At 50.8% G+C, this 143,841-nt stretch overlaps 2 protein-coding genes across 2 annotated transcripts; one reads left to right on the top strand and one right to left on the bottom strand.

The window, feature by feature from the left end:
- The first annotated feature begins 59,523 nt into the window (after positions 1-59,523).
- LOC127585812 (regulator of G-protein signaling 3-like) lies at positions 59,524-115,997 on the top strand. The gene is given in 12 exon segments (XM_052043509.1): positions 59,524-59,713; positions 69,627-69,727; positions 70,612-70,860; positions 98,614-99,126; positions 103,996-104,075; positions 105,151-105,219; positions 105,808-105,941; positions 108,424-108,562; positions 111,376-111,451; positions 111,453-111,524; positions 111,526-111,564; positions 112,535-115,997. Coding segments are annotated over 12 exon segments (1,848 nt in total). The 3' UTR covers positions 112,721-115,997.
- Positions 115,998-137,867: 21,870 nt separating this feature from the next.
- Positions 137,868-143,237, bottom strand: LOC127586035 (prostaglandin E synthase-like). Its single transcript, XM_052043805.1, has 3 exons — positions 143,093-143,237; positions 141,168-141,250; positions 137,868-139,967 (listed from the first exon to the last, which is right to left on the bottom strand). Exons 1-3 carry the CDS (start codon positions 143,207-143,209, stop codon positions 139,718-139,720), a joined length of 450 nt encoding a protein of 149 aa, XP_051899765.1. The 5' UTR covers positions 143,210-143,237; the 3' UTR covers positions 137,868-139,717.
- Positions 143,238-143,841: the final 604 nt, after the last annotated feature.

Below are 143,841 nucleotides of genomic sequence, written 5' to 3'. Positions count from 1 at the left end.
GAATCTAGTCTGGAGATGTTGGAGCCTCTGCCTCCACCACCCCCTCAGTGGTGAATTCCAGATTCCAACCTCCCGCTGGGGGAGAAAAAATCCTTCCAAACATCCCCTATGGCAGGCACGGTAGCATAGTGGTTAGCATAACGCTTTACAGCGCCAGCGACCCGGGTTCAAATCCAGCCACTGTCTGTAAGGAGTTTGTACGTTCTCCCCGTGTCTGCGTGGGTTTCCTCCGGGTGCTCCGGTTTCCTCCCACATTCCAAACACGTACGGGTTAGGAAGTTATAGGCATGCTATGTTGGCGCCAGAAGCGTGGCGACACTTGCGGGCTGCCCCCCAAAAATCACTATGCAAAAGATGTATTTCACTGTGTGTTTCGATGTACATGTGACTAATAAAGATCTTAAACCTCTTTCCCCTCACCCTGAACCTATGTCCTCAGGGTTATAGGCACTGATGCTGTGATGAAAGGCTTCCTGTCATGTTGTACATCTCTTTCTCAGTCTATCTTTCTCTATCTTAGAGTCATTCTGCACAGAATTAGATCAACTGGTTCATGCTGACCAAGATACTCATCTAAGCTTTGCCCGTACATGGCCCAGATCGCTCCAGACCTTTCCCATCTATGTACCTGTCCAAGTGTCTTTTAATTGTTGTTAATGTACCTGCCTCAAACACTTCCTTAAAGTCTCCCCTAAACTCCAGCTTGTGGAGCAAACCAGGCTCCAGGAACGGTAGGAATGCCAAGATTCCGTATGGATGTGGGTCTGGGAGATGGTACAATGAAGATATTTTAAGATTTCTTTATTAGTCACATGTACATCAAAACACACAGTGAAATGCATCTTTTGCGTAGAGTGTTCTGGGGGCAGCCCACAGGTGTCGCCACGCTCCTAGCATCAACATAGCATGCCCACAACTTCCTAACCCGTACATCTTTGGAATGTGGGAGGAATCTGGAGCACCCGAGGAAACCCATGCAGACACGGGGAGAATGTACAAACTCCTTACAGACAGTGGCTGGAATTGAACTCGGGTCGCTTGTGCTGTAAGAACAAGGAGGGCACTTGCAGATTTAAGGCATTACCCGGAGGCCGAGTTGTCCCAGGAGGTGTGGGGCGGGGAAGTGGGACCCGGTGGGAGGTGGGTTGGGGGCAGCAGGGATTTTCGATGAGTTGTTTGGGGAGATGTGGGCTAGGAGGTGTGAGTCAGGCGGATTGGTAAGTGCTGATGTGTGTAGGAACAGCGCCAGTGTCAGTGACTCACTTCAGTCCCTGCGCCCACAGCTCACAGGGGGACGGATGCGTGGGGTGCCGATCAGCGGGAGCAGATCTGCTTCTGCTCCTCAGACACAGCACAGGGAAGAGAAGGGTATCGTGGCTCGCAGATAGCCCTTGGAACACTTCCGAATGAATCCATCTCCGTTCCACACGCCCCCCTGTCCCGGGAACTCCCACAGATTCAAAATTCCGGTCAGAATTCAGGCAGCTCATCCCAGATCATTGTGGACAACCAGGACGTCTTTGGGACATGGGAGGAATCCGGAGCACCCAGGGAGAGGGAAACCCACGCGGTCACAGAGAGAACGTGCAATCTCCACACAGACAGCGCCAGAGGTCGGGATTGAACTCGGGGCTCTGGCATTCTCAGGCAGAGGCTTTACCCACTGCGCCACCCTGCCTCCCACCCATGTCAGTGACTGTATTCCCTTCAGGTTATTAACGAGTGATCTGACTATCCAGGTGTTGGCTGAGGGAGGAATGTTGTCTAAGAGAGCGATGATCTTCCCTGCCCCTGATCCAGTAATCTCAGGGAGTGCTGGTGGAACTGAGTTGCCCACCTATTACCACAGCGTCTCCTCTCTCAGTACCCAGCCAGGAATGGGGGGGGATACGGACCGCGTGCCGGCTGACGGGATTGGTGACGTTGGCATCGTGGGCGGCACAGACATGGTGGGCCGAAGGGCCTGGCCCTGTGCCGCTCCATGTTCTATACAGACACCCAAGGGAGCTTGTCCTGCATTTATCTCTCGACCAACCCCTGCAATACAAATGGTCCATTCGTTGTTGTTCACGGGATCTTGCTGTGTGCAAATTGTCGGGTGCTCTCCCCACGTTACAGACGGACCCCACCTTATAAAAATGTTTCCGTCTGAAAAGCCCAACTGCAAGGAACCAGGTTGGTCACTCTCGCTCTCACTTCCTCTCCCTCTCTTTCTCCATCCTCTGATGCCCCTCTTTTCCTGCCCCAGTTTCGTTCTTTCCTTCGCTCTCTGATTCTCCTTTATTCGTTCTCTCCTCTACTCTCGTTCTTTCTTTCTTGCAGCTTCTGCTCTCTTCCCTTGTTCCAACCTTCCACTTACATCCTTTCCCTTTCTCCTGCTCCCCCTTTTCCCTCCCTCCTCTCTCTCCTGCTCTCCCTCTTTATTTCTCCCCTTTTCAACTTCTTTTGCTCTCTCTCTCTCCCCCCCCATTCCCCAAGTTTTCTCTCCCCGTCTCCCCCAATCCTGAGAGCGCTCAGGACAGCGCCCTTGCCTTTAAGCGGGACTGCCCCTTTAAGCAGCACACCTTGCCCATGTTTTGCCACCTCAGCTCTTCAGCAGTGTGGGGGTGAAGTTCTCTCCTGAGCCGCTCACGACAGCCTCAGAGTAGGTCACACTTCCTCTTGGCGGAACCTATTTTCTGAATGCGTTCTTCCTGGTAAACAAAGGCACCTCTGATCCACTTCTGATGACTATCGAGAGTCTTGCGGTTGAAAACAAAGGCAGCTTCAGAGCTTCTACGAAGTCGAGTCTCCGCCTACAGCCACCTCAGCTGCTGGTGGGTCCGCCCAGCCCGGGGCAGGTGAGACTGCGCTCCTCGCGGTAGGGAAGGTTCAGGGGACAGGGGACATTTAACGGAGGCGTTTCCAGAAGTCAGGCAGGGAGCGAGGTTCTTGCAGGCAGGTACTGCCCAGCCGGAGGAAGCAACGGGGAGGTAATTGGAAAAACAAAACACATCCTGTTCTCAACGAAATTCCAAACTAAAATCCCACAGATGCTGGAAATCTGAAATAAAGTGCTGGAAACACTCTGCAGGTCAGGCAGCTTCTATGGAGAGAGAAGCCGTTAACAGTTCAAGCTCTTTGTTAGGCTACCTGTGACTCAACGATGGGCCAAACACGGGCAAATGGGACAAGCTTAAATGGGCATCTTGGCCGGCATTGGCTAGTTGGGTCAAAGGGCCATGCTATGTGACTCTAAGTTTCTATTGCCCAAAATTCCCTCTGGGTCCACCTTGGATATATTGAGTGGCTCCAGCTCCACAGAATTCCAAACTTTCACCCCTCTCCCAGCAGAGGAAGTCCTCGTCGTCTCCATCTGACACGGACGACCCCTCATTCTGAAACAATGCCCCCGTCCTGGACACCAAACTAAAAAGCCTCAGATGCTGGAAATCTGAAATAAAGTGCTGGAAACACTCAGCAGGTCAGGCAGCATCTATGGAGAGAGAAGCCGTTAACTGATCAGTTAACCTCCGCCCCCTCGGGAAAAGCTCCTCCTAGTGTCAGAATCCAACATCATTCCACAAGGTCACCTCCCGTGGCCCTCACATCTTCTTGAAATTTCTCTCCCCTGTGGAGAGAGAAAAATTTATGTTTCTGGTTGAAGACTCTTCACCGGAACTGTGACAGGGAGGAAATAAGTTGTAGAGACGGTGGGGAGTTGTGGGGGAGGGACAGAATACATTTGCTGGGAAGAGACAAGAGCTGCCAAGGTGATAAACTGTTGAGGAAGCCACCTGGTTAATAAGTTAATGAGGGTATTGGTATTGGTTTATTGTTGTCACGTGTACTGAGATACTTTTTTGCGTGCTATCCACTCAGATCATGCTATACACAAGTACATTGAGGTAGTAAGAAGACAACAGAATGCAGAATAAAGTGTTACAGTGACAGAGAAAGTGCAGTGCAGGCAGGCAATAAGCTGCAAGGCCATAATCAGGTAGATTGGGAGGTCAAGAGTTCATCTTCAGCGTATGAGAGGGCAGTTCAATATTTGTATAATAGCGGGACAGAAGATAAGATTTCTTTATTAGTCACATGTACATCGAAACACACAGTGAAATGCATCTTTTGCTTAGAGCGTTCTGGGGGCAGCCCACAAGTGTCGCCACGCTTCTGGCGCCAACATAACATGCCCACAGCTCCCTAACCCTTACGTCTTTGGAATGTGGGAGGAAACCGGAGCACCCGGAGGGAACCCACGCAGACAGACGGGGAGAATGTACAAACCCCTTACAGACAGTGGCCGGAATTGAATCTGGGTCGCTGGCGCTGTAATAGTGTTAAGCTAACTGCTACGAAGCTGTCCTTGAACCTGGTGGTATGTGTTCTCAAGATACGCCCGATGGGGACGGGGAGAAGAGAGAATGTCCGGGGTGGGTAAAGTCCTTGATTATGTTGGCTGCTTTCCCGAGGCAGCGAGATGTGTAGAGAGAGTCCACGGAGGGGAGGAAGGTAGGTAGAGAGAAAACAAAACAAGGGACGTGTAAAAGGTGTGAAATGCAAAGCAGCAGGAACCATCCACTGGGTCAGACAGGGTTAACAGAGGCACAGACACTGAGCCAGTATTATAGCTGGGTGACTGACAGGCCAACTCTGACTCAGGCAGAGGACACCAGCTACCTGTATGTCATAGAGTCACAAGAGACATACAGCACGGAAACAGTCCCTTCCGCCCAACTCATCCATGCCGACAAGATGCCCATTTAAGCTCGTCCTGATGCAGGGTTTTGACCCGAAACGTCGACAATTCCTTTCCTCCCACAGACGCTGCTCGACCCGCTGAGTTCCTCCAGCAGATTGTGTGTTGCTCTGGATTCCAGCATCTGCAACCTCTTGTGTCTCTGACCTTGACCCATTTCCCCGCATTTGGCCCATTTCCCTCTAAATCTTTCCAAACCATGTACCTGTCCAAGTGACTTTTAGATGTACCCGCCCCAACCACTTCCTCTGACAGCTCGTTCCATATACGGACCACCCTCTGGGTGAAGAAGTTGCCCCTCAGGTTCCTGTTAAATCTCTCCCCTCTCACCTTAAACCTATGCCATCTAATTCTTGATTCCCCAACCCTGGGAAAAGATTGTGTGCATTCACCCTATCTATACCCCTCATGATTTTATACACCTCTATAAGATCACCCCTCATTCTCCTACACTCCAGTGAATAAAGTCCGAACCTGCTCAACCTCTCACCGTAACTCAGTCCCTCGAGTCCCGGCAACATCCTCGTAAATCTCCTCTGCACTCTTTCCAGCGTAATGGTATCTTTCCTATGGCAGGGTGACCAAAACCGAACACAGTATTCCAAATGTGGCCTCACCAACTGCAGCTTGTACACCTGCAACATAACATCCCAGCTTCTCTACTCAGTGCCCTGACCGCTGAAGGCCAGCGTGCAAAATGCCTTCACCACCCTGTCCACCTGCGACACCATCTTCAGGGAACCATGTACTTGTACTCCTGGGTTCCTCTGGGATAGAGAATTCCAAGGATTCAGGACAATAAAGTCTTTTATATCTCAACACTTCCCAATCAAACATAATTTACATCATTTCTCTTCATCCTGATGTGCGTTTGACAAGTATGATGATACTTCCAAGGGGTGGATGAGAGACAGGAAGGAAGAGATCCTCTGTCAGTCCTACGTGAAAAGAAGCCTTTCTCACAGCGCAGATGGAGTATAAAGTGTTGTCACTGCATCAAAGTCTGGTAGAGCAAAATCTGGTGGAGCAAATAACAGGGTCCTCAGGAGCGTTGATATCCAGAGGGACTTTAGGGATGCAAGTCAAGAGCTTGCTTAAAGTGGTGACTCATGTCACAATTAGAATCAGAGTTATCATTTTTTATTTATATAATAAATCTTTTTCTTTCCTTTCTTTTATATTATATTCATTTACTAAGAGATCGCTGGATCTACAGATTTTTAAATATTTTATTGTTCTTTATGACTATCTAGGCCATGACTGTTCTCCTGATCTCTTTGTATTACATGTACAAACATTGATGTTATATATTAATCCGTATTAATTTGAAAACTAATGAAAAGATTTAAAAAGAAAGACTTATCATTGACATAAATGAAGTGAAAATTGTTGTTTTGCATCAGCTGTAGTGTGCAGGGACATAAGTTTACTATAAATTTAAAAATTAGATATATAGAGCAATGATAAAGGAATAACGAGGTAGTATTCATGGGTTCATGGACCGTTCAGGAATCTGATGGCGGAGGGGAAGCTGTTTCTGAATCGTTGAGTGTGAGTCTTCAGGCTCCTGTACCTCCTCCCCAACAGTGGTAATGAGAAGAGGGCGTGTCCCGGATGGTGAGGGTCCTCTCTGATGGATGGCACCTTCTTGGGGCACCGCCTCTTGAAGATGTCCTCGATGGTGGGGAGGGTTGTGTCATGATGGAACTGGCTGAGTCTACAACCCTCTGCAGCCTCTTGCGGTCCTGTGCATTGGAGCCGCCATATCAGGCTGTGATGCAGCCAGTCAGAACAGTTGGGATATCATGTTGCAGCTGGACAAAACATTGGTTAGACCGTGCTTGGAGTATTGTGCACAGTTCTGGCCTCCACACCACGGGAAGGATGCGGTAACAGTGGATCAAGTTCCTAAGAAATTCAGCAGAAAATTGCTGGGAATGGAGGGCTGTACTGAAAATAGAGATCAGATAGGCTGTGGTTATTCTCACTGGAATATCATGGCAGTGGGGTGAACTTATGGAGGTTTATAAAATGTATGTGGGTATAGATAGGATTATCAGATTCGTTCCCCCGGGGCAGGAGAGGCTGGAATGAAAGGGCTGTTAAAGGTGAGAGGGGAGAGATATAAGGGAGATCTGAGGGGTAGGTTTTTCACACACAGGGCAGTGGGTGTACGGAAGGAGCCAGTTGTGGGGGAGGCAGATACAATCACAATGTTTAAAGGCATTTGGACAGGTGCAAATCAAAGTCAGAGTCGAGTTTATTGTCATCTGCACGTCCATGTGTGCACAGGTGCAATGAAAAACTGACTTGCAGCAGCATCACAGGCACACAGCATCAGATAAGCAGCATTCACAAGAAAAACACAAATTAAATATGAATTATACACAATTTTTCCAGGAAAGCAAACAATTAGAACAAAAAAACCCAAAATTCGTTGTAGTGCGAAGTGGTTAAAGTGGTCACAGTGTTGCTGTAACTGAGGTAGTGATTCGGTTGGTTCAAGAACCGAATGGTTGAAGGGAAGTCGCTGTTCCTGAACCTGGTGATGTGGGGACTTCAGGCTTCTGTACCTCCTGCCCGATGGGAGCTGTGAGAAGATGGCACAGCCCGGATGGTGGGAGATCTTTGATGATAGATGTTGTCTTCTTGGGGCAGCGCCTCCTGTAGATACTCCCCACGGTGGGGAGGGATGTGCCCGTGATGTATTGGACAGAGTCCACTACTCTCTGCAGCTTCTTACATTCCTGCGCATTCGAATTGCCATCCCAGACCGTGATGCAACCAGTCAGGGTACTTCAAACATCTGCAGAGGTTTGTTGGTGTGTTCGGTGACTTGCTGAACCTCCTTAACCTTCTGAGAAAGTAAAGGCGTCGAGGGATACGGCCCTATTGTGGGGAAATGGGATCAGTGTTCATGGGCATCACAGTTCGCATGGATGAGGTAGGTTGAAAGGGCCCGTTTCTGCTGTACAATTCCATCAATGGCTGGTGAGACCACACCTGGACAACAATGAACAGTCCTGCTCTGCTCACTGAAGAGGTATCAGAGGCGGTGTGGGGTGGGGGGGGTTCACTGAGCTCATCCCTGGGATACAGTGCGGGGAGGTTGAACAGTTTGGTTCAATGCCCACAGGAGGTCACCTTGTGGAATGATGTCGGATTCTGAGGGGTTTCTGAGGAGCTTTCCCTGAGGGGGAGGGGGTGTCCAGGACGGGGGTATCGGTTCAGAATGAGGGGTCGCCCGTGTCAGATGGAGACGAGGAGAACTTCCTCTGCCGGAAGAGGGGTGAAAGTTTGGAATTCTGTGGAGCCGGAGTCACTCAATATATCCAAGGTGGACCCAGAGGGGATTTTGGACAACAGAGTCTTAGAGACAAACAGCACAGAAACAGGCCCTTTGGCCCAACTAGTCAATGCCGCCAAGATGCCCATCTAAGCTGGTCCCATTTGCCTGTGTTTGGCCAATCGTTGAGTCACAGGTAACCTAACAAAGAGCCATTGACCTGAACAGTTAACGGCTTCTCTCTCCGCAGATGTTGCCTGACCTGCTGAGTGTTTCCAGCACTTTATTTCAGATTTCCAGCATCTGAGGCTTTTTAGTTTGGAATTTCATTGAGGAAAAGATGCCTTTTGTTTTTCCAATTACGCCTGAACCTTCCCTACTGCGAGGAGCGCAGTCTCACCTGCCCCGGGCTGGGCGGACCCACCAGCAGCTGAGGTGGCTGTAGGCGGAGACTCGACTTCGTAGAAGCTCTGAAGCTGCCTTTGTTTTCAACCGCAAGACTCTCGATAGTCATCAGAAGTGGATCAGAGGTGCCTTTGTTTACCAGGAAGAACGCATTCAGAAAATAGGTTCCGCCAAGAGGAAGTGTGACCTACTCTGAGGCTGTCGTGAGCGGCTCAGGAGAGAACTTCACCCCCACACTGCTGAAGAGCTGAGGTGGCAAAACATGGGCAAGGTGTGCTGCTTAAAGGGGCAGTCCCGCTTAAAGGCAAGGGTGCTGTCCTGAGCGCTCTCAGGATTGGGGGAGACGGGGAGAGAAAACTTGGGGAATGGGGGGGGAGAGAGAGAGAGCAAAAGAAGTTGAACAGGGGAGAAATAAAGAGGGAGAGCAGGAGAGAGAGGAGGGAGGGAAAAGGGGGAGCAGGAGAAAGGGAAAGGATGTAAGTGGAAGGTTGGAACAAGGGAAGAGAGCAGAAGCTGCAAGAAAGAAAGAACGAGAGTAGAGGAGAGAACGAATAAAGGAGAATCAGAGAGCGAAGGAAAGAACGAAACTGGGGCAGGAAAAGAGGGGCATCAGAGGATGGAGAAAGAGAGGGAGAGGAAGTGTCCGTATCCCCCCCCCCTCATTCCTGGCCGGTGTGTAGAGGAAGGGACGAGGTCTGAGCGACCTCTGTGAGGGCCGTTCACTCAGCTGGGTTGAGGGTCTTTGTGGGAAACAGGTTGATCGGTGAGGGTCTGAGACAGTGCTGCCTCTATCAGCGGAGCATCCATGTTACCACACAGGAAGAGGCCGTTCAGCCCATTGCGTCCATGCCGGCTCCCAGCGGAGCGCTGCCCTCAGTCCCAGTCCCACTCCCATTTCCCTGTACCCTTGCAGCCTGTTCTCCCTCACAACCCACCAACACTCCCCTCCCCCCCATTCTCCCGCCACCCACCTACACCCGGGGTAAAAGAGCAGCCATTTCCACCACCAGCCCGTCTCGGGGATGTGGGAGGAAACCGGATCGCCCGGGGTGATCCCACCCGGACCCCGGGAGAATGTGCAAACTCCACACACAGACAGCACCCGAGGTCGGGATCGAACCGGGACCCCGGGTAGCAGCACTGCCCGCTGCACCGCCGTGCCTCTCACCCATTGGCTCCTCGGGTCATGGAGGAGGTACTGAGGGAGGAGACGCTGTGGGAATCGGTGGTCAAACCGGTCTCACCAGAATTCCGCGGGATTACTGGATCAGGGGCAGGGAAGAACGTTGCTGCCTAGGACAACATTCCTCCCTCAGCCAACACCTGGATAGTCAGATCACTCATCAATAACCTGAAGGGAATACAGTCACCGATATGGGTGGGAGGCAGGGTGGCGCAGCGGGTAGAGCCTCTGCCTCAGAGCGCCAGAGACCCGGGTTTGATCCCGACCTCCGGCGCTGTCTGTGTGGAGTTTGCATGTTCTCACAGTTTGGTGCTCCCTCAGTATTGCCCCTCCCACAGTGGCACCCCTCCCTTGATACTGCTCCTCTGACAGTGCGGCCCCTCCCACTGCGGCACTCCCTCAGCACCGCCTCTCCCACAGTGCGGCGTTCCATCACTGATGCATCACTGCAGGTAATGAATGCCCTGATGCTCCAGATTGCGAAAGGAGTGTGTGACCTTCTGTGCTGGAGGTGGGTATGTTGCTGGAGCGGGGGCAGTGGTCTCTGTCCCCGAGGGGGAGCTGGGCTCAGCCACCTCAGAAAGGCATCTGCAGGGGTGCCGGGTCTCTTTGAAGTGTCAGCATTTCACACCTCGGAGCGGAGCGCTCCTGGCTCAGCACAAGCAGCAGAAGGTGAAAACAGCTCAGTGTGAGGCGTCAGAAACATTGTTTACAAACACACCATTTAGTGGTTTCCTCCCAACCCTCCACATCATGGGGTGCTGCCACGTTCACACTGTTTGGAGGTGAGCACAATGTTTACAATCTAACGTGATCTTAAAGAAGTACGTACCATCACCTTGGCACACTATTGTACCGGCGTGCCCCAGTACACCACTCTACCGGTGTGACTGTTGCACTAGTGACACTGTTGTACTGGTGTGACTGTTGTACTGGTGTGACTATTGTAACAGTGATATTGTTGTACCGGTGTGACTGTTGTACCAGTGTGACTGTTGTAACAGTGATACTGTTGTACTGGTGTGACTGTTCTAACAGTGATACTGTTGTACTGGTGTGACTGTTGTACTGGTGTGACTATTGTAACAGTGATATTGTTGTACCGGTGTGACTGTTGTACCAGTGTGACTGTTGTAACAGTGATACTGTTGTACCGGTGTGACTGTTACATAAGATCATAAAAACATGAGAAATAGGAGCAGGAGTCGGCCATCTGGCCTATCAGGCCTGCTCCACCATTCAATAAGATCATGGCTGATCTGGCCGTGGACTCAGATTGACCTACCTGCCTTTTCCCCATAACTGTTAATTCTCCTACCGTGTGAAAATCTATCTAACTGTGTCTTAAATATATTTAATGAGGCAGCGTCCACTGCTTCTCTGGGCAGAGAATTCCACAGATTCACCTCTCTCTGGGAAAAGCAGTTTCTCCTCATCTCTGTCCTAAATCTACTCCCCGGAATCTGAAGGCTATGTCCCCTAGTTCTAGTCTCACCTACCAGCGGAAACAACCTTCCTGTCTCTATCTTATCTATCCCTTTCACAATTTAAGATGCTCTGATAATATCCCCACTCATTCTTCTGAATTCCAGCGAGTATAGTCCCAGGGAACATTCTCTCCTCATGGGCTAACCCCCTCATCTCCGGAATCAACCTGGTGAACCTCCTCTGCACCGCCTCCAAAGCCAGTATATCTTTCCTCAAGTAAGGAGACCAGAACTGCACACAGTACTCCAGGTGCGGCCTCACCAGTACCCTGTACACTTGCAGCATAACCTCCCTGCTCTTAAACTCAATCTTTCTCGCAATGAAGGCCTGCGTTCCATCTGCTTTCTTGATAACCTGCTGCACCTGCAAACCAAACTTTTGCAATTCATAGAATGCTCTCCACTGTACATCTGTAGAAATTTGTAAGACTTTGGTGATATATCAGATCTTCTCAAACTCCTAATGACGTAAAGCCGCTGGCGTGCCTTCTTCATGATTGCATCAATGTGTTGGGCCCAGGACAGGTCCTCTGAGATGTTGACACACAGGAACTTGAAGCTGCTCACCCTTTCCACCGCTGACCCCTCAGTGAGGACTGGTGTGTGTTCTCCCGACTTCCCCTTCCTGAAGTCCACAATCAATTCCTTGGTCTCGCTGACGTTGAGTGTGAGGTTGTTGTTGTGACACCACTCAACCAGCCGATCGATCTCACTCCTATACGCCTCCTCGTCGTCATCTGAGATCCTGTCAACAACAGTGGTGTCGTTGGCGAATTTACAGACGGTGTTTGAGCTGTGTCTAGTCACACAGTCACGAGCGTAGAGAGAGTAGAGCAGTGGGCTAAGCACACATCCTTGAGATGCGCCTGTGTTGATTGTCAGCGAGGGGGAGATGTTACTACTGATCTGCGCTGACCGTGGTCTCCCGATAATGAAGTCGAGGATCCAGTTGCAGGGGGAGGGACAGAGGCCCAGGTTTTGAAGCTTGGTGATCAGTACTGGTGATTAGCTTGTCGAGAAGTCAGCTGTTGCATTTCCTACAGTACTGCAGAGGCTGCAAGTCAGAACCAGGTTTATTGTCACTGACGTATGTTCTGAAATCCAAGAGGCCATCCAGCCCCTCGGGCCTGCACTATTTCTCTGGGGAGACCCTGGTAGATCTTCTTCTACCACTTCACTGTGTTTTATGGCCAACAGTCAACAGCACCCTCATAGGTCAGGTCAGTCCTGGGGTCAGTCCCGGGGTCAGTCCTGGGGTCAGTCCCAGGATCGGTCCTGGGTTCAGTCCTGAGGGTCAGCCCAAGGGGTCAGTCCCTAAATCCCCACCCCACCTGAGGGGTGAAAGAATATCTTGGGAAGTAGCCCCAGATTTGTGTGAGATTGTGTCTGGGCCTCCTTGTCCTGGACCCCAGGAACTGTGCCCCTACCCTTGCCTCTGCCCCCTGTCACCTATCCCCTGCCCCCTCCCCAACTTTTGAGCAGCAGAGGAGGAGGAGAGTGAAAGAGGCAGAGTGGAGGCTGAATGGGGAGGGAGGGTTGAGGAGGGAAAGGGGAGTGGAGGAAGTAGTGAGGAAGGGGTGGAGGGAGGGAGAGTGTGGGTGGGTCGTTGGTTTGGAGGATAGTGGAGAGGGGAGGGTGGGAGGAGGACCTAGAGGGATCGTTGTGGATGGGGAGGGAGGTAGGGGCAGAGATGGAGAGTAAATACGGGGAAGGAAACAGAGATAAGAGGGGGAGGGGACGAAGGAGTGAGGGAAGGAATGAGGGGGAGGGAGAGAGGGGATGAGAGGAGGGAGGGATTAAGGATCTGAGAGGAAGGAAGGAGGGGAGTGGACGGGGAAGGAGAGAGTATCTGGAGGGGATGGGAGTGGACAGAGTGGGTGGAGAGGGAGGGATGGGAGTGGTGGGGGAGGGAGGGAGGGGATTGGGGAGGGAGGGAGGGAGGGGAGTGGAGAGGGAGGGAGGGAGGGGAGTGGAGAGGGAGGGAGGGGAGTGGGGAGGGAGGGGGAGGGAGGGGAGTGGGGAGGGAGGGAGGGAGGGAGGGGAGAGGAAGGGCTGGTGGAGTGGAGGGGAGGGAGAGGGAGGGAGGGGATTGGGGAGGGAGGGAGGGAGGGGAGTGGAGAGGGAGGGAGGGGAGTGGGGAGGGAGGGGGAGGGAGGGGAGTGGGGAGGGAGGGAGGGAGGGAGGGGAGAGGAAGGGCTGGTGGAGTGGAGGGGAGGGAGAGGGAGGGAGGGGATTGGGGAGGGAGGGAGGGAGGGGAGTGGAGAGGGAGGGAGGGGAGTGGAGAGGGAGGGGGGAGGGAGGGGAGTGGGGAGGGAGGGAGGGAGGGAGGGGAGAGGAAGGGCTGGTGGAGTGGAGGGGAGGGAGAGGGAGGGAGGGGAGTAGGGAGGGAGGGAGGGGAGTGGGGAGGGTGGGATCTGCACAGAGAGCTGAGGGAATGCATTGGATAGGAGGGAGCTGGAGGGAGGGAGTGTGTTGGAGGGGCAGGGAGGGGGCAGGGAGGGAGGGGGCTGCGCTGACCTGGAGAGGGAGCCGAGGCTCGTTCGCTGAGCCCTGGCGAAAGGTTTTGAGGTCCGCAAACATTTCAGTGATCTGGTGTGGTGGGGACCCCGTCTGAGTGACGACTTGGGCCGGGAGATCCCGCTCTGCTGCCGGCCCATCCGTGCCACTGGGAACCTCGCAGACACACCGTCCGCCCTGGCTGTGGCCCCGAGGAAAGGTCCAGCGTGATCCCGGCAACAGCCGCTGCCAAATCTGAAGCAGTTCCCCGGTTCTCATGATCAGATGCTTTAAACTTCCCCTTCCCCCTGCACCCCTGACCTCCCCATCGGGGACCCCCCCCCCCCCCCCCCATCCCGGGTCTCTGAAACCTCCTCCTCCTCCTCCTCCACCCCTCCCCCTCCTCCTTCCCCTCCCCCTCCTCCACCAGCCCCTCCCTCCCCTCCACCCTCCACCTCCACCCCCTCCCCTCCCCCTCCCCCTCCTCCACCACTCCTCCCCTCTCCCTCCACCTCCACCACCTCCCCCTCCCCCCTTCCTCCTCCTCCCCTCCTCCACCCCCCTCCCCCCTCCTCCACCCCCCTCCCCCCCTCCCTCCTCCACCCCTCCACCCTCCTCCCCTCCTCCTGCTCCTCCCTCCTCCACCACCCCCCTCCTCCACCTCCCTCCTCCTCCTCCCTCCTCCTCCTCCTCCCTCCTCCTTCTCCTCCTCCTCCTCCTCCCCTCCCTCCCCACACCCCAGCCCTCCCTCATCTCCTTGCTCCTCCAATCCCGCCCTCCCAAAACCCTCCGAGTATTGTCACGAACCAGCAACAAAAGAAACACACTGAGCATGATTCAGTGTTAAAAACTATTTTATTAATCACTACTTATGATAATACGTAAAATAAAAGTAAAAATGTTAGTATGTTAGAATTCAAAAATGTTAAACCTCGAACGTTAACCCCAAAACTAAACTCGTCGTGTGTGTGTGTGACAAAGTCCAAAACTCCCAGTTCAGGAATGGTTCTTAAAGTTCAGTTCCGCAAGCCATAAGGTGAAACATGAGCAAGGGCTTCTTCAACAACCACCGTTGTCTGAAGATAAGACGTAGACGTAGAGAAACATAGAGAGAGTACATACGAAATCCAAATGTTCCACGATGGAACCCAAACGACACTTCAGTGTTTACTCGGTAGTGACTTCCTCACCCCGAAAAGCATCCGAACCGTGGTCGTCCACACACAAATACCTGTTTCCTTCTACAGGTCAGCAACAAAGTGAACTCCACCGGATTACTTCCAACTTCCATACATGGATTTCAGTGGCAAACACAGTTATTGTTTCTCATCCATCGATAGAGAAAACTAGCAGGCTGGTGCCTCTCTCCCTTCTCTCTCTCTCTCCTTCTTCTTCTTCTTCAACAACGTCATTATGTCCTTTATCTTCTATTGACGTAAGCACGCCCCACACACACATACACACACACTCTCTATCTTAAAGGGATTTTCACTGAGTCCATAACAGTATCCATTCACAACACTCCACCTGCTGGGGGAACACAGCGGGTCGGGCAGCGTCTGTGGAGGGAGATGGACAGTCGGCATTCAGAGCCGAGACCCTTCATTTGGACGGTCTTCCAGTCCAGATGAAGGGTTTCAGCCCGAACCGCCGACTGTCCATCTCCCTCCACAGCCGCTGCCCGACCTGCTGAGTTCCCCCAGCAGGTGGAGTGTTCCTCCAGGTCCCACCACCTGCCGGCTCCTGTCCCCACACATTCCCCTGGCTCTCTCATTGCCTGTTCGGGTCCCGACTCCGGAATTCCCTCCCCAATCCTCTCTGCACTCTCTCCCACATCTAACATCCCTGCATCCTATTTCTCCCAGCCTCCCAGCCCAGCTCAGCCCCGTGAACCCCAAACCTCTCCACACTCTCTCCCACATTTAACATCCCCACATCCTATTTCTCCCAGCCTCCCTTCCCGCCTCCCACCCCAGCTCAGCCCCGTGAACCCCAACCCGTCCCGGGATCTCTGGCTGTGTTGCAGCCGCCCAGCCATTTCCTGGCTCGGTACCTCCCCCTGCTGGCCGCGGGTGACCGAGAACTACAGCAACGCCAGGCCGTTCAGCCCACGGAACCTCTTCTGGGGAGGAGGGGAGGTGAAGTTTCAGGTGCCCGCCGTCCCCTCTGCCTCGCCTCCGTATCAAAACTCTCATCCTTCTGCTAAAGTCTCCCGGAGGATCTCTCCTCTCTCCAATCCCCAGACCTCCACACTCCTTCCACTTCTGGCTTCTTCTTGAGTCCTCAATTCAAGTTCAAGTCAAGTCAAGTTATACTTAATTGTCATTCACCCATAAGCTATAAAAACACATGGAGGAATGAAATGTCGTTTCCCCCAGTCTCACACAATAGAGGACATACATAGAACAGAGGACATACAATAAACACAGACAAAAAACTGTGCAGGTACAAATAGTGCGACAAATGGTATATGCAGAATACAAAATTAATGCAGGGTTCTTGCAAAACCGAGTTGGACGAAGAAAATACAGAACTCAGTGTGTTGCACTAAATGTATAAACATGTTCAGCAGCAGCCAAAAGTTCTTATATGTTGTTGTGCAAACCAGGGCTTTTGACGCGGCATTTGTCTGAAACAGAGTCAGACAGCGCAGAAACAGGCCCACCCGGTCCATGTTGACCTTTTTTGCCCACCTACACTAATCCCAGTTGCCTGCATTAGAACGGTACCTTGCCTGGTTAAGTGTCCATCTAAATGCCTCTTTGTGACTGTATCTGATTCCACCTCTGACAGTGTGTTCCAGATACCAGCCACTCTCTGTGTGTAAAACTTACTCCTCAGATCCTCTTGAAAACTCCCCCCCCCTCACCTTAAACCTGCGCCTCTTGGCTTTGACCCACCCCCCCCCCCCATCACTGGGAAAAAAGGATCCACACTGTCCATATCTCTTATGATTTTGTCTGCCTCTGTCGGGTCACCTCTCAGCCTCCTTCGCTCCAGGGAAAACAGTCCCAGCCTGTCCAATGTGTCCTCTTAATTAAGGCCCTCCAATCCAGGCAACGTCCTGGTGAAACAAACAATCTGCTGGAGGAACTCAGCAGGTGGAGCAGTGGAGAGTGAAAGGAATTACCGCAGGATTGCATCCAAACTCCCCAAACCTCTCCGCCCTCCCTCCCACATTTAAGATCCCCGGATCCTATTTCTCCCAGCCTCCCTTCCTGCCACCTCCCACCCCAGCTCTGTCCCATCAACTGCATCGAGACCCTGCATCAGGACTGAGTGGAGAGGGGGAGGCGGCCGGTCTACAGAGGAGAGGGGGTGAGAAAGGAGTCCAAGGTGATTGGTGGACTGAGGAGGGGTGTAAGATGAGAGGCGTATTCCCCCCTCTCCACTCACCGGGTCTCGACCTGAAACGTCAACAGTTCCTTCCCCCACCCCCCCCCCCCCCACCAATGTTGCTCGACCCGCAGGTTGTCTGTTGCTCCATTTTACATGCAATCGGGGGTCACGGGCAAGTCCAGCATTGATGGCCTGAAGGGCCTCGGGGGGATGCTGAGGGTTCTCCGGAGAAAGGACACGGCTCCTCGGGATGAGGTTCCTCCACAGGCAGAGGCCGGAGTGTGCGGAGGAAGGGCAGAGAGAGACCTGCAGCTGCTGTCCGGAGAGGTTTCCAGCTGATGAACACAGGGCAGCAGGAAGAACGTCACTGGCTGCAGGGATTCCTTGGCCACTTGTCCGGAATCCCCCTCCCCACCCTCCCGGTCTCTGGCCCATCTGGGGAGGTGTGACTGACTGGTTGCATCACGGTCTGGGATGGCAATTCGAATGCGCAGGAACGTAAGAAGCTGCAGAGAGTGGTGGACTCTGCCCAATACATCACAGGCACATCCCTCCCCACCATCGGTGGTATCTACAGGAGGTGCTGCCTCAAGAAGGCAACACCTATCATCAAAGATCCCCCACCATCTGGGCTGTGCCATCTTCTCACAGCTCCCATCAGGCAGGAGGTACAGAAGCCTGAAGTCCCCACACCACCAGGTTCAGGAACAGCTACTTCCCTTCAACCATTCGGTTCTTGAACCAATGGCAAAACCCTAATCACTACCTCGGTACAGCAACACTGGGACCACCATGCACTAACGGTCTGTGTTTTATTTTGTTCTAATTGTGTTCTTTCTTGCACAAATTATATATAATTCATGTTTAATTTGTGTTTTTCTTGTGAAGATTGTGTCTCTGATGCTCTGTGCCTGCGATGTTGCTGCAAGTTTCTCACTGCACCCATGCACACGTGCACTTGTGCGGATGACGATAAACTCAACCGAATCCCTGCCTGGAACAACAGGCAGCTCAACATCTGACGCTCCGATGACCTCACTGGGTCTGATAGGCACCTGGACCAGTGGCTTGTACTAACCCGGGATGGTGTAGGGGAGAGGGGAGGGTCAGTGAAGAGCGGACAAAACCCCCTTGAGGGGGCAGAAGTCAGAACCTTTTGCCCAGGGCAGAAATGTCTAGGCTGGACATTTACCTCGAGGGCATAACTTTAAGGTGCGATGGGGGAAAGTTTAAAAGGAGGTGTGCGGGGCAAATTTTTCACACAGACAGCGGTGGGTGCCTGGAATGGGCTGCCAGGTGTGGTGGTGGAGGCAGATACGATAGAGGCGTTCAAGAGGCCTTTAGATAGAGACATTCAGGGACTGGAGGGATACGGATCATGTGCAGACAGATGCGATCAGTTTAAATTGGTATCAAACTTGGTATGGACATTGTGGGCTGAAAGGCCTGTGGCTGTGTTGTGCTATGTTCTATGTTCTATGTGGGGTAAATGGTACGTTTCTGTTTCCGTTTAGTCCACGCAGGGTGTGGAGCAGGGGAGGTGGTGTTGGTGAGGGTCACGGCCTTTGACTGGATATCACCCTGTGGGTGTTACAGTGATGATTCAGAGGTCATAACATCACCCGGGTTCACAACCTGCGACCGTCGCAGCCTCCTGCAGCGGACTCAGGTGCTCTGAGCCTCCTGTGCATGGGTCACCTCGTGCGTTCCTTGCAGCATGGACGTCTGTTCAAAGGAGCTCACGAAGCAGGCCTGTCACGGGCTGTGGAACGGCGAGGGATGCCTGCCACCCTGGCCATTCCCTTCCCTCTTCTACCCTCTGGGGGAAGACACAGGAGGTTGAAAGCCTGGACGTCCGGACTCAGGAACAGTCTCTGTCCCACTGCTGTCTGACTCCCGAAACAATCCCCTCCCCTGTGGGGCTTCGCCCTCCCCCTCTCTGCCTACTCCGTCCCCCATCCCTCCCTGCTCCCTCCCTGTTCCCTCACCCTTCTCCTCCCCTATTTCATTTCTTCTGCCTTCCCTTCCCGTCCATGCCCCACTCCCGGGCTCCCCCACATCCCCACTGCCTCCCGCTCCCCAATCCCCATCTTCCCTCTCCCCACTCTTCCAATCCTCCGCACTCTCCTTTTCCAATCTCCCACTCCCCCCTCCTCCTCCCCCTCCCTCTCCCCCCTCTCCCTAAACCCTCCGTCTCCCCACTCTCTCCTACTCCCCTCCCCTACACCTCTCACTCCCCTCTCCCCCTCCCTTCCCCTCTCCGTACACCCTCCCTCTCCCCCCTCCCTTCCCCTCTCCCACACCCTCCCTCTCCCCCTCCCTTCCCCTCTCCCACACCCTCCCTCCCCCTCCCTTCCCCTCTCCCACACCCTCCCTCCCCCTCCCTTCCCCTCTCCCACACCCTCCCTCCCCCTCCCTTCCCCTCTCCCACACCCTCCCCCTCCCTTCCCCTCTCCCACACCCTCCCTCTCCCCCTCCCTTCCCCTCTCCCACACCCTCCCTCCCCCCTCCCTTCCCCTCTCCCACACCCTCCCTCCCCCTCCCTTCCCCTCTCCCACACCCTCCCTCTCCCCCTCCCTTCCCCTCTCCCACACCCTCCCTCCCCCTCCCTTCCCCTCTCCCACACCCTCCCTCCCCCCTCCCTTCCCCTCTCCCACACCCTCCCACTCCCCCTCTCCCTCATTTCTCCCACTCCCCTCCCCTACACCTCCCATTCCCCTCCCCCCCTCCCACTCCCCTCCCCTATACCTCCCACCCCCTCTCCATCTCGCCCACACCCTCCCACTCCCCTCTCCCCCTATCTCCCACTCCCCTCCCCTCCACCTCCCACTCCTCTCCCCTCCACCTCCCACTCCTCTCTCCCCATCTCTCCCACACCCTCCCTCTCCCTTCTCTCTCCCATTCCTCTCCCTCCTGCATCCCTGTCCCCTCTCCCCTCCCCTCCCTCTCTCCCTCCCCTCCCTCTCCCACTACCCTCCCTCTCCGACTCCCCCACACCTGCCCTCTCCCCTCTCTCTCCCACTCTCCTCTCCCCCACTCTCTCCTCCATCCCTCTCCCACTCCCCCACTCCTTCTGGCAACTTTATTCAACAAACACATCCTCCATTTCATTGCATGAACCCATCTTCCATTTTACTGCATTAACACATCCTGACACTTTACTATATAAAACACCTCTTTCACTTTATTGACAGAACACATTCCAACACTTAATTCACTTAAATCATGTTCCCTATTTTATTGAATAAACTCAAAAAGCTCACAGTTAATTAGATTAACAGATTGTCCACTTTATTGGATAAACACTCCTTTATTTCATTGGATTTACAGATCCCTTGTTTTATTAGGCCAACGCATTCCCAATTTTATTGGATAAACATTCTCTATTGGGTAAACCCATTGTGTGTTTTATTGGATGAACCCTCCCAACCCCCATCATTTCGTATGAAGTCAAATTCGTTCTTTGGCTGAATCAACTCCCCTCCTCCTGAGACCTTGCTGGCACACACAGTCCAATCTCCCACGTTATTGAACAGTCGCTTTCTTCCTTTGTTGACGTTCACTACTGCTTTCATGTATGCCAGCTCGACCTTGGTTTAACGAGGGTTTTATTGTCATTGGACTGTAAGTGTTAACTGTAAACTTGTTCAAGGGCCAATTGAAAACATTGGGTCTAGCCAGCTGGATTGACATAAAGAAATTTCTGAGGTTATCAGATCAAGACAAGTGTTAGTCATGGAGAGAGAAATTTATGAGAAGCTGCCTGGATGTTCAAGATGCCTGGCTTTTTGAAAAAAAATTTAGTTAATCATATTTAACCATAAATCCCATCACGCTACATGGGTCCTCAACAGAGACGCAGCCAGATGAGCCGCCACCTCACTGTTTCGGAGACCCAGGTTCGATTCCGACCTCCGGTGCTGTCTGTGTGGAGTTTCCAAGTTCTCCCTGTGACCGGGTGGGTTTCCTGCTCCGGTTCCTTCCCAGAGATGCATGGTTAATTAGCCGCTGTAAATTGACCCCGGCGTGTGGGTGAAGGGCGGAATCTTTGGGGGGTGGGGAGAGTTGATGGGAGTTTGGGGAGAGTGGTCATCAGTGGTCAGCACAGACTGAGTGGGCCGAAGGGCCTGTTTCTGAGCTGGATTTCTCTATGACTGTATGCTGAGTTTTTAAAAGTTATTCGTTCACAGGGCAGTTAATGTCCATCCCACTGGGAGAACAATGAACAAATCACCGGAGAGACTCAGCGGGTCAGGCAGCATCTATGGAGGAAATGGACAGTCGATGTTTTGGGTCGCGACCCTTTATCTCGAGGAGGTAACAGAAGAGTTTCACTAGGATTCCACCTGGATTAGAGGGTATGAGCTATAAGGAGAGGTTGGGCAAACTTGGGTTGTTCTCCCTGGAGCGTCAGAGGCTGAGGGGAGACCTGTTAGAAAGTTTTTTAAACTATGAGAGGCACAGATAGAGAGGACAGTCAGAATCTGTTCCCCAGGGCGGAAATGTCAAACACTAGAGGAGATGGTGAGAGGGGGAAGTTTTAATGCGACGTGAGGGGCAAGTTTTTATGCAGAGAGTGGTGGGTGCCTGGGATGGGTGACCAGGGGGAGCAGTGGAAACAGGTAGTTTGGTGGAGTTTAAGAGGCTTTTAGACAGACACATGAATATGAAGGGAATGGATGATGCACAGGAGGAGAACATTTAGGATAAATTGGCATCAAGGTCAACACAACATCGTGGGCTGAATGGCCTGTCTGGTGCTCTACTGCTCGATGTTCTCCCTGTCCAGCTGAAGTGTCTCGACCCGAAACACTGACTGTCCACCTCCCTGCACAGACGCTGCCTGACCCGCTGGGATCCCCCAGCAGTTTGTGTGTTGCTCTCCAGATTCCAGCACCTGCAGCCTCGTGTGTCCCCACAGTGGGTAATTGAGAGTCAACCACATTGGTGGGTCAGGAGTCACATATAGACCAGGATGTGTCAGGACGGCAGGACATTTGTGAACCAGGGGAGTTGTTATGACGATCCATATTTGTCCTTCATTGAGACTTCCTTCTTAAGTTCCCATTTATTTGATTTCATTGAAGTCCGTGGTGAAGAGTTGGGACCTCTGGAAAGGTATCCTGTGGGACCGACCGACCTTCCATGTGAACTCTGTCTGAACGCTGGCTTGGTGAGCTCAGGAGTATCTCCCGTTGTCTGCATACTGGGAGATGCCAAGGGGAATTTCTGGAAGATTGCGATTGGGATGGGGCAGTCAGGATTCCAGGGAATATCTCACCCAGGCCCGCAGAGGGGGACGGGGAACTGGAAGGTGGCTTGCACATTACATGAAACGGAAGCCAGTGAAGGCCCTTCGGCCCCTCTTGTCTGTGCTGCCACTCAATATGGCCATGGCCAATCATTTCCCTCTGAGTCACCTTCCTGCACTTACTCCTTATCCCTCAGTACCGTCCCTCCCACAGTGTGACCCTCCCCCTCAGTACCGCCCCTCCCTCTGTACCATCCCTCCCACAGTGCGAAGTTCTCTTCGAACTGCCCCTCTCCACCTTCCTGTCCAGACCCCTTAAGATGTTCTGTGTTTCAGTTACCTCCCTCCTGTCTGTTCTAACCTCCAGCAGGTACAAGCCCATTCAGCCTTTACTTATTAAAGCAACTTCCAGTTCCAGGAATCAGTCTGGTCAAACACCCATGAATGACTTCCAACACGTTAAACATCCTTCCTTCAGTAAGGAGACCATTCCTGCAGCTTCTTCCCCACTGCCCTCAGACTCCTGAACCAGTCACCTCTCTCACACCCCCTTCCCCACCATGCTCAGACCCCTGAACCAGTCACCTCTGTCACATCCCCTTCCCCACTGCCCTCAGACCCCTGAACCAGTCACCTCTGTCACATCCCCTTCCGCACTGCCCTCAGACCCCTGAACCAGTCACCTCTGTCACATCCCCTTCCCCACTGCCCTCAGACCCCTGAACCAGTCACCTCTGTCACACCCTCTTCCCAGTGGTGCTGCCATGTGCTCCAACCCTGTCTTCTCCCCCTTCCATTATTGTCACTTTCTTTTTGTATCTCCTCAATTTATACCTTGCATTGTGTTTTCACCCACTGCTGTATGTATTGTTGGACTTATTACCACCTTCACTGTTTACACTGTGAGCTTCATGCGAGCAAGGAATTTTATTTCACCCTGGTGTGTCTGACAGTAAACGCACCCAAATCTGCTTTAACTGGGAGCATCTTATTCCCCTGGTATGGGAGGGGAGAGCGGTTGGGAGGGAGGTAGAGAGATAGGGGGTGGGAGGGAGAGAGAGAGAAAGGGAGATAGGCTAGAGAGAGAGAAGGAGTGATCAAAAGAGAGCTAGAGATCTTTCTCTCTAAGATAGGGGAGAGGGAGTGATAGAGGGGGATAGGTAGGGAGAGAGGGGGATAGGTAGGGAGAGGGGGATAGGGAGAGGGAGAGGGGGATAAGGAGAGATGGGGAGAGAGAGCTAGACAAATCTAAAAAGAGGTAGATAGAGCTAGAGAGAGAGAGAGAGAGAGAGAGAGAGACTGAGGGGAGAGGAGAGACATAACAGAGGCAGTTCCAAAATCCAAAATAACAGGGATTGCTGTAAATACTCAGCAGGTCAGGCAGCGCCAGTGGAGAGGGACATTACAGTGTTAATGCTCACTCTGAGATTTGCCTTGCAGGTGCCATGTGAAGGGCCCTATTTTTAAAGGTGCTATAGAAATGCAAGCTGTTGTTCTTGTGAAGTCCAGTCCAGGATATCACTGGCAGTGGACTGACGGGTGGGGACAGAGCAATAAGGCTGTGGGTGCTACAAAGATCAGCTGGGTGCCCTCATCAGGTCTCATCAGCCCTCATCAAGTACAGGTCGGGGACTGTGGGGTCAGCAGTGGGTCTGCTTGTCACCCGCCACCGGAGTTACGGAAACTTGCTCTGTTCCAAGAGAAAGCTTTTCACCTGCTACTCTGCTGGAATGCAAATTGTTCTTTTTTTGGCCAAATATCTGCTTTCACTGACAACCATTTCAAACATTCCCAGCTTAATCTGCATCCAGCAACCTCCGGGAAGCCGGATATTAAAAATAAATGATACGTCTTCCTGGCAGGGAGCCTTCTGGAAAGGGAGAGTGGTTAAAGGGGAGAGGGGTGGGGCGGACAGAGAGAGAGGGAGAGAGAGAGAGAGAGAGAGAGAGAGAGAGAGGGAGAGAGAGAGAGAGAGAGAATGAGAGAGAGAAAGTGAGGAAGAGATAGAAAGAGAGAGAATGAGAGAGAGAGAAAGCGAAAGAAAGTGACGGGCAAAGAATTAGAGAGATAAGTAGAGAGATATAGATAGAGAGAGATAGAGAATATAGAGGTGGAGAGATGAGAGAGATATAGACAGATAGAGAGATAGAGAAAGATAGATCGAGAGAGAGCTAGAGAGAGATAGAGAGAAAGAGATAGAGAGAGCTGGAGAAATAGAAAGAGAGTGATAGAGAGAGGGGTTTGAGGAAAGAGTGAGAGTTTGAGAGAGAAAAAGAGGGGTGTTTGAGGGAGTGTGAGATATCTGGGAGGGAGTGAGAGGGATTGATGGAGAGGGAGACACAGGGAAATAGAAAGAGGGGAGACCGTGGAAGGGGAGGGAGAGAATGAAAGAGGGAGGAAAAGGGGGAGATGGAGGTGGAGGGGGTGACAGAGAAAGAGAGAGCAGGAGTCAGAGGGAGATGGTAAGAGGCAGAGAATGAGAAAGGTGAGGACATGAAGCATCTCTCTGCACCGTTGACTGATCAGCCCTTTGTGAATCCATGTCGAACATCCTCTGTTTGCTGAGATTAGTCCTTGTCAGCCTTCTCGGTTGCTAGGGAGACCAGATAAAGGACGGTGATGTCTCTGTCGTCGCCACAGCCCCTGCCTTCCCTGCAATTCCAGCGAATATCAGTGATCGCTGTCTCCCTCCCTTTCCCCTCTCAGCACGGAATAACTGAGGGAATAATCGGGAAAAGAAACCCCAGGCAAAGGGAGGGAAGCATCTTGTGACCTGGGGTGCAATCTCAGGTGGGGGCGGTGAAGATTAAATGGGAATGGTGCTGAGGGAATTTTCTTGGTGCTGGATCAGGAGGGACTTGTAGGGAAAAGGGCCGGAAAGTGGGACTAACAGGACTGCCATTTCAAAGAGCTTGTAGAGAAAAAATAGCTGAATGGTCTCTTTCCTTGCTGTGATCTTACATGGACTCAAGTACTCCTGGATACCATCCTCCACCCCAATCCCACCAAGTCCTTGGCCTGGCTGCTGATGGTCCAAGATTCCGAGTTTCCTGAGTGCCTTTACTTTCTTAGAAGGTTCAGGAGGTTCGGCTTGTAAACCGAACACTATCAAACTTCTACCCTGACTGGTTGCATCACGGTCTGGGACGGCAGTTCGAATGCACAGGAATGTAAGAAGCTGCAGAGAGTGGTGGACTCTGCCCAATACATCACGGGCACATCCCTCCCCACTATCGGTAGTATCTGCAGGAGGCGCTGCCTCAAGAAGGCAACATCCATCATCAAAGATCCCACCATCCGGGCTATGCCATCTTCTCACAGCTGCCATCGGGCAGGAGGTACAGAAGCCTGAAGTCCCCACACCACCAGGTTCAGGAACAGCGACTTCCCTTCAACCATTCGGTTCTTGAACCAACCTGCACATAACCTAATCACTATCTCAGTATAGCAACACTCACTTTGATCGCTTTTCGCTAAAATGGATTATTTTTGGTTTTAATTGTGTTCTTTCTTGTAAAAGTTGTATATAATTTATGTTTATGTTTTTCTTGTGATGCTGCTTATCTGATGCTCTGTGCCTGTGATGCTGCTGCAAGTTTTTCATTGCACCTGTGCACACATGGACTTGTGCAGATGACGACAAACTCAACCTGACTTTGAATGACGGTGACATATTGGGGTGATGGGCAACTTGGAGCGGAATCTACAGGTGGTGGTGATCCCCTGAGCCTGCTGTCCCTGTCCTTCTCGATGGGAGAGGTTGGGGGTTGGAGAGGTGCTGTCAGAGTAGCCTGGGTGAGTAACTGCAGGTTTAACTGGAAAGGGTTCTAAAAATGTTCATGAGGATGTTACAGGACTGGAGGGTTTGAGTTATAAGTAGATGCTGCATAGGTTAGAATTTTTTTCCTTGGAGCGTAGGAGGCCGAGGGGTGAACTTATGGAGATTTATATATTCATGAGGGGTGTAGATAGGGTGAATGGCCACAGTCTTTTCCCCAGGGTAGGGGAGTCCAAAACTAGAGGGCACAGGTTTAAAGTGAGAGGGGAAAGAATTAAAAGGGGCCTGAGGGGCAACTCCTTCGCACAGAAGGTAGTGCGTGTATGTTAATGAGCTGCCAGAGGAGGTGGTGGAGGCAGGAATAATTACAACATTTAAAAGGCATTTGGACAGGTACACGGATAGGAAAGGTTCAGAGGGGTACTGGCCAAACGCAGGCAAGTGGGACTGACTCAGGGAGGCAATGGTCAGCATGGATGAGTTGGGCCGAAGGGCCTGTTTCCGTGCTGGATAGCTCTGTGGCCCTATGAGTGAATGCTCAGTGTGGTGGGTGGGTGCCAATCAAGTGAACTGCTTTGTCCTGGATGGTGTTGAACTTGTTGGGGAACCACTCTTCTCAGCAAGGGGAGAGTGTTCCATTGCACTCCTGACCTGTGCCTTCTAGAAGCTGGATCAGCCTTGGGATGTCATGAGGCGAGTCTCTCACCACAAGGTCCCCAGCCTCTGACCTGCTCTTGCATCCGCTGTATTTACGTGGCTGGTCCGGTTGAGTCTCAGATGAACGGTGACCCCACGGATGGTGATGGTGGGGGACTCAGTGATGGGAATGCCATTGGACGTCAGCGGTAGTAGGTGAGACACTCTCTTGTTGGAGAAGGTGACAGCCTGGCACAAAGGTTGCTTGCCCACTCCTGAACGTTGGCCAGGTCTTGTTGGAGCCAGACGTGGGCTGCTACCTTCACTGAGAGGTCGTGAATGGAACTGAGCATCGTGCAGTCATCCCCACTTCTAACCTTATGACGGAAGGAAGGCCATTGATGAAGCAGCTGAAGATGGTTGGACCCCAGAGAAACTCCTGTAGGGATATCCTGGGGCTGGGATGACTGATGTCCAACGACCATGACCATCCCCCTTTGGGCAAGGTGTGGTAACCCCCATCCCAAACCCTTTGATGCCCATTGGCTTCAGTCTTCAATACAACCTCCAGGCTTTGACCCATTGGCCACCTCGACACGTTGGAGAGGAGTGGGCTCCTCTTGGGGCTCACTGGCTGACGTCTTCAGCAGAAATCCCACTCCTTGTTCTTCCAGCCAAATTCCAACATCGTCCAACTCCGGGGGATGGCTTTCGTGGGAGGCCAGATGTGAGACGGAGGACAACTCGATGGGGAGGTGGAACAAGGCCGATCCCAGCACAGGTGGGGTTCCAGCGACCTTGAATGTGCTGAGTGAACCCTCTTCCATCCCCCCTCTTGTTTCACCCTGGGGGGTGGGTGAGGGAAGGGGGAGAGGAGGATGATGATAGGGCAAGAGAGGGGAAACAGGGAGGATTTATGATGGAGAAATCAATGGCCAGGAACCCTCAGGGACTGACCAGAGATGTGGCATCTCTCCTGAGACCAGTTACAGGTCGGTCCCCCGTGTCTGGGTGAACCCATCTGAATCCAGAGGAGGGGGCACAGAACTCCTCATGGGAGATTAAAACCTGTAACTCGCAGCGAGTGGGGGCTCAGCGTTGCCAGGGTTGGGGGCGGGGGTGAAAACCCAGCCAATTGGATCATTAGATCGGACGGGGTCAATGTCAGTCTTCCAGACGGGGTCAGTGCCAGATGGGGACACTCCCTGCCATTGCTCCTTCCATTCCAGGGCTGATGGACAGGTGCTAAGCCAGGATGGCTTCTTTCTGGATGTCCTGATGGGATTATGCTGAAAGAGGGAGGCCATTCAGCCTATCTAGTCTGTACTGGAGCTATCCCAATGGTCCAATTTCCTCAATTATTCCTGTACTCCTGCAATTTAATCTCTCTCATGTGCCCATCAGCAACCCCCTTTGGTTCTTTCGACACTTGCCTACACTAGCGGTAAGTTATCACAGTCAATTAACCTGGCAGCATGTCTCTGGGATGTGGGAGGGAACCGGAGCACCTGGGGGGAAACCCATGCCGTCACAGGGAGAACGTTCAAACTCCACACACGGACAGCGCTGGTGTTTGGGATCGAACTGGGGTCACCCGAGCCGTGAGACAGCAGGACTACCCACCGCACCTACTCCCACCCACCCCCCACCCCCGTGGGTTCTGGAACACCAAAATTGGGGCTGGTGCCCCAGGAGGGAAATGGGAGGGAAGGGGCAAGGAGGGAGTACGGTGGGGATTGCAGAGGGAGGAAGCAGGAAGGGGGAGGGAGGGGAGTTGGAGTGAGGGAGATGGGAAAAGGAGGAGAAGGGAGTGAAGGATGCGGGGTAGAGAGGGAAGGGAGGCAGAAGGGAGTTGTGGGAGGGAGGGGAAAGGAGGAATGGGGAGGGACGGAGGAGAAGGAGGAGGAGGAGGGAGGGCAGAGTGCTGAATTCACACATTGCAACTCTCCTCAGAAGGTAAAGATCTCTGTTGGTGTTGGAGATCCTGTGGGTTTAGAATTCACTGCCTTCGATGTGAAGAACCCCAGCAAGGAGAAGGGCGATATGGAGCAGAAATTAAAAAATGGTCGGTTTATTGATGCGATCAACATTTAATAAATGGCTTTGGGATGAGGATTTAATTGCGTTCAAGGCTGACTGACCGTCAGGGCACAGGGTGTAGATCACCCGCAGCTCTTTAAAGGGGCCACTCCGAGGATTGGGGATGTGCTGTTCTCGGGAGAGGCCAGTGGGGACAGGAGGGAGGGGACATGGGAGGCTGATGTTCTACACCTGGCTGTCCTGAAGAGTGGGTGAGCATGTGATTCAAGAAGGCGGCATCTGTCATCAAGGATTCCCCTAGCATCCAGGCCGTGCCCTCCTCTCACTGCTACCATCGGGCAGGAGGTACAGAAGCCTGAAGTCCCACACCACCAGGTTCAGGAACAGCTACTTCCCTTCAACCATTTGGTTCTTGAACCAACCGGCAAAACCCTAATCACAACAGTTTAGCAACACTGTGAACACTTTGATCACCTTGCACTAAAATTGCCTTTTTTTTCTTCTAATTGTGTTCTTTCTTGTAAAAATTGTGTGTAATTTATGTCTAATTTATGTTTTTCTTGTGAATGCTGCTTATCCGATGCTATGTGCCAGGAAGGGGAAGGAGGGTGAACAGTCTACATTGGGGGATCGCCGGTGGAGATGGTCAGCAGCTTTAAATTCCTGGGCGTTAACATATCGAACGACCTGTCCTGGGCCCAGCAAGTAGATGCGATCACAGGAAAGCGCACCAGCATCTTAACTTTCTTAGGAGGTTAAGGAGGTTCGGCTTGTCACTAAACACTCTAACAAACTACCACAGATGTACTGTTCAAAGTATCCTGACTGGTTGCATCATGGTCTGGTATGGCAATTCGAATGCACAGGAATGTAAAATGCTCAAGAGAGTAGTGGGTTCTGCCCAATCCATCACGGGCACATCCCTCCCCACCATCGGTAGCATCTGCAGGAGGCATTGTCTGAAGAAGGCAAAATCCATCATCAAAGATCCCCACCATCCGGGCCATGCCATCTTCTCGCAGCTCCCATCGGGCAGGAGGTACAGAAGCCTGAAGTCCCACACTAGCAGGTTCAGGAACAGCTACTTCCCTTCAACCATTTGGTTCTTGAACCGACCTGTACAACGCTTTTTTTTTGTCAATACACGACATCTAATACAGAAAAGAAGAAACTACGCAACGACATACTATGGTAGAGAATGCAAACTAATACTAACGAAATACACACACGACGCTACACCCATTAACGCGACACGCGACACTTCAAATAAGAATCGCGTTCGTACCGTCCACGACACACGCGATTCCCTGAGGGGCCCACCGAGCACGGAACTCAGCTAGGGTGCCCGCGGAAACCGCGTGCTCCCTCTCTAAACGCACCCGCGCGCGCACGTAAGCGCGGAAGACGGGCAGGCAGGCCGACCTGCCGGTACCCTCGGCCGCCCGCCGCCGCGTCCCGTGGATGGCCAGCTTGGCCAGGCCCAGCAGGAGACCCACCGGGAGATCCGCCGCACGCCCCTCCCCGCGCCGCACCGGGTGCCCGTAGACCAACAGCGCCGGGCTGAAGTGCAACCAGAACTTCAGCAGCAGCCCCCGCAGATAACCTGCACAACCCTAACCCTACCTCAGCAACGGAACACTACGGACCACCTCTTGCACTGCCGTGGACTTGTTTTTGCCCTAATGTCTTGTTTAGCACAGCTTTTTGCTCTCTTCACTGTCTTGTACAACTTATGAATAATTTGGGTATAGTTTATGTCTGGGATGCTGCTGCGAGCAAGTTTTTCACTGTACCTGTACCTCACCACACCTGTGCGCATGACGATAAACTCGACGGGGCAGGGGGCTCCTGATGGGGCAGGTGAAAGTTTGGGAGCAGGTACACTCCTTCCATTGCTCAGACAGGGCTCCTTCCTCTGTGCTCCAGATTTGTGGATTCCAGGTTCCTGACACTATCCCGACCGCTCCATCTCCTTCCTGAGTGGACATGGGCCATTCACTTGACTTTCAAACTGGCCCCAAGACTGGGTGACCTCACAGACTGACTCATTGTGAAGAACACTTGAGGTGGAGGAGGGTTATGTATAACTATATATATAGTGATATAACGCAACTACACAGTGAGATCATGATTGCTCTAATCCTGGCCTCATTTCCACTTACTCATCTGTTCCCAACTCAAGGTCAAAGTCGAGTTTATTGCCTCAATAAATGAATAACTGTTTATTTATACTCCAGGTCAGCATTCAATGGTGTTGGAAGCGCCGTCTTCACGAAGCAATGTGGAGTGGACAGAGGATCCCCTGGCCCTACCTCAGCGTACGGGGAAGCTCTCTAAATTCACCCCTCAGTGACCATCAGAGGGGTCTTTGGATCCAAGTCCATCGCTCCCTGAAAGGGCCCAAAGTCAAAATGGAGTTTATTGTCATCTGCACAAGTCCGTGTGTGCACAGGTGCAATGAAAAACTTACTTACAGCAGCATCACAGGCACAGAGCATCAGATAAGCAGCATTCACAAGAAAGGCATAAATTAAACATAAATTATACAAAAATGATCCGTGAAAGAACACAATTTGAACAAAGAAAAATCAAATCTATTGTCGTTCAAGGTTGTCATAGTGTCGCTGTACTGAGGTAGTGATTAGGGTTGTGCAGGTTGGTTCGGGAACTGAATGGTTGAAGGGAAGTAGCTGTTCCTGAACCTGGTGGTGTGGGACTTCAGGGTTCTGTACCTCCTGCCCCATGGTAGCTGCGAGAAGATGACACGGCCTGGATGGTGGGGATCTTTGATGATGGATGTTGCCTTCCTGAGGCAGCGCCTCCCGTAGATACTACCGATGGTGGGGAGGGACGTGCCCGTGACGTATTGGGGAGTCCACTACTCTCTGCAGCTTCTTACGTTCCTGTGCATCTGGTCATTGACTCACAGACCAAAGGTTGACCTCGGCCTGGCCTTCCTATCTCTCTGCAGTGGAGAATTCCAAAGAGTCACAGCCTCATTTACGTTCATTAAGATCTATCACCTCAGTGTCTCTGTCCTGCCTAACTCTACATTCCCCTAATGTCTACAAATCTTCCTTCTTCATAGATAGACGGCGGGTATCCTTTTCCTGGGGTCAAAATGTCTAATTCCAGAGGGCATGCATTTTAGGTGGGAGGGTGAAAGTTTAAAGCAGATGTGTGGGGAAAGTTTTTTACACAGAGTGGTGGGTGCATGGAATGTGCTGCCAAGGGTGGTGGTTGAGTCAGATACAATAGAGGCATTTAAGAGGCTCTTAGGAGCCATGAATGTGCAGGGAATGGAGGGATATAGACCATGTGCAGGCAGAAGGGATTCGGTGTCATTAGCTTAATAAGTTAGGCACAACATTGTGGGCCGAAGGGCCTGTTCCTGTGCTGTACTGTTCTTTGTTCTATGTTCCAAGCTCCAGCGTCAGTCCTAGTTTGCTGGAAGTTGTCCGGATTTCAGCTCCACGGTTCCTTTGCCCGGGAAGGAGAACAAGGCGGGAGAAGCAGTGGAGCGACTGCACAGCAAGATCCCAGGGATGGAAGCATGGCGCCTCCCCCCACTTCCCAACCACTCGCACCCCCACCCCCAACTTTTCCCTGAGCAGGGAGGGACAATGCCTAACCAATCCTCCCCTCCACCAGCACCCCCAACCCCCTCCCCCGCACCATCCCTGGTGCACAGCAAGAGTCAAAAGCTGGAAGGCTGCGACCCGGAGCAGGAAGGGGGCAACGTCTGAGACCAATCCTCTCCCCTTGTTCCATTCCCCCCACCCCCACTACCTCACCCACGATGCATAGCAAGATCCCAGAGGGTGAATGGCCCACCACTGCTCCCCCCCGTTGACACGACCACGGAGTCAATAGGACGCCACACACCCCGCACACTGGTCACCAGCTGTCAGGGGCACCAAGGAACTGGGTCACCAGGCCCTTACATCATCCCCAAGGAATGCATCAGATTTAAAAATAACCTATCCGTTGCAAAACGGGCAGTAAAGATGCGGAAACCTTTCTGCAGCGTTCTCCTTTCAGGGGCAGGCAGCTGACTGTGGCCGGTTTATCTGGAATGATGTATTAGAAGCTTGTTCCTCAAAGACTTCCTCAGAGATGTCGCCTTTGAGTTGATTCTGGGGCGGGGCAGCTTCTGAGTGGATGAGGAGGCAGGGGAGCCGGGGGCTGGTGGGTCAGGCTCGGGTCCAGAAGGAGTCCCGTCAGAAAGTTGCCCCACCTGGGGCAGGTGCTGAGGTCATGACCCCCACCCCTCCCCTCCCCGGGAGCACCCCCCCGGATTCCCAGGAGGTTGCAGGGACTGCTGGAATGTCGGGCAGCACCCCGCCTCCCACGCCGTTACACAGTAAATGTACAGTGCCTGTCCCTCTCTCCACTGGCAACCCGCCCCTCCCGCTCCATCTCCCTCTGGGCGTCTGTGCGCATGGGGGGGGGGGGGGCGGTTTCTGTCTGATGTCTGCGTTTGTGTACGGTTTTGTGTTTGAGTGCACTGATATGTGTATGTGTGCCTGTGTCTCTCTCTTTCTCTCTCTCTCTATATATATATATATATGTATGTGTGTGTGCTTGTGTGTGTCTCTCTGTGTGTGCTTGTGTGTGCGTTTGTGAGCCTGTGCGTGTGGCTCTGTGTGTATATGTGTGCCTGTATGTGAAATTGAAATTGGAATTGGTTTATAATTGTCACTTGTACCGAGGTACAGTGAAAAACTTTGTCTTGCATACCGTTCATACAGATCAATTCATTACACAGCGCATTGAGGTAGTGCAGGGTAAGAACAATAGAATACAGAGTAAAGTGTCACAGCTACAGAGGAAGTGCAGTGCAGGCAGACAATAAGGTACAAGGTCATAACGAGGTAGATTGTGAGGTCAAGAGTCCATCTCATCATAAGGGAACCGTTCCATAGTCTTATCACTGGTGGATAGAAGCTGTCCTTGAGCCTGGTGGTATGTGACCTCAGGCTCCTGTATCTTCTGCCTGATGGGAGAGGGGAGAAGAGAGAACTACCTGGGTGGGTAGGGTCTTTGATTATGCTGGCTACTTCACCAAGGCAGTGAGCGGTAGTGTGCAACAATTTCACAATAGGGTAGAGGAATGTGGTGAGAAAGCTGGAACATGGCGCTGAATTTGGATGATCATCTTGAATGTAGGAGTAGGTTTGAAGGGCTGAATGTCCAACTCCTCTTGTTCTCTGTTTCAATCCCTCAGCATTTGACAAGAGGCTGCTTTATACGGAGCCTAATATGAGTAGGTTCCCCTGCACAGTGAACCTTTGCAGCCTGGTGCACATTATTGGGGATTGGTTGAACAAATGCAAGCAAAGAAGGTGGTGTTTGAATTTTTTTTTCATTTATAGGATCTGGTTGTCACTGGCAAGGTCAGCATTCACCCGGTATTACCCTTGAGATAATAATGGTCAGTCACTGCTTTGAAATGCTGTAAGTGGAATTCTGTGAATTAAACCTCAAAACACCTTAGACTTCAGTGTCACTGGAACATGGTGCACTGCCACACCATTTGTCCATGTGTGTCTGTCCCCTTAGAGCATTCTCACATACTCCCCCAACACCGCACCACACACACCAACAACCCGCAACACACACAGACACTCGCACACAGAGCACACATACACACCACACATCCCATACAACACCCTCTCTCACACATGCACACACGTGCATACACTACACACATATGCATGTGTACACATACACTACACACACATACAACACACACTGATACACAGTTACACAAAGATACACACACACACACAAACACACACACAGATGCACACACAGACACACGGAGACACACGCAGACAAACACACAGTCACACGCACACACAGACATCCACACACGCACGCACGCACACACACAGAGACACAGACACAGACACAGACACAGAGACACAGACACAGACACAGACACAGACACACACACACACACAGGAACACACACATACACACACAGACACAAACGGACATGTTCAGCCAATCCCCACTCTCTTCCACACACAAAACAGCAAAAGAGAATGGAATAATTCTTGGGCTAACATGCCACCCAGTGCACAGGGAGATCCTGTTCTGGGACACAGACCAACCAAGCTCCTCAGGCTCAGCCAGTAAAACTATTCGAGGCATTCTCATCATGAGAACAGGGGCCAGGGCAGACCACACAGCCCCTTCAGCTCTGCTATCCCATGAGACCCTGGCCCATCACCAGCCTCAGTCCCACCTCCCTGCCTGATCCCCACAAGCCCTGTGGTCCAAAGCTCAGTCTGGCTTGGCCTGGGATGTTCTGAGCGATTCACCCTACCCCTCTCAACGCGCCCTCAGATTGTACGTCCTCTTGAGATTCACAACCTGCTGTTGGGATTCCTCTGCAAAAGGGCAGCATGAATTCAATAGGCTGAATGGCCTCCTTTGTGCCATTTTGGCTCTATGCCTTTGAGACCATTCATCCCCCTCACCAACAGAGGAGCCCCCCCCCCCCCCGTCCTGACCCTTAGTCCCAGATACCCCTGTTAGGGGAACAGCCTCTCAGTATCCACCCTGTCAGCCGCTCTCAGAATCTGAAATGAATCAGAATCAGGTTTATTATCACTGACATATGACATGAAATGTGTTGTTTTGCGGCAGCAGTACAGTGCAAGACATAAAAATAACTATAAGTTATAAAGCTAAATAAACAGTACAAAAAAGGAATAGCAAGGCAGTGTTCATGGTTCACGGACTGTTCAGAAATCTGATGGCGGAGGGGAAGAGGCTGTTCCTGAATCGTTGAGTGTGGGTCTTCAGGCTCCTGTACCTCCTCCCCGATGGTAGTAACGTGAAGAGGGCGTGTCCCGTGTGGTGAGGGTCCTTAGTGATGGATGCTGCCTTCTTGAGGGACCGCCCGTTGTGCCCGTTGAGGTTGTGCCCGTGATGGAGCTGGCTGAGTCTACACCGTCTGCAGCCTCTTGCAATCCTGTGCATTGGAGCCTCCGTACCAGGTGGTGATGCAACCAGTCAGAATGCTCTCCACTGTACATCTGTAGAAATTTGCAAGAACCTTTGGTGACATACCGAATCTCCTCAAACTGAGCGGCAGTAATATTGCCTCTCATTCCTCTAAAGTACAATGCCAACCAGTTCACCCCTTCCTCATAAGACTATCTTGGGAATCAGCTCAGTGAACACAAATGGATAGGGCGGTAAAGAAGGCGTAGGGCACTCTTGCCTTCATTGGTCAGGGCATCGAGTGTAAGAGTCAGGAAGATTGTAGCTGTATGAAACTCTGGTTAGGCCTCACTTCGAGAATTGTGTGCTGAGGGGAGACCTGATAGAGGTGTATTAAATTATGAGAGGCATAGATAGTCGGAATCTTCATCCCACGGTAGAAATGTGAAGTGCCCAAGGGCATGCATTTAAAGTGAGAGGGGAAAGTTCAAAGGGGATGTGCAGGGCAGGTTTGTTTTTACACAGAGAGCAGTGGGTGCCTGGAACAGGCTACCAGAGGGAGTGGTGCAAGCAGATACGATAGTGGCGTTTAAGGCTTTTAGGTAGATACATGAATGTGCAGGGAGTGGAGGGATGTGGATCGTGTGCAGGCAGAAGAGATTTAGTTTAATTTGGCGTCGTGTTCGGCACAGACATTGTGGGCCGAAGGGCCTGTTCCTGTGCTGTAGTGTTCTGTGTTCTATGAACCTTGGTGTGCACCGCTTCCAATGCAAGCGTATCTGCGCACCTCTGAAAGAACGAGACCAAACTGTGCAACCTGAGCAGCGTAGCAAGGCTTCCCTGACATTGTAACCCATCCCCAACATTCCATTTGTTTTCCTGATACCTTGCTGAACCTGCAGAGCAGCCCTTTGTGTTCTGTGTACACGGACACTCCGATCTCCCTGTAATCCAACCTCCTCCACTCCCTCTCCCTTTACACAATCCTCTCCTATTATTCTAGATGTAGAAGACAACATACCGCTCCCCAACATTTTCAAACCAATTTGCTATTCAGTGAGATGTAAGCTGCAGGTTATTACATTAATGCCTCTGCCTTTCTGCTGATATGTGTAAACACATATCCCCCTGGGTAGCTCTGCAGAGATGCATTTTACAATCCAGGGCTTGCTTCGATTCAGGTCCCCTCCCAGATTCACATTAATAATCCTTCCTCATCACGCAGCCTCTTCTCTCTGTCTCCTCGTTGCTGTTTACCTACAAATCTTTTGCTCTTGTCATTGTTAATGGCTCTGCTTTATGCCGAGAGGCCAGATCTCCCTAATCCCTCTCTCTCTCGCTGCAGTAAGAGGCTGGCAGTCTGCTGTTGCTGTTGAAGATTCCTCAAAGGACCCGCAGCCGGTTGGGGGGGGGGGGTGCGTCTGAACTGCAGCCACCTGTGTATTGCAGGAGACAGTGCCATCAGCAAGATCTCATAAACAGTGACCTCGGTCATCTGGCTTCCTGACCAGCAGACCGCAATCAGTAAGGACAGGTAGGAACACCTCTGCCACGATTATTCTCAACACTGGTGCCCTACAAGGCTGCGTCCTCTGCCCTCTACTCTACTCCCTGTACACTCACGACTGTGTGGCCAGATTCTGCTCTAAATTTATATACAAGTTTGCAGATGATACTACTGTAGCAGGCCATATCTCAAAAAAATGAAGGAGATAGACAGTTTAGTGGAATGGTGTCATGACAACACCCTTTCCTTCAATGTCAGCAAGACAAAAGAGCTGGTTATTGACTTCAGGAGAGGGGGTGGTGTACATGCACCTGTCTACATCAATGGTGCTGAGGTCGAGAGGGATGAGAGCTTCAAGTTCCTAGGTGTGAACATCACCAATAGCCTATCCTGGTCCAACCACGTAGACACTACGGCCAAGAAATCACACTAGTGCCTCTAATTCCTCAGAAGGTTAAAGAAATTTGTCACATCCCTGTTGACCCTCACCAATTTTTATCGATGCACCATAGAAAGCATCCTATCTGGATACATCACGGCTTGGGACGGCAACTGCTCTGCCCGGGACCGCAAGAAACTGTAGAGAGTTGTGGACACAGCCCAGCGGTTCATGGACACTAGCCTCCCCTCCTTGGACTCTATGCTTCCTGCTACCTCCGTAAAGCAGCGAGCATAAACAAAGACCCCTCCCACCCCAGACATTCTCTAAGTTCACTCTCCCATCGGGCAGAAGATACAAAAGCCCGAAAACATATACCACCAGGCTCAAGGACAGCTTCTATCCTGCTGTTATAAGACTATTGAATGGTCCCCTAGTACGATAAGATGGACTCTTGACCTCACAATCTGCATTGTTATGAACTTGCACCTTATTGTCTGCCTGCACTGCACTTTCTCTGTAACTGTAACACTTTACTCTGTATTCTGTATTGTTTTACCCTGTACTACCTCAATGCACTGTGTAATGAATTGATCTGTGTGAACAGTATGCAAGACAAGTTTTTCACTGTACCTCGGTACATGTATTGGTATTGGTATTGGTATTGGTTTATTATTGTCACTTGTACCGAGGTAGAGTGAAAAACTCGTCTTACAAACCGATCGTACAGGTCAATTCATTACAAAGTGCAGTTACATTGAGTTAGTACAAAGTGCATTGATGTAGTACAGGTAAAAACAATAACAGTACAGAGTAAAGTGTCACTGCTACAGAGAAAGTGCAGTGTAGTAAGGTGCAAGGTCACAACAAGGTAGATCGTGAGGTCATAGTCCATCTCATTGTATCAGGGAACCATTCAATAGTCTTATCACAGTGGGGTAGAAGCTGTCCTTAAGTCTGGTGGTACATGCCCTCAAGTTCCTGTATCTTCTACCCGATGGAAGAGGAGAGAAGAGAGAATGTCCCGGGTGGGTGGGATCTTTGATTATGCCGGCTGCTTCACCAAGACAATGAGAGGTAAAGACAGAGTTCAAGGAGGGGAGGCTGGTGTCCGTGATGCACTGGGCTGTGTCCACAACTCTCTGCAGCTTCTTGCTGTCCTGGGCAAAGCAGTTGCTGTACCAAGCTGTGATACATCCAGATAGGATGCTTTCTATGGTGCATCGGTAAAAGTTGGTGAGAGTCAAAGGGGACAAACCAAATTTCTTTAGCCTCCTGATGAAGTAGAGGCGTTGGTGAGCTTTCTTGGCCGTGGCATCTACGTGATTTCACCAGAACAGGTTATTGGTGATTTTCACTCCTAGGAACTTGAAGCTCTCAATCCTCTCGACCTCAGCACCATTGATGTAGACAGGTGCATGTACACAGCCCCCTTTCCTGAAGTCAATGAGCAGCTCTTTTGTTTTGTTGACATTGAAGGAAAGGTTATTGTCATGACACCATGTCACTGAGCTCTCTATCTCCTTCCTGTACTCAGACTCATCGCTGTTTGAGATACGGCCTACAACGATGTTATCATCTGCAAACTTGTAGATGGAGTTAGAGCAGAATCTGGCCACACAGTCATGCGTGTATAGGGAGTAGAGTAGAGGGCTGAGGATGCAGCCTTGTGGGGCACCAGTGTTGAGAATAATCGTGCTGGAGGTGTTGCTGTCAAGGATCCAGTTACAGAGGGAGGTGTTGCGTCCTAGGTCTCGGAGTTTGGTGACAAGCTTACTTGGAATTATTGTATTGAAGGCAGAGCTGTAGTCAAAACAATAGTCTATTGTATGTGTCTTTACTGTCCAGATGCTCCAGAGCTGAGTGTAGGGCCAGGGAGATGGCATCCGCTGTAGACCTGTTTCACCGATAGGTGACAATAATAAACCAATTCCACTTCCAATTTCTGCAATGTTGGTTGAGCGATGAATGTTTTGAAGCTTCACATCCACATCACATTCCTTTCCCCACTGTAACCTGCTCTCTCTCTCACATGCCCATCAATTCCCCTCAGATTCTACTACTCACCTACACATTAGGGGTTATTTACAACGGCCAATTAACCCCCAACCTGCATGAGTTTAGGATGTGAGAGGAAACCAGAGCACCCGGGGGAAACCTGTCCAGTCACAGGGAGAACGTGAAAACTCCACATTGACAGCACCCACAGATCAGGATCGAACCTGATCCTGCAGGTACCCTGCAGCACCACTGAGCAATGTACTCGACTCTGAAATGGTCCAACAAGCCAGAGGCATTAAATAACTGGGCTTTGTCAACATCTTGTGAATGATTACATTTAAAATTATAAAACTCTGGTTAGGCTGCATCTGGAGTATTGCATTCAATTCTGGTCGCCCCATTACAGGAAGGATGTGGAGGCTTTGGAGAGGGTGCAGAAGAGGTTTACCAGGATGCTGCCTGGATTAGAGGGCAGGTACTATAAGGAGAGGTTGGACAAACTTGGGCTATTTTCTCTGGAGAGACGGAGGCTGAGGGGAGATCTGATAGAGGTTTATGAGATTATGAGAGACATAGATAGAGTGGACAGCTGGTATCTTCTTCCCAGGGTCGAAATATCTAATACTAGAGGGCGCGCGTTTAAGGTGAGAGGGGGAAAGTTCAAAGGAGATGTGTGGGGCAAGTTTTTTTACACAGAGAGTGGTGGGTGCCTGGAATGTGCTGCCAGGGGTGGGGTGGAGGCAAATATGAGAGAGGCATTTAAGATGTTCTTAGACACATGAACGCGCAGAGAATGGAGGGATATGGACATTGTGTAGGCAGAAGGGATTAGTTTAATTTGGCGTTTAATTAGTTTGGCACAACATGGTGGGCCGAAGGGCCTGTTCCTGGGTTGTTATGTTCTATGTATTTAAAAAATTTGTCTGAGGTCCGTCAGCCCCGTAGCCAAATGTAGCCAGATGTGAGGTTAATGCAGATGTTGGTTATTGTGGAACAGTCCCAGACATTGGAGATATAGAGCCCCACTGGCCTTCTCCTCCAGTGCCTCTCATTTCCACTGCCCTGTATACTGGGCTCTGCGAAGCCCACACCACAACATCTGCAGAACCTCTGGTCTGTCTGGGTGGGGTTTGCACTTACTCTCTGTGACCACGTGTGTTTCCTCCGGTCACCCAGGTTTCTTTCCAACATCTCCGAGACGTGCGGGTTGGTAGGTTAAGTGGCTGCCGTAAGTTGCCCCTGGTGAACAGGTGAGGGGTAGAATCTGGGGGGAGTTGGTGGGAATGTGGGAAGGATAAATGGGGGCTTGATGGTAATTGGTTTATTATTGTCACATGCACCAAGACAGAGTGAAAAACTGTTTTGCATGCCATCCAGACAGATCATTCCATATATTGAGGGAATACAAAAGGAACAAAAAACACAGGACGTGTAACACAGAATATAATGTTCCAGTTACAGAGAAAGTGCAGTGCAGGCAGACAGTAAGGTACAAGAGGCCCAGTAATGTAGATTGAGAGATCAAGAGTTCATTTTTATTATTGGAATGGACTCAGTGGGTGGAAGGGCCTGTTTCTGTTCTGAAGGACTCTATGATTCTGGGGCACAGAAAGCTTCAAGACAAGTGTCTTTACTCAGTCGCTCTGGAACACCCAACTCAGCCGTATGTCACATAATGATGTCTCTGTACTCTGTACCTGATTACCGATAATGTGATCTGTAATGAAGGGAGTAATAACAGATTACCAATAGGATTGGGGGAGAGAATTCATGGATGGCCAATCACGTTTAACCTATCTGTTGGAATCAATCAAGGGTGTGATGAATAGAACAGATGAGGTGGGGAGTGGATGTGGTACATTTAGACTGTCTGAAGGCTTTCAGTGAGGACCCACACAAGAGGTTAGTTTAGAAAGTGCATGGAATTGGGGATAAAATCCAACATGGACTGAGAAACGGTTATCAGACAGAGAGCAGGAATGAAAGCATCTTCTCAGGTTGGCAAGTTGTGTCTGGTGGGGTACAGCGGGAATTGCTCCCAGCTATTCACCACCAATATTGTGGGCCGAAGGGCCTGTACTGTGCTGTAGTGTTCTATGTTCTATTAACGATTTGGCAGAGGGGCATCGAGTCACAGTTAACAGCACGGAAACAGGCCCTTCGGCCTAACTCGTCCATGCCAACCGAGATGCCCGTCAAAGATAATCCTGCATTTGGCCCACATCCCTCTGGACATTCTTTATCCATGTACTGGCCCAAGTGTTACTTAAACACTGTAATTGTACCCACCTTTACCACTTCCTCTGGCAGCTCGTTCCAAATACCCACCACCCTCTGTACTTGCTGTAGAATAAGTGCAACAATGATTCACCAGTTGTTGACAGGGTGGGCGGGTTTGCCGTGCGGGGAGGGATTGAGGCGACTGGGACCGTGTTCCCTGGAGTGCAAAAGGAGGAGGAGAGGAAATGCGGTAAGTTCTTCCAGGGCCTGACAGGCTGGATGTTTCCCCTGGCTGAGGATTCTCAGATCAGGGGGTCACTGACTCAAGAGGACTGAGAGGTAGGCTGTTCAGGATGGAAGTGAGGAGAAGTCCCTTCACTCAGAGGTGATGAGTCACAGAGTCATAGAGCAATACAGCACGGACACAGGCCCTTCTGCCCAACCTGTCCATGCCGACCACCCAGCTAGTCCCAATTTCCCTCGTTCAGCCCATATCCCTCCCAGCCCTGGCCCTATCCCTCCCAGCCCTGGCCCTCCCATGTACCTATCCAAGTGCTCCTTAAATGATACTGTTGTACCTGTCTCACCCACTGGCAACTTGTTCCATATACTCACCACCCTCTGCGTGGAAAAGTTGCCCCTCAGATCCCTTTTAAATCTTTCCCCTCTCACTCCAAATCTATGCCCCCTAGTTTTGGACCCCCCCGCCCCACCCTGGGGAAAAGACTGTTACCGTCCACCTTATCGACGTCTCTCCTAATTTTAAACACTTCTATAAGGTCGGCCCATCATTCTCCTACATTCCAAGGAATAAAGACCTAGTCTGGCCAACCTCTCCCTATAACTCAGGTCCTCTAGTCCTGGCAATATCCTCGTAAACCTTTTCTACACTGTCTCCAGTTTAACCACATCTTTCCTATAACACGGTGACCATAACTGTGCCCAGTACTCCAAGTGCAGTCTCACAATGACTTGTATGACTTGGGAATTTACTACCAGAGGGCTGTGGAGGATCTGTCATTAAATTAATCCAGAAAGTGATCAATGGATTTACAGATCTGAAGAAAACCAAGGCACAAACAGGGAAGTGGTGCCGAGGTAGCATATCTTGAAATGGGGGCTGTTTGGCCGACTCTTGCTCCTGTTTCTTACAAACACCAGTCCCTACAACCCCACTGTTTGTTGACTCACTGCCTTCTGGACAGAATCCTTGATATTTTTATTTGAGTTCATCAACACTGACGGTTGTTGTACAGGCACCAGGGAGCTGGTTCCCGAAACAGGCGGCTGGCGATGGAATCCTGTTCCCACGAGGTCTCACTGACCTGCTCGCTGCTTTCTTCATCTCACTGACTCTTACCTGTCACTGCACACTCCCTCTCCTCCCTCTCCCTCTCGGTTTCTCTCTCTCCTCCTCCCTCAAGCACTGACTCCTCTCCCTCTCTCACCTCTCTTCATCTTTCACACTTTCTCTCTCTCCCTCTCTCTCTCTGTCCCTTTCTCTTCTTTTCATTCTGTCACCTCACTTCACTACCTCATCAACCACTCTCTGTCTCCATTTACCACCCAATCCCTTCCTCCCCAGACTTTGACACTCTCTCATTCTATCACTCTCAAACTCTCTCTACCTCCCTCTCTCTTCCCTTGCCCGCACTGTACATTATCAGCTGCATTCAAATGAATACCGTGGCTAAACTGTATTACCAGAGGTGAACTGTATTACCAGCGGTGGATTGTATTACCATAGGTGGACTGTATCACCAGGGTAGACTGTATCACCGGATGTGGACTGTATTACTGGAGTAGACTGTATTACCAGAGGTGGACTGTATTACCAGGGTACCAGGGTACATTGTACGCAGGCAAAGAGGAGGCTGTGTTCTCGGGATGCTGTATAAAGGACCATGGGTTGGTGGGGGTGGGTGGGGGAGGTGTTGTTGGAATATGGGGGAGTGGAGTGGAGATGACGAGAGGCTGGGCAGTGTCCAGAGTGGTGCAGTAATACCTGCGGGTGGAAGAGGGGCCAAAAGGCCTTTCTGCCCTGAAGGACAGGATAATCCATCTGTTTGTTTCTCCAGAGAACCAGTGGCAATGAACGCTGCAGTCTTCAGTGATCCTTCCTGAGGTGGGGGGGTGGAGGGGGGAGGGGGAGAAAGAGGGGGATAGGGTGGAGAGGGAGGGAGAGGGGAGAAGGAGAGAGGTGGGGGAGAGGGGGAGAGAGGGGAGGGAGAGGGGAGGGGGAGAGAGGTGATGTGGAGGGGAGAGGTGAGTGGAGAGGTGGGGGGGAGGGGGGACAGGGGGGAGGGGAGGGAGAGGGGAGGGGGGAGGTGATGGGGAGGGGGAGAGGTGAATGGAGAGGGGGAGGGGGATGAGGAGGGGGAGAGGAGGAGGGGGGAGAGAGGGGGAGGGTGCGAAAGGGGATGGAGAGGGAGAAGGGGGAGAGAGAGGGAGCGGTGAAGAAAGAGAGAGGTGGAGAGCTTGGGAGATAGAGAGGGCGTGAGAGAGACGAGGGTGGGAGAGGAGAAGGGGAGAAATGAAGGGGAGGGAGAGGAGGGTAGAGAGTGTGAGAAAAAGCAAAGGAGAGAGGGTATGAGGGTGAGAGAGAGGGAGAGAGAGAGGGGGAGAAACGGAGAAAGGAAGAGAGGGAGAGATGAGAGAGAGAGCGAGCTCGCCGGCAGCCTGCTGTGCTCAGTGCCAGTTCCAGCATTGTGCTCTCTCTGGCGACTGACAGCAGCTTCAGAATTCAGTTCTGTGCTCCCGGACCCTTGCTGCGTTCTGCACCATTATTAATCACCAGCTTTATATCTGATGTCTGCTCTCCAACTTCAGCACGGCACAGCACGTCACGTGTGAGGGAAGTGTTCATGGACTGCGCTGTGTGTGTGTGTGTGTGTGTGTGTGTGTGTGTGTGTGTGTGTGTGTGTGTGTGTGTGTGTGTGTGTGTGTGTGTGTGCAGGGCACTGAGGCACACGCACACACACAACTTACATCACCATACACACTTGCTCCCTTCCCCACGCTCACACCTGTTCCGCTGGTCTCTGGAAGCTGAGGGATTCGGCAGCACTCGGGAGTTCACCGGGAAGTCCCACCCAGGTGAGCCCGGAGCAGCCGTGTCCCGGCGGCATTCACTCGGGCTCCGCTGGGCTGGCGACCCTCGCTCGGCACCTGGGTCTGGATAAGTTAACAGGGAAATGGCCAACTGGTCCTAATGTCATACAGAGCAGCCCTTTACCCATTGAAAATGAGCGTTGCCCCTTCTAACATGGGGCATTCTGTCTTCTCTTCCATCGGGTAGAAGATACAGGAGCCTGAGGGCACGTACCACCAGACTTAAGGACAGCTTCTACCCCACTGTGATAAGAGTATTGAACGGTTCCTTTATGCGATGAGATGGAACTCGCGATCTACCTTGTTGTGACCTTGCACCTTATTGCACTGCACTTTCTCTGTAGCTGTGACACTTTGTACTGTTATTGTTTTTACCTGTACTACCTCAATGCGCCCTGTACTGACTCAATGTAACTGCACTGTGTAATGAATTGACCTGTACGATCGGTATGCGACAAGTTATTCACTGTACCTCGGTACAAGTGACAATAATAACCAATACAAGTTGGGAGCCCTGCAGATTGCACCAACCCACCTCCCTCCCAAGCTCACTCTGTCGCACTCTTCTCTTTCTACACCTTCCTTATTCTGCTTCCTTATTCTTTCCTCCCCCGCTCCTCCCAGTTCTTCCCTTAGCTTTGCCCATTCCCATTCTCCCCTACCCTCCTTCCTTCTCCTCCCCCCCCCCCACAAGATCCCGGCTTCCCAGTTTGAATCACCAAAAGTCCATTTATCTCCACCTGAAACATCAATGCCTCAAACCTCCGCAGTTCTCTGAGGAGAAATCCAAAGGTTCACCGGTTCCCTCAGACGGAAAGTAAACCTCTCCTCATCTCCGTCCTGGACAGACCACTCCTTACACTGCACGGTGGGCTCCACCTTCCCCACCGCCTCCCTGGGGGGACTCAAACACAAGGCGCTGAGCCCGACACCAGACTGCCAACCCGGGTAGCCGGGTCACCACTTGAGTTCAACGAGATGGCACCCTGAAGAACATTAAACCCGCCCGGGTTTGCCCTGGCGAGTGGCCACCCCTGGGGTCCTGAGGTCAACGTTTATCCCTTTTCAGAAGGTGACGTTGTCGATCCCCCGGCTGCGTGTGGGATCTTCCTGTGCGGGGATTTGGGTTTTCTGCATTGCGGCAGTGGCCATGCTCCACAAGCACGCGAGGAGATCCAGAGACCGGTAAAGGCGCTACAGAAATGCAAGTCTTTACCATAATGGGGAGGGTCTTCAGAGAAGTGGGTTGAACGATGGATTTCCCTGAACCGTGGCTTCCGGCTCCTCTTCCTGCCGACCCCCGGGAAGGGATGAATTCCCTGCGGGGGCGACTGTGCCGGGCCGTGTGGGGGGCATGTACCGCTGGCGACGGACCCGGACAGTTCCTGCAAGTGATCCCTGCCAGGGAGTTCCAGTCAGACCCAGCGTCCCCATGAACGGAGCATCCTCAACCCGGGACCACGTCCCCGGAGAGAATTGGGGAAAGGGCATTCTAACCCGACATTCCCAGAGAGAGTCGGGAAGGGGACGCTCTAACCTGGCAGGTCATCCCAACGGAGTTTCAATCTTCACCGTTTTATTCACACCTTTGAATGGTCACTTTTACACTTGGTTACTTATCCTCACTCCGGCTTTCCCATTCTTCCTACTTCTGTGGTCCACCTGACTCTCGTCCGCTTCCTATCTCGCCTCCCCCCCCCCCCCCCACAGTTCACTCTCTCTCTTTCTCTCCTCTCTCTCTCTCTCGTTTCTCTCTCTCTCTCTCTACACATCATCTGCCACTTTCTCTTTCTCCCTCACCCTCGCTGTCTTGATTTACTTCTGTGCCTGACCTGATCTTTTCCCTCTCACCTCTCCCAAGCCCTCAGCCCCTCCCTCTTCCGGCGCTTTCCCTCTGCGCACCCCCCCCCACCCCCCACTCTTGCTCTTTCTCTCTCTCTCACTCCTCCTTAAACTCTCACTCTTTCATCTTTCTCTCTTACTCTGTCATTTTTCTCTCTCACTCTCACTTTCTCTGACACACACACTTCCTCTCACCTCACTCAGTCCCTCTCTCTGTCTCAATTTCTCCCCTTTACTCGTCCTTCCACTTCTCTCCCTCACTTTCTCTTTCTTTCTAACTCTCCTTCTCTCTCCCTCCCTCCCTCTCACACACCCTTCCACACTCTCTCTCCCCCTCTCCCTCCCCCTCCCTCCCTCCTCTCCCTCCCCCCACATACCATTCCACACTCTCTCCCTCCCTCTCTCCCACCCCCTCACACACACTTGCCTACCACACACACTCCCCTCCCCCTCCCTCCGACCCTCCCTTTTCCCCGGCCACTGTCCCCGGCCTCCGCGCACACGTCCACCCAGTGCCGGCGGCTGAAACCCGAGAGTAAAGCAACATCGAATCCGCGGCAGACTTTGGCCCGACCGTCAAAGCTGCTGAAAGAGAAGAACTTCTTCAAAATAAATATTTCTACTGAAGATTCTTTTAAAAACCTATCGAACGCTCAGAATGGTAAATGTGGCCTTCTTAGGCAATGGGGAAGTGAGGGGAGGGGGGTGAACAGAGAGCCGATTCCTCATTGCCTGAGACAGTTATTGGCTGCTCGATGCGGAACCAAAGCTTCGTTCTAACTCTGTTATTTCCAACAAGCCTCATTAATAAGAGGCAGTGTGTGCGAGGATAAGGCAGCGGTGTAGGAACGCGCTGTGTAACTGCAGCCTCGACCGCCTCCAAACAGCGGTGATGTCAAAATACTCGTGGGTGTGACCACAAAGATTTTCTTTTTCAAAACACAAGGAGCTGAGAAGCTGTCTGTACACAGGAGACAGGCAGCCAGAGCCCCTCTCCATTCCCGCCAGCGCCCCGAGGAGACTCCAAGTGGATGTGAGCAGGCAGAAGCTCGCTGGTTAAGGTAACGGACTGCCTTTTGATTGCTGGTGTCTTTATTTGGGGAGGGGAGGGGAGGGGAGGGGAGGGGGCTGTAATTGGACCGCGCCAAAGTTTGACAGCATTGAGGAGCCGGTCCCCCGCCGGTCGCAGCCTGTGTTTGACCAGCCGTCTCGAGTGGCTGCAGGCGGACTGGGTGTCAAAAATAAATCAAAGTGATGTCTCAGTTAACTGGAGGGCAGGGTGCCCAGCCTGAGCTGGCGAACGGTGTCTCGCAGCCGCTGTCCTGATGAGAGGAGAGGAGGGGGGGGGGGGGGGGAGAGGGGGAGAGAGAAGGGAGAGGGGGGGGAGAGAAGAGGGATGGAGGGAGGGAGAGAGGTATGGAGAGAGGGATGGAGGGAGAGAGGGGGAGAGGGAGGAAGGAGAGAGAGATATGGAGAGAGGGAGGGAGGGAGAGAGGGATGGAGGGAGGGAGGGTGGGAGAGGGAGGGAGAGAGGTATGGAGGGAGAGAGGGAGAGAGAGAGAGAGGTATGGAGGGAGGGAGGGAGAGAGAGGGATGGAGGGAGAGGGAGAGAGGGAGGGAGAGGGGGTTGGAGGGAGAGAGGAGGGAGACAGAGAGAGAGGTATGGAGAGAGGGAGAGGGAGGGAAGGAGCAAGAGGGATGGAGGGTGGGAGGGAGGGGGAAAAGGGATGCAGAGAGGGGGCGAGGAGAGAGTGGGGGAGAAGGGGAGAGAAGGAAGGAGAGGGGGAGGATGAGAGGAGAGAAATGGGGGAGGAGAAAGGAGAAAGGGCAAGATAAGGGGGATGGAGGAGAGGGAGAGAGGGGGGAGGTAAGGAGGCAGAAATGAGAAAGCAGGGAGAGTGAAAGAGAGAGCATAGAAAGAGAGTGATAGTGGAAGTGAGAGAGGGAGATAGAGAGGTGGCAGAATTAAGGGAGCCAAGAGGTGAGGAGAAAAGGGGAGGGGAAGAGAGGCACAGAGGGAGAGAGAGAGAAGGCAGAGACACCCCGAGAGTATGAACGAACAAGAGGATGGAAAGAAATACGTAGAAAGGGGATGAAGTGAATGTGAGAGGGTGGCTGGGAGAGAGTGAACCAGAGCAGAGAATGAAGGGGCAGAGAATACTGGGAACACAGAGAATGGAGAAGAGCAGAGAGAGAGAGAGAGAGAGAGAGAGAGAGAGAGAAGAACCACGCAGTGGTGGGGAGTGGCTGTGGGAGGAGAGCAGGAATCAGGGACACACAGAGGACGAGACGGTGGGCAAAGCAGAGGGAGAGATGTGACTGGGGAGGAGGAAGGAGGTGGGGGAATGCAGAGCCCCAGAGAAGGGCCGGTGGTTGTTGTTAAAGAGCAGACTGAATTAAAGAGCTTCTGGCAGTACCCTTTGGAAATTGTTGTGTGGAGATAAATTTAAGGAGGCAGTTCCCCGTGATAAGCCGATTGAGGTGCTTGGTGTTCTCCTGCTATCGTGTGTGAAGTATTGGCACAGGGAGCCCTGCTGTGTCTGGGTTTGGGATGGGCACATTTCAGGGCAATATCCCAGATAATTCCACAGAGCACTGAAGCTTCACCCACTGCGTAACCTCCCCTGGTTCTAGGCTGGGCGGGCAGTGCAGTGAATGGAGGGAACAGCTGGCAGGCAGAGGGGGAACAGTACCAGGCCCCAGCACAGGGAATATTTGGCAGTCCTCATAGCGGGCACTGTTGTCTAAAGGTCACATGGACCCCAGTCTGGGAGTTGGTGGCAGATAATGATGTGACTTGACCCACACTGGGCACTGAGTGGCCTCACCCCTGGGGGCTGCAGCTGAAACAGAGAGGCTAGTGTGGGCTTGCAGGTGAAGCAGTATCTGTGCTCACTGTTGGTGTGTGTCTGGCTGCAGACAGCTGGCAAGCTTGTGTGTGTGTGTGTGGTGTGTGTTTGTGTGTGTGTGTGTGTGTGTGTATGTGTGTGTATGTGATGTGTGTCCAAGTGTGTGTGTCTGTAGGTCTGCTGGGACGAGATGTCTCAAAGGTCAAACATCGATCACCGCTTGAACTGCAGGTGCAGGAGACAGGAAACAGAAACGGGAAGCACTCAGCAGGTCAGGCAGTGTGTGTGGAGAAAGAAACGGCCCATGGTTCAGGCCTGCAGCCTTCAGAATGAAGGAAGGAGGGAAAACAATTTCCTCCCTTCCCTGCCCCCAACTGAAACCACCCCCCAACCTGGCTCCCAACCCCTCCCCTTGTCTCCACCACCCCCAGATCTCTCCCCCCCCCAGCTGTGAGATCAGCAGTGTGTTCAATATTGAATGTTTGACAATTTCATCCCCGACCCCCTGTCCCACTGACAAGCGGTGTGAGTTCAAGCGGCCCTGCCCAGGGAAAGGCACGGAGGTTGAAGGTCTGGGTCCCTGGCTGCTGGAGGTGTCCAAGCGGCTCAGCCAGTGTGTCGGGGGTGGCGGGGGGGGGGGGGGGGGGGGTGGTGTCCGAGTGGGGAAGGTGGGACTGCTCACCCAGCAGATTGATCAGTCCCACACAGTCATCGCCCAAAGGCTGTGTGTGTGTGTGTGCATGTGACTCTGTGTGTGTCTGACTCTGTGTGACTGTGTGTCTCTGACTCTGTTTGTGTTTGACTGTGTGTCTCTGACTCTGTTTGTGTGACTGTGTGTGTGTGTGTGTGTGTGTATGTGTGGGACTGTGACTGTGTGTGTGGGACTGTGACTGTGTGTGTGTGACTATGAGTCTGTGTGCATGTGTGTCTGTGTGACTCTGACTCTGTGTTTATGTGTTTGTGTGTGACTGTGTATGTGTGTGACTGACTCTGTGTGCATGTGTGTCTGTGTGCTGTGTTTGTGTGTGTGTGTGTGTGTGTGTGTGTGTGTGTGTGTGTGTGTGTGTGATCTTTTCCATACAAACATACACATTAGGAGCAGGAGGAGTGCACTTGGCTCCTCAAAACCTGCTCCACCATTTGGTAAGATTACGGCTGATCTAATTGTCTCCTCAGCTCCATGTTCCCGTCTGTCCTCTGTGCCCTTTCACCCCCCACACTGATCACCAATCTGCACACCTCTGCCTTAAAAATATTCTCAGACTCTGCTTCCACGGCCTTTTGGGGAGAGAGTTCTTCTGAGAGGAAAAAAATTCAATTGAGCTTGCAAAAGCCTTTGCTCGCAGAGCTCCATCAAGGGAAATGGCCCAAGCTAGTGGGAGATGTTAGTAAAGAAATCTGTCACGTCCCTGGCAAGGAGGTCAGAGAGGGCGGGTTTAAGGAACAACTTGGGGAGAGGGATTTGGGGAGGGAATTCCGGAGCTCAGGGCCCAGGCAACTGAGGGTGTGGCTGCCAATGATGTATTGATGGGGGATTGGGGGAGTGTTTGACAGGCCAGGATTGGAGGAGTACCAAGATCTCAGAGGCTTGTAGGGGCTGGCGGGGTTGCAGAGAGAAGGAGGGAGGTCTGGGAGAGGCTTGTAAACAGAGGTGACCACTTTGGAATTGGGACACTGGCAGTCCTGTAGTCAGTGCATGTGGGGAGATGGCACTTAGCTCCACAGCTAAGTTATGTGCAACATCTTGTGGAAGGGGCGGACTGGATTTCTGCAGAGGAAGATCCCACAGCCGTTGATGGATTTACAGTTGAACAGCTTCCTTTTCTCTCTTTAATTTTGTTCTGAGGCCGGCATCTATCGCCCACCCCTGATTGCCCCTGAGAGGGTGAGGGTGAACCACCGCCTTAACAGCTCCTTTGGGTGGGAGGTGCTCCTGCTGGGAAAGGAATTCCAGGATTTGGGGCTGGTGACCGCATGGATGGTCCGGCGATAGATGTCCCGATTTCGGATGGGAATGGCGAGGCCGAGGCCCTTCCTCTGTGGGAGAGGTGGCGGGATTTGGGAGGTGCTGTCGGAGTAGCCCGGGAGGGTTTTGTAAATGGCACATAACTTAGCTGTGGAACTAAGTGCCGAGGTATGCGAAGAGCCATCTCCCCGCACGCACTGACTTCAGGACTGCCAGTGTCCCAATTCCAAAGTGGTCACCTCTGTTTACAGGCCTCCCCAGGACCTCCCTCCCTCTCTCTGCAACCCCGCCAGCCCCTACAAGCCTCTGAGATCTTGGTACTCCTCCAATCCTGGCCTATCAATCATTCCCCCAATCCCCCGTATGCCACACCACCATTGGCGTCCACATCTTCAGTTGCCTGGGCCTCGAGCTCCGGAATTCCCTCCCCAAATCCCTCTCCCCTCCAAGTCGCTCTATAACCCTGCCCTCTCTGACCCAGCTACCGTACTGCCTCCTTGCCAGGGACTTGAGGGAAAGAACAGCTCCCCTCCCCGTCCACACCAAATCCCCACCCCCCCCCCCCCCTCCCCGGATCTCCCCTACCTGCCACTTCTTCCCCCATCCACTGATTGGAGGGGAAGGGGTATTGAAGGTGAACGTGATGATCGTCACCCTTGCTAAGTCCTGCGATTATCCTCAACTGGGTTCATTTCCAATTTGTTCCCAAAGGTAAGCTTCCCCTGTCTAACTGGAGGGTGGGGAAAGGAAAATAAATTGATCCCCCAGAGACGATGGTTGAATCACTGCCGATTTGTTCCAGCGATTTGAATTCGAAAAGAGGTCCCCATGGTGGCTATGTAACACTCGCCAGAAGATCTTCATCGTTGCTAGGCAACTGATACCAGGAGGTTGCTTGGGAGCAGCGTAATCCTTCTCCTTTCTCCATCCCACTGGAGATGCCGCCTCCGATCCACGGCCTCCCTCTTCCCCTCCAGTGCCGGCAGTCAGGAAGGCCGGGATTGCCCCTCGGATCAGGTGGGGAGGGGGAGGTGTGGGCAGGCTTCGGTTTTCGGCCCTTGAGCTCCCAAAACGAGGGCCCTGAGGCATCTCGCAGACCCCCCTGCCATGCGCCCCCAGTGCGGGGAGGTATTGGGGGCGAGGACAGAGTGAGTCCCTTGATCTTGGGCCTTTCCTGGGAAGCAATGGTGATTCCCATCTTGTACCAGGGAACGCCACGGAAACCAAAGGCTTCATTGGTAGAACAAGGCCCAAAGGCCATTGCAGAGCCAAAGTAAAATCCTCTGCATTCTGGCTCTGCCTTCACCACGTCTCTACGCATTTTACAGCCAATGATTCACTGCACGGCAAGCTCCCATAGTCTCATCGTTATGTTCATAGAGTCATACAGCACAGAAACAGGCCCTTTGGCCCAACTTATCCTTGATGACCAAGGTTCTCATCTAAGCTCGTCCCATTTGCCCATGTTTGGAAAATATCCCTCTAGACCTTTCCTATCCATGAACCTCCCCAAATGTATTTTAAATGTTGTAACTGTACCTGCTTCCACTTCCTCTGGCAGCCCGTTCCCTACACAGACCACCGTCTGGGTGAAAAAGTTGCCCCTCGGGTCCTTTTTAAATCTTTCCCCTCTCACCTTAAGCCTATCAGAATCAGGTTTATTATCGCTGGCTTATACGACGTGAAATTTATTGTTATGTTGTGGCAATACAGTGCAAAGACATAAAATTACTATAAATCACAAAAAATAAATGAAAAAAGGAATAACGAGGTAGTGTTCACGGGTTCATGGACCGTTCAGAAATCTGATGGCGGAGGGGAAGAAGCTGTTCCTGAATTGTTGAGTGTGGGTCTTCAGGCTCCTATACCTCCTCTCCGATGGTAGTAACGAGAAGAGGGCATGTCCCCTAGTTCTTGATTCCCCAACCCTGGGGAACCGTCTCACCTTTAACCTATGCCCTCAAGTTTTTGGTTCCCTTTCCCTGGGAAGAAGACTATGTGCAGTCACCCTATCTATGGGGCGGCATGGTAGCGTAGCGGTTAGTGCGACGCTATTACAGTGCCAGTGATCAGGGTTTGATTCCCGTCGCTGTCTGTAAGGAGTTGGTACGTTCTCCCGTGTCTGCATGTGTTTCCTCCGGGTGCTCAGGTTTCCTCCCACATTGCAAAGATGTACGGGTAGGTTAATTTGGGTTTAAAAAAAATGGGCGGCGCGGACTCGTTGGGCCGGAAGGGTCTGTTACCACGTTGTAAATAAAAAAAAATGCCCCTCCTGATTTTATGCACCTCTATAAGGTCACCCCTCATTTTCCTACTCTCCATTGAATAAAGTCCTAGTCTGCCCAACCTCTCCCTATAACTCAGGCCCTTGAGTCCTGGCAACATCCTCATAAATCTTCTCTGTGCTCTTTCCAGCTTAATAGCATCCGTCCTATAACAGGGCGACCAAAACTGTACGTAACATTCCAGGTGCGGCCTCACCAACATCTTGTACAAGTTTTGATTGGCTCCTGGAGGCAGGGATTGAGGGGTAGGGTGGAAATCCTTGACCTTCCTTTGACAAATCAGCTCTGGAAGTTGCGAGACTGAGGCGGAGCCAGCAGCAGTGTCTAGCCAGCAGGTTCGCAATGGGCTGAATGGCCTGTGTCGTAAACAGTTTCTGATTGTATCATCTCTCTGAGGAACTGCTGACAAAAGTCCGGAACAGACGAGCCCAGTGACATGGGAGTGACATGAGATTTGATCTTGGGGTTTGTTTTGGTTGCCAGGGTATTTGTGAGGGGAGCAGGGTGGGGGAGAAGGGTATTAGAGGTGAGGAGGGGGCTGCTCGGTGCCAAACACCAATCCTGGGTGTTGGGAGGAGCCCAGCAACCGGAGCTCTTGGCTTTGAGGAGAAGCACATTTCAACACCAGCTCGACCTTGTGGGGGAAGCAGAAGGAGGAGAGAGATTAAATCTACTGCTTTCACGTCAAAACACAGTCACACATTCCCATTACGTACCATGTCTGTCTGAGACCGTGCTGGTGCATACTCTTGCCTGCCATGTAAAGGGGGGAGGGTGTCAAGGTTGGGCTAAACAACAACAACAACTTGCATTGGTCCAACACCCCTCTCTTCGTGAATCTTCTTGGGCAGTGAGTACCAACCAAAGGCTGAGAGAGCCAACGGGTGACGTTAGGCTGGGGCCACAGAGATTGGGAACAGAAGGAGGGAGGAGCTGGGGCCAGAGGACGATACAGAGGGAGCGAGGGTAGTGCAGCATAAAGGGAGTGGGGAAGAGAGAAAGGGAGAGGGTGTGTGTGTGTGTGTGTGTGTGTGTGTGTGTGTGTGTGTGTGTGTGTGGGTGAGTGTGAGAGAGAGAGAGGCAGGGGGTGAGAGGACTAGAGGATGTTGCAAACAGGGACTAGGGCACACAGAGGGAAGCAGAGAGAAAGGCATAGAGGCTATGGAGGGTAACAGAGAAGGAGATTTACAAGGGCTAAAGGGTGTTACAGAGATGGGGAGGGGTGTAGGGGCTGGAGGGTGTTACAGAGATGAGGAGGGGTGTTGGGGTGAGGGGGTTACAGAGATGGCGAGGGGTGTTGGGGTGAGGGGGTTACAGAGATGGCGAGGGACGGGGAAGGGATGTTAAACAAGAGTGCCCTGAAGGATGAGGCCCTTCAGCCCCTCGAGCCAGTCTGTCAATCACTTGCACCCAAAGGGGAGAAGGTGGGGTGAATCTTGACCCGGCCCAGATCCAGATCCTGATCTGTGATGACCTGTGAGTGAGTTCCCAGATCCCTGGGGTCAGTGCTGCCTGTTCCCTGACTTTCTGCCGATGTGTTACAGTAAGTGGGGGTGGGATGGGGGGCAGGTTTCCAGCTCTGTTCCCTGAGCACAGAAGCAGCAAACTGTGGAACGTTGTTGGCTCTGAGCTGCCTGTAAGTGTCGTGTTGCTGACTCTCTGGCCCTTGAGGCTTAATATTCCACCAGATGGGAGCACAGGATCCTGGCCAGTGCTCCCACGCAGTGAGAGTTGCATCGTCAGGGATGCTGGTTTTGGCTGAGATCATAATCCAAGCCTCCATTGCCCTCCCGAGAAACATTGCCATGGCTCTGGTGTTCAAAGTCAAAGTCAAGGTTATCGTCGCATGTGCAGGTGAAATGAAAAACTTACTTGCAGCAGCATCAGAGACTCAACATTTACAAGAAAAGCATAAATTAAACAGAAATTATACAAGAAAAAAAACACAACCAGAACAACAAAAAAGTTCATTGTAGTGCAAAATGGTCATAGTATTTCTGTACTGAAGTAGTGATTGGGGTTGTGCCAGTCAGTTCAAAAACAGAGTGGTTGAAGGGAAGTAGCTGTTCCTGAAGCTGGTGGTGTGGGACTTCAGGCTTCTGTACCTCCTGCCCGATGGAAGCTGTAAGAAGATGGCACGGCCCGGATGGTGGGGATCTTTGATGATGGACATTGCCTTCTTGAGGCAGCACATCCTGTAGATACTGCCGATGGTGGGGAGGGACGTGCCCGTGATGTATTGGGCTGAGTGTTGCCAGAAACAGGTTATCTGTCTGCTCTTGCTCTGGTGGACCTTCCTGTGTGTTGATTGGCCGTTGTGTTACCGACTCAGCAACAGTGGGGAGAGTGCTGTCGGGACATTGTTCAGCAATGTGTCAGTGGTCAGTGATGGCAAGTGGAGGTTGTCGTTCCAAAATTCGGTGTCAGTGTGGAAGTGAGCCCTGAGAGCGGAAGCTAAACAGGGGGTTAATGTCTCATCAAACCTCTTTCCACACTTGCCTATGCACAGAGCATGGGAACAAGCCCTTTGGCCTAACTGGTCCAGGCCAATCAAGCTTCCCATCTAAGCTTGTTCCATTTGTCCACCTTTGGCCCATATCCCTCAACCTTTCCTATCCACATAACCTGTCCAAATGTCTTTTAAATGTTGTTATTGTTTCTGTCTCAACCACTTCCTCTGGCAGCTGGTTCCACATACCCACCACTGTCTGTGTGAAAAAGTTGCCCCTTGGGTGCCTAGTAAATCCCTCCCCTCTCACCTTAAACCTGTGGCCTCTAGTTCTTGATTCCCCAACCCTGGGAAAAAGGCTGTGTGCATTCACCCGATCTGTACCCCTCATGATGTTATATACCTCTATAAGGTCCCCCCTCCTACGATCCAGTGAATAAAGTCCCAGCCTTCTCATCCTCTCTCTAAAAACTCTGTCCCTCAAGTCCTGGCAACATCCTCATAAATCTTATCTGCTCTCTTTCCAGCTAAATGGTATCTTTCCTCTAGCAGGGCGACCAAAACCCAATGCAATATTCCAAATGTGGCCTCACCAATGTCTTGTACAACTGCAACGTAACTTCCTAACTTCTCTACTCATTGCTCTGACTGATGAAGGCCTGTGTGCCAAAAGCCTTCTTCACCTCCCTGTCTACCTGTGATGCCATTTTCGGGGAACCACAGACAACCAGTCAGGTACAAGAAGGCCATTCAGCCTATCTCTACTGGTCCAAAAGGAGCTGCCCATCCTAATGTCACCGTCCAGCACTGCAGTTCACAGCTCTTCACGTACACAACTGGGTATTATTTAAATGTGACCAGGGTTTCTCCCTCTTCCTCCCTTCAGGCAGTGAGTTCTGGACCCCTGGGTGATTTTAAAAACATTTTCCAATCTCATCTCTAGTCCTTCTCCAAATATGTCCATGTTTCTCTGGTGTTTGACCCATTTGCTAAGTGAGCCAAGTGCTGTTTACACCATCGAGGCCTTTCATGATTTTGTCCACCTCCGTTCTCCAACACTGCCTCTGTCCCAAGCCTCTCCTGTTCGATGAGTTCTCATGAACTCTGCTCGGCAAACTTGTCAACACCTTCAGAAATGAGATAAAACGGTTTGATAGCAACTGCAAACCGCCGTGCTAATTTATTCTGTCTGTATCCTTTCCCATTCAGTCCCTTTATGCTGTTTAAGCTTTGGAGTATTTATAGAACCATTTGGAGGCTTAAGTACAGCTGTGCCGTCTCCTGGTACTTAATTAATAAATTATGTTTCTTCTGTAGAATATTAATCATTCTTGGGTTTGAAAGGCAATATTATTTTTGAAATTTATTCTGCTTGCTCACTGGTAAACATCTGAATTTTTAAAAACCCAGACACACTAACCCAGGCCCATGGTGCTCATCAACAGAGACCAGGGTAATAATGATGGATTTTACAGCCACTCAGCCTTTTGTTCGTGATCCATGGGAGCTCCTCCCAGCTCTTTCGGCCAAACCATCCATTCTTGAAACACAGAGGTCACCAGCATTCATTGCCCCTGGGAAGGTTAGGGTGAGCTCCTGCTGTCCTTCCAGTGAAGGTGCCATCCTGGAGATGTAACGGGAGGGAGTTTTAGGATTTGGACCCCATGATCTATCACTTGGAGGGGGTGTTCCTCTGTGTTGCTGCCCTTGATATTGGAATTGGTTTATTATTGTCACATGTACCGAGGTACAGTGAAAAACTTGTCTTGCATGCCGTTCATACAGATCAATTCATTACACAGTGCATTGAGGTAGTACAGGGTAAAACAATAACAGGATGCAGAATAAAGTGTCACAGTTACAGAGAAAGTGCATTGCAGGCAGACAATAAGGTCATAATGAGGTAGAGTGTGAGGTCAAGAGTCTATCTTATTGTAGTAGGAAATAGTTCAAGAGGAGACAGCGGTATAGAAGCTGTCCTTGAGCCTGGTGGTACGTGCTTTCAGGCTTTTGTATCTTCTGCCGGAGGGAAGAAGAGAGAATGTCTGGGGTGGGTGTGGTCTTTGATTATGTTGGCTGCTTTACTGAGACAGTGAGAAGTGTAGACAGAGTCCATGGAGGGGAGGCTGATATCTGTGATGTGCTGAGCTGTGTCCACAACTGTCTGCAGTTGCTCGCGGTCCTGGGCAGAGCAGTTGCCATACCAAGGCGTGGTGCATTCGGGTAGAATGCTTTCTCTGGTGCATTGACAAAAGCTGGTGAGGGTCAAAGGGGATATGCCAAATTTCTTCCAAGAGGTGGTGGTTTTGGCTGGGCAAGTAACTGCAGTGGATTCTGTAGAGGGTCCACGCCGCAGCCACTGTGCGCCGATGGTGGAGAGAGGAAGCGTAGTGTTGGGGTGACAATCAAGAGGCTGCTTTGCCCTGGATGGTGTCGAGCTTCTTGAGTTGTTGTAACTGCGCTCATCCAGGTAAGTGAGGAGTCTTCCGTCGCACCCCTGCCTCGTGCCTTGTAGATGGTGCAAAGGCCTTGGGGTGCCGGGAGGTGAACATAAGAAATAGAAGTAGGAACAGGCCATTTGGGCCCTCATGCCTGCTCTACCATTTTCCCGTGCTGACCCCATACACTTTAATCCCTTAACACACAAAAATCTATGAGTCATTTCCATTCAGGAATACAATGGAAACACAGCTTCTGAGTGGTTCTTGTACCTGGCTGGTCCACTTGACATTCCAGGGGAAGTTTTAAGGGAGAAGTGTGGGGCAATTTTTTTTAACAGTGAGTGGTGGGTGCCTGGAACGGGCTGCCAGGGGTGGTGGTGGAGGCAGATATCCTAAAGGCGTTTAAGAGACTGTTAGACACAGGAATGTGCAGGGAGTGGAGGGATCTGGATCATTTGCAGACAGAAGAGATTCAGTTTAATTTGGCTGTAGGATCTGTTCCTGTGCTGTTATGTTCCATGTTCCATGGTGTCCCCCAGGATGTCGGTGGTGGGGGACTGATTCCCGGTACAGAGCTTCCCTGAGTCCCAGCCAAACTTTTAGATTGTGTCCGACGCCAGATGAATCATGAGGAAAGAAGGAAGAATGTTTCACAATCACAGAACCTTCCAGGCAGTGTCACCAAGGGCTCCCACTCAAGGAAGAAGCCCAACTGCGCACAGCAAGCTCCCACCATCCGGAATGGAACAACAACCAGATGATCTGTTTACGTGACGCCAGTTGAGAGAGGACTTGCATTTCTCCAGCAGCTGCCTTGAAGTCCTTTCAGGCCTGCACAGTTTCTTTGGTCCACTGTGAGCCCTTAAAATTTGAGATGAATTCGGCAAAGCCGCTGCCAGATGACATGAAACAACCCAATCCAAGTTCAGCAGTGTACCCGAGTGTTGGTCAGGCAGAGCGACCCCACGCCAGTGTGCGCTGCGCTCTGGAGGAAGGAAGCGCACCGACACTGCGCCACGTGGGAATCGTTGCGCAGAAAGATCCCACGATCCGCAACGCGAATAGTGTGCACTGAAGACTCCCCTTAGGGTCCAAGGTAGAAGACGGCCGAAAGTCGCGCATTAGCCATGGAAACGTGACACTCAGACATTTACATTGTATTCACCCCTTTCGGACAATGAACATTGAGCAGGACACAAGGGAGAACACTCTTGCTTGGCTTTGAACCAGAGACTCCGGGGTGCTTTACCTCCCCCTGAGAGGGCATACAGTTCGGGCCTCGTCTGGAGCAGGGAGGGACCTCTGTACCTCCCTCTGAGGGCAAGGCTTAGGTCTTCGTGTTCAAATCTCTGGAGCGGCACTTGAAACCACAGCCTTCTCTCCGAGAGAGCCTTCAACCGCCTCTGTCCCCCACACAGTGTCGGTAAGGCACATTGGAGACTGCAGCTGCTGAAACCTCGAGCAACGATCAATCCACTGGAGGAAGTCAGCGGGTCGGGCAGCACCTATGGAGCGAGACGGACAGTCGACGTTTCGGGCCGAGACCCTTTATTTGGACTGGACCCTTCCATCTTTCAGTCCAGATAAAGGGTCTCGACCCGAAAGATCTACTGTCCAACTGTCCATTTCCCTCCACAGATGCTGCCCGACCCGCTGAGTTCCTCCGTGTGTTGCTTTGACGCGCTGATTCACCCTTCTGAAGCCTGAACCATCTGGTGATTTGCCTGCCCTGCCCTGGACTAACGGCCGGTTTGAGATGGAGTTGGAATGCCATGGGGCTGTCGAACCCCGGTGACGGTCCCCTCCCCCCCCCCCCCCCCCCCCCCCCCCCCGGGGTTGGGAGGGACTGGGACCATTCTGGCCCTCCCCGTGCCAGATTGGGCAGGCGGGCCGGATACCAGAGCCGTCCTTTGGAAGAAGAACAGTGGTCGGAGTTGGAATTCTCTGCCAGAAAGTTGTTGGACTTATAGCCTTCAACCGGGAAATGGCATCATTGAAAATCGGAGCCGGGAGGCGCTGGTACAAATCCGTGAAACATTGGTTGGGCCAGCAGATGGAGCATTGTGTGGGGCTCTGGTCACCGCTCCGTAGGAAGAAGGTGACTGCACTGGAGAGGGAGCAGAGGAGAGACACCGGGATATGGCCTGGGATGGAACGTTTCAGTTATCAGGGGTGACTGGAGAGGCTGCGTTAGTTTTCCTTGGAACAGAGGAGGCTGCGGAGACACTTGACAGAGGTGCACAAAATAATGAGAGACAAAGACAGAAGGAAATCTTTTCCCCAGAGGGTTTAAGGTAAGAGGTCAAAGAGTCGTACAACACAGAAACAGGCCCTTTAGCCCAACACATCCATGCTGACCTTTTTGTCCATCTGCACTAATCCCACTTGCCTGCATTAGAACTGTATAGTTCTATACCTTGTCTATTTAAGTGTCTGTCTAAATGCCTCTTTAAATGTACTGGTACTGGTACTGGCATTGGTTTATTATTGTCACTTGTACCGAGGTACAGTGAAATACTTGCCTTGCATAACGTTTGTACAGATCGATTCATTACACAGTGCAGTTACATTGAGTTAGTACAGAGTGCATTGAGGTAGTACAGGTAAAAACAATAACAGTACAGAGGAAAGTGTCACAGCTACAGACAAGGTGCAGTGCAATAAGGTGCAAGGTCACAACAAGGTAGATCATGAGGTCAGAGTTCATCTCATCGTATAAGGGAACCGTTCAATAGTCTTATCACAGTGGGATAGAAGCTGTCCTTGAGCCTGGTGGTTGTGCCCTCAGGCTCCTGTATCTTGTACCTGATGGAAGAGGAGAGACGGGAGAACGACCCGGGTCTCTTTCAATGTAGCGGTTGCATCTGATTCCACCATCACATCTGTCAACACGTTCCAGAGGTCCACCACTCTCAAATCTCATCCCTTAGATCCCCTTTAAAACTCCTTCCTCTGACCTTAAACCTATGCCCTCTTGTGTTTGATGCATCTGCAATGGGAGGAAGATTTTGACTCGCTACCCGATCTATGGTGGGGATCTGAGGGAGAAGTTTTTCCACGCAGAGGGTGGTTGGAACCTAGAACGTGCTGCCCAAATGGGTGGTTGAAGCAGAGACTTTCACAGTGTTGAAGAATTATCTGGGTGAACACTTGAATAGCCAAAGCACAGAAGACTACAGACCAAATGTGGATAAATGAAATTGGTTTATTACTGTCACATGTATGGAGGTACACTGAAAAACTGGTCTTGCATACCGTTCGTACAGGTCAATTCATTATACAGTGCATTGAGGTAGTACAGGGTAAAACAATAACAGAATGCTGAATAAAGTGTTACAGTTACAGAGAAAGTGCAGTGCAGGCAGACAATAAGGTGCAAGGAGGTAGATTGTGAGGTCAAGAGTCCATCTTATTGTAGTAGGAAACAGTTCAATAGTCTTATAACAGTGGTATAGAAGCTGTCCTTGAGCCCGGTGGTACATGCTTTCAGGCTTTTTTATTTTCTGCCGGATGGGAGGGGGGAGAAGAGAGAATGTCCGGGGTGGGTGGTGTTTTTGATTATGTTGGCTGCTTTACCGAGGCAGCGAGAAGTGCAGACACAGTCCATGGAGGGGAGGCTAGTTTCTGTGATGTGCTGAGCTGTGTCCACAACTCTCTGCAGTCCCAGGCAGAGCAGTTGCCATACCAAGCCGTGATGCATCCAGATAGGATGCTTTCTCTGGTGCATCGATAAAAATTGGTGAAGCTCAAAGGGGACATGTCGAATTTCTTTAGCCTCCCAAGGATGTAAAGATGCTGGTGAGCTTTCTTGGCCGTGGCGTCTATGTGTTTGAACCAGGACAGGCTATTGGTGATGTTCACTCCCAGGAACTTGAAGCTCTCAACCCTGGGACTAGTCTAGATGAGTGCTTAATTGTTGACATGGACGTGGTGGGCCAAAGGGCCTGTCTCTGTGTTGTGTGGCTCTGACTGGCTTGCATGGGACTTATGTGGCCCTGTTGTCCGCAGCTGGAATATTGTCCAGGTTTGGTCTCCCCAGCGAAGGAAGGACATGCTTGTGCGAGATGGGGACAGTGTGCCAACAGTGCACTGGATCGATTGATGGGACAGTGGGTTTATCTAAAGAAGAGAGATTAAGCAGACGGGCCAATTCTGTAGACTCGAGACTGCAGATGCCGGAAGCTGGAGCAAGAAACAATCTGCTGGAGGAACTCAGCGGGTCGAGCAGCTTCTGTGGAGGGGGCTGTGAGGGGAAGGAACCATCGATGTTTCGGGTCAAGACCCTGCATGTCTGGGCCTCTTCCATCTAGGGTTTCGGAAAATGAGAAGTGATCCCACTGACCAATATAAAATACTTCATGGGCTCTGCAGGCCAGACGCAGGGAGGATGTTCCCCTTGTCTGGGAGGGGGGCAGGTGCTGGTGACTGGAACCAGGGGTCAGTGGTCTCAGAATCAGGGGTCGCCTGAGATGAGAAGAACCTTTTTTCACCGGGGCCGGTGAATTTTTGGAATTCACAAACAGGTGGCTGAGTGTGTTCAGGAAAAGATGGATGTATTTTTGGATGTGAAAGGAATTCGGGGATATGGGGTTAGTGCAAGAAAGGGGTGCTGAGTCAAAAAGGTCTTGTCGAATGGTGGAGCTCCCTCCTCCTGCCATTCATTGTGGCCGTGTATTCCTTCCTGGTCTCTGCTTTAGGTGGGGGTGGGGGAGGGGGGGAGTGTTCTGCCCTCCTAAATGCCCCAAATTAATTTCCATCCCTCAATGAGATTGGTTAGTAAACTGGCTGGGCCGACCCGTGCACATGTGTGTGCGTGCGTGTGCATGTGTGTCCTACCCTGAACCGTCTGCCCTTGTTCTCCAACCTGAGGCAGTCCTGTAACTCCCAGACCCACTGGCTGGGTGTCAGGAGGCAGGAGGAGAAGTGTCGACCTCCCCTAGAGGGTCAGAGGAACAAAAAGTCTCGTCCTGTAGGGGTTCCAGGCTCCAGGACTTTCATCTCCAAGGTTAGACTGGAGAAGGCATACAACACAGAAACAGGCCCTTTGGCCCAATGCGTCCATGCCAACCATGGTGCCCACCAAGCTAGTCCCATTTGCCCGTGTTTGTCCCATATCCCTCTAAACCCCTCCTATCCACGTACCTGTCCAAATGTCTTTTAAAAGTTGTTATTGTACCTGCCTCAACCACTTCCTCCGGCAGCTCGTTCCATATACCCTCCACCCTCTGTGTGAGGGACTTGCCCCTCAGGTTCCTTTTAAATCTTCCCCCTCTTACCTTAAACCTCTGCCCTCTAGTTTTTGATTCCCTTCCGTGGGAAAAAGACCAAGCGCATTCACCCTATCTATACCCCTCATGATTTTATTCACCTCTATAACTTCACACATCAATCTCCTACGTTCCAAGGAATAAAGTCCCAGCCTGCCCAACCTCTCCCTATAACTCAGGCCCTCGAGTCCTGGCAACATCCTCGTAAATCTTCTCTGCGTTCTTTTTCCATTTTAATGATGTTTTTCCTAAAACAGGGCCACCGAAACTGTACACAATACTCCAAGTGCGGACCCACCAACATCTTGTACAATCGTAACATAACGTCCCAACTCCCGTACTCAGTGCCCTGAATGACAAAGGCCAGTGTGTCAAACATCTTCTTCACTTCCTTGTCTATCTGTGACGCTGTGACTTGGAGAAGCTGAGAAGGTGGCACTTTGATAGAACACAATCCTGACCGGTTGAAATAGTGGGAAGGTGTTCCCATTAGCAGACAGTTCGGGACACAGATTTAAAAATTGGGCAAAAATTGCAAAGGGGGTACAAGTATTTTGAGAGAGAGGTGGCAGAAGTCTGGAACTTATTGCTGGTAGGATTGGTGGAACCAAAAGTTTCCACCCACCCGGGACATTCTCTCTTCTCCTCTTCCATCAGGTAGAAGATACAGGAGCCTGAGGGCACGTACCACCAGACTTAAGGACAGCTTTTTTTTTGTACAAAACATTTATTCGTTAAAAAACACTACAAAAACAACCAACAGCAAACACGCTACATCTAGCACAGAAGACAGAACCCGGCCGAAACCAATACCCGTGCAACACTACACCCGCAACCGCAAAACACACGACACTTCACACCAGAATCGCATCTGTCTTGTCCACCACACCCACGATCCCCTGAGGGGCCCACCGAGCGTGGAACTCGGCCAGGGCGCCCGAGGAGACCGCGTGCTCCCTTTCCAATGACACCCGCGCACGCACATAAGCGCGGAAGACGGGCAGGCAGGCCGACCTGCCAGCACCCTCGGCCGCCCGCCGACGTGTCCCGTGGATGGCCAGCTTGGCCAAGCCCAGCAGGAGACCCACCAGGAGATCCGCCGCGCGCCCCTCCCCGCGCCGCACCGGGTGCCCGTAGACCAACAGCGCCGGGCTGAATGGCACTGCCCCTTTTTTTTTAATAATAAACGTTTATTCACTAAAAGCACTACAAAAGACAACCAGTGTCAATACACGACATCTAATGCAGAAAAGAAGAAACTACGCAACGACATACTGCGGTAGAGAATGCAAACTAATACTAATGAAACACACACGCGATGCTACACCCGTCAACGCGACACGCGACACTTCAAATAAGAATCGCGTTCGTACCGTCCACGACACACGCGATCCCCTGAGGGGCCCACCGAGCGCGGAACTCGGCTAGGGTGCCCGCGGAAACCGCATGCTCCCTCTTAAGGACAGCTTCTACCCCACTGTGATAAGACTATTGAAACGGTTCCCTTATACGATGAGATGGACTCTGACCTCACGATCTACCTTGTTGCACCTTATTGCACTGCATTTTCTCTGTAGCTGTGACACTTTCCTCTGTACTGTTATTGTTTTTACCTGTACTACACTAATGCACTCTGTACTAATTCAAAGTAACTGCACTGTGCAATGAGTTGATTTGTGCAATTGGTTTGTAAGACAAGTTTTTCACTGTACCTCGGTACAAGTGACAATAATAAACCAATACCAATACCAATAATTTACAGGACTGATTAAGGATAGTCAGCACTGTTTTGTGTGTGGGGAAAATGTGTCTCACTATCTGTTAGTTCTTTTTTGAAGAGGTGAACCAAAGGGACTGACGAGGGCAGGGTGGTGGATGTTGTTTATATGGACCTTGGCAAAGCTTTTGACAAGGTCCCGCATGGAAGGCCGGTCTGGAAGGTTGTATCACGTAGGATCCAGGATAAACTAGCCAATTGGATACATAATTGGTTTGATGGTGGGGAGCACACGGCGCTGGTGGAAGGTTGTTTCTCGGACTGGAGGCCCGTGACTAGTGGTGTGCCTCAGGGCTCGGTGCTGGGACCTTTGCTGTTTGTCAGCTATATCAACGATTTGCATGAGAATGTACAAGGCATGTTCAGTAAGTTTTCAGATGACACTAAAATAGGTGGAATCATGGACAGTGAAGATGCTTATCAAAAGTTACCCAGGGATTTTGATCAGCTGGGTACGTGAGGAGAGGAATGGCAAATTACAGATAAGTGTGAGGTGTTGCAATTTGGGAAGTCAAGCCAGGGCAGGACTTTCACAGTGAACAGTGGAGCCTCGGAGTACAAGTACGTAGTTCCCTGAAAGTGGCGTCATGGGTAGAAATGGCGGTAAAGAAGGCTTTTGGCTGACCTTCATCAGTCAGGGCACTGAGTATAGGAGTTGGGATGTTATGTTGCAGTTGTATGAGACGTTGGTGAGGCTGCACCTGCAGTGTTGTGCACAGTTTTGGTTACCCGTAATAGGAAAAACGTTAGGAAGCTGGAAAGAGTGGAGGCAAGATTTACGAGAATGTCAGAATCAGATTTATTATCACTGACATATGACGTGAAATGTGTTGTTTTTGTGGCAGCAGTACAGTGCAAGACGTGAAAAATCTATAAAAATAAATAAGTCGTACAAAACAAAAAGGAATAATAGGGTAGTGCTGGGACTCGAGGGCCTGAAGTTATAGGGAGAGCTTGGGCAGGTTCGGATTTCATTCCTGGGAGTGTAGGAGACTGAGGGGTGATCTTCTGGAGGTGTATAAAATCATGAGGGACATAGATAGGGCAAATGCATACAGTCGTTCCCAGAGAAAGGGAACCAAAAGCTAGAGGTCACGGGTTCAAGGTGAGAGGAGAAAGATTTAATAGGGACCTGAGGGTGATCGATGGAGGCAGACAAACAGAAGGAGGGAGGCAGATGGAGCTGGAGGGGATGAGAAAGTGGAGGCAGCTGCTGCACGGTGGTTGGAATTAGTTTATTATTGTCACATGTACCGAGCTACAGTGAAAAACAGTTCTGTGTGCCATCCATACAGATCATCCCATACATACATCAAGGTAGTTTAAAGGGAAAAGCAATAACAGAATGCAGAATATAGTGTTGCAGTTACAGAGAAAGTGCAGTGCAGGCAGACAATAAGGTGCAAGGGCCATAACAGGTAGATTGAGAGATCAGGTGTTCATCTGTATCGAACAAGAGGTCCATTCAAGAGTCTTATACCAGCGGGATAGAAGCTGTACTTGAGCCTGGTGGTACATATTCTCAAACTTTTGTATCTTCTGCCTGATGGGAGAGGGGAGAAGAGACAATGTCCAGGGGTGGGTGGGGTCCTTGATTATATTGGCTGCTTCACTGAGGCAGCAAGAAGTGTAGATAGAGTCCATGAAGAGGAGGCTGGTTTCCATGATGTGCTGGACTGTGTTCTCTGCAGTTTCTTGCGGTCAGGGGCAGAGCAGTTGCCATACCAAGCCGTGATGCATCCGGATAGGATGCCTTCTGTGGTGCATCTGTAAACATTGGTGAGGGTCAATGGGGACCAGTCTTGATTGTGTTGACTGGTACAGCAGGCCTGAAGGGCTGAATGGCCTTCCTCTGCTCCTGTTTTCCGTGTAAACTTCGGGATGACAGAGGAAGACAGATGTGGGAGCTGAAGACCTGCCAGGCTCCATGGAAACAGATTCTTGGCAAGAGTCCTGTGTATATGTTACCTTGTAAACCACAGCTGACGCACAGACATATACCACAGCATCACAAGCCAAATATTTAATAACAGCGAGTCACAATAGATCCATTGAGAATTGTGTTTATGCAGTGGGACCAGCAGTATGTGATGTGCAGTACAGGATACTGGCTTCAACTCTGGCCCAATCCCACTGGAACGGCCAGAGGACCCAAATGCTGTGGGGATGGTGCAGGGACAGATCCCTCCCCCGGACTGGAGGGTCCCAGGAAAGGGATGAGGAAAAGAAGGTCGATCAGCAGGAGACGGAGAGATGCACTGGAGGAATAGAGGTGGCAGAATTGAGACACCAAAGGATTGGAGGCTTGGAATAGAGGTGTATCCAACCCGGTGCCACGGAGTGTGTGATGGGACAGTGGAGTGGAGTGTTGGGACAGTGTAGAGGGAGCTCTCCTCTGTATCTAACCCCATGCCTTAGGAGTGTATGATTGGATGGGGAGAGGCAGCTCTCCTCTAAAGCTAATCCTGTAGTTTGGGAATGCAATAGAACAATTTCAAAGGGCTTTGCTCACTGGGAGTATGTGACAGGATAATGCAGAGGACGTTTTACTCTGTGCTTAATCGCAAATGTCCCGTCCTGGAATTGTGTGACGGGACCGCAAAGAGGGAGCTTTCCTAAGTACCTAACCCGCATTGGGACTGAACAGAGTTGTTCTGCAAAGTGGTCCCCCAAACTGCTTTTGGTTTCTCCAACGTAAAGACCACAATCGTGAGAAGTGAATGCAGAGCACTAAGTTCGAAGAAGTGCAATGAAGTTTCAAACCACATTTGGAGGAGTATTTGAGTCTTGAGATGGTGGGAAGGTACAAGGTCAAAGAACAGCTGTTGCATTTCCCCCATTGGAAATGTACAGAGAGTTTCTTTACACAGAGCGCGGTGGGTGCCTGGAATGCGCTGCCAAGGGTGGGGGTGGGGGTAGAGGCAGATACAACAGTGGTATTTAAGAGGCTCTCAGATCGGCACATGAATATACAGAGAATGGAGGGATATGGTCCACGTGCAGGCAGAAGGGATTAGTTTAATTAGGTGTCATTAGCTTAATTAGTTTGGTACAACATCGTGGGCTGAAGGGCCTGTTCTTGTGCTGTACTATGGAAAACTGGCCCAACAGGTTAGAATCTGGGATCCAGAGCAAGTCGGCAAATTGGATCTGAAATTGTTTTGGAGAGAGGAGGCCGAGGAAGATGGCAGAGGGTTGCTTCTGCCATTGGAAGCCCTTGACCTGGGATGGTGGTGCGCAGGGATCGGTGCTTGGACCCTTGCTGTCCGTTATATACGTTAACAGTCTGGAGGTGAATGTAGAAGGTAAGTAAGTTTGCAGATGAGGTGGAAACTGGTTGTGTTGATCGTGAGGAAGGAATTCTGTGGTGAGACAATGATGTTGATGAGTTGGTGGGGTGGCCATGGTTATAGAAGTCAAAACCAAACATCAACCACCCATTTGCACCAATCCATCACTAATCCCATTGTATATTCTCTCCACGTTCCCATCAACTCCCCCCCAGATTCTCCCACTCACCCACACACCAGGCGGCAATTTACAGCGGCCGATTAACCTATGAACCTGCATGTCTTTGGGATGTGGGAGGGAACCGGAGCACCCGGGGGAAACCCACGTGGTCATAGGGAGAACATGCCAACTCCACACACGGACAGCGCCGGAGGTCGGGATCGAACCGAGGTCTCTGACGCTGTGTGGCAGCGGCTCTACCTGTTGCGCCACCCTGCCGCTGAGATGATGGGAAATATTTTCTCTCAGTAGGTCGTGATTCTTTGGGAACGTTCTTCAGCAGAGTTTTAAGATAGATATTTTTAAGATAGAGGTAGACAGATACTTGATAAGCAAGAGGGTGAAAGGATTATTGGTTTATTATTATTATCATGTGTACAGCGATACGGTGAAAAGCTTTTGTTTGGTGTGCCACCCTGACAGATCGTTCCGTACATAATTACATCGAGATAGTAGAAAATAAACAGAGTGCAGAATATAGTTTTGCAAATGCAGAACGTAGCATCGCAACCAGATCACCAGGGGTAGGTGAGAATGTGGGACTGGGGGGACAATCAGATCATCTTCCTGACTAGCGGAACAGGCTCAAGGGGAAGAGTGGCCGATTCCCGCTCCGAGTTCACATGAAAGGTGCTACCTAAATGCAGCCTTTCCTTTTGAGGGTGCACAGGGAGCTGTACGCTGAATCTGACCTGCTGCAGGGGGACAGAGAAGGAGGAGCCAGTCTCAGCAGGAAATGGCTTCTAATGGTGGGTGCACTGACAAAGCAAGATAAGATATCTTCATTAGTCAAATGTACATTGAAACACACAGTGAAATGCATCTTTTTTCGGAGATTGTTCTGGGGTCAGCCCGCAAGTGTCACTTCCAGGGCCAACATAGCATGCCCACAACTTCCCAACCCGTACGTCTTTCGAATGTGGGAGGAAACCGGAGCATCCGGAGGAAACCCACGCAGACACGGAGAATGTACAAACTCCTTACAGACGGGGGCCGGAATTGAACCCGGGTCTCTGGCGCTGTAAAAGCATTACGCTAACCGCTACACTACTGTGCCTGCCCTTCGGAATAGTAAAGGGAAAAAAATAACTGGGGAGAGTTGTCTATAGTCCACCAAATTATAACATTACAGTGGCACAGTCACTGATGTCAGGACATGATGGATACGGCCTGTCGGTTGTCCCTCTTACATTGAGTGGCAGGGGGGAGGGTGTGGGTGTGTTGGACGAGGGTTCGGGGGTGGGCGCACTTCTGCCTGGGTTTCTGCTGGAGCTGGCAGCTGCTCGGGTCTCTGTAATTAGGAGGGGGTGAGGGTGGTGTGTGTGGACCCTGAGGTAGGAGACGGCACGCACTGCCTGAGTCTGAGTGGCCTGATGCGGGTCATTAAAGCAGCTGCAGTCATCTGAAGGACAGCTCAGTCGGTGCTGGAGACGCACTGCAGTCAGAGGCTGGTCTGATCGCAAGCAGCCAGCTGGCAGCAAGGGAGGGCTGCTGTCAGAGGGAACTGCGGACCCTGGGGTGGCCTTCCACCAGCATCTGCCGGGGCTTGGGCTCCCGATCTGATGTGCCCAGCGCTCGGCTTGTGGGCTTTGTATCCAGGAGGGCACCGGTGCCCAGACTGATGGCATCTCTCGTGGTCTCGGCTCTCGTGTTGCCAGTGAGTACAATCCGTGTCCTCTGTAACGCTCCCGTCTGTCTGCGGTGGGGATGTCCTTCCACCCACCCTCCCGTTCCAACTCCCACCTGGCTGTTAACCCCGCGCTTGCCGCTCCTGAGCAGCTCTGTTCTAAAAATTCTTGTCCTTGTTTTCAAAGTCGAGCTTATTGTCATTGAGCTTATTAGAACATAGAACATAGAACAGTACAGCACAATACAGGCCCTTTGGCCCACAATGTTGTGCCAGCCTTTAAACCTCACCTAAGACTATCTAACCCCTTCGTCCCACATATCCCTCTATTTTAAATTCCTCCATATGCTTATCTAGCAATCTCCTGAATTTGACCAACGTATCAGCCTCCACCACCACCCCAGACGACGCATTCCACGCCACAACCACTCTCTGGGTAAAAAACCTCCCTCTGATATCTCACTTTCCCACCCATTACCTTAAAGCCATGATCTATTGTATTGAGCATTGGTGCCCTGGGAAAGAGGTGCTGGCTGTCCACTCTATCTATTCCTCTTAATATTCTGTACACCTCTATCATGTCTCCTCTCATCCTCCTCCTCTCCAAAGAGTAAAGCCCCAGCTTCATTAGTCTCTCCTCATAATGCATCCTCTCCAAACCAGGCAGCATCCTGGTAAATCTCCTCTGCACCCTTTCCAACGCTTCCACATCCTTCCTATAATGAGGCGACCAGAACTGGAAACAGTAAGTGTGGCCTAACCAGAGTTTTGTAGAGCTGCATCATTACCTCACGGCTCTTAAACTCGATCCCTTATTCCCGACCTCTATCACCAAGAGGGGCAAGAACAGCAGGCACAGGGGAACGCCACCACCTGTAGGCTCCCCTTCAAGTTGCCCATCACCCCAACTTGGAAATAATTCACCGTTCCTTCATCATCAATCAAAGTCGAGTTTACTGTCAGATGCGCAAGTCCATGTGTGCACAGGTGCAATGATAAACTTACTTGCAGCAGCATCACAGGCACAGAGCAATAGACGCAACATTCAGAAGAGAAGCATAAATTATACATTAATTACACACATCTTGTACAAGAAAGAACACAACCAGAACCAAAAATTAAACAAAGTTCACTGTAGTGCAAAGTGGTCCCAGTGTTGCTGTACTGAGGTAGTGATCAGGGTTGCACCAGTGGGTTCAAGAACCGAAGGGTTGAAGGGAAGTAGCTGTTCCTGAAGCTGGTGGTGTGGGACTTCAGGCTTCTGTACCTCCTGCCCGATGGGAGCTGCAAGAGGATGGCACGGCCTGGATGGTGGAGACCTTTGACGATAGATGTTGCCTTCTTGAGGCAGCGCCTCCTGTAGGTACCACCGATAGTGGGGAGGGATGTGCCCGTGATGTATTGGGCAAAGTCAACTACTCTCTGCAGCTTCTTGCGTTCCTGCGCATTCGAATTGCCGTCCCAGACTGTGATACAACCGGACTCCTCCCTGCCTCAAGATCACAACTGGCCCTCGCCACTGGTGACCCCATCCCCAACCTGCCCATGTCCCAAGCTCTGGAACTCTGGAACTTCTCCACCTCCCTCTGTCTGCTCAGAATCTCCTTGAGAACAGAACATCATCTAATCACTTGCCTCAGCATCCGTTGCATGGAACTCAGTTTGATTCTCACTCCTGCAGGGTGGATGGTGATGTTTTGTCACATAAGTAGTTGTTGTACATCTACACAATTTTATATGTTTTACAATTTACTTCCTCTCATCTGCCTGCTGTGAATCTGGAGCAGTGTTTGAGCTGGAGGTGGGTGTCTCAGTGTGCTGTTGATGTTCTATTGTGTTAAATTAGAGAACATTACCTAATGCAGTAAAACCTCTGATTCTTCCCTGATGCTCTGGCATCTGGCGCGATCTGTAGTTTGGAATGTGAGCTGGGGGTCCAGAGTGCAAATGAGGTGTGGGGTCTGAACCCAGGATCTGGAATGCGGAGCCGGCGTGTAGCCGGAGCTGGGATCCAGAACACCAGGGAGTCAGGAATGTGGTGGGTTTGCAGACAGAACTGAGATCCAGAGTGCCTCTATATCTCCCACTCCCTTTAAACTCGCTGGGTTCACTGGGAAATGTAGTGTACCACTGTGTAACAGAAGTGTGTTTAGGTATTAATAGGAAGATCATCCAATAGTCTTGGCAAATTTGCTACAACATACAAGATGCTGGAGGAACTCAGTGGGTCAGGCAGCATCTGTGGAGGGAAATGGACAGCTGACATTTTGGGTCAAGACCCTTCATCTGGACTGGAAAGAGGGGGGACAGCTGGTATACAGAGGTGGAGGGACGGGGTGGCAGGTGATGGGTGGTCCATCACCATCAAAGCACCAAGGGTGTTGGATAATCAGAGTTTTATTGCATCCAGTGGGATCTTGCTGTGTGCAAATGGAGGGCAGTCTTTCCCTGCTCTGGGATGTCCTGAGTTTGGGGAACTTAGTGGAGCTGGACGATTGCTCCATGATCTGACGTCGACTCATTAGGCTGAATGGTTTCCCTCTGTGTCACAAGGAAATAGGGAAATCTCAAACACATGACGATGAGTCGCAGGGAGATCTGGGGATAGGGGGTGGAAGCTTGGGCAAGGGTCAGTGGATCGAGTTGGAGGAGGAGGGATAAGTGAAGAGGGTTTAGAGGGATGTGGGCCAAATGCAGGCCAAATGGGACGAGCTCAGGAAGACGCCTTGGTAAGCGTAGACGAGTTGGGCTGAAGTGCCTGTTTCCATGCTGTATCACTCTAATTCTATGGCTAGGGATGGAATTCCAGGCTTTAGGGGCTTGGTATCAATGTAGTGGCATGATGGGAATCGGAGAGGGGTGTCAGCACGGTCATGGGGAGGGGAAGCTGGTCCGGTAGTTAAAACTGGTGACGGCGGTATTGGTGATGGAGGTTTAAAAACTGGGTGGGTTGGAGGATCAGGAGTGCTTTGGCATTGAGGGAGGTGGTGTGTGGGCCCTGGCGGGTCCTGGGGCCACAGGCTGTCACTGACTGCCCCACCAATGGGCTGAGTGTGTAGGGATGGTGCACTAACCCCATCCCTGACCTCCTCCACACTAGAACATTGAACAGTGCTGCACAGGAACAGGCACACTTTGTTGTTGTGCTAAACTAATTAAACCAGAGATTTTAAACGCCTAACTAAACTAATCCCTTCTGCCTACACAATGTCCGCATCCCTCCATTCTCTGCATATTCACGTGCCTATCTAGGAGCCTCTTAAACTCCTCTATCGTATCTGCCTCCACCACCACCCCTTGCAGCGCATTCCAGGCCCCCACTGCTTTGTTTTCAAAAAAACTTGCCCCACACATCTTCTTTGAACTTGCTCCCTCTCACCTTAAATGCATGACCTCTGGTATGAGACATTTTGACCCTGGGGAGCTATGGGCTGTTTATCTATGCCTCTCATGATTTTATAAACCTCTATCAGGGCTCCCCTCAGCCTCCGCCGATCCTGAGAAAACAACCCAAGTTTGTCCAACCTCTCCTCATAGCACATGCCCTCTAATCCAGGCAGCATCCTGGTAAACCGCTTCTGAACCCTCTCCAAAGCCTCCACATCTTTCCTAAAATGGAACCGAGTGTCACTAAGTAAAAGGCTGGTCATTTTAAACTGAGGTGTGTACAAATTGGTAATTGGTTTGTTATTGTCACATGTACTGAAGTCCAGTGAAAAACTTTGTTTTGCATACCATCCATACAGATCATTTCATCACATCAGTACCTTGACATAGTCCAAGGGAAAAGCAATAACAGAATAAAGAGTTACAGTTACAGAGAAAGTACAGCGCAGGCAGACAATAAGGTGTAAGGACCATGACGAGGTGGATTGTGAGGTTAGGTGTCCATTTTATCGTACAACAATTTCTTCTCTCAGTGGGAAGTGAACCTTTGGAACTCTCTGCCCCTGAGGGCAGTGGAAGCTGGATCATTAGATCGATTTAAGATGTAGTTAAATATTTGAATGATCAAGGAATTGAGGGCCATGGGGAACTGGCACAGAAGAGGAGTTGAGGCCGGCATAGATCAGCCATGATCACATTGAATGGTGGGGCAGGTTTGAGGGGACAAGTTGTCTACTCCTGCTCCTGTTTTCTTGTGTTTGTTCCCTGGAGTATTGGCCCAGTGGTCTGGGTGGGGCACACCATGGTCGGGATGGTCATCCAGGGATAATCCTGCTACTTCCAATATCCCAATCTTCAAACTCAAGATGAGATGAGTTTAACACCTCATCTGGAAAACAGCACCGGTGGCAGTACAGCACTCCCTCGGTACACCGTTGATCTGGAGGAAAGAAGCAAGTGTACAGGAGACAGATCATTGTAGGGCACAAAAATAAGTGGGAAGGAAAGTTGTGAAGGAGATACCAACAGGTTATGAAGAGATATCAGTAGGTTAAGTGAGTCAGCAAAATGTTAGCAAAGGATATAATGTGAGGAAGAAGTGATGTCGTTGATTTTTGGAATGAAGAGGAACAGAGCTATATTATTTGAATGCAGAAGGCCCGCAGAGATCTGCAGCACAAAGGGGATTGGGAGGCCTTGTGAACAAAACACAGAAAGCCAGCACAGTGTGAGGAAGGAGGTTGCAATGTTGGGCCTATTTCAATGGGGTTGGAGTATAAAAATAGGGAAGTTGCACTGCAGCTGTACAAGGCATGGGTGAGACCACATCTGGAGTACTGCAGACAGGTTTAGCCTCCCTGTTTCAGGACAGGTATTATTTTGTTAGAGGCAGCTCCGAGAAGGTTCATGAGGATGATTCTGGGTATGGAAAGGTCGCCTGACAAGGAAGGGTTAAATGGGTTGGAGTTCAGATGAATGAGAGGCAATATTATTGAAGGATATGGGATTCTTAACAGACTAAATGCCTAAAGGATGGGATAGTCCAGAACCAGAGAGAATGGCCTCAGAATAAGAGGGCGCCCTTTTAAGGCTGAGATGAGGAGGAATTCTTTCTCTCGGAGGGTTGTTAGTCTTTGCCACAGAGTTTTGAGGGAAGAGTCTTTGGATATATTTAGGGCTGAGATCTATCTAAGATCTAAGGATAAAATAAGATATCTTTATTAGTCAGATGTACATCGAAACACACAGTGAAATGTATCTTTTTGCATAGAGCGTTCTGGGGGCAGCCCGCAAGTGTCGCCACGCTTCTGGCGCCAACATAGCACGCCCACAACTTCCTAACTCGTACGTCTTTAGAATGTGGGAGGAAACCGGAGCACCTGGAGGAAACCCACGCAGACACGGGGCGAACGTACAAGCTCCTTGCAGACAGCGATTGGAATTGAACCCGGGTCGCTGGCGCTGTAATAGTGTTACGCTAACTGCTGCACTCTGATCAGCGAGGGAATCAAGGGTTATGGGTAGAGGGCAGGGAAATGGTCTTGAGGAGTGTTGGATCAGCCATGGTCCAGTTGAATGGCAGAACAGGCTTGATGGGCTGAAGGGCCTCGCCTTGTTCTGCCTTCCCATGGTCTTGTGGGGGTGTCGGCCTGGATCATGTGTTCGAGTCCCTGGAGTGCAGAAAGGATTCACGAGGATGTTACCCGGAGGACTGGAAGATTTGAGTTATAAGGAGAGGCTGGATAGACTGAGGCATTTTTTTCCCTGGAGCATAGGAGGCTGAGAGGTGTATAAAATTATAAGGGGCATAGATAAGGTGGATGATCGCAGCTTTTTTCCCAGTGTTGGGGAGTTGAAAACTAGAGGGCATAGGTTTAAGGTGAGAGGGGGAAGGTTTAAAGGGATCTGAAGGGCAAGTTTTTCACTCAGAGGGTGGTGGGTACATAGAATGAGCTGCCAGAGGCAGGTATAATTGCAACATTTAAAAGACACATGGACAGGTACATGGATAGGAAAGGTTTAGAGGGATATGGGCTAAACGCAGGCAAATGGGACTAGCTCAAGTGGGAAACTTGGTCGGTTTGTTTCCATGCTGTACAGGTCCATGGAGCGGGATCTGTCTGTTGTAGGCGAGTAAGCTGAAATTTCACTGACTTTTGCACTGATAGGCCAGTGAATGTGCTGGTTTATATTGGCAGGAGTAGTTGCCCAGAATGAATTAGAGGCTGATTTTGCTATTGGCTCACAATTTGCACTCAGTAGCAGTGAGACATCGCTCATTTCTGACTTCCAAGAAAACCGGCCAGACTAAATTCAGCTGTCCCTCTGCCAAGGACTTCCCCCTCCCTTCATCGTTTGTTCTCAGGAGCCCAGCAACAGTGATGTCACCAAGCTGCTCGGGCAGCCAGTCGCATTGAAGCATTCTCACAAGCGGCAGAGTTGGAAGTGACCAGCACAAAGTTTACAAGAAGTTTATAGTTAAATTATTAACCAAGTTAGAAGTTATAAAATAAAGTTATAACCTAAGTTTACTAACTATACAAGATAGTAACTGGATGTTCGATTAAGGAGGAAGTAGACAAATCATAAATTAACTTTTTAAAAAATATCCATTTAATTTTTAAATGTCTGAAATAATTGTCCAAAGGAATGGATATCCATATGCAGAAAATAAGATTTTCTGTGCCAGAGAAGTTGTTCAACGGTTATCATTTATCAGTTATTATAAATACTCATTACACCTCATGCAACAAGACTCAGAGGTTTTGAAATGGCAAGAATAATCTGTAAGTAATTGAAAATCCTGCCAATTCGTGGATTATTTCGGGAACAAGTTGCAACAAGGAGCAGAGAATTACCTCTCCATACCCCATGAATACCCAAGCTGCTCAGAGGAACTTGTCATGACTCTCAACACCAGTTTTGCTCAGTTGAGTTTTGGTTGGTGTGTGGGTCTGGTGTCACATGCAGCCTTTCTTTTGGGTTATGCACCTTACCTGAAAAAGCATATAGTGTCATTGGGGGCAGTCCAAAGAAGATTCACCAGGCTCATTCCTGGGATGAGAGGGTTGTCCTATCAAGAAAGGCGGGATGGTTTGGGTCTGTATTCCTTGGAATGTTGAAGAATGAGTGGTGAACTTATTCAACCCATAAGATCCCAATGGGGCTCGACAGAGCAGATATTGAGATGTTTCTCCCAGTGGGAGAGTCAGAATCAGATTTATTATCACTGACTTTTACGACATGAAATTTGTTGTTTTGTGGCAGCCAGTACAGTGCAAAGGCACCAAATTACTATAGATTACAAAACTAAATAGTGTGCAACAAAGAAAGGAATAACGATGTAGTATTCATGGGTTCATGGAACCTGATAGCAGAGGAGAAGAAGCTGTTCCTGAATCATTGTGTGTGGATATTCAGGCGCCTGTACCTCCTGCCCAATGGTAGTAATGAGAAGAGGGCATGTCCCAGATGGTGAGGGTCCTTAGTGACGGATGCCGCCTTCTTGAGGCACCGCCTCTTGAAGATGTCCTCGATGGTGGGGAGGGTTGTGCCCGTGATGGATCTGGCTGAGTCTACAGCCCTCTGCAGCCTCTTGCGATCCTGGGCATTGGAGCCTCCATACCGGGCTGTGATGCAACCGAGGGGACATGGTTGCTAAATAAGGTGCTGGTCATTTTAAGCTGAGGTGTGTAGAAGTTGGTAATTGGTTTATTATTGTGACATGTACTGAGGTGCAGTGAACACATTGTTTTGCATGCCATCCATACAGGTTATTTTATCACATCAGTACCTCAAGGTAGTACAAGGGAAAAGCAATAACAGAATGCAGAATGAAGTGTTACAGTTACAGGGAAAGTGCAGTGCCGGCAGACAGTAAGGTGCCTGTGGTAGATTGTGAGGTCAGGAGTCCATCTTATCGTACAACAATTTCTTCTCTCAGTGGGAAGTGAACCTCTGGAACTCTCTGCCCCTGAGGGCAGTGGAAGCTGGATCATTAGATCGATTTAAGATGTAGTTAAATATTTGAATGATCAAGAAATTGAGGGCCATGGGGAACTGGCATAGAAGAGGAGTTGAAGCCAGTCTAGATCAGCCATGATCACATTGAATGGTGGGGCAGGTTTGAGGGGACGAGTTGTCTACTCCTGCTCCTGTTTTCTTGTGCTTGTTTCCTGGAGTATTGGCCCAGGCACAGCCACTGCTGGGGCACACCATGAATTGGGACGGTAATCCAGGGATAATCCTGCTACATCCAATACCCCAATGTCCATCCACTTTTTTTCGTCTTTTTCCTTTGTTCAATGATTACACCATCACATTATTACAATACTACAGTATTCCAACATTCACAGTTTCAAATGATATTGTGCGCAGTTTTGGGCCCCACATCTTAGGAAGGATGTGTTGACGTTGGAGAGGGTTCAGAGGAGATTTATGAGGATGATTCCAGGAATGAAAGGGCTTACGTACGAGGAGCGTTTGTCGGCTCTTGGGCTGTACTCACTGGAGTACAGAAGAATGAGAGGGGACCTCATAGAGACATTTAAAATATTGATAGGAAAGGACAGAGTAAATGTGGCTAGGCTGTTTCCCTTGGTGGGTGAGTCCAGGACCAGAGGGCACAATCTTAGAATTAGAGGGTACAGTTTCAAAACAGAGATGAGGAAAAATTTCTTTAGCCAGAGGGTGGTGAATTTGTGGAACTCCTTGCCACGTACAGCAGTGGAGGCCAGATCAGTGGGGGCGTTCAAGGAGGAGATAGATAGATATCTAAATAGTCAGGATATCAAGGGATATGGGGATAAACCCGGAAATTGGGATTAGAATAGTTTTTTTTCTTCCCCCATTCCCCATTTCTCATTTCTATTTCCCCTTCCTTGGAGCAGACTCGATGGGCCGAATGGCCTGCTTCTGCTCCCTTGTCTTGTGATCTTGTGATAACACAGTCGATCTCTATCCAGGACGCACTCGAGTCCCTGTGATGCCCACCCGTCCTGGAAATCCCCCACTGTACCCGTGGATACCGTGTGCTCCTTCTCCAGGGACACACGGGGATGGACGAATTATCCCGGGAGAAGGGCAGGTAATCATCTCGGGCAAAACCCTCGACTGCCCGCCGCTTGGACACATGAATGGCCACTTTGGCCGGGCCCAGGAGCAAAACTGACCAGGAGATCCCCCGGACCGACCCACCCCCTCCGCACCGGGTGACCGTAAATCAGGAGCGTGGGGCTGAAGTGCAGCCAGAACGGGAGGAGCAGCCCCTTCAGATACTCAACAGAGCCTGCAACCTCTCACACTCTGCATCTACGATACACCGACTCCTCCCGGCCCCAGAAATGGCAGGCGGCTGGCGAGTCCGTCAGCCAGCATAAGAATCTGTTGCATGGTCCTGCTATATGCAACATTTTCCACCCTACCTCCCCAGTGTATAAGGGGAGGACTCCCACATAAAGAGATCACTGGGGCTGACGTCCATCCATAGGACTCTGGGGCAAGAAGTTGTTAAGTGATGCTCATGATATGACGGCTGTGGTCCAAGGATATCTGCCATGTGAAGCCATGTCTGCAGGTCTCGTAAACCAGAGTTTGGGTGACGGCACATGTCGAACCAATGGCCAATAGTTGGTGGCCTCCTGCCAACCTGTGCCACTTTCATAGAGACATACTGCAGGGAAAAAGACCCTTCAGCCCACTGAGTTGGTGCCGACCATCAACCACTGATTTGCACCAATCCTACCTTAATCCCAAGTTTTATTCTCCTCACATTCCCAGTAACTCCTCCCAGGCTCCACCACTCACCCACACACTAGGGGCAATTTACAGCGGCCAACCAACACATTGACCAGCATGCCTTTGGGATGTGGAAGGAAACCGGAGCACCCGGGGGAAACCCATGTGGTCACAAGGAAAACGTGCAAACTCCACATAGACAGCACTAGAGGTCGGGGTTGAGCCTGGGTCACTGGAACTGTGCCACAGTTCTGCCCTTCCTGCAAAGGTGTTGCCAACAGGTGAGGTTCCATCCACCAACCAGACAGACAGACTCCCTGCAAATACAGGCCACCTCATCCAAAGCAGGCTCACTTGGGCAAACACCCCGAGGTTGCTACAACTATACAGGGCTCTGGGTGTGACCACACCAGAGGTAATAGAGACTGTTTTGGGCTCCATATTTAAGGAAGGTTATGCTTGTATTGGAGGTGCAGAGATTAACTGGTTGATCTGTGGGGTGAAACGTTTGACATTGGAAGGTTGGGTTGTCACTCGAGATCAGAACGAGAGGTGAACTTATTGAGACATATAAGATTGTGAAGGGCATTGACAGAGTGGATGCTGAGGAGACCTTCCCCTCTTGGGGTTATCTAGAACAACGGGTGGGGGGGGGCACAGATTCAGAATTAAGGGTTTGCCCGTCTCAGATGGAGATGAGCAGGAACTTCTTCTGTCAAAGGGTCATTACAGTATTGAGTCAAAAACTCATAGAGTCACACAGCACAGAAACAGGTCTGATGGCCCAACTGGTCCATGCCGACCAAGATTCCCATCTAATCCAGTCCCATTTGCCTGCGTTTGGCCCGTACCCCTCTAAACCTTTCCTATCCCTGTACCTGTTTGGAGTTCTTTCCCCCAGAGAGCTGTAGAGGCAGAGTCACTGACTATATTTAAGGTGGAGATTGACAGGTGTTGGGCCTACAAGGGAGGAGAGCGCGGGAAAGCGGTGCTGAGGGGCCGAGTGGCCAGATCTTCCTCCTGCGTCCTGTGCTTTGATAGCTCGGCCTTGAATAGTTCTCGAACCATGCAATTATCATGTGGAAGTGTGGACAAGCAGCCAGATGATAAGCCAAACATGAGCTGTAGAGAGTTGTGGACTCAGCCCAGATTCACAGCAGGGAGGTGGGAATTAAATCCCAAAGCAAGTAAACTTGTTTGGATGTACAACAGCTACTATGTGGTAAAACATCTTGATCACTCCACAAGCATGAGAATCAAACCGCGTTCCATGCAACAGATGCTGAGGCGAGGTGATTAGTATGATGTTCTGTTCTCAAGGAGATTCTGAGCAGACAGAGGGAGGTGGAGAAGTTCAGGGAGGGGGTTCCAGAGCGCAGGACATGGGCAGGTTGGAGGCGGGGTCACAGTGGCGAGCGCAAGGAGGAGGGTGGGAGATCTCGCAGGGGAGTCTGAGGCAAGGCGGGGTCTGGTTGCATCAAGTTGGTACGGCAATTCGAACGCACAGGAATGTCAGAAGCTGCAGAGAGTAGTGGACTCAGCCCAGTGCATCACAGGCACATCCCTCCGCACCATCGGTAGTATCTACAGGAGGTGCTGCCTCAAGAAGGCAACATCCATCATCAAAGATCCCCACCATCCAGGCTGTGCCATCTTCTTGCAGCTCCCATCGGGCAGGAGGTACAGAAGCCTGAAGTCCCACACCACCAGGTTCAGGAACAGCTACTTCCCTTCAACCATTTGGTTCTTGAACCAGCCAGCACAACCCTAATCACTACCTCAGTATAACAACACTGTGAACACTTTACACTATAATGGACTGTTTTTTTGGTTCTAATTGTGTTCTTTCTTGTATAATTTGTGTATAATTTATATTTTCCTTGTGAATACAGTGTATCTGATGCTATGTGCCTGTGATGCTGCTGCAAGTAAGTTTTTCATTGCACCTGTGCACGCATGTACTGGTGTATATGACGGGGCTGAATAGTTGGGTTGATGAAGAGCCAGCTCTGGGAGAAACAGGGACGGTTAGTGGGGGAGCTCCAGGGCTCAGGACCCAGGCAGGCAATAGCAGAACGATTAAATTCAGCCATGCGCAAGAGCGGTGCAGTGCAAAGGTTCCGTGGGTTGTCGGGCTAGAGAAAACTGGAATTGGTTTATTATTGTCACTTGTACTGAGGTACAGTGAAAAACTTGTCTTGCGTACCGTTCGTACAGGTCAATTCATTACACAGTGCATTGAGGTAGTACAGGGTAAAACAATAACAGAGTGCGAAGTGTCACAGCTACAGAGAAAGTGCAGTGCAGGTAGACAATAAGGTGCAAGGTCACAATGAGGTAGACTGTGAGATCAGGGGTCTATCTTGTCGTTCCAGGGAGGGATCCTAACACGGTAATGGGAGTTTAACGTGTGAAGCACAGACTGATTGGCAGCTGGTCAAAGTCAAAGTGGAGTTTATTGTCATCTGCACAAGTCCATGTGTGCACAGGTGCAATGAAAAGCTTACTTGCAGCAGCATCACAGGCACAGAGCATCAGATAAGCAGCACTCACAAGAAAAACATAAATTATGCACAATGTTTACAAGAAAGAACACAATTAGAGCAAAAAAAACCAAGTCCATTGTAGTGCCAAGTGGTCCCAGTGTTGCTGAACTGTAGTGATTCGGGTTGTGCCGGTTGGTTCAAGAACCGAATGGTTGAAGGGAAGTCACTGTTCCTGAACCTGGTGGTGTGGGACTTCAGGCTTCTGTACCTCCTGCCCAATGGGAGCTGCAAGAAGATGGCATAGCCCGGATGGTGGGGGTCTTCGATGATAGATGTTGCCTTCTTGAGGCAGCACCTCCTGTAGATGGTGGGAGGGATGTGTTGGGTAGAGTCGACTGCTCTCTGCAAGCTGGGTGAAGGATGGACGGGACAGGCTGCGAAGTAAAAGGCAGTAGCTCCAGGACCACGTGTGTGAAGGGCAGGGAGCACCACCTGGTAATGACGGGCTGCAGAAGTAACAAGCAAGTGGCGCTCATTAAGTCAGGTGATTGATGGGGTCTGTCCAGCTCTCCGAACCCCAAGAGGTTTGAAGAGGTCTTACCAGACCTCATTAAAGTTGCCCTTTCCCACAAACAGCTGGAGGCCAGATGTTCATTAGCAGAGCCCTGTAAGCTTGGCGCACTTTCCTTTTAACCTTGCCAGCTCCCCACCCCCTTCCTCCATTAAAACCGAGCAGAAAGTTGCTCCAGTTTTGAAATATCTCATTGGTCCCTCCAGCTCTTCCCAGCATGGAGAGACATACATTTCTGTAGCGTCTCTAATCCCCTTGTTATTCAAAGGGATGTTTGTTCATAGGGTGAGCGAGAAGAGTTAGTGTGCATTCTCCTAATATAGGAAGGGTCATGGCCAACTCGTGCATAGCAAGATTCCCACAAGGCAGCAACGAGATAATAGTTGTGTCATTGTATTATTTTTCCTAATGATGGGGATTAAATATTGGGGACAAAACTAGAGAGTTCCACCCTCCACTGTCAGCTCAACTGAAGTCGCCCCGGGATCTCCTATGTCTTCCTGAGAGTTGGAATTCAGTCCAATGGGGATAGCAGGAAGCTGGGTCCCGTTGTAGATTCACAAGGTGTGGGTGTCCATATGTAATCACTCCTTGAACTAAGTGCCACATCAGGCAACTTCAGTGCTCAGTAATGACTTTAGAGTCATAGAATTATACAGCACAGAAACGGGCCCTTCAGCCCGACTTGTCCCTGCTGACCAAATGCCTTCCTGGGTGAGTCCCATTTGCCAGCGTTTAGCCCACGTCCCTCTAAACCCTTCCTATCCATGTACCTGTCCAAATGTCTTTTAAACGTTTAATTGTACCCGCCTCTACCCCTTCCTCTGGCAGCTCGTTCCACACACTCACCACCCTCTGTGTAGAAAAACTTGCCCCTCAGGTCCCCTCTAAATCTCTCCCCTCTCACCTTAAACCTGTGCCCTCTGGTTTTAGACTCCCCTACCCTAGGAAAAAGGACTGTGACCATCCACCTTATCGATGCCCCTCGTGATTTTATAAACCTCTATAAGGACTTTAGTGAATCTGGAGTCATATATTAACAAAACTCAAGTAAGGAGGCAGATTTTCTCCCTCCACTGAAGGAGCAGGACATGAGTTTCCCAAACTTCCATTTTCTGCTTTGGTTTGGGTTTGTTTCCTTTCTCAGTTTTTAATTAATGTTCCACAAAATTGGGTCCTTTCACTTATTAAAAGTCCACTGCAAAGATGCTTCAGCTACCAGGCTCTCAAACTCAGTCCAATTTCACATAAACTTTTAATGTTTATCCCTGTTTACCAAGTCCCCTGCGTCACCCCACTAATCAACATGTTCCATAAACAAATGGGATAGCTGTGGGCTTGTACAAAGGTCCCTGTGACTTTCTTAAAACAGAATGACTGTAAATGTAAATTGTATGTTTAAAATTTACTGGAAACACTTGAGTTTTATCAGTGGGAAGAAGAGATTCTTCAAAGTCACTCGTGTGAATGACTCGCCTCCTGACATCCTGAGGCCTCTCCCCCGTCTACAAGGCACAAGCCAGGAGTGCAATGGAACAAACCCCACTCGCCTGGATGAGTGCGGTTCCAGAAGTGCTCAAGAAGCTTGACACCATCCAGGACAAAGCCGCCCGCTTGATCGGCGCCCCATTCACCTCCCTAAACACTCCCTCCCTCCACCACCGGTACCCAGTGGCTGCCGTGTGCACCGTCTACAGAATGCTCTGTTACTCAGCCGGGTATTTCCGACAGCACCTCCCAAACCTGCCACCTCTCCTGCCAAGTAGGAAAATGAACGCCACCATATGCAGGTCCCCTCCAAGTCCCACACTGTCCAGACTTGGGGATATATCAGTGTTCCTTCCTCATCACTGGTTCTCAATCCAGCACAGTGGGAGCACCTTCACCAGGACTCACAGTGGTTCGAGAAAACAGCTCATTACTTCTTTCTCAGGAGCAGGTAGGGATATGCAATAATGCCGGCCTTGGCAGTGATGTCCAGATCCCCAAAATAAGTACATAAAAGTAATAATAAGTTTTTCACTGTACCTCGGTACAAGTGACAATAATAAACCAATACCAAAACCAATAGCAATAATTTTGTACCCTTCCATAAGATTACCCCTCATTCTCCTGCACTCCAGTGAATAAAGTCCCAACCTGCTCAACCTCTCTCCATAACTCAATCCCTCGGGTGCTGGGAACATCCTCGTAAATCTTTTCTGCAGTTGTTTCCAGCTTAATGGCATCTTCCCGACAGCAGGTCAACCAAAACGGAACACAAAATTTCAAATACCAATAAAAATTGAAGCACCATTCATTGTACATTCCTCATCACTGTTTCTACGATCAGCTTTGTTAGTCTAGATTTACTTAATTAACTGAAATTAAATCCAAGTGTCTTTTAAATGTCATTATTGTACCTGCCTCAACCACTTTTTCTGGCAGCTCATTCTATATATCTAGCACCCTCTCCGTGAAGAAGACGTATGGGTAGGTTAATATGGGTTTAAAATGGGCGGCATGGACTCGTTGGGCCGGAAGGGCCTGTTACCACGCTGTAAGTAAAATTTAAAATTTAAATTTAAAAAGTTGCCCCTTAGAGCCCCCTTTCAATCCTTCCCCTCTCACCTTAAACCTACGCCCTCTAGTTTTTGGTTACCAAAAGACTGAGTGCATTCACCCTGGCTATACCCCTCATGGTTTTATACACCTCTATAAGGTCACTCCCTCAGTCTCCTACATTCAAAGGAATAAAGTCCCAGCCTGCCCAACCTCTCCCTATAACTCAGGCCCTCGAGTCCTGGCAACATTCTTGTAAATCTTCTTTGCGCTCTTTCCAGCTTAATGACATCTTTTCTATAGCAAGATGACCAAAACTGTGCACAATACTCCAGGTGTGGCCTCACCAACAGTTGAAATGAAAGAGCAGAACAGGTTTGAGGGACTGATTGACTTCCCTTGCCTTCCAAAGTTCCCAACTTCCCAGGTTCCCTCCTTCTTCTCCCATTTTCTAGTGGAATCCCGCACTACTCTCAGTTCCCTAGAACCCTTTGGCGTTCCTGCTTACCTCCAGGATTCCTGAGCTCATCCATTTCTGGCCTGCTTTGCTTCCCTGAATCCCGTGGCTCTGCTTTTGGTAAGTGAATTGCCCCTAGTGTGTAGGTGAGTGGTAGGGGTTGGTGGGAAGGTGGGGTTAGTGTAGGACTAGCGTAAACAGGTCTTTGTGGTTGGCATGGACTCGATGGGCTGAAGGGCCTGTTTCCATGTTACTCGACTCCATGAACCTCAACGTCGACCACTGCATCCCTTTCCGAACACGCACTCCAGGGAGAAACAGAGGATCTTCTCCCCCTCCACAGCAGCCATCAAATTCGGATTCCCCTTCTCGACAACACCCCCACCCCCCCTCCTCCTCCTGTGTTCTTGCAGTCAGCAGGTGTGTGTGTTGGAAACATGCTCCCGAAACGGGAGCTGCTGATTTAATTCCAGCTCACTGTCCAGGTAAATATCATTCCCTTGAAATGATTTACCAAGGTCAAACTCTGAGCAAACAATTTATGTTATGCTAATTTATTATTGGGTTATGGTTTTACAAAGCCTTATCAGCCATCTCAACCATTACATGTGGTTACAAACCATTACTTTGTTCTTAGAAGCACTCCCTTTGCCAAAGGCACTTTGTCAGGGGGAACGTAGAGTGTAAATACATTTTCAGAGCAGGCGGCACACATTTTATTTCCCCAGACACCCCAACTGCACTCTGCTGGGAAAACTCTGATTGCTTTGGGAGGATGAGGCTTGAGTCACGTGCAGGGAAAGATCCCAACCATTCCTGGAATGATGTGAGTGAGCTGATATCAGGTGTGGGTCTTAGCTGTGAGTTGGTGAAATGAGCTCCCCGCTCTTCCCCTTCAAGTTTGGTGCCTCTTCAGTGAGGGAGGGGGGGCAGGTGAAGCCTTGTCCCTCAATAGACCCCGAGTCGCTGTGAGCACCCCTTCCCAGATGCCACACAGAACAAACCTTAGGACAGGAGGTACAGAAGCCTGAAGTCCCACACCACCAGGTTCAAGAACAGCAACTTCCTTCAACCATCCAGTTCTGAACCAACCGGCACAACCCTGATCACTACCTCAGTACAGCAACACTGTGATCTCTTTGCACTACAATGGACTTTGTTTTTTCTTGTTCTAGTTATGTTCTTTCTTGTAAAATTGAGGATAATTTATGTGTTTCTTGTGAATCTTGTGCCTGTGATGCTGCTGCAAGTAAGTTTTTCACTGCACACATGGACTTGTGCAGATGACAATAAACTCGACTTTGACTTTGGACGTCCCAGAGTAGGGAAAGACTGGATCCTGTTTACGCAGAGTAAGATCCCACTACATGCAGTAAAACTCCGATAATCTGGCGGTCTCGGAACCTTGATATTCTAGTCCAGCGGGTTTCCCAGGTGATTGTCAAGTCGAGTTTATTGCCATGTGCACAAGTGCGGTGAGGTACAGGTACAATGAATATACTTACTTGTAGCAGCATCACAGGTGTGTAGGGACAGACAAGACACAGAATATAAATTATACGTAAAGAATTATACCATACAGTGAAAAGAAATGTGCAAAAGCAAGATCTTAACGCTAAAAAAAAGACAAAGACACAATCAGAGACAAGTCCACGGCAGTGAAAGAGGTGGTCCGTAGTGTCCCGTTGCTGAGGTAGGGTGAGGGTTGTGCATGTCGGTTCAAGAACCTGGTGGTTGAAGGGAAGTAGCTGTTCCTGAACTTGGTGGTGGGGGACTTCAAGCTTCTGTACCTCCTGCCCGATGGTAGCAGCAAGAAAAGGGCATGGCCCAGCTGGTGGGGAAGATAGATGCCGCCTTCTTGAGGCAGCACCTCCTGTCACTGGTCGATGAATGGATGTTACTCCGACCAATACCTAAACATTCTTTTATTTGGCTTTTTTTTAAACATGTTACACGGAAGTGTGACAAATTTTCCAGTGAACCCCGTGGGTTTAAGGGGAGCAGGAAGTATACAAGAACTCCGAATCCCGACTCTGGTTGGAAATCCATTCACGTTCCTGACCCCTGGTGTTCTGGACCACATCTCCCAGCTCCAGTCGGACACCTGGTCTGGAGGCTGGATTCCGAATCTGGCTGCACACCCGGTCACAGGCAAGACCCTGGTCTCCACATCCTTCCTATAGTGGGGTGACCAGAACTGCACACGATACTCTGTGCGGCTGAGCCAAAGTTTTGTACAGCTGCAACAGGATTTTCCAACTCTTAGACACAATTCCATGACCAATGAACACAAGCCTGCCGTACGCCGCCTTTACCACCCGACCTACTTGTGTGGCCACTTTTGGAGAGCTATGGACTTGGACCCCAGGATCCCTCTGTACATCAATGCTCCTCAGGCCATTTACTGTGTACAGCAATGATGCAGCAAAAGTACTGGGGCAATGTATTCAGGATCACTGGGAGCTGGCAGAGGATTGAAAAGAAAAAAAAATTAGGATGGGTCCTCGGTTTGTTGAATCTGGACCACATGATCTGAACTTGGCCTTGGTTCTACTTTCCTGACCGAACACTTTGATTGACTTGGAGAACCGAAATCTATCCGTATCAGCCTTGAATACGGTCAACAGGGCAAGGATTGGGTGACTAATGGTGTTGCTACTTGCGGGTATTGCTTGTCAGGCCAGTTCCAGGGTTAATCTGTTGTGGTGACTTTGGCTGAAGGGTTGGTCTCCACACAGGAAAGGAGGTTGAGAGGGACTTTGACAGTGCTCCAAGATCAATCGGGATTGGAGAAATCAAAAGAAAATCACCTCAGAGTGGTTCAGTGGGTAGAGACACTGCCTCACTGCGCCAGAGACCCAGGTTCGATCCTGATCTCCAACACTGTCTGTGTGTGGAGTTTGCAAGTTCTCCCTGTGACCGCGTGGGGGTTTCCCCCGGGGTGCTCCGGTTTCCTCCCACATCCCAAAGGCATGCAGGTCAGTAGGTTAAATCAGCCATTGTAAATCGCCCCCATTGTGAGGGTGAGTGGGTGAATCTTGGGGAGCAGTTGATGGGAATGTGGGGAGAATAAAAATGGGATTGCTGTGGGATTGCTGTAACTGGGTGGTTGGTGGTCGGGGTGGACCTCAGTGGGCGTGTTTCTGTGCTGCATCTCTCGATGACTCGCTCACATCTGGTTCAGACAGGGATAAAAGAGGGAAACATGTTCCCAATAGTGGAGGGTTCAAGCGTGGTGGGGGATTGTCGATGGCAATGGCAGAAGGACTAAAGGCGTAGACCTATTTTCTGAATGGGGAGTGAATTCAGAAATCGGAGATACAAAGGGACTTGGGAGTCCTAGTACAGAATTCCCCAAAGGTTAACTTGCAGGTTGAGTTGGTAGTAAGGAAGCGCAAATGCAATGTTAGCATTCATTTTGAGAGGACAAGAATATAAAAGCAAGGATGTAATGCTGAGGCTTTATAAGGCGTTGGTCAGACCACATCTGGAGTATTGTGAGCAGTCTTGGGCACCATATCTAAGGAAGAATATGCTGGCATCGGAGAGGGTCCCAGAAGAGGTTTACAAGAATGATCCGGGGCATGAAAGAGTTAACATACGAGGAATGTTTGATGGCTCTGGGCCTGTACTCACTGGAGTTTAGAAGGATGAGGGGGGGATCTCATTGAAACCTACTCAATATTGAAAGGCCTGGATAAGAGTGGATGCAAAGAGGATGTTTCCAGTAGTGGGAGAGTCTGGGACCAGAGGTCACAGCCTCAGAATAGAAGGACGTCCCTCTGGAACAGAGATGAGGAGGAATTTCTTTAGCCAGAGGGAGGTGAATCTGTGGAATTCATTGCCACAGACGGCTGTGGAGGCCAAGTCATTTGGTGTATTTAAAGCGGAGGTTGATGGGTTCTTGATTAGTGAGGGCGTCAAAGGTTATGGGGAAAAGGCAGGAGAATGGGGTTGAGAGGGAAAAATAAATCAGCCATGATCGAATGGCAGAGCAGACTCAATGGGCAGAATGGCCTAATTCTGCTCTTGTGTCGTCTGGCACAGATTTTCGGCAGTGGCCAGAAGGGACAAGGGTTTTACACAGAGACCAGTGGAACCCACTGCCTAAGACCATGGTGGTAACAGGGTCAATCTCAGCACTCAAAAGGAAATTGGTCGGGAACTTGAGGGAAACTGACCTGTAGGGCGCCAGGGCAAGACTTGGGGAATTAGACTGACGGGATGGCTGGACAACAAGTCAGTATAGACTCGATGGGCCCAATGTCCTCCTCCTGCGCTGTAATAGTTTCTACAATTCCAGAGAGCAATGGTACTGAAAGGGTTAAGTCTGTTGATGGACAGATTGACTCCAGGAATTGAAAAGGAAGTAAATTCGATTGTAAACATTTAATTTACTCGATAGCCTGATGTGCAAACATTCATTTGATCCAATTACAATCTGCTGATAAACTGTGGGGACCTGCTGTTAATATCAGAGCCAGAGTTGGGTAATGAATGTCAGCGAGACACTGGCACGGGGCCAGGGAAGCGTCAGGTACTAATTGGCATTAGCATCCACCTGGCGTTCGAAGATTGCTCCCTCAGCAGGTCATGTCTCGCGTCTTGAGTCGGCAGCTCGTTGGTCTTGAACCCCTGCACAAGAGGATGCAGCACAGGTTCTGCACTGACTGTTCATCCCAAGGCAGGGGAGTGCCAGAGATGCCTCTTACCAGAACGGTCATGAAACCAGGGTTACCTGGTCTTGTAGGTGGTGTCAATGTTTCTCTCTGCCTCTCCCATAATGTTTGTCTTGTGTTCAGTATATAAGACGAAGGATGAATGTTATCGTTGATGCTTGTGGGAGCTTGCTGTGCACGTATTGCTTTTTCCCACGTCACTGAAGTGACACTTTAAAGCAAAAAGGGGTGAGGTATAAAAGTCGGGACATCTTGCTCCAACTGTGCGTGTCCTGTGTGAGACTACGCTGACAGTACTGTGCACTGTTTTTGGTCTCCTGTTTCAAGGAGGGAGATACTCTCACTGGAAGCAGTGTGGAGGAAGATCAGTGGCTTGAAGGGCTGTCCCACAAGGAATCGTTGAGCATGCTCGGTCAAAATCCGTGTGACTTTCGGAAAGTGGGAGGTGATGTTATTGAAAGAAAAGATTCTGAGGGGAATTGACAAGGTGGCTGCTGAAAAGACACTGCTCCTAATCCCTCCCAGAACACGGGAGGATATTCAGCCCATCGATCTATGATGGCTCTCAGAGCCAATCCACCATAGAGTTGTACAGCACAGCCCTTTGGCCCAACATGACCATGCCAACCTTTTCCCCAAGCTGTACTAATCCCACTCGCCCACTTTAGGACCGTACGCTTCCATACCTTGCCTGTTTAATGTCCGTCTAAATGCCTCTTAAATGCAGTAATTGTACCAGACTCTACCACGTCCTCTGGCAGCACGTTCCAGATGTCAACCACACCCTGTGTGGGGGAAAAAGAACGTACCCCTCCGATCACCCTTAAAGCTCCTTCCTCTCACCTTGAACCTTTACTCTCTTATTTCTGGTATTCCTGCCCCATCTATACCTCTCATAATGTATACAGTCAGGTCACCACTCAGCCTCCTTCGCTCCAGGGAAAACAAGCCCAGCATATCCAATCTCTCATTAACTAAAATCCCCCAATCCAGGCAACATACTGGTGAATCTCCTCTGCACTCTCTCCAGTACAACCACATCCTTTCCATAGTGTGGTGACCAGAACTGCACACAGTACCCCAAGTGTGGTCCAACCAATGTTTCGTAAAATTGCAACATAACATCCCAACTCTCATATCCTATCCCCCGACCGATGAAGGCTGGCATGTCATTTACCTTCTTCACCTCCTGAGCCAACAATGTTGCCACTTTCGAGGAAGAATGGACTTAGACCTCCTGGGTCCGTCTGTTCATCAACAGTCCTCAGTGCCCTACCATTTGCTGTTACTGTATATGGCCTACCCCTATTTGACTTCCCAAAATCCATCCCCTGGCACGTTTTGGGATGAAACTCCATCTGCCAATGCTCTGCCCAACTTCCCAACGGATCTATATTCCCGCTGCATCCTTGGGCGACCTTTCTCACTGTCATCAGCACCACCAATTTACACCAGCAAACACCACGTTATTTCTCTGTGATCTAATCTCTCTCACATTCCCATCAACCCCACCTTGATCCTTCCACCACCCACCCACCTACCTACCTACCTCCACAAGGGGCAAGTTACAGTCACCACTTGACACTTCAGGGTATTTTGTGGATGTTGAAGGAACTGGATGACCCGACGGAGAACATGCAAGCTGCACACAGGCAATGCCTGTGGTCAGGATTGAACCTGGGTCCCTGGAGCTGTGAGGTAGCAGTGCTAACCACAGCATCACCATCCTTCTCCAGTGTTGTAATCTAGAACCAGTGGTCATAGCTTCAGAATATCGAGGTCATCTATTTAATACAGAGAAGAGGAGGAACTGAAGGCAATGAATCCTTGGAACTCCCTACCCCAGAGAATTGTTGTCAAATATATTCAAAGCCAATAGATTGATGGGACTCAAGGCAACAGCCGAGAAAGTGAAGCTAAGGCAGAGAATAGATCTACCCTGATCTGATTATTATCTGGGCAGATTATTATCTAGAAGGAGAGAAAATTCAAAGTACAGAAGTACAAAGGGACTTGGGGGTACTCGTGCAGGATACCTTAAAGGTTAACCACCAGGTCGGATCGGTGGTAAATAAAGCGAATGCTATGTTGGCATTCATTTCGAGAGGTATAGTGTATAAAAGTAGGGAAGTGTTGATGAGGCTCTACGGGGCACTAGTGAGGCCTCATTTGGAACACTGTGCACAGTTTGGGCTCCATATCTTAGGAAAGATGTGCTGATGTTGGAGAGGATTCAGAGGAGATTTACGAGGATGATTCCCGGAATGAAAGGGCGTTTCCCGGAATGAATGAGCGTTTGTCGGCTCTTGACCTGGTACTCACCTGGAGTACAGAAGGAAGATGAGAGGGGACCTCATAGAGACATTTTAAAATGTTGAAAGGACCTGCACAGAGTAGATGTGGCTAGGCTGTTTCCTTGGTGGGGTGAGTCCAGGACCAGAGGGCACACTCTTAGAATTAGAGGGTACAGGTTTTAAAACAGAGATGAGGAGAATTTCTTTAGCCAGAGGGTGGTGAATTTGTGGAATTCCTTTGCCACGTACAACCAGTGGAAGCCAGATCATTGGAATGGCGTTTAAGGGAAGGAGATAGATAGAAAGATATCTAAATAGTCGGGGTATCAAGGGATGACTGGGAATAAGGCCGGAAATTGGGGTTAGAATAGTGTGGTTTTTTTGCGCCCCCCCCCCCCCCCCCCCCCCCCACCCCCCCCCCCCCCCCCCCCCCCCAATTTCTCATTCCTTTTTCTTTTTCCCTTTTCCTTGGAGCAGACTCAATGGCCGAATGGCCTACTTCTGCTCCCTTGTGTTGTGATCTTGTGATTGAATGCCAGAACAGGCTTGAGGCGTCACATGGCCGACTCTTGCTCCAATTGCTCTGTATCGTTGGCTGAAAGGCACTTTTGGAATATCCTACAAGCACAAAGTTGTTGGAATAAATTTTACTGTCGGGTAATTTAAAAATGAATCACAATTGCTTGCAGCATTAAACAACTTGATTGTAAGTTAATTCGCCATTTTAATTACACTGTGAAAAAATAACAAAGTACAGATTTTTGAACTTGATTGATTCTAGTTAAGTACTCTGTAGGCGTAATTTTTAATGTATTTAGTAGTTTCATTCAGTTTTTCCCTGTGACTGCATGGGTTTCCCCCTGGGTGCCCCGGTTACCTCCCCTTCTCAAGGACCCTGCTGGTTGGGAGATTAACTTGCCTCTGGTGTGTTGGCAAGTGGTGGACTATGGAGGGCATTGACTGGAAATGTGTGGAGGATAAAACGGGACCGGTATAAATGGGTGCTTAGTGCGGATATGGTGAGCTTCACGAGAGACTGCAAGATGCTGGAGATCTGGAGCAACACACAAAAGTGCTGGAGGAACTCAGCGGGTCGGGCAGCATCTGTGGAAGGAACTGGACAGTCGATATTTCAGTCGAGACCCTTCATCAGGGACAGGACAGAGGGGAGGTAGCCGGTATAGGAAGGTTGGGGAAGGGGTGGGGCGAGAGCTGGTGGTTGATGGGTGGATCAGCTGAAGGGGGTGAGGGCAGGGGGGGAGAGTGGAAGATGGTTAGAAGCTGGGAGGTCACAGATGGAATTGACAGAGGGCTGAAGGTGGAATCGACAGGAGAGGACCGTGGAACTGACGAAGGGAAGGAAGTGAGGAGGGGAACCGGACGGAGGAGTGTGGGCGCGACGGGCAGATGGCGAGGGGAGAGGGAAGGGGTGAAGGGCTGGTGGGATAAGGAACAAAAAGAGTGCTGAAGGGTTTGTTTCTGTTGTGATTGCTCTATAATCAGTGAAAGTAACAGCGGTATTTCCCACTTTGCTACCATTACCTACTTAACCCCTTTGCAAAGATGACTGTAAGGCCAATCTCAGCTATTTTCACCTCTGACAGCAATAGAAATCTTATTATACCTACAACGCTCTTGAGTCTTGAAACAGTCAATATATTACCTATAAGTGAGACCTCTAAGATAATCGTTTATTTATTGTCACACGTACTGAGATACAGTGGAAAGCTTTGTTTGCATCCAGACAGATCCTTCCATGCATAAGTACATCGAGGAAGTACAAAGAAAAATAAAACACATAATATGGAATGTCGTGTTACAGTTTGCAGAGAAAGTGCAGTGCAGTAGACAAATAAAGGCAAGGGCTCTGATGGAGGTCGATTGAGAAATCAAGAGCGTTTTATCCTGATCAGGATTCCATCCATCTTTCCCACAAGCCTTTGTATACACAGACTATAGAACACAGAACAGTGCAGCACAGGAACAGGCCCCTTCGATCCACGATGCTGTGCTCAAACTAATTAAACTAGTAATTAAATGCCAAACTAACGAATCCCTTTAGCAACCACAATGTCCATCTCCTCCACCCTCTGCACATCCGTGTGCCTATCTAAGAGCCTCTTGAACACCTCTATCCTATCTGCCTCCACTGCCACCCCTGGCAGCGCATTCCAGGCACCACCTGTGTTGAAATTAAAAGTATACGTCTACTATAAAATTAAATCAATGGCCATTCTCTTTAGTTGCAAGACAGGCAGCTCTTCAACGTCAGTCTAACTTAGACACCAAGACTGGGAACAGCAAAACAATTTTATTTCCCATTCCAATTTTTCCATCTTCACTGCTTTGCGTTCAGTTTTACAAAGTTCCCAAGACATGAGAGAACTGAACCAACATTTACTGTCAATTTTGGGTTGTTCTGTCCTAATCAGCAAACAACAGAGTCTATTCACTCAGGTCCAAAGAACATGGTCTATTGTACTGCAAGCAGAGTCTGTACATGTAGCAAGTAGTTTTTGTTTCGCAATGAAGTGAGTCTAATGTACAGCAACCGTTTATTTTACAACTGTACAGGGTTTATTGTTACACTACACAGTGTTGATTTATTGTGAACAGCATGCATTAGCAGACTTTATTTTACAATGAACGGGTTTTATTAATGCAGTAAACAGTCTATTTACATCTGTTACTCTATAAAACAGCTAATTTTTACGATGAATTAGGTCTATTCTTGTACAGTAAGCAGCTGATCTTACAATAAACAGGATCTATCTGGGCGGTTGATGTATGGTTTTCAATGAACAACGGTCTGGTTATTACAAAGAAATGATCAATTTTGCAGTGAACAGGATCTGTTTAAACAGGGTCATATTTACTCCAGAATAATTTACAACAAATCTGGTCTATTTATACAACAGAGCCTACGTCACAACAGAGTCTGCTAGCTCAAAAAACAAACTCTTCTGTTGCAAACAACAGATCATTTTGCAAGTGTCTTTACTTAACAAAGGAAGACTACTTATGAAGCAAACAGACCTCCAGATTTAGCCGAGGCAATGTCTCCTGATATGGGCAAGATTTCTTATCATTAGGGTGGAGTGTAGTTATCTGATACACATGATGTGTATCTTACAGCAATGCTTGACTGAAGTGCTGTCCAAGTCACTCCATTTACCCTGAGGTCCACTGGTGCCCTGGAGTTTGCTTTTGTTTGTCTGCTGGTGGCTAATGGGGTTACAATTAGCGGCTCATGTAGATCGATAGCGGTCAGGAGACTGGTGCCGGCCAGTGTCAAGAGCACTGGGATTGCCTTGGAGGAGATGAGAGAGGGGGTAGAAACCAGACAAGGAGTTGCTGTAAAGTGTGAATGGGAGAAGGTCCTGTTGGGAGACCATGGGATTCAGTGAGACCCTGGGAGATCAGGAGATCCTGGTGATCCTGGAACTGAGGGATTTTGTGGATTGCAGGGAGATTCTGGAATATCAAGAGATCATTGGATACGATAAGGATTCTGGGATTCAGGGGGAATCCTTGATTACAGGGTGGTCCTGGATTCAGGGAGATACTGAGATTTTGTGGATTACAGGGGGGTTCTGGGACATCATGGGTTAAGGTGAAATCCTGGAATACTGCAAGATCCTGGGAATATAAGCTGATCCTGGGTTACAGGGTGGTCCTGGGATTCAGGAGATGCTGGGATTTAGGAGATTCTGACATTCAAGGAGATGCTGAGATTTGTGGAGTCTGGGATACAGCAAGATCCTAGGATTCAGCGTGATCCTGAGATCTGGGAAGACCCTGGGAATATAAAAAAATCCTTGGAATCAGGGAGATCCTGGAATCTGGAAGCTGTCTGTAAAATTGGAGAATGAACTGGCAACGCAAGCCGCGGTGAATTGGAAACAGATGGACAGAAACACGGTAGCTGCACTCAAAAATAGCAAAGGCTAAATCAAGTTCAAGTTGTCCGACAAAAGTTCTGATGGCAATTGTAATGCAAGGGTCAGTCAGTGGTAGGGTGCAGCAATGGTCGGTGCTGAGGGAGCCCTGCACTGTCAGAAGTACTGTCTTTCACAGGAAGTTCAGTCAGTGGCTCAGGGAGTTGAGAGAATATTCCCGGGGCCACTATTTTGGAGAGGAACAGGGAGTTCTCCCTAGTTAATATCTGTTCCTCAGTCAAACCCCAGGTAAAACAATTGCCTGCTCTTTGCTGGCTCTGGGATCTTGCTGTGCACGGACTGTCTCGCACTTTCCGCACACTGCGACGTAGACTCGGAAGATATCTTAATTGGTGCAAAGCGCGTCAATCAGGATGAAACAACGTCTCCATCTTTAACCTTTCTTCCCATCCTCCCTCTCATTTCATCCCTGCCTTCCGCCTCTCTCCGACCCTGGCTTTCCACACTGTCCCTCACTCGCCGTCTCCCTGGTCCCCCTTTGTCTCTCCACCCCTCCATCTCCCACCTGATCCCCTTGTCCCCTCCATTCCCACGCTCCCCCCCATCAGTCCACCCCTGCCCATCCCCTCCAGTCCTCCGCCCTCCATCCCTACATCCCCCTCCTTTCTCCTGTACATTGCTTCCCCTCACCATCCCTCCCTTCCTACGTCTCTGTCACACCTCCCTCCAGCCTCTCCCTCTCTCCAATCACATCCCTCCTCCCTTCCCCATCCCATAATCCCTCTCCACTGTCCCCCCTCAAGCTCTCCTACCCCTCCACCTACCCTCTTCTATGATCCTCCCCCTCCTTCCCCCTTCCCCTCACCTCCTTTCCCCCTCCCCTTCTCCCCTTCCCCTCCTCTCCTCCCCCTTCCCTCCCCCTCACCCACTCCCCCCTCCCTCACCCTTTGCCTCAACGCGTCCTCCTTCCCCACACCCCAACCCCTCATTCCCAGTGCACCACCCCACCCCTCCCCATCATCCCCTCACTCACCGCCTCCCCACCCCTCACCCCAACCCACTGCCCCTCCCCTTCCCAACCCCCTCACCCCCTAACCCCTCCCCCACTATCCCCTTCTCCTCACCCCAATCCTCCCCCTCCCCTTCTTCCTTTGCTTTCCCTTCCCCTCACACTCACCCCCACCCCCACCCCCACAGAGCTGACTTTCTCTCTCCCTCCCCCCTCCACACAGATGCCGAAGGGCGAGGGAGGAGGAGTCCTGCGGAAGGTGGGCTCCGAGAGCTGCCTGCTCGACTGCCAGACCACGCCGTGGCCCCACCGGCTCCTCCGGCGCCGCAAGCACCCGGTGGCGGCGGCTGAGCCGGCTCCGGGTGCGGGGCAGCCGGTGGTGATCCCAGAGGTGCGGATCCAGAGGGAGTACAGCCTGAGCGTGGACACCCTGCACCAGCTGGCGGCCGGCAGCCCGGACGATTCAGACGCCGAGAAGAGCAGCGAGAGCCTGCGAGAGCCCAACCGCCTGGGCGTGGGCGAGCCGGCCATGTGGCGGACCTACAGCGACGGCAACCTGTCCCGGGCCAGCAGTGAGAGCCGGCCCTTCGCCTCCAGCCACCAGCTCAGCAGCAAGCAGAAGGCAGAGAGCGGCTGGAGCCTCCCTTCGCCCAAGACCCTGCGCAAGGAGCGGGCGTTGGGCCGAGTGGCCGCGGCCAAGGAGCACCTGCGCTCCCTCTTCACCGGATCCCGCAAGGTAGGGGCTCAAGGGACCCTGGCCATTCGGCCCCTCGCCAGGCAGATCGCTCACTGCTTTGCTCAACTCTCCCAAAGACCAAACATTCCGATCTGTCAAGGTTTAAGTTCAAGTTTATTGTCACAGGCAGATGTACCCAGGGTATAAATGCCCTTCACATCAGCTTTATGCAGCACAGTACATTACAGACTTGACAATCAGTTAACATCAACTTAAATTCACACAAGTTATACATAACTTACACAGCATAACATAACCACGTGAGTAAAAGACTGAGAGAGAGAATGAGAAATATACTCTGAAATAGTGTCAGAGTTTACTTTTCTACAGCACAGAAACAGGCCCTTCAGCCCAACCAGTCCATGCTGATCCAGATGCCCCATCCAAGCTAGTCCCATTTTCCAGCGTTTGGCCCACAACCTTCTGAACCTTTCCTATCCATGTACCTGTCCAAGTGTCTTTTCAAAGTTGTTATTGTACCTGCCTCAACCACTTCCTCTGGCAGCTCGTTCCACATGTGGACCACCCTCTGTATAAGGAAAGCAGTTGCCCCTCGGGTTCCTGTTCAGGTGGCTTCAGGGCGGTCGTGGGGAAGAAGCTGTTGTTGAACCTTGAGGTGTGGGTCTTCAGGCTCCTGTACCTCCTTGCCTGATGGCAGCATCGAGAAGAGGGCATGAACTGGATGGTGGGGGTCCCCGATGATAGATGTCGCCTTCCTGAGACATCGCCTCTTGTAGACGTCCTCGCCGGTGGGGGGAGCTGAACCCGTGATGGAACTGGCTGTCCCACCACTCTCGGTAGCATTCATGTGCATCCCAAGTGCATCTAAAACCAGGAGGAAAGAGGTTTGGAAGAGATCTGAGCAAGGACACTATCTGCCAGAGGGTGGTTAGAATCTTGGATGCCATTACTGAGGGGGTGGTGGAGGCAGAGCCTCTGACAATATTTGAGAAGTATCTCGACAAACACTTGACGTGCCAAGTTGTAGAAGGCTACGAATCAAATGCCGGTAAATGGGATTAATGTAGACAGGTACTTGTTGGTTGGAGAAATGCTGGAATCCGGAGCCACACACAACCTGTTGGAGGAACTCAGTGGGTCAAGCAGCATCTGTGGGGGGAAAGGAACTGTCGACATTTTGGGTCGAAGCCCAAACTTCAGGACTGAGAGTGGAGAGGGGAGATGGCCAGAATAAAGAGGAGAGGAGAGGGGGAGTGGTGAGACAGACCCAATTTGTCCATTGCTAACTTGATGGTTAGCATGGACAAGGTGGGCCAAAGGGTCTGTTTCAGTGCTGTATGACTGCCCGCTGAAAGGAGAAAGTACCCCCTTATTCTGATGCTTTACCCCCTCATCTCAGATTATTTTCTGGAGGAGAAACATTGTCTCAGCTCCTAATATATCAAGGCCCCTTGTGATCCTGTGCGGGCCGTCCCGGGTAATGAATGGGTTGCGTTTTTACAGATGCTCTTGAGTCGATTCTGTCAGAAAATCCAAAACATCACTCAATAGAGTAACCATACCCCCACAGTGTTGTAATGAATGGCATCAAAAGTACACAAGACTGATAAGAGGGAGAACCTAATTGAAACCTACCAGATATTGCAAGGTCTGAATAGAGTGGACATTGGAGAAGATGTTTCCATCAGTGGGGGAGTCCAGGATCCGACGGCACAGCCTCGGAATAAAGGGACGTCCCTTTAGAACTGAGATGAGGAGAAATTTCTTCAACCAGAGGGTGATGAATCTGTGGAATTCGTTGCTACAGAGGGCTGTGGAGGTCAGGTCATTGGGTGTATTTAAGGCAGAGATTGATAGGTTCTTAAACGGTAAGGGGGTTAAAGAAGGCGGGAGAATGGGGTTGTAAATAAATCAGCCATGATTGAATGGTGGAGTAGACTTGATGGGCCAAATGGCCTAATTCTGCTCCTATGTGGTCTCAGGGAATCTGCCTCTTCCCAGATTATCCACGGTCTATAGATCTCAGGGCCAGGACAATGTCCTCTCTCCCTAACCTCCGTGGTTGTGGGTTCTGGGAGGTGTGTTCAGAGAAGATGAGTAAGGGCAGTGCTTTGTAGATGTGGTGTGCTGTGCATCAGAGTTGGAAGGAGTGAACATCTCGGGAGGTGGATGGGGCACCAGTCAAGTGGGCTGCTTTGTCCTGGATGATAAGACCTCTTTATTAGTCACCTGTACATCAAAAACACACAGTGAAATGCATCTTTTGCGTAGAGTCTTCTGGGGGCAGCCCGCAAGTGTTGCCACGCTTCTGGCGCCCAACATAGTATTCCCACAACTTCCTAACCCGTACGTCTTTGAATGTGGGGGGAAACCGGAGCACCCGGAGGAAACCCATGCAGACGCGGGGAGAACGTATAAACTCCTTACAGACAGCGGCGGAATTGAACCCGGGTCGCTGGCGCCATAAAGCGTTACACTACCGCTACACTACCGTGCCTGCCCTGTTCTTGAGAGTTGTTGGAGCTGCTTAAGGGTAGCAAGGAGGGGAGGATTCCATCGCACTCCTGACATAGTCTGTGGATGGTGGATAGTCCTTGGTGGTATCAAGAGATGAGTCACTCACCACAGGATACCCAGCTTCTGACCTGCTCTTGCAGATGCTGGCCTGACCTGCTGAGTTCCTCCAGCACTTTGTGTATTGTTCCAGATTGCGGCATCTGTCGAACTTCTTGTGTCATCGGTTGGTCAGTTGAGTTTCAGGTCAATGGTGACCACCCAGGATGGTGGAAAATTCTCCCAGATAACAAGGGGTTAAATGTGAGGTCACTTACAGACAAATTGTATTCCCAGGGAAACAGAAAGGCTGAATTATCAGAAGCCTTGAAGACACAAAAGGGATCTGAAGAGTTAAATGTGGAGTATTGGTTGGAGGTTTTGAGACTGCAGCCTTCACAATCTGACTAATGTCCAAATGCTCAGCTCTTCCAATCCCTCAAGACAGGGTCATTGTTTTGATGAGATGATCAGTCGATAAACACAATTCCTCTCTCCTGCTCTTGGCCTACCCTGCACAAGGTTACACTGAAAATCATTGTTTTTATATAAATCTGGAGGGATCAAGTTGTAGTGCTGCCTGCTTGACCCTGACCCATTTACTGCACCCCCACTCCCCCCCGCCCCCCCCAATCCCTGTCTCCAGTGATTCAAAGCAGTGGGAAAACTTCTGCTAATTGTCTCACGGCAAGATCCCACAAACAATAGAGCCAGAAGCCTGGTTCGGCTGGCACTTTGTCCCCCAACACTGTGGAGCACATTGAACTTTAAGTTATAAGGGATGAGACTGGACCGGCCGGCACTGTTTTCCCTCGAGTGAAGGAGGCTGAGGGATGACCTGATAGAGGTTTAAAAAAAGTCATGAGGGGCGTACATAGGTCGCAGTCTTTTTTCCAGGGTAGGAGAGTCTAAAACTAGAGGGCACAGGTTTAAGCTGAGAGGGGAAAGGGGACCTGAGGGGAGCAACTTTTCTACACAGAGGGTGGTGGGTATATGGAATGAGCTGCCGGAGGAAGGGGCAGAGGTGGGGACAATTACAACATTGAAAGACATTTGGACAGGTTCATGGATAGAGGGATACGGGCCAAATGCAGGCAAATGGGATCAGCTCAGAAAGGTGCCTTGGTTAGAATGGACAAGTTGGGCCAAAGGGCCTCTCTCTGTGCTGTATGACTCTATGACTCGAACATTTCAGTCACCTGTTTGCAATTCCAGGTATTGCAGTTTCCTAGGCATCCAGGAATTGATGGGAAACTCTGGGAATTGGCCAGTGTTGCACAGCCACCCACACCACACACAGATCATCTGGGGCTTCAAAGCACCGCTCACTCTTTTGGAATTTGCTTCAAATCCCCTGCAGGCTCCTTCTGGAGAGCGTTGGTGTTGGGTGGGTGGTGTTTAACCCTGCTGGGTATCCTGGCTGACAGGAGGCCTGGATACAGGAGGTGCAGCAACGTTATCGACCTCAGTGCCAGCATTGACCCCGCAGTGGGAGGTCTCGCACTGACCGCAGATGGGGAAGGGGTTGCCGAGAACGGCAAGGGGCTGACGGGGTTAATCTGCACTTGCATTTTAAAATTCTCTTCCTTATTGCCACATCACCCTGCTCCCCTCCTCCTCTGCTCCCCTCCCCCTCTGCACCTCACCCCTCCCCCTCTGCTCCCACCTCCAGCCTTACAACCCTTCCACCCAGCAAACTGACCCCCCTGAACTCCCCCTCTCTCTCCCCACCCGGGGGATGCTGTGATGGGGTGGGGAAGATGCTGGGGTGGGGGTGCTGTGCTGGGTTAAGGGACTGGATTAGGGCGGCACGGTAGTGTAGCGGTTAGCATAACGCTATTACAGAGCCAGCGACTTGGGTTCAATTCTGGACACTGTCTTTAAGGAGTTTGTACGTTCTCCCCGTGTCTGCGTGGGTTTCCCCCACATTCCAAAGACGTACGGGTAGGTTAACGTGGGTGTAATTGGGAGGCGCAGACTCGTTGGGCTGGAAGGGCCTTGTTACCATGCTGTATAAATAAAGGGTGGGGTGTAGGGGTGGCATGTAGGGGGTGGGGGTGGGTGCTGGGGTTGGGGGGCTGGAGGTGAGGTTCTGGGGGTGGGGGTGGAATGTGGGGGTGGGAGCTGGGGGTGGGGTGCTGGGGATGGGGTGCTGGTGCTGGGGCTGTGGTGCCTGGTGTGGGGGTGGGTGCTGGGGGGTTGAGGTGCCCGGTGTGGTGTGTGGGGGTGGGTGATGAGGGTGGGGTGCCCAGGATGGTGTTGGGTGCTGAGGGTGGGGTGCCCGGGGTGGGGGTTGGGTGCTGGGCCGTCCCATGATGACTGATAGCCTGTGACGGCTGACCTTCTGCCTTTCAGCACCTGGCCTCCAGCGTGGAGTCGGACCTGGGTCTGGACTGTTCCGAGACCGACAGCCGGATCCGGCGGAAGAAACCCCTGTGAGTGTCCCTGGTCCCACTGGCACTGCCACTGGGGTGGGGGGAGGGAGCTGCAGGCTGAGCCAAAAGGGTGTGTGTGTCTGTGTGTGTGTGTCTATGTGCGTGTGTGTGTGTCTGTGCCTGTGTGTGTGTCTGTGTGTGTGGGTGTGTGTGGGTGTGTGTCTATGTGCGTGTGTCTGTGTGTCTGTGTATTATCTGTGTGTGACTGTGTGTGTGTGCGTGTGTGTGTGTGTGAGAGAGAGCACACTGTTGGTGTGGTGAATGGGCGGTGGGTGTGAGTCACTTAACCCGATCCAGACGTTGGGGAATCTCCCTCCACAAGACCGGCCTGTCTCCTGAACCTCGGCACTGGGCTCCACTGGGAATGGCAGTACTTCCCTCGGCTGGAGCCGGGGTCGGGGTCATTGCCGATCAGCCGGGCAGTGGAATGGCTTTTCGGAGCAGGGGTTTGCTGGCGGGGACGGGTCTCTCCCTTCGCCCCCCTCACCCAGGACCCGGGGCGGGGGGAGGTGGTGTGGGAAGGAAGGTCGATCAGAGGCGGCGCCGACTGTCTGACTTCCTTGAACAGGATCTCAGTAACGAGACAGAGGAGCGGGGCCGGGTGAAACCATAAACATTTGAGGAACTCAGGGCTGCGATGGGGAGATAACCCGATGCACTTGACTGCATCTGTGTGGCGCCTGCGATGTTGCGCAAGGTCCCAAACAAGGGCAGTCAAACTGAAACAGGCCCCCAAAGAGCTACCGGGGGATTGGAACAGGCTCTGTTAAAGGTGGGAGAGGCACCTCTTGAGAGGAGGGGAGGTGCAAGGATTTAAGGGGAGGGGTTCCTGAGCTCAGGACCCAGGCAGCAGTAGAAGGGAGATCTCGGGGACCGCAGGTTCTGTCCCACACAGGTCCGGCCAGTGGTCCGGGGGATGGGAAGTCCTGGTCCTGACACTGCTTGGCGGATCTCTCCGCTGTTCCCACTGGCTGCTGTCCAGACTGATCCCGTCCAATCGGTGATGCCAGCGGTCCCGGGGGGGCTGGCCTGTCCCATCTGATTTGATTTCTGTGCTTCCCCCCCCCCCTCCCAGGACGAGTCGCCTGGGCTTCCTGCAGCGGTGGAACGACTCCGGTGGGCTGAGTGAGTTGGACTCTCTGAGGTGAGGCTGCCCGGCTCCGACAGAGGCTAGGAGAGTCCCCTTCCGTCCCCTCCCCTCCTCACTCCGTCCACTCCAGTCCACTGCTCCCCTCTCTGACCTTGCCTCCCCTCTGTGGGATCTTGCTGTGCAGCAGAACACATACTTGTCCTTCCCCTCCCCCCACCACCCCCGAATCTTGCAGTGCGGTGGAATACGCACTCCCCTTCCCCTGGGATCTTGCTGTGCAGTGGAATACACACTGCCCTTACCCCAGATCTTGCTGTGCAGTAGGACTGATCTCTGCTTGGGATCTTGCTGTGCAGCGGAACGCATCCTGTCGTTCCCCCTGGGATCTTGCTGTGCAGTGGGATACATGTAGCCCTGCCCCTGGGATCGCTGTGCGGTGGAACACTAGTCCCATGGGATCTTGCTGTTCAGGAGAACACGTCGTCCTCCCCCCTTCTCAGATCTTGCTATGCATCTGGTCCTCTTCCACTCCCTCTCCCCCCCCCCCCAACTTCCCTCCTCCAACCCCCCCCCCCACCCCCGGAGGCAGGATCTCCCCCTCCCGCACCGGCCTCTGACACCTCTGCTCTGTGTTGTGTCCAGGCCGACAGCGGAGGAGGCTCAGCAGTGGGCAAAGTCCCTGGACACATTACTGGCTCATCGATGTGAGTACGGGGTCCGGGGTGAACCAGTGCAAGGGTCTGTGCAGCACAGTGCACGGGGGGGAGCGACCCGAGGTGTGGGCGTAGTGTGTGGGGGTAGGTGCAGAGGGCTGGGAGTGTAGGACAGAGCGGGGGTTGGGGTGAGGAAAGCAGAGGAGCAGATGTGCGTACGGTGGGCTGTTGGGACGGATGGTGAGATAGAAACAGAGAGGTGGACGAAGGTGTAAATATGGAGAGATGGATAGACCGGAGGCTGGAATCTGGAGCAACAAACTGCTGGAGGGACTCAGCGGGTCAGGCAGCATCCGTGGAGGGGAAACGCACAGTCGATGTTTCGGGTTCGAGACCCTGCCTCAGGGCAAGATACAGCAGTCGCGACCCAAAATGTTGACCGTCCATTTCCCTCGACTGACACTGCCTGACCCGCTGAGTTCCTCCAGCGTCTCGTCTGTTGCTTCAGATACAGCAGCGGGTAGGAGATTGCAGAGCTACATAGAACACAGAACAGTACAGCACAGGAACAGGCCCTTCAGCCCACCATGTCTGTGCCGAACATGATGCCGAATTAAACTAAATCCCTTCTGCCTGCACTTGATCCACACCCCTCCACTCCCTGCACATTCATTTAAAACGCCACTAGAGTATCTGCCTCCACCATTCCCCTGGCAAACCTGTTCCAGGCACCCACCACTCTCTGTGTGGGGGAAAAAAACCTGCCCCTCACATCCCCTTTGAACCTTCTCCCTCTCACCTTAAATGAATGCCCTCTAGTATTGGACATTTTAACCCTGGGAAAAAGATTCTGTCTACTCTATTTGTGCCTCTCATAATTTTATAAGCTTTTGTCAGGTCTTCCCTCAGCCTCTGCTGCTCCAGAGAAAACAGCCCAATTTTGTCTGACCTCTCCTTATAGCTCCTGCCCTCTAATCCAGGCAGCATCCTGGTGAACCTGTTCTGCACCCTCTCCAAAGCCCCCACATCCTTCCTGTAATGAGGTGACTGGAACTGCACGCACACATACATATAGCGAGAAGGTGATTTGGGGTAGGCCACAGATACAGAGAAATGGAAGAGATGGAGGGATGGATCCGGAGATGTGATCAGAATCAGATTTATTATCACTGACATAAGACGTGAGATGTGTTGTTTTGTGGCAGCCATACAGTGTAGGACATAAAATCTATAAATCACCAAAAATAAATAAATAGAGCAAAAAAGAAAGGATTAACGAGGTGGTGTTCATGGGTTCACGGACCGTTCAGAAATCTGATGGCGGAGGGGAGGAAGCGTGTTCCTGAGTCGTTGAGTGGTGGGTCTTCAGGCTCCTGTACCTCACTCCCGATGGTAGTAACGTGAAGAGGCAATGTCCTGGGTGGTGAGGGTTCTTAGTGAGGGATTCCGTCTTCTTGAGGCACTAACTCTTGAAGATGCCTTCGATGGTGGGAGGTTTGTGCCATGATGGAGCTGGCCTGAGTCTGCAACCCCTTGCAGCCTCTTGTGGACCCTGTACATTGGAGCCTTCATACCAGGCTGTGATGCAACCAGTCAGGATGCTCTCCACTGTACATCTGTAGAAATTGTAACAGTCCTCAAACTCCTAATGAAGTAGAGCCGCTGGCATGCCTTCTTCATGATTGCATCAATGTGTTGGCCCCAGAAACAGACCCTCTGAGATGTTGACACACAGGAACTTGAAGCTGCTCACCCTTTCCACCGCTGACCCCTCAGTGAGGACTGGTGTGTGTTTCTCCCGACTTCCCCTTCCTGAAAGTCTGCCATCAGTTCCTTGGTCTTGCTGACGTTGAGTGAGAGGTTGTTGTTGCAACACTCAACCAGCCGATCGATCTCACTCCTGTCAGGATGGAGGTATGGATTTATAAAGATAAAGGGGGTAGATACAGAGAGAGAGACCTGAGGCATGGACACTGAGAGACAGATGGAAGATGGTATGAGATGGAGGGATGGATACATATAGATGCAAGAACAGAAGGATGGGGAGATGAGATCTCCAGGTATATAAGCACATAGTCTTCTTCCCGAGTGGGTGCTAAAAATTGAGAGGGCTCATCTTAAACTTAAGATCAGAGGTGAGAGATTTAATAGGGACTCAGGGGCAGCTTCTTCATGCAAAGGGTGGTGCGTATTTGGAATGAGCTGCCAAAAATAGAGGTTGAGGCTGGGCACATCAGCAACGTTAAAAGCCATCGAGGTAAGTCCATGGATAGGAGAGGTTAGTGGGGGCCGTGGGCCCAACCTGGGCAGATGGGACGAACTCGCTGGGCAACACATTCGGCATGGAGGAAATGGGCCGAAGGGCTGTTTCCCTGCTGGATGACTCCATCATGAGATGAATCGTTAGGCTGAGTCTGATGGTCTCCCCGGAGCCTCTGATATTCCCGTGTGCGGGAATCTCCTGGAAACTCACTGCCCTGTTGCACTGAACAAGAAGCTGGAGGAACTCAGTGGGTCAGGCAGCTTCCATGGAGGGAGATGAAGATGGAGAATCGACGTGTCGAGTGGGGGACCCTTCATCTGCTCCAGATCCTTGTATCTCCAGCTCGCCCTGTGTTACGTGGGGCTGGTGGCCGGCCCTGCAGTGGGGTAGAGGCCCCCTCTGCTGGCGGTGAGCTGGTACTGCCGAGCCTCCTGGGGACCAACGCAGGACGTTGCAGGCTGGGTTACCTCTGGCTTGGGCGGTGAGGGGAGAAGCAACAGTCAGGGCCCAGACTCCGCTGAGTTTCACAGCGCAGAAACAGGCCCCTTTGGCCCAACTTGTCCATGTCAACCAAAGTGCCTTCTTGAGCCTGGTGAAGGGTCTCGGCCCGAAATGCCGACCGTTCATTTCCCTCGACAGATGCTGCCTGACCTGCTGAGTTCCTCCAGCATTTTGTGTGTGTTGCCTTCCTCAGCCAATCCCATTTGCCTGCATTTGGCCCGTATCCCTCTGCACTTTCCCTATCCATGAACCTGTCCAAATGTGCTTTAAACATTGTAGTTGTACCCGCCTCTACCACTTCCTCTGGCAGCTAGAAAAAAGTTGCGTGAAAAAAGTTGCCCTTTAAATCTTTCCCCTCTCACCTTAAACCTGTGCCCTCTAGTTTTAGACTCCTCCACCCTGGGGAAAAGACTATGACCGTCCACTTTATCTCTGCCCCTCATGATTTTTTAAACCTCTATCAGGTCACCCCTCAGCCTCCTTCACTCCAGGCAAAACAGTCCCAGCCTATCCAGTCTCTCCTTATAACTTCCACCCCCCCCATCTCAGCAACACCCTTAAAAATCTTTTCTGCCCCCTCTCCAGCCATATCACATCCTTCCTGTAGGGTGCAGTGACCAGAAATGCACACGATATTCCAGGTGTAGTCTCACCAACGTCGAATGTGTCCAGCTGCATTCGCCATCATTTCACTGAAGCACATAATTTTCCTGCAGAGCTTGACAGAGTGGATGCGGGAATCATTTCCCCTGGCTGGGTGTCACTGCCACAGGTCACAGGGCAAGGAACTGATGCAGGACTGGGATGAGAAGGACCTAGTTCATCCGGGAGGATGTGGAGACTCGGTCAATGTATTTTTGAGAGAGATTGATTAAAGGGTATGGGGTCAGTGCAAGGTAGTGGCACTGAGGTAAAAGATCAGCCATGGAAACAAAACAAAAACTGCATATGCTGGAAATCTGAAATATTAATGTACAGAGGGATCTCAGGGTTCAAGTCCATAGCTCACTGAAGTTGGCAGCACAAGTAGATAGGACACTAAAGACGGCATATGGCATGCTTGCCTTCATTGGTCAGGGCATTGAGTATAAGAGTCAAGAAGTCACGCTGCAGCTGTATAGGCTGCACTTTGAGTATTGTGTGCAGTTCTGGTCGCCCCATTACAGGTGGAGGCTTTGGAAAAGGTGCAGAAGAGGTTCACCTGGATGCTGCCTGGATTAGTGGGTATGAGCTCTCAGGAGAGGTTTGCACAAACTTGCATTGTTTTCTCTGGAGCATCGGAGGCTGAGGGGAGACCTGATAGAAGTTTATAAGATTATGAGAGGCATAGATAGACAGAATATTTTTCCCAAGGTCAGTTCTGGTCACCCTGTTATAGGAAAGATGTGGTTCATCTGGAAAGAGTGCAGAGGAGATTTATGAGGATGTTGCCAGGACTAGAGGGCTTGAGTTATAGGGAGAGGTTGGCCAGGCTGGGTCTTTATTCCTTGGAACGTAGGAGAATGAGGGGTGACCTTATGTTTATAATTATGAGAGACATAGATAGGGTGGATGGAAGCAGACTTTTCACCAGGGTACCAAAACCAAGGGACATAGGTTTAGGGTGAGAGAGGAAAAGTTTAAAAGGGACCTGAGGGGCAACTTTTTCACGCAGAGGGTGGTGAGTATATGGAACGAGCTGCCAGAGGAAGTGGGTGAGGCAGGTACAATAGTATCATTTAAGAAGCACTTGGATAGGTCCATGGAGGGGCGGGGCTTGGATAAGATTAGATAAGATCTCTATTAGTCACACGTACATCGAAACACACAGTGAAATGCATCTTCTTGCATAAAGTGTTCTGGGGGCAGCCCACAAGTGTCGCCACACTTCCAGTGCCAACATAGCATGCCCACAACTCCTAACCTGTACGTCTTTGGAATGTGGGAGGAAACCGGAGCACCCGGAGGAAACCCACGCAGACACGGGGAGAACATACAAACTCCTTACAGACGGCGGCCGGAATTGAACCCGGGTCGCTGGCGCTGTAATAGCGTTACGCTAATCGCTACACTACCGTGAGGGATATGAGCCGAACGCAGGAAATAGGGACTAGCTGGGTGGACACTGTGGTCGGCATGGACTGGTTGGGCTGAAGGGCCTGTATTCGTGATGTATTGCTCTATGACTCCATGATAGGGTAGAACTAAGTACTAGAGGACATGCATTTAAGGTGAGAAGGGGAAAGTTTAAAGATGTGCGGGGCAGGTTTTCTTACACAGAGAGCGGTGGGTGCCTGGAACGGGCTGCCAGGGGTGGTGGATATGACAGTGGCAGTGGTGTTTAAGAGGCAGTTAGACACATGAATACGCTGAGAATGGAGGGGTATGGATCATGTGAAGGCAGAAGGGATTTAGTTTAATTCAAGCATCGTGTTCAGCACAAACATGGTGGGCCGAAGGGCCTGTTCCTGTGCTGTACTGTTCTGTGTTGATAGCCAGTAAGTGCCAGAAACACTCAGCAGGTCAGGCAGCGTCTGTGGAGAGAGAAACAGTTAAGGGAGACTCCATCAGACCTGGGAAAAGAGAAAAAGTTAATCTGGGTCACAGTGAATCCTGTAGGAAGCCAAGGGAATTTCTTTGAGAGAGCAAAGATGACATGCTGTGTAACTTGTTGCTGATGTGGATCAGGCAGCCAGGGAGGTCAAGGAAAAGGGTCGGGAATAGTTTCTGGAAATACAGGGAGAAGGAAAGAGCAGAGAGAACGAGGGGCCAAATGGCCTCTTGCTTCTATTTCTAGCGTTCCCCACTCTGCAGTCTGCTCCTCTCCCTACAGACGGGCTCCATCGCGTTCAAGGCCTTCTTGCACACAGAGTTCAGCGAGGAGAACCTTCGACTTCTGGCAGGCTTGCGAAGACTACAGGAACACCAAGTCCTCAGGCAAACTCGCCTCCAAGGCCAGGAAGAATCTTCTCCGAGTTCGTCACCATCCACGCCCCCCGGGAGGTAAGGGTAGGGGGGCAGGAAACAGCAACACCCCACCAGGCAAGGTCAGGCTCCAGACGGGCCGGACGGCTGAGAGGGAGGGATGGTCATGATGGGGGCCGTCACCAGATGCTCCCCCACTTCCTCCCATCTCAGCATCAGCCATGTCCCAAGGGGTTTCAGGGAAGCACCAACGGGATTGAAGCTGGCACCGAACACTGGTTCAGGGATAGACCAAATGCTTTGTCCCAGATGGAGATGTTCAGGAGGAACGTGGGGGGGGCAGGGGTTTGTCAGTGGGTGGAGAGGTTCAGGGGGCATTCCAGATCTTGTGGCCCAGACAGCTGAGGGCACATCAACAATGGACCAGTGATTGGATCTTCAGTGTGACCCCACACCAAGCTCAGCTGGGTACTCCCTCGGCTCCCCTCCCCTCCCCTCTTCCCTCGCTCCCCTCCCCTCCCCTCACTCTCCCCCTCCCCTCCTGTTTCCCCTTCTCTCTCCCCTCCTCCCTCCTCTCACCGCCTCCCTCTCACCCCCTCCTCCTCTACCCCACTCTCCTCCTCCTCCCCTCTCCCTCCTGCTCTGACCCCCCCCTCCTCCTCTCCCCCTCCCTCTACCCCTCCCTCCCTCTTCCTCTCCCCCTCTCTCCACCTCTCCATCCTCCCTCCCCACCTTCCCCTCCTCCTCTCCCCCTCCCCTTACTCCCTCCCGTTTCTCCTCCCCATCCCCATTTGTTTCTCCCTTTCTTCACTTCCCTCCCTCCACTCCCTCCCTCCCTCCCCTTTCCCTCCCTTCCTCTGCTTCCCTCCGCTCCCTCCCTCCCCCTGCTTCCCTCCACTCCCTCCCTTTCCCTCCCTCTCTCCCCTTCCCTCCCCAGCCACCGACAGAATGGAAGGGGAAGGTAATGTCTGTCATCTGCCTGAACTGACCCCCTCCCTCCGTCTCTCTTCCCACCACCCCCCCCCACCCACTACCCACCCCATCCCAGGTCAACCTGGACTCCTCCACCCGGGACGCGACTTCCGTCAACGTCCTGAGCCCCAGCCGCACGACCTTTGACCAGGCCCAGAAGCGGATCTTCAGCCTGATGGAGACGGACTCGTACCCTCGCTTCCTGCGCTCCGAGCTCTACCAGAAACTGGCCAATCCCAGGCAGCTGAACGGCCTGGACTAGGCGGAGTTATCAGAGGAGCAGGGGGTGTCGTCGCCGAGCGGGGAGGGGCCTGGCTGGGGCAAGAGGTCCCGATGACCACCCCCACCCCACCTCCTGCATGGAACACACCCCGACCCCCCCACAACACCCCGATTCGCCGGGACGTCTTCAAACCCCCCCCCCACCCCCCACCCCCCTACACACCCCTCCCTCACCGGCAGGGAGGGAGAGACTGACCCAGGAGCTCCTCCGCGCCATTGCCAAGGCGACTGTGTGCAGACCACCCAAGATGGCCGACGGCGGAAAGGGGGAGCAGGAGAGCAGCGGGAACGTGATGCCTCACCAGGCCAAGGAGCCGGCTTATTTATTGCGGGGTCTCACGAGGAGATTTGTCGGTGGGAGCGGTGGGGGGGGTGGGTGTGGAATCCGTTCTCTTTGTCGGAGGGATGGAGGGCGATCAGCTCCCTCCCTGGTTCTCTGGGCTCTGAGGTGACCGATGATAAGGGCGATGTGGGACTCCCAGAGAGGTCAGGAGTTGTCCCAGGGGCCGGGTAGGTAGTTTGGGAGCAGAGGGGTGGGGGCATCCTTTCTCCCCCTTACGTGTGTGTGTGTGTGCGCTCCTAATGCATGGACTCGAGATTCTCCAAACCATGATGGGTACTGTATGGTTGTCAATGGATATGATGGGCTCAAGGGCCTGGTTCTTTGCTGTATCACCATCCCAGAATATTCCTCCTCCACTCAGAGCCAGGCGTGGGTCCGGAATTCCGGGGATTCAGTGGGGCCTTCTCATCTTTCAAGGGAGCTCTGAGCACTTCCTGAGTCTTTCCCTCTGCTCCCCGCCTGTCCCCCCCCCCCCCCCCCCCCAGTGACCCACGGGGAGAGCTGGGATGGATGTTTGGCTCCGGGAGCCTGGCGTGGGGCAGGTGATCGATGGGGCTCGGGGTGGGGTGGGTGTGCGGGTGACTGAGGGTAACTGGGGGCTCAGTGCTGGGGCGGCTGGGCTGGGGGAAGCGCTGAGTTTACTCGGGTGGATCCTGAGGTGACCTGATCCCAGGGAAAGATGGGGATTCTGACTGGGATTCTGTGGTGGGTTCCTTTGGTGTTGTTGGGTCCTGGATGGAGCTGGTGTCACTACAGCCACCTTAATTCCCCACAATTACCCCGTAATTCCTCACAATACCCATTAATTCCCTACAATTACCCCTTAATTCCCAACAATTACCCCTTAATTCCTCACAATTACCCCTTATTTCCCCACAATAACCCCAAACTCCACCCCAAACACTGCCCTCAAGCTCCTTCCTCCCCCCTCCAACCACATTACCACCGTCCCCACCCCCCCACCACCCCCCCCCCCCCCCCCCACTGACCCCCAGCTCTCTGGATCGGGAGCCAGTGTTTGTGGTAAAACAACATCTGACAAAGTGGGAGTCACTGAAAAGCGAGCTGGCAGGAGTTCAGGGCCGGCAGGTTCGGCAGGTGCGAAAGGACAAGCTGGTGAGGTCACAGAACCTTGGACGACAAAGGGTGTTGGAGATCTGATCAGGAGAAATGAAGGAGGGCGTGGTACGTGCAGGCAACTGGATTGAGAGGGGTCTCTTGAGGAATACAGAGTGTCGGAGAGAGGGAATAAATTTGGAGGGCAGAAAGAGGCCATGAAATACCCTTAGCACGTAAGATTAAGGAGAATCCTAAATTGGTATTGGTACTGATTTATTATTGTCACTTGTACCGAGGTACAGTGAAAAACTTGTCTTGCATACCGATCGTACAGATCAATTCATTACACAGTGCAGTTACATAGAGTTAGCACAGAGTGCATTGAGGTAGTGCAGGTAAAAACAATAACACTACAGAGTAAAGTGTCACAGCTACAGAGAAAGTGCAGTGCAGTAAGGTGCAAGGTCACAACAAGGTAGATCGTGAGGTCAGAGTCCATCTCATTGTATAAGGGAATCATTCTATAAGGAGGAAGAGGGGAGCCCAGGAAAGAGTGGGTCCTCCTAGGGACCAAGAAGGTTCTCAATGTGTGGAGGGAGGGGACTTGGGTGACGTCCTAAATCAATATGTCTGTATTCACCAAGGAGAAGGATGTGGAGGAGTGAGTTTGGGGAGGGATGCACTGATATTCTGGAGCAAGTGTTTAAGAAGGTGGGGGTGTTACATGTCTTGGAATGAATACATGCTCGGGGGCTGGAAGAGATCCATCCCAGAAAAACATCCAGCTCTGTTGCAGGGAGGAGATTGCTGGGGCCCTGTTGGAGATCTTTGCATCTTCGTTAGCTACAGACGAGGTACAGGAAGACTGCAGGGCAGCTGGGATAAGCCAGCAAACTACAGGCCAGTGAGCCTTGCGTCAGTGGCGGGGAAGTTATCGGAGAAAATCCTAAGGGACAGGATTTATGTGCGCTTGGAAAGGCAGGGGCTGATTGATGGCAGTCAGCGTGGCTTTCAGAGGGAGAAATCTCACCTCGTGTACTTGACTGAGTATTTTTGAGGAGGTAACAAAGGAGATCGACGAAGGCAGGGTGGTAGGGCATTTAACAAGGTCCCATGTGGTAGGCTGGCTCAGAATGATAAAGCACATCGGATCCAGAGGGCTCAGAATGATAAAGCACATCGGATCCAGAGGGAGCTGAGGTGCAAGGATTTTTACACAGATATCTGGAACGCTGCCAGAGGGGTTGTCAGATGCAATCACTACGTTTAAGAGACATTTAGACATTACATAGGCGAGACACAGAAGGAAACGGTCCAAATGCAGGCAAATGGGATTAGGGTAGATGGGCAAGCGTGGATGTGTTGGGCCAAAGGGTCTGTTTGTGTGCTGTACACCCCGTGACTCCCCTTCTCCCAACCACAATACCCCCACAGGCTTTCTTCCTCTTTCCCCCATGAAACCACTGCATCCACCGATACTTCCTCTCCCTCCTCCTCCCCTCCCCACAGCAGTCCTCTGCCCCCACCCTCCCACCTCTGACTGTTGACCATTCACTCGGGGTGCTGGGAAGTGGCCTCGCACTGTGCCACTCACTGAGATCAGCGTCTGGGACTCACGCCTGATCAATGAGTGCAGCCCTCCCCGTCTCCCCACACCCCCGCCATATGCTCTTGAAACACCCTGGGTCAGATTGGACCCAAGAGTCCGCAGCTTCCCCCTTGCCCACCTGCTGTTGTGTGGCAGAGGAAGAGAGGGGTAGGGATGGGGATGGAGGGAGCTGGGTCCGGCATGAGACGAGTTCTGAGAACAGAGATTGTCTGCTACCATGTACATTAAAATAAAAAACTACATAAACCCAAGGAGTCAGTCCGGCAGTGCACTAGGACACCTCCACAGCCAGGCTTCAATAACCAAAGTTCCTCTGTGTTACCGATGGCCCTTACTGCGATCTGGTGCACACCGCACTGGAGAACGAGGTACCTCGGCCCAAGCTGTCTCACAATGCAATCCCATTCCCCACCAATTTTCCCTGAAATCGATGCTCCCCACGTTCCCATCACCTCCCGCCAGATTGCCCCACCTGCTTCCACAACAAGGAGGAAGGGGCAACACACAGCAGCCAGTTAACCCACCGACCTGCGTGCTGTTGGGATGTGGGTGGAAACCGGAGCACCTGGGGGGAAACCCACCCGGGAGAACGCGCAAACTCCGCGTGCACAGACAGTGCCGGAGGTCGGGATCGAACCCGGGTCTCCGGAGCCGTGAGGCAGCGGCTCTACCAGCTGTGCCCACTCTTGGCCGGAGGTTCTTCACCTCCTCGTGGACAGGATGTTAAATTCACCTGGGTGGCAGTAAATGGGTATCACCTAAGCATCAGTGACCCTGCACGCTTCCTGGGTGCTCCCGACTGCAGGTCACACAAGTGGAATATCTGGCAATGGATTTGATATTCTGTGTTGCCACACTCCCAGGGAGTTTTCCTGCACCGTAATTAAATCCTGGAGCTGTTTTGGCCAACATCTGGGACAGGAGACTGCAGATGTTGGAAACCTGGAGCAACAAACAATCTGCTGGAGGAACTCAGCGGGTCGAGCAGCATCTGTGGAGGGAGATGGACAGTCAACGTTTCAGGTCGAGACCCTTCATCTGGACTGAGGAGTTCATCTGGACCCATTGATTTCCTCCGGCATTTTGTTTGCAGGCCAGCAGTTGTTGCCCATCCCTGATTGAGAAGCTGGGGGATGAGCTGCCTTCTGGAACCACTGCAGTCCTTCTGGTGAAGGTGCTCCCACCGTGCTGTTGGAGAGGGACTTCCAGGGCTTAGACCCGGTGACAATGGAAGGACTGGCAATATATTTCCAAGTCAGGATGGTGCTTGACTTGGAAGGGAGGCTGGAGCCAGTAAGGGCAGAATTACCTCTCTTGGTCAAAGTCAAAGTCGAGTTTATTGTCATATGCACAAGTACATGGAAAAAACCAACAAGATGCTGGAGGAACTCAGCAGGCCAGGCAGCATCTGTGGAGAAAAGCAGACGGTCAACGTTTTGGGTTCTTTTGTCCATCTATCACTGCTCTGCTTTTCCCTCCCATATACTGGGCTTCCCCTTTTCCTATCTTCAGTCCTGTAGAAGAGTCCTGACCGGAAAACGTTGACCACCTGCTTTTCTCCACGGATGCTGCCTGGCCTGCTGAGTTCCTCCAAGCGTCATTGTGTTTTTCATCTGGGTGCAATGAAAAACTTACTCGAAGCAGCATCACAGGCACACAGCGTCAGGTACACAACATTCACAGGAAAAAACATAAATTCAGCATTAATTATACACATATTTTACAAGAAACAATTTGTAGAAAGTAAGTCCATTGTAGTGCAAAGTGGTCATCTTTTTGCTATACTGAGGTAGTGATTAGGGTTGTGCCGGTTGGTTCAAGAACCGAATGGTTGAAGGGAAGTAGCTGTTCCTGAACCTGGTGGTGTGGGACTTCAGGCTTCTGTACCTCCTGCCCGATGGGAGCAGTGACGAGAGGGCACGGCCCAGATGGTGGGGATCTTTGATGATGGACGTTGCCTTCTTGAGGCAGCACCTCCTGTAGATACCACCGATGGTGGGGAGGGAGGCGCCCTGTGATGTATTGGGCAGAGTCCACTACTCTCTGCAGCTTCTTACGTTCCCACACATTCGAATTGCCGTCCCAGACCGTGATGCAACCAGTCAAGATACTTTCAACAATACATCTGTAGAGGTTTGTTGGGGTTTTCAGTGACAAACTGAACCTCCTTAACCTGCCGAGGAAGTAAAGATGCTGGCGGGCCTTCCTTGTGATTGCATCTCTGTGCTGGGCTCGGGTGGGAGAGGTCTTGGGTTTGAGAGTAACGTGGGTGAGTAACTGCAGTGCCTTTTGCAGGTGGCACACACCGCAGCCACTGTGCGCCCGTGGAGTGACTGAATGTTTAGAGAGGTGGATGGGGTGCTGATCGAGCGGGCTGCTTTGTCCCGGATGGTGTCGAGTTTCCCGAGGGTTGCTGGAGCTGCACTCATCCAGGGAAGTGGGGACTGTCCCATCGCGTTCCTGACTTGTGCCTTGTGAGAAAACCCTGGGGCGGGGTCAGGGAGTGAGTCACCTGCCACAGGGTCCCCAGCCTCTGCTCCATTCTTCTTGCCGCTGTGTCCATGTGACTGGCTTCTGATCAGTGCTGGTTCCCCAGGATTTTGTGGGGCTGTCGTTGAGTGTCACTGGTAGGTGATCAGACCCCCTGTCATTGGGGATGTACTCCAGACCCCTGCAGTGTCCACCAGTCCCGGGAGTCCTCTAGAGAGCCAATTAACACCTAGTTCTCCCTCTCCGGGGACCCTTGGGCACGGATGTGTCCTTGGAAGAGGGGTGACAATGGAACGCCTGGCTGCCCGCTGCCTGGACCCATGAATGACCACCTTGTTCAGGCCCAGGAGCAGACCAACGAGGAGCATCCCCCAACCGACTCGTCGCCCTGTGCACTGGGTGCCCAAAGGTCAGGGCAGTGGGGCTGAAGTGCAGGTACATGGTTTGGAAAGATTTAGAAGGTTATGGGCCAAACACTGGTAAATGGGACTGGCTTGGATGGGGCACCTTGGCCAGTATGGACAAGTCTATTTCCGTGCAGTATGACTCTATGATCTCTCTAAGAGCAGCCAGACCGTGAGGAGCAGCCCCTTCAAATGAGGGCTGTGACCTCTCATGGAACATGGAACACAGATTCCCTCCAGGAATGGGAAGTGGCCTGGGAGTCCGTGACCCACCTTAAATGCCCACTGCTCTGTGCAGCCTGCTTCCCACTGAAGAGTTGACAGGGGCGTGGTTGCTATGGAGACTCCCAAGGCCCAACATGGGGCTGGTGTGGGAGTAATCTCTGCTCCTTCCCCTCTGACCCCTGCCCTGCAACCCCCCCCTCCCCCGGCTCCCCTCACTCTTTGCCGTTGCTGTCCCGTCACCCCATCCCAGGGTGGGGGGAGGCGTCGGGAGATTCGGCGAGGGGTGAAGGGGTCCCAGTCACAGGTGAAAGTGAAAGGCAGTGCCTGTACCTGATGTGTCTCATTCCTGAATCCCAGTGGGAAATGGACAGGATTCCGCTGGATCCTTGGCCCGCAAGGAAAATTGGAGCAGGAGTAGGGACACTCGGCCCCTCTAACCTGTCCCCAACGTTCAATGTGATCACGGAGGATCTGCAGCAGGCCTCAGCTCCCCTGAGATGTTGGTATTGGTTTATTATTGTCACTTGTACCGAGGTAGAGTGAAAAACTTGTCTTGCATACCGATCGTACAGGTCAATTCATTACACAGTGCAGTTACATGAGTTAGTACAGAGTACATTGAGGTAGTACAGGTATAAACAATAACACTACAGAGTAAAGTGTCACAGCTACAGAGAAAGTGCAGTGCAGTAAGGTGCAAGGTCACAACATGGTAGATTGTGAGGTCAGAGTCCATCTTATCGTATAAGGGAACCATTCAATAGTCTTATCACAGTGGGATAGAAGCTTTCCTTAGTCTGGTGGTACGTGCCCTCAGGCTCCTGTATCTTCTACCTGATGGAAGAGGAGAGAAGAGAGAATGTTCCGGGTGGGTGTTGTCTTTGATTATGCTGGCTGCTTCACTAAGACAGTGAGAGGTAAAGAGAGTCCAAGGAGTGGAGGCTGGTTTCTGTGATGTGCTGGGCTGTGTCCACAACTCCCTGCAGTTTCTTGTGGTCCTGGGCAGAGCAGTTGCCGTACCAAGCCGTGATGCATCCAGATAGGATGTTTCTATGGTGCCTTGGTAAAAGTTGGTGAGAGTCAAAGGGGACAACCTGAATTTCTTTAGCCTCCTGGGGAAGTAGAGGCATTGGTGAGCTTTCTTGGTCATGGCATCTACGTGATTTGACCAGGACAGGCTGTTGGTGATGTTCACTCCCAGGAACTGGAAGCTCTCAACCCTCTCGACCTCAGCAGCATTGATGTAGACGGGTGCATGTACACCGCCCCCTTTCCTGAAGTCAATGAGCAGCTCTTTTGTTTTGTTGACATTGAGGGAAAGGTTGTTGTCATGACACCATTCCTCTAAGCGCTCACTGATCCTTGCAGGAAGGCACTGTTCAAACCCCTTCCACTGCCAGCCTTTACAGCCACACTCTGCTTCTGCCCCTTCTCCCCATCCTCGAACGAGCACCATCACAGGACTTGTACTGACGTCGAGACACACGAGACTGCAGGTGCTGGAACCTGGAGAAACACTCGGGGTGCCAGAGGTCAGGTGGAGGGAAATAGACAGCAGACGTCTCGGGACGAGACCCTTCGTCTGCACTGACAGATCGATGGGAGACAGCCAGTGTAGAGAGGTGAGGGGGAGGGGTGGAGCAGGAGCTGACAGGTGAGGAGGGGGCGATGGGGAGCAGTTTACTGGAAGTTGGAGAGTTGGGCTGCAGACCATCCAGGTAAACTGCTCCCCCTCTGTCCCCTTTCCTTTCTCCTCCTGATCCCCCATCACCCTGTTTCTTTCCCCTCCTGCACCTGCCCATCACCCACACACCCATCCCACTGGTTCCCCTCCTCACGTCCCCCACTTGATCCCGGGCTCCGCCTTCCTGTCCTATCAGATTCCACTATCTTCAGCCCTTTTGTCACTTCCACCAATCCCTTCTCAGCCTCGGTCGCCACCCAATAACATCTGGAAGACACTTGGATGGGTACATGGATGGGAAAGGTTTGGAGGGATGTGGGCCAAATGTGGGCAAGTGGGACAATCTTAGGCAACGGTCAGCATGGATCAGTTGGGCCGAAGGGCCTGTTTCTATGCTGTATTGCTGTATGACCATAAGACATAGGAGCAGAATTAGACCATTTGGCCCATTGAATCTGCTCCGCCATTCGATCATGGCTGCCTTATGTTTTGCTCTCAACCCCGTTCTCCTGCCTTTTCCCCGTAACCTTTGACACCCTCACTAATCAAGAACCTATTAACCTCTGCTTTAAATACACCCAATGACTTGACCTCCACAGCCGTCTGTGGCAATGAATTCCACAGATCACCACCCTCTGGCTAAAGAAATTCCTCCTCATCACTGTTCTAAAGAGACGTCCTTCTATTCTGAGGCTGTGCCCTTTGGTCCTAGAGTCTCCCACTGATGGAAACATCCTCTCCACATCCACTCTATCCAGGCCTTTAAATATTCGGTAGGTTTCAATGAGATCCCCCCCTCATCTTTCCAAGCTCCTGCGAGTACAGGCCCAGAGCTCCTCATACATTAACCCTTTCATCCCCTGGATCATTCTCATAAACCTTCTCTGGACCCTCTCCAACGCCAGCGCATCCTTCCTTAGATATGGGGCCCAAAACTGCTCACAATACTCCAAATGTGGTCTGACCAACACCTTATAAAGCCTCAGCATTACATCCTTGCTTTTTTACTCCAGTCCTCTCGAAATGACTACTGACCTTGCATTTGCCTTCCTTACTACCAACTCAACCTGCAAGTTAACCTTTAGAGAATCCTGAATTGGGACTCCCAAGTCCCTTTGCACCTCCGATTTCTGAATTCTCTCCCAGTTTAAAAAATAGTCTATGCCTTTATTCCTTCTACCAAAGTGCATGACCAAAGTGCATGACTCTATGACCATCGGCTACCCGTCATTACTGGTCCTAACTGGTCCCATTTCATCTTCACCGCTCTCCCATCAGCCAACTTCTCCCACTCACCCACACACAAGGGGGCAATGGACAGCAGCCAACAAACTGTCCCACACATATTTGGGATATGGGAGGGAGCCAGAGCACCCCAGAGGGAAATCCATGTGGTTACAGTGGGGACATGCAAACTCCACACACGCACAGACTGCAGCGGAGGTCGAGATCAAACCCAGGACTCTGGTGCTGTGAGGCAGCAGCTCGACGAGCTGCATGACTGTGCTTGTCCACAGACTTTGATTCCTGACAATCAGAAGAGAGATGAGTACCAGGAAAAAAATGTAAAAACAATGATTCTTTGGCAGCTGCAGCTGTAAGTAATCCAGCGAAAGTGATTAGCAATCAGTTTTAATTGTAAAAGTATGTTGCAATGCAGAAAGTATGTGGGTTTGGAGCCACATTGACAGCTTTATGCTGCAATTATCCAGGCCTGTGCCAGGTCTGGAAGGCCCTTCCTTGTACTGGAAGTTGCCCAATGCCCAAATGAATGGTACACCTTCCTGTTCGCACACACCCGTGCCAAAGTTAATCTCAGCACTAAGCAACACACAAAAAGTGCTGGAGGAACTCAGCGGGTCGGGAAGCATCTAGGGAGGGCAATGGGCAGTTGATGTTTCGGGTCGAGACCCTTCATCTGGATTGAAATGTAGAGAGGGGAGATAGCCAGTGTATAGATCCACCTTCCTCTCTAATCAGTTTCAACCCTTTGTCACCTCCACCCATCACCTCCCTGCCTCTGTCGCCATTCACACTCTCCCCTCCTCCATCTGCCCATCACCCCTCCTCACCTGGGTCCACCCCTTCCTTCCAGCTCTTTATACCGGCCATCTCCCTTCTTATTGTTCAGTCCAGATGAAGGGCCTCCACCAGAAACGTCGACTGTTCATCTCCCTCCACAGGTGCTGCCTGACCCACTGAGTCCCTCCAGCATTTCGTGTGTTGCTCCAGATTCAAGCTTCTGCAGTCTCTTGTGTCTCTGTTATTGTCAATGTTGCTGGGAGGTTGGCTGTCACGTTTCCCTCTGCAGCCCGGTTCATGCAGGGAAATGATGCAAGGGACAGAAGTGGGCAGAAGTCATTCAGTCCCTCGTGCCAGATCCACCACTTAACACATCACAGCTGATCTTCGACCTCAGGACCATTTCCCTGCACTCACACCATAACCCTTGATCGCCTCCATATCCAGAAATCTCAAGTCGAGCCAAGTTTATTGTCATGTGCACAATTATGGTGAGATACAGGTACCGTGAAAAACTTGCTTGCAGCAGCATCACAGGCAGGTAGGTACAGACAACACACAGAACATAAATTATACTTAAAAATTATACCATACAGTAAAAAAAAGTCTACAAATCTAGTGCAAAAAAACAAAGACACAATCAGAGACAAGTCCACGGCAGGTAAGAGGTGGTCCATAGTGTCCCGTTGCTGAGGTAGGGTGAGGGTTGTGCAGGTCCGTTCAAGAACCTGATGGTTGTAGGGAAGTAGCTGTTCCTGAACCTGGTGGTGTGGGACTTCAGGCTTCTTTACCTCCTGCCCGATGGTAGCAGCAAGAAGATGGTTTGTCCCGGGTGAGGGAGATATTTGATAGATGTCGCTGCCTTGAAGCAGGGCCTCCTGTAGATTTTGTCAATGGTGGGGAGGGCAGTGCCCTTGATGGACTGGGTTGAATGGCCTTAATGATTAAGTCTCCACAGCCATCCAGATTAGAGAATTACAACAGTCACCACTCTGTGGGTGAAGCAATTTATCTTAGTCCCATGTGGCCAATTTGAGAGCGTGTTCCCTGGTTGTGGACATCTCAGCCAGGGAAACATCTGTCAAGGAACAAACTGCTGGAGGAACTCAGAGGGTCAGGAACATCTGTGGAGGCCGAGGGATGGTCAATCTTTTGGGTCAAGATTCTGCATCGGGACATCCACCAAAGCTCTGATAGAATTTTGTTTGTTTCAGTGAGATCATCTCTCTGGAGAGCGGCAAGTCCAAATAAAAATCAAATCCACAACTAAAGTTGCTGGAAATCTGAAATAAAAACAGAAAATGCTGGAAACACTCAGCAGGTCAGGCAGCTCTTGTGGAGAGCAAACCAGATTTAACATTTCAGGTGAAAGAGATGGAAGGGCTTGGACCTGAAACGGTGGTATAGTGGTTAGCGTAACGCTATTACAGTGCCAGTGATCCGGGTTCAATTCCGGCTGCTGTCTGTAAGGAGTTTGTACGTTCTCCCCGTGTCTGTGTGGGTTTCCTCCCACGTTCCAAAGACATACGTGTTAGGAAGTTGTGGACGTGGTATGTTGGCACCAGAAGCGTGGCGACACTTGTGGGCTGCCCCCAGAACACTCTACGCGAGAAGATGCATTTCACTGTGTGTTTCAATGTACATGTGACTGATAAAGATACCTTTTCTGTTATCTAACTATACAGACGATCCCCAGGTTACAAACACCCAACTTATGGACACCCTTATTTAGTTGCAAAGTAACAATTTATAGTCACTTTGCACTAAAATGGACTTTTTAAAATTCTAATTGTGTTCTTTCTTGTAAAATTATGTACAATTTATGTTTATGTTTTTCTTGTGAATGCTGCTTATCTGATGCTATGTGCCTGTGATGCTGCTGCAAGTAAGTTTTTTCATTGCACCTGTGCACACATGGACTTGTGCACATTGACAATAAACTCCACTTGACTTGACCACCACATACAAGCAAGCTCCCATGATATTATTAAACTCCAAAGTCCAATGTACATACATGCGTTTGTTCCTGCGAAAGGCAGAACTAGTTTGAAGGGGCTGCTCCTCACGTTCTGGCTGCACTTCAGCCCCACGCTCCTGATCTACGGTCACTCAGTGCTTGGGGGAGGGGGAGGTTGGGGGAGTCGAGGGATCTCCTGGTAGGTTTGCTCCTGGGCCTGGCCAAGGTGGCCATTCACGGGTCCAGGCAGTGGGCAGTCGAGGGTTCTGCCCAAGCTGACTGCCTTCCTGTCTCCCTGGGTTACATCCATGCCCACGTGTCCCTGGAGAAGGAGCACGCGGTATCCATGGATACAATGAGGGACTTCTGGGACCGGTGGGCACCACAGGGGCTCGAGTATATTCTGGATAGCGGTGACTGTGTTGTAATTTGCTTTTGACTGTAAATAGTGTGAATATTGGAATATAACAGTGTAATGATGTGATGGTATGATCACTGAATAAACCTCCTTTGGAAAAGGGAGCAAAATACCGACAGAACCAGTTTCCTCCCTCGCTCCTGGTATTTGTTCTTTCTTATCAGTCTTGTGTACTTTTGATGCTGTTCATACCAACACTGTGGGGGTGCGGTTACCATACTGAGTGAGCTTTGAGTATTTTCCAACTTAAGGACAAATTTGACATAAGATAAGATTTCTTTATTAGTCACATGTACATCAAAATGGAATTCTGGGGTCAGCCCGCAAGTGTCGCCACACTTCCAGTGCCAAACATAGCATGCCCACAACTCCCAACCTGTACATCTTTGGAAAGTGGGAGGAAACCGGAGCACCTGGAGGAATCCCATGCAGACACAGGGAGAATGTACAAACTCCTTACAGACAGCGGCCGGAATTGAGCCCAAGTCACTGGCGCTGTAAAAGCATTACGCTAACCGCTATGCTACCGTGTCAGGATATCTGTAATAACGGAATTTATTTGTCAGCCCTAGGACAGACTGTATTCTCTTTCCTCAGATGTGGCCTGGACCTGCTGACTGTCTCCAGCATTTTCTGATCTGGAATATTAGTTTATTCTCTCCCTAGGATAATCAACCCACCCTATGCCTGTAGGATCCCGGGAAATCAGAAGGCAATAGCTTGGAATGATATTGTGTCCACTGCAGCCTCCAGGTAGGAATGCATCACATTTATCAGACCAAATCCCTCCTCACATCCGCCTCATTGAGCCCAGACTGGCATTGATCTAAATAAGACCCTAGTGGACGGGACACAGTTAAAGGGGAAGATTGGTATCTGAAGGGAGGAGACGAGATGTAGAGGTTCAGGGAGGGAATTGCAGAGCCCAGGCAGCTGAAGGCACAATGATTGAACCTCGAGGGGAAGCATAGCATGAAGATACCCAGGACCGTAGGAGTTGGAAGATTATTATGTATTCATTCACAGGACATGGGGAGTGTTGGAAGGCCACCACCTTCAACCACTGCAGTTCTTTTGGTGTAGAGGGAGTTCTAAGATTTAGATCCAGTGGTGATGAAGGAATGGGGATATAGTTCCAAGTCAGGAAGGTGTGCAATCTGGAGTTGAACACACAAAGGGTGTTCAGGAAACCGGGAGCACCCTCCTGGATTCAGAACGTGGCCAACAGGATATTCAGAGCCCTCCCAGGAGGCTACTTTCACCGTTCGCCCCACCGCAAGGTGGAGCCCCTGACAATGCAGACCTCCCTCAGTGCTGCGTGCCTAGGTCCCTGACACCCACTGGAGCTCAGCCCATCCCATCACACTAGAGCCACGGGAAGGAAAGTAAGCAGAGTTCCAAATAACCAGCCAGAACACCCATTCCCTGTGCCTCAGCATCCCAGGGGAAAAAGTAGCTTTCCAGCACATTTATTAAAAAAAAGACAGGGTGAGTGATTGGGAGGTTCAGAAGAGACCATGATGTGCTTGTACACAGGACACCAAGAGCCAACAGACAGCTGCCACAAGTGATTAGGAGGGCAAATGGTATGTGGGCCTTTATTACAAGAAGGTTTGAGTACAGGAGAAAACATGTCTTACTGCAATTATGTAGTGCTCTGGTGAGACCACACCTGGAAAATTGTGAATGGTTTTTCCGACAAAAAAAACACATCTTTCCTGTTGAGCAAATGCATCCAAGACTCATCTGAATAGTTCCAGGAATGGTGGGCAGGACTGACTTCCAAGGAGAGACTTTGACAAGGACCACACTCTCTAAAGTTCTGAAGAATATTGCAGTTGTACAAGACATTGGTGAGGCTGCACTGGGAGTATTGTGCACTGTTTTAGGAAAGACATCACTGGAAAGAGTACAAAGAATGTCAGCAGGACTTGAGTTATAGGGAGGGGTTGGGCAGTCTATTCCCTGGGGTGTAGGAGACTGACCTTTTAGAGGTGTATAAAATCATGAGGGGCACAGATAGAGTGAATGCGCTCAGTCTTTTTCCCCTAGGGAAAGGGAATTAAAAACTAGGGGCAGTGATTTAAGATGAGCGCAGAAAGATTTAAAAGGGACCGGAGGGGCAACTTCTTCAGAGGGTGGTACATATATGGAACGAGCTGCCAGAGGAAGTGGGTGAGGCAGGTCCAATAACAACATTTAAAAGACACTTGGACAGGTACATGGATAGGAGGGGTTTAGAGGGATAGGGTCCAAATGGGACCAGCTTGGATGGACATAGTGGTCAGCATTTCTGAGCTGTATTACTCTGTGAACAAGGAGATCTCTGAAAGCTTGGCAGGCTGGTGTGGGCAGGATGTTCCCCCTGGCTGTGGGGTCTAGGACCGGGGCCAGTCTTAATACAAGGTAACAGCCATTCAGGACAGAAAAGGAGACATTTCTTCAGTCAGAGGCTGGTGAATCTTTGAAAATCTCCACCTCAGAAGCTCTGAAGGTCTAGTCAATGGGTGATTGATAGATTTCTGGGGATTGGGATAAAATGCCACTGAGGTAGAAGATCTTGATGTACTAGGAGCAGGCTTGAAGCAGCAAATGGCCTCACCTGCTCCTGTTTGAGGTCCTTGTGACACCATAGAATTACAGTATTGTTGCAGCACAGAGGGTGGCCATTCCACCCATCAAACCTGTGCTGGCTTTCAGCACGAGCATGTCCCATTCCGCCACTTTCCCTGCAGCCCTGCAAACCTTTGCCCACTCAAATATCCATCCAGTTCCTTCTGAAAGCACACGTCAACCTCCACCACTCTCCCAGCTGGTGACTCACTGATTGTTGCCATGTCCTCACCATGCTCACAACCAGGTTTATTAACAAGGCAGGGCACTAACTATTCAGGTGCTGAGGGCAGCACATCAGCCAGCTGGAGTCACTGCTATAACAATTTGGGTTCGATCTTGCCCTTGGGTGCTGCCTGTGTAGAGGTTGCATGTTCTTATCCCTAGAGTAGACAGATGGTAGGAGAACTGAGGGTGTGTGTCTGTCTAAATGAATCTGTCAGAGAAATCTTTGCTTCCATTTCCCCTGTAATCTATTCTCCCTCAGATGCCCATGACCTCCCCTCTGATTCTCCTGTTACCCACCTACACTAGAGATCACTTTCAGTAACTGATTAACCCACCAACCAGTGTTCAGGGGAAACCCACACGGTCACAGGGAGAACGTGCAAACTCCATACAGACAGCACCAGAGGTCAGGTTCAAATCCAGGTCTCTGGAGCTGTGAGGCAGCAGCACTGCCTGCAACATTACTGGATATGTCCAGATTTGTCTTTTCTGACAGGATGTGCTCCTACCAGCATGGAACCCAGCTGTGAGAGATGGGCAGGATAACTGTCATGGATGTGACTTCATCTCCTTGGCTCCCTGTGTGTGGTGAAACACTGACAGTCAGATGCCTTCAGCAAGGATGCACAGAAGAGAACCGTACAATAACTGTGTAAACTGTTGGTTGGGCCACACTGGGAGTAGTTCTAGTTGCCACATAATAGGATTGCATTGGAGAGGGTGCAGAGGAGATTCACCAGAATGTTGCCAGGATCAGAGCAATTCAGTTAGGAGAGATTGGACAGGCTGGGTCTGTTTTCCCTGGAGTGCAGAGGCTGAGAGGTGACCTGAGAAAGGTGGACAAAATTATGAGCGAGATAGACAGGGCAGACAATAAGAATATTTCTCCCTTGGTTGGGGTGTCTAAAACAAGGCATAAGGTGAGAGGAAGGAGGTTTAGCAGGATCTGAGGGGGAGATGTTTTCACACAGAGCGCAGCTGGTGTCTCAAACTCAATGCCTGAGGGGATGGTGGAGGCAGAGACTCCATTAAGAAAGCATCTGGACAAACACGAAGACAAACAAGGCTATATACCTAATCCAGGTAAATGGGACTAGTACAGTGGTTAGCATAGACATGGTGGGCCGAAGAGCCTGTTACTGTACTGTACAACTCTAGGGCTGTAATGCAGAACTCAGTGAACAAAAATTGACTGCGGTTCCTTTGCGAATATTCTGGAAGAGGGAAAGAAATCTTGTCACACTTTTCTTCTGAGCCCCTGCTATACGACGACGTCAGCAATGCGACAAGCCATGGCATAAGTAGCAAAATGCCTCCAATGTATTTCGATCGATCTGCAACAGGTAAATGCAAACATCAGGGGAAACTCTCCTTAAATTCTAGACTGTAGACAGGCTCAAGATTTTCCGCAGCAAAGCATCATTTTTTTTTGCCAAGTTGGATTACGGGGGGGGGGGGGGGGGGGGCGGTGGCACAGTGGGGTAGAGCCACTGCCTCAGTGCTGGAGACCTGGGTTCGATCCTGAACTCCAGTGCTGTCTGGGCAGAGTTTGCATGTTCTCTCTGGGACAATGTGGGTCTTCCCCGGTGCTCTGCTTTCCTTCCACATCACAAAGATGGGGGGGGGTTGGTGGTCAAACTGGCCAATGTAAATTGCAGCCCCCCCCCCCCCCGTGTGTAGGTGAGAGACAGGATCTGTGGGAGCTGTTGGAAATATGGAGAATGGGATTAATGTCAGATTAGTGTAAACTGGTGGTAAGTCATGACTCAGTGGGCTGAAGGGCCTGTTTCTGTGCTGGCGGTGGAGTCCCAGTCATACAGCATGGACACAGGCCCTTCAGCCCAACTTGTCCATGCTGACCAAAGTCCCTTTCTGAGCTAGTCCCATTCGCCCGCATTGGGCCCATATCCCTCTAAACTTTTCCTATCCATGGACCTAACCAAATGTCTTTTAAGCATTGTAATTGTACCTGCCACACTCCGTGAAAAACTTATCCCTCAGGTCCCCTTTAAATATTTCCCCTTTAACCTTAAACCCATGCCCTCTAGTTTTAGACTCCCCTAACACGGGTAAAAGACTCAGGCTATTCTCCCCATCCATGCCCCTCATGATCTTATAAACCTCTACAAGGTCACCTTTCAACCTTCCTCGCTCCAGGGAAATCAGCACCAGCCTATCCAGACTCTCCTCAAGCCCTCCAGTCCTGGCAACATCCTTGAATCTTTTCAGCACCCCCATTAGCTTAATCACATACTGCCTATAGTGTGGTGACCAGAACTGCACACAATATTCCAGGTGCAGTCTCACCAATGTCTTGCCCAGTTGTAATGTGACATCCCAACTCTTGTACTCAAGTGCCCTGACTGATGAAGTGTGCCAAACACCTTCACCACTGCACTGTTTCTCTCTGATTATGACCTTATTATCCCATATTGAAATAAACAGAGTGGTCTCAGGGCAATTGAAATGAAGGTTGTGTCATTTAAATTGTCGATGGTGTGATGTTTTTTGGGTTATGTGAAGGCAGCTCAGAGAGGGGACAGATTTAAGGAGCTGGACACTGCCCTGCATTCTATCTAAAATCATCTGCAGTTAAAGAATAAGTAATATTTAAGGAATGTTTTGGAAGGGTGCTGCCACAGACACACACAGACACGGTTAATGTTGTGCAAGTACAAAATAGGGAGCTCTGATCGGAGTCTGACAGTTTGTAGTATTTTATACCATGCCTTTGGTAATTTCATGCAACATTGGGTGTCATTATAGAGATCAGACAAACTTGGGTTGTTTTCTCTGGGCCTTGGTCAGGATGGGGACCCACTGCTGCACCTTTGGCAATGACCTTTGCATCCTCACTGGCCACATTAGTAGAGCCAGATGATTGGTGGAAAATGTTGTTCCTTCTTTCAAGAAAGGGAATAGGGATAACCCTGGGAATTACAGACCAGTGAGTCTTACTTCAGTGGTGGGCAAATAAAACGTGCTCCATTTAACATAAAATCACCATGTTTAATCTGCTTCATTAGTTGGAAGTATCTCCTCCTTGGTCAGGATGGGGACCCAGTGATTATTGACAGCTAAATCCCTTCAGAAAAGAGACCAAAGTATCTAAATAAATTAGAAATACAAGTTGCTACAGTATAATCTCCCTAAAGTGTGGCTACTAGTAGACACTTACAACTGATAAGACTTAAGTTTAGGACTTTAGAATGGGTACACTCAACATCACAAAGGTGGTGAGAATATGACTGGGAATGTTTTAATGAAGGAGTTACTGATCCAGGAACACTCAGAGCACCATATGTTATGGAAGGTGGAGCCTCCCCTTCCAAAGTTTACGAAGATCCCAATAGTTACCCTGACAGAGCCAGTCTCCTTCCTTTCATTCAGTGAACTTCCCTGCCAGTCCCCATTTATTCCCCTCCCTAATTGCTCTTTAAACAGGGAGCAGTTAATAATGTGGGTCTGGAGTGGCATGTAGGCCCAGGCTGGGCAAAGGTGGCCAATTTCCTTCCCTTGAAGGACACTGGGAAATTGTGGACACCATTGTTAAGATGAACTTTTTAATTCATCTTTCAGATTCATTTAATTATTTGTATTTAAATTCTCCAGCTGCCATGGTGTGATTTACTACACACTGCAATTTAACTACTTACACAATGTGAACTGAATAGAAAGTGTAGAGTTTCTGACAGCTGCTGTCTGAGTTTGCCTGAATGAGTCTGGGCTGATTGAGACTGACAGCACCACACAATCCAGAAATCTTTAGAAAGCGAATTAAAACATGACACCACCACAAAAATATAAATACAAAGACTGCATATAGAACAGAACAGTACAGCACAGGAACACACCCACTGACCCACAATGTACTGAACTAATTAAACTGGTAATTAACTGCCAAACTAAACTAATCCCTTCTGCCTACACGATGTCCACATCCCTCCATTCTCTGCACATTCACTTGCCTAACTAAGAGTCTTTGAGAAGTCTATTGTATCTGTCTCCTCCACCACACCTGGCAGCACATTCCAGGCACCCACCACTGTGTAAAAGGACTTGCCCCATACATCTCCTTTGAACTCCCTCCCCCTCCCTCACCTCAAATGTATGCTCTCTAGTATTAGACATTTTGACCCTGGGAAAAAGATACAGCTGTCTACTCTATCCAGGCCTCTCCATTTTATAAATCTCTATCAGGTCTCCCCTCAGCCTGTTTCCAATTTATGCTCCCAAGTTCCTGCCAAATAGCATCATAATTCTCCTCCCCCAGTTAAATACTTTCCCATATTGTGTGCTCCTATCCCTCTGGAAAGGAGCAGTAAAGGTCAAGGAGTTGTGGTCACTGTCTCCAAAATGCTCTCCCACAGAGCTCAAAACTGATCAGGCTCATTGCCTAGTACCAGGTCCAGTATGACCTCCCCTCTATTCAGCCTGTCCACATACTGTGTCAGGAATCCTTCTTGGAGACCGAACAAACTTTGCCCCATCTATCCCTTTACACTAAGGAAGTGCCAATCAATATCACCCATGACAACAACCCCGTTATCTTTGCACTTTCCAAAATCTGCCTCTGATCTGCTCAGTATCTCCACTCCTGCTGGGATGTGGGGGGGGGGGGGGGGGTGTGGTGGGTGGTCTGTAGAATACTCCCAATAGTGATTGCTCCCTCCCCGTTTCTGACTTCCACCTACACTGACCCAGTAGACGATGCCTCCAGGACATCCTCCCTTCCTACAGCTGTGACACTGTCCCTGATCAGCAAAGCCACACCCCCACCTCTTACCTCCACCCATCCCTTTTGGAGCATCTAAACCCCAGAATATCCAGCAGCCATTCCTGCCCTTGTGATAGCCAAGTGTCCGTAATAGCCACCACATCATAGTTTCATGTACTTACCCACACTAAGTTCATCACCTTGTTCCTGATACTTTGCATTAAAGTAGATACGCTTAAACCCATCCAGCTGACCGCAATTTTGCCCTTTCAACTGTCTATCCTTCCTCAGTCTTTCTACACTCTGTATCTACTTGTACGCTAAGTGCACCAAGCTCTGACCTGTCACTCGGGTTCCCATCCCCCTATCAAACTAGTTTAAACCCACCCCAACAGTTCTAGCAAACCTGCCCACAAGAATATTGGTCCCCCTCCAGTTCAGATGTAACCTGTCCCTTTTGTACAGGTCACACCTTCCCCAGAAGAGATCCCAATGATCAACAAATCTGAAACCCTGCCCCCGCACCAATTTCTCAGCCACACATTCATCTGCTAAGTCATCCTATTCTTACCCTCACTGGCACATGGCACAGGCAGCAATCCAGAGATTACTACCCTTGAGGTCCTGCTTTTCCTACCTAGCTCCCTACATTCCCTTATCAGGGAAGCACAGTGGTGAGCACAATGCTTTACAGCACCAGCAAACCAGGTTCAAATCTGGCCACTGTCTGTAAGGAGTTTGTACATTCTCCCCGTGTCTGTGTAGGTTTCCTCCAGGTGCTCTGGTTTCCTCCCACATTCCAAAGATGTATGGATTATGAAGTTATGGGCCTGCTATGTTGGCACCAGAAGTGTGGCAACACTTGCAGGCTGCCCCCACCAATAATCAGCACACAAAAGATGTATTTCACTGTGTGTTTTGATGTACATGTGACTAAGAAAGATCTTATCATCTCTTTTCCTACTTATGTCATTGGTACCAATATGTACCACAACCTCTGGCTGTTCACCCTCCCTCTTCAGAATGCTGTGGACCTGATCCAAGACATTCCTGACCCTGGCACCCAGGAAGCAACATACCATCCAGGAGTCTCTTTCACATCCACAGAATCTCCTGTCTGCCCCCCTTACTATGGAATTCCCTATCACCACCACTCTCCTCTTCTCCCCCCTTCCCTTCTGCACCACACAACCAAGCTCAGTGCCAGAAACCTGGTCACTGCAGCTTTCACCTGGTAGGTCATCTTCCCCCCACCACTATACCTGTTATTGAGGGGAACAGCCACAGGGGTATTCTGAACTACTTGCCTATTCTCCATGCTTCTCCTGACAGTCACCCAGCTACCTGCAGCTTCAGAGTGACTGCCTCCCTGTAGCTCTTATCTACAAACTTGTGGTTCTCCCATAGGAGCCAAAGGTCATCCAGCTGCAGCTCCAGTTCCTAAACATAGTCTGTAAGTAGCTGCAGTTGGATGCACCTCATGCAGACATAGCTATGGGGGAGACTGGATGTCTCCCAGAACTCCCACAAGATGAACACACCACTGACCCAGGAGCCATTCTAACTACTCTGGCCTGGCCCTAAAGGAAAAATCAAAGAAAGGAAGAAACTTACTAGAGACTTACCTTGTCCTCTACCTGCCAAAACCTCTTGAGCCACAGCTTCAAGCACTCCACTCTAACCCTAGTCCACTCCAATAATGGCTGCTTCACTTATACTTACCTTCCTTTTATTGGCTGCTGTTAATGAGCCGATCAACTAGTAACAATTTGCAAATGTGCCTCTTTTAGACTCCTGCAAGGTGAAACTCCCAAGCACAGAGACTCACCTCTTTTCAAAGCTCCCACTCCAAATCTTGCTCCACACTCCCGACTCTGCAAGGTGAAGCTCACCAATCGGACCATGAATTGCACCTTTGCCTGCAGCCCTTCGACGACTGGAGGTCCCTGCCTCTCCATATAGTTTAAGTGGAGAGCGTGTCCACAAGGCTGTGGGTCAGAGGGTCTGGGTGTCCTTTTGCACAGAGCACAGGGAGTTTAGGCTGCAGCACAGCAAGTTATTATAGAGATTGCAGATGCTGGAATCTGGACTCACAAAAGACTGCAGGCTTTTATATTGCTAATTATAAAGACAATTGGAATCCTTGTCTTTACTGCAAAGGATATGTAATGTAAAAGTAAGGGTGTCTTGCTACAACAGTACAAGGTGCAGGTGGGACCACACCTGGAGGACTGTGTAATGTTTTGGTCTCCTTATTTCATCAGGGATTAAAGGCAGTGGTGAGAAAGTTCAGTGGGTTCACTGCTGGGATGATATATGCAGAAAACTTGAGCAGGTTGGGCTGTAACTCCCTGGAGTTAAGTCAAATGAGAAACAATCTTGTTGCAACATATTATCTAGGCAGGCACGGTAGTGTAGCGGTTAGCGTAACGCTGTTACAGTGCCAGTGACTCGAGTTCAATACCCGCCGCTGTCTGTAAGGAGTTTATACGTTCTCCCCGTGTCTACGTGGGTTTCCTCCGGGTGCCCCGGTTTCCTCCCACATTCCAAAGACGTACGGGTCAGGAAGTTGTGGGCATGCTATGTTGGCGCCAGAAGTGTGGCGACACTTGCGGGCTGCCCCCAGAACACTCTATGCAAAAGATGCATTTCACTGCGTGTTTCGATGTACATGTGACTAATAAAGATATCTTATCTTATCTTATTCCGAGGTGGATTGGCGAGAGGATGCTTTGTATGTAGAATCGGGGCAGAGTCTGAGAACAAGATCGCCCTTTTCAGGAGGAATTCAGGAGGGATGTTTGGAATTCTCGACTTCTGAGGACTGGTGGTGTTGCGTGCAGCATGCAAGGCCGCAGCACGATACACATCAGCTGGTGGACCGTTGGCAGACGGAATTTAATCCCGACAAGTGCAAGGTGGACTTGGACTTGGACCCAGGGGTAACAAAAACAAGAGGGCATCAGCTTAATTTGGGAGGAAGGAGATTTGAAGGTGATCTGAGGGGTTACATTTTTTTCCACGGAAGGTGGTTGCTGTCTGGAATACGTGGCCAGACGAGCTGGTGGGATCGGATATGATCACTATGTTTGTGAGTCATTTAGACAGGCACTTAAATGGACAAGGCATGGAAAGATACAGACCTAATGCAGGCAAATGGGATTCGTGTAGATGGTCAAAAAGGTCAGCATAGATGCGGTGGGCTGAAGGGCCTGTTTCTGTGCCGTACAACTCCATGACTCTTTGACTAATGGAGGCCGAATTAATTCATATATTTAAGGATGCGAGAGACAGATTGTTACACCATCGGATGGTCAGTGAGGAGGACACAGATGCTGAGTTCAGGATCAGTCGGCCACGATCATATGGAATGGGAATCTGGCCTGTATTGCTGACTCCCTGCTCCGTGTCCTTAATCAGTTTGCCAAGCTCTGGAATCCCGTCCCTTAAACCTCTCCCTTTCCTCCTTCAGTCTGCCTTTAAAATGGACCTACCTGGCCAAGTGGTTGAGCAGCCAGTGCCTCCTTGTGTGGCCCAGACTGATGACCATGAAGGTCCATGAGAGGCCTGGCTTATATTTTCAACACATATTTTCGTGACTGTTCGTTGAAGGGAAGGTAAGTCCTTTTTTTTACAGGCACCTCCATAGCACATGAACAGAAGTTTGTCGGGGCCCTCGGTGTAGGACCAGAGCGGGGGTGGAGTCCACCGGGTTGGGCCCGTGTGTGACCGAGCACCGTGGCTGGGAGACCTCACACCAAACCGGACCTCCCCTCCCCCTCCCTTGGCATGGGCTTCACAATCCCCGTCCGACACCAAAGGATTTCCAAAGGAGGCATAGAATATAGTCAGGAACAGGCCCTTCAGCCCACGATGCTGTGCCAAACTAATTAAGCTGATGACACCAGATCCCTCCATTCTCTGCACATTGATGTATCTACCTTGGAGCCTCTTAAACGTCTCTATCATATCTGACTCCACCCCCACCCCTGGCAGTGTATTCCAGGCACCCACCACTCTCTGTGTAAAATATCTGCCCCACACATCTCCTTTGAAATTACCCCCCACTCACCCTAAATGCATGTCCTCTAAATGTTAGATATTTCAACCTGAAGAAAAAGATACCAGCTGTCTTCTCTATCTATGTCTTTCATAATTTTATAAACCTTTATCAGGTCTCCCCTCAGCCTCCGACACTCCAGAGTAAACAACCCAAGTTTGTTCAACCTCTCCTTATAGCTCACGCCCTCTAATCCAGGGAGGATAGAACATAGAACATAGAACAGTACAGCACAGGAACAGGCCCTTCGGCCCACAATGTTGTGCCGAAAAAATTACATTAGTAATAAAATGCCAAACTAAACTCATCCCTTCTGCCCACACAATGTCCACATCCTACCATTTCCCTCACATTCATGAGCCGATCTAAGAGCTTCTTGAATGCCCCTATGGTATCTGCCTCCACCACTACCCCAGGCAGCCCATTCCAGGCACCCACTGCAAACCTTGCCTCGCACATCTCCTTTGAACTTACCCCCCTCTCACCTTAAATGCATGCTCTCTGGTATTAGACGTTTCAACCCTGGGGAAAAGATACCGGCTGTCTACTCTGTCTATGCTTCTCATAATCTTAGAAACATCTATCAGGTCTCCCCTCAGCCTCCGTTGCTCCAGAGAAAACAAGTTTGTCCAACCTATCCTCATAGCACATGCCCTCTAATCCAGGCAGCATCTTGGTAAACCTCTTTTGCACCCTCTCCAAAGCCCCCACATCCTTCTTATAATGGGGTGACCAGATATGAATACAGTACTCCAGGTGCAGCCTAACTAAAGTTTTATGAAGCTACAGCATAACTTCCTGACTCTTGAACTCAGTGTCTCAACTAATGAAGGCAAGCGTGCCATACCGCCCTATCAGCCTGTGTTACCACTTTCAGGGAGCTATGAACTTGGACCCCAAGACCCCTCTGTGTATCAATGCTATTAAGGGTCCTGCCGCTAACTGTGTACTGTCCACTTAGATTTGATCTCCCAAGGGGCAACGCTTCATACTTGACCGGATTTAACTCCATCTGCCTTTTCTCCCCCCATATCTACAACTGATCCATATCCCGCTGTATCCTTTGGCGATCTGCTACACTCTCCACAATGCCGTCCCTTCTCCTTTTCTATCCCAAGCTCCTCGCAGCCTTCTCCGCAGGCGGAACAATGTCAACCCCTCCTCCCTGCAACAGCTCCAGTACATCTCCTCCTGGGACCTTCACACCCTTCCCAAAATGTGTGGCCCAGCATTGGATACCAGCAGCAGTGATACAAGTGGTTAGTAATTTCCAAAATTTAATTTATTAATAATCATAAACATAATAATACAATAGTCCAACATGTTATACTCAACTTTTGTGAACAAAATATTAACAACAATAAATAAATAGTCAAATATTTCCAAACGTGACACAGTGAAGTTGTGTGTCTCAATAAGTAGCTAACATGTTTTAAACAACAATAACACTGAATTAATACAGTTGAACACTCTGTCTGCAGTACTTGCCATGTCTGCAGTGAACTTAGTGTCTGCTGGGCAGGAGGGGGTGTAATTTTAACCTAGATCCACCTGCTAGGGGTTCATGGTGTTAAATTTACCCCAAGCCCTTATTTTACTTCCCCAAGGAGTCAGGGAACATCAATACTTTTGACTGAGAGTGACCCATCGTTCTTTCCGATCCTGTGGGATTCTCACTCCGCAGCTTCCGGTGGGCTCTGACAGACCAAACCCACCTGATCTCCATTGAGTTGGACACTCCAGTCAAGAGAATAAACTACGAAACCAGAAGAGGGGGAAATATCCTCTTTATTAACATTCACCTGTTGCCCAGTACACACCAGCTGCCCAGCCTGTGCCTTCAGCTAGCTGGGCCCTGAGCTCCAGAATTCCCTCCTAAACCTCTCCGCCTCTAATTTTTTAAAATTTAAATTTTACTTACAGCGTGGTAACAGGCCCTTCCGGCCCAACGAGTCCGCGCCACCCATCTTAAACCCAATTAACCTACCCGTACGCCTTTGCAATGTGGGAGGAATCTGGAGCACCTGGAGGAAACCCACGCAGACACGGGAAAACATACAAACTCCGTACAGACAGTGACGGGAATCGAACCCTGATCGCTGGTGCTGTAATAGCGTCGCACTAACTGTTACACTACCGTGCCACCCCAAAAAAACAACAAAAGTGTGTGTTTATTTCTTAAAGGTAAAAGGTTTAAAAAATTCTCTGTGCTACCTTGAACCCCAAGACCCAACTGCACTGGGGAGGGTGCAGTGGAGATTCACCAGCACACTGTCTGGGATGGAGTCCTTCAGTTACAAGGACAGGTGGGATTGGCTGGAAACACAGAACGGCTCATGCTCCATCCATGGGCAGGGAAGCAGTTGAAGTTTCAGGTCAGAGACCTGTCATCAGAACTCAGGAAGGTTGTCTGACCTGAAACATGAACTCTGTTTCTCTTCCCACAGATGCTGCCCGACCTGCTGAGTATTTTACCGCATTTTCTGATCTTACTTTGGATTTCTGGCATCTGCAGATTTTTTTTGTGTGACTTTCACTGGAGAGGCTGCGTTTGCTTTCCTTGCAGTGGAGGAGGGAGGGGACTTGCTGGAGGTATACAAACTTATGAGGGTTTTTGATAGTGAGGCACTTTACCCCTAGCTGTGGTGTTTTTCAGCAGAAGGCACAAGTTTAGAGCAAGGAGGTATAGATGGGACTTGAGGAAGATCTTTTTCATCTGGAGGATGGTTGAAATCTGGAGGACGCTACCTGAGGGGGACATGGAGGCAGGGACACCTTTGAAATTTAAGGTTTAGATGAGGATTTGAGACTATAATCTGAGAACTGGAAAATGGATTTAGTGAGTATTTAATGGCTAGCACAGAATTGGTGGGCTGAAGGGCCTGCTTCCTGCTGAAGGGCTATATGTTTGAGTGTGAACCGGGGTGACTATTCGAACATGAGAAGCATCACAGTCCAGCCTAAAAGGTGTAAACTCCCAGTGTAAACACGACGGACGGCCCATAGTCGGGCTTGGGTTAGTGGAAACTCGTTGGAGAAGTCTTTGAGTTCAGTGTTTGTCTCTTTGGTCAAAGCCTCTGTACCATCACATCAAGCCAAAGCTGGTAACATGCTGAATGCCAGCCCAAATGCCTCGCGCTCTCCCCCGTCACCAGTAGGCGGCAACGTTGATCAGGATCTTCAGCGCCATGGAGAAGCAGGGGATCTGCCCGACGGTGTAGGCCAGCGATCTGGTGGGAGCCTTCAGCGCAAACAGGTAGGCCACAGTGTGCACCATCCTGGCCAGGAAGAAGGTGCGGAAGTGGATCCGCGCAATGGACGGGCTGGGATCCAAGAGGCAGTACACGACACCCAGGAAGAGGAACGGGTAGATGCATTCCATGTCATTGCGGTGAGCCCTGAAGTGATTACAGACAGGGGACAGGTTAGTCAGACGTGGCCCCGGTCTTCCCTACTCACGGGAGATCGGTGGAGTAACCCTCCCACCCTGCATGTCTCCATTAACCTTTCACCCCTCACCTTAAATGCACGTCCCCTAGTACTTGACATTTCTACCCTGGGAAAAAGATTTTGGCTGTCTACCCTCTCTACACCTCTCATAATTTTATAAACTTCCAACAGGTCTCCCCTCAGCCTCTGCTGCTCCAGAGAAAACAAACCAAGTTTGTCCTTATAGTTCATGCCCTCTAATCCAAGCAGCATCCTGGTGAACCTTTTCTGCACCCTCTGCAAAGCCCCCACATCCTTCATGTAATGGGGTGACCAGAAATGCACACAAATTTATCAAAATTGAAACAGAAAATGCTGGAAATACCCAACGGTTTAGGCAATATCTGAAGAAAGGGATGTCAATTTTTATGGTAAAAGGCCCTGGGAAGAAGACAACATAAGTCAGTGTGACGGAGCAGTGGGGGATGGACTGGACAATTTTCATGGGGTGAGGGCAGGGTTGTTTTCAGGGATAAGTTGTCACCTGTTCACCAGGTTAACGGAGTTTGGGGAGAGAGGACATTGTCCTGCCCTGATGTCGATAGACTGTGGATAATCTGGGAAGAGGCAGATTCCCTGAGACCACATAGGAGCAGACTTAGGCCATTTGGCCCATCAAGTCTACTCCACCATTCAATCATGGCTGATTTATTTACAACCCCATTCTCCCGCCTTCTTTAACCCCTTTACCGATTAAGAACCTATCAATCTCTTCCTTAAATACACCCAATGACCTGACCTCCATGGCCCTCTATGGCAACGAATTCCACGGATTCACCACCTTCTGGCTGAAGAAACTCCCCCTCATCTCAGTTCTAAAGGGACGTCCCTTTATTCAGAGGCTGTGCCCTTGGATCCCAGACTCTCCCACTGATGGAGACATCCTCTCCACGTCCACTCTATCCAGGCGTTTCAGTGTTCAGTAGGTTTCAATGAGGTCCTCCCTATCCTTCTGAACTCCATTGAGTACAGGCCCAGAGACATCAAACGCTCCCCATATGGTAAGCCTTTCATTCCTGGGATTTCCAGTCTCAGGCCAAACATGACAGACATAAAGAGAAAGTCACAACATTAGCTATGCTGCTGGGAGCAGCTGCCCCAGTCCTCACCTCCGGCAGCGCTCCACATTTAGGTCGGTTCGGCAAAACTTCAGACCTCCGTGCCTCAGGGCATCCTCAGGATTGGCGAAAGCCTGCGGGGGACAGAGCGGGGACAATCCGGTCAGCCATGAGCCAATGTTATCACTCCGGGACATTCCCGAAACAACTGCCCCTCCCTCCTGCCCATCTCTGGACGGTTCCTCTGTTGGACTGCGAGGGTGGCGCAGAGATCCACGTGCAGAAATACACTTACGGACCAGTCCCACTGAACCAAGGTCAATGCAAACAAAAGCAACAACCTCATCCAAAGGTAAGGGAGCTTCCTTGTGAGAGGGTCGGTACAGAGAGAGCACCGCACTGTGGGAGGGGCAGTACTGAGGGAGGGTCACACTGTGGGAGGGGCCGTACTGACATCGGGGACCTGGGGTGGAGGGTGTTGCACCGGGCCGTGCCGTGCAACCGATTCTTGAGCCGGTTCACTGACACCCCGGCCGCCTGTCACTTCTGCGGCCAGGAGGAGGCGGTGTACCACGCGTACGCGGAGTGCGAGAGGTTGCAGCCCCTCTTCGCGTATCTGTGGGGGCTGCTGCTGAAGTTCTGGTTGCACTTCAGCCCGGCGCTGTTGGTCTACGGGCACCCGGTGCGGCGCGGGGAGGGGCGTGCGGCGGATCTCCCGGTGGGTCTCCTGCTGGGCCTGGCCAAGCTGGCCATCCACGGGACGCGGCGGCGGGCGGCCGAGGGTACCGGCAGGTCGGCCTGCCTGCCCGTCTTCCGCGCTTACGTGCGCGCGCGGGTGCGTTTAGAGAGGGAGCACGCGGTTTCCGCGGGCACCCTAGCCGAGTTCCGCGCTCGGTGGGCCCCTCAGGGGATCGCGTGTGTCGTGGACGGTACGAACGCGATTCTTATTTGAAGTGTCGCGTGTCGCGTTGACGGGTGTAGCATCGCGTGTGTTTTTCATTAGTATTAGTTTGCATTCTCTACCGTAGTATGTCGTTGCGTAGTTTCTCCTTTTCTGTATTAGATGTCGTGTATTGACACTGGTTGTCTTTTGTAGTGCTTTTAGTGAATAAACGTTTATTATTAAAAAAAAGGGGCAGTACTGAGGAAGCGCCGCACAGTGGGAGGGTCAATGGTGAGGGAGGGCCACTGCGGTAGTGAATGAGTGCCACAGGGTGGGAGGAACAGAGCTGAGGGAGTGCCTCCCCATGGAGGGAGAGGGACAAGGACACCCCAGTGTCTGAATATTAAAGCAATTTTAAACTGACAATGTGGCACCATTCTTACCAAATCTGATTTAGTCGCACTTAATAGAGACTGACAGTTGCTGCAGCTTTTGACTGAAAATTTACTTATCAACATGGCCAGATGTTTCTCTTACCGGAAGCTGAACCAAAACAGAAAGAAGGGCAAAAAAAAATTCAACCGCTCACAGTATTTTTAGTCTATGTCACATTTCAGGACTTGCCAGCGTATTTTGTAACCAAAAGCATGCACAGCAAGATCCCACCAACCGCAGTGGGATAATGACCAGGTACAGGAGCGCTGAACCAGGGACCAGCACTGAGGAATCCATCCCACTGCTGCTCTTGGATATAACCTCACCGGGATTCTTTATGCCCATTTAAGGGGCTTCACTTTCACATGGAATAGGTGGCATTGCTGACTGTGCAGCGATCCCTGAGTGGGGCATAGCCCCTGGAGTTGTATGCTCGGCTCTCCGGCCTGGGGCTCGAACTCACAACCTTCTGACATGCTGGAAATAAAGGGCGAGCAATTCAACTGTAGTAGGCAGCACCCTGTCAACACCTCAGTTCTCCTCTCCCTGCCTGCTATTCTCCCTCCAGAGATTAGGTCCCATCAGAATCAACCACACCAGGGCACCAACGGGTTAACCACTCAGGTGAGAAAATATTCCCATTAAAAAGAGTTATTACCTGTTTGCGAAGCCTGACTTGCCCCGTGAGGATTGCCACAGCGAACATCTTAATAAGCAGGAGCACAGAGTAGAAGGTGAAAGAGCAAAAGGCTTCATTCTTCAAGTTCAAGATCATCTTGGCTGAATTGCGCTACGACCACTTGTGCCTCACAGGGCGTCTTCTTCCACATTTATAACTGTAATTGTGTCGGATGATGACACCCAGTTTGCCTCCAACCTGCTGGGACTTGTGTGGGAGATTGTTTCTGATTGGATGTGACAACGTGTTAGCACCAATCCAGAAGAAAAAAAATAACGTACTGGCTCCCCCCCCATTATTCATCAGAGAGGAAGCAGTGCATCAAATGGATGGTTACAGTAGAGCTTTGTTGTTACAACAGCTGTAACATTGCAGCTTGCTGCATTAGATAATCACAGATCTCATCATGCCCATTGTTAATTGCTGCTCTTTCCCTACCACCCTGCAATTTTCTCTCATCTGGTATCCCAATCTGAAGCTCCTGATGAGTCGGTTCCTTCCACCCTTTCAGCTGCATGAGAATAAAGTGCTAACTCCCCCTGTGTCTCCAGTCTCCTGCACGGCCCTGTACTGGTTCCAACCTTCCTCCACTGCCAACAGTTTCTTCCCAACGACGCCACCAAACAAGAAGTGCCTCGGAACATGACCTTATCAAATGGCAAATGTTTAGAGGGATATGAGACTAGATCAGGTAGGCAGCTTGGTCAGCATGGACGGGTTGGGCTGAA

The sequence above is a fragment of the Pristis pectinata genome, chromosome 34, assembly GCF_009764475.1.
Source record: "Pristis pectinata isolate sPriPec2 chromosome 34, sPriPec2.1.pri, whole genome shotgun sequence".
Taxonomy (NCBI): Eukaryota; Metazoa; Chordata; class Chondrichthyes; order Rhinopristiformes; family Pristidae; genus Pristis; species Pristis pectinata.
This window is presented reverse-complemented; position numbering and strand designations above follow the sequence as displayed.

Excerpts from the sequence above, each read along its gene's own strand:
- LOC127586035 (XM_052043805.1), bottom strand. The coding sequence starts at position 143,209 with ATGATCTTGAACTTGAAGAATGAAGCCTTTTGCTCTTTCACCTTCTAC. Across the intron at positions 141,251-143,092 it reads AAGTCAGGCTTCGCAAACAG|GCTTTCGCCAATCCTGAGGA; the intron begins GTAATAACTCTT and ends TGTCCCCCGCAG. Across the intron at positions 139,968-141,167 it reads AATGTGGAGCGCTGCCGGAG|GGCTCACCGCAATGACATGG; the intron begins GTGAGGACTGGG and ends TAATCACTTCAG.